The 121,155-nt window shown below is 47.6% G+C and overlaps 1 protein-coding gene across 2 annotated transcripts; it reads left to right on the forward strand.

Moving 5' to 3' along the window:
- The first annotated feature begins 5,993 nt into the window (after window positions 1-5,993).
- LOC308569580 (mitogen-activated protein kinase kinase kinase 3-like) lies at window positions 5,994-120,311 on the forward strand. 2 transcript variants are annotated; one of them, XM_081163682.1, is made up of 17 exons: window positions 5,994-6,570; window positions 47,594-47,670; window positions 70,121-70,230; window positions 83,828-83,871; window positions 84,336-84,435; window positions 88,684-88,797; window positions 90,873-90,984; window positions 95,835-95,968; window positions 98,761-98,834; window positions 102,052-102,110; window positions 106,768-106,860; window positions 108,616-108,813; window positions 110,662-110,810; window positions 112,759-112,890; window positions 115,336-115,465; window positions 116,842-117,019; window positions 117,858-120,311. In XM_081163682.1, exons 2-17 carry the CDS (start codon window positions 47,661-47,663, stop codon window positions 118,084-118,086), a joined length of 1,866 nt encoding a protein of 621 aa, XP_081019808.1. In that variant the 5' UTR covers window positions 5,994-6,570; window positions 47,594-47,660; the 3' UTR covers window positions 118,087-120,311. The 2 variants fall into 2 exon arrangements, with proteins under 2 accessions (XP_081019808.1, XP_081019809.1); XM_081163683.1 differs by having other exon boundaries at window positions 5,994-6,565; window positions 47,588-47,670.
- Window positions 120,312-121,155: the final 844 nt, after the last annotated feature.

Consider the following 121,155-nt stretch of genomic DNA (forward strand, 5'->3'; position numbering starts at 1 on the left):
CCCCTTCTGTGCTAGGAGAAGAGAATGACATGATTCAATATTATTATTCTCCTTTTTCAGGGAAAGGAGCAGGGAGACAGAGAGTGCTTCCAGCGAGGTGTTTATTGTGGGATTATCCATTTCTTAATCGAATTAGTCGTTTTATCTTGCCCCAGGCAAGCCAAAGGGGCTTACAACCGGTGCTGCTCATGCCGTTAAGGTGTTTTCTTCTTCTTCTTTTTACATTATATGCACACCATTGGCATCCAAAAGCCAGCCCCTGATTCAGTCAAGATGTACCCCTTTGGAAGAAAACCCAGTGTTAAAAAAAAAGAAGGCAACGCCCTGTTGAAGGTCTCTCTTCCACCCATGGCCAGTCATTCTGTTGTCATTGTTAAGGTGTTTTCTCCTAATGCTCAGTCAGGGACGCGGACTTATAAAAAATATTGGGGGGGCCCGGGAAAGCTCATGAATAATAAATAAGCTCATGAATATGCAAATAAAGTGGCTCCGGCCCTAAATAGGGCAAGCCACGCCCCCCCAGCCAGCCGATTGGCTGGCCGATTGGCTGGCTGGGAGGTGTGGCCAGTCGGGATTCCCCTGTTCTCGCGGGGGCTGAAACCGCCAGGAGGAAGGAAATTCCCCCCGGCAGTGCCTTGGCAGTGGCGGTGGTGCTGCGAAGCAGCGAGGCAGGAGCCCCCGCCCCCGGCGCCCGAGATTATTGGGGGGGCTGAGCCCCCCAAAAAAATTTTTTGAGGGGGCTCGAGCCCCCTCAAGCCCCATGGAGTCGGCGCCTATGTGCTCAGTGCGTTCTGAAGGATGGCTGTCTTTTGCTCATCATATTGATTTGGAAAGCACAAATTTGACCAATTCAGCCTTAAATTAAAATTAGATCTCTCCCCTGAAATATACTGAGTCCTGTAGTGATTTCATGCTCTTTATTGCAGCTTGTAAAACAGTGATTTTTATTGCCCCCTAAACCTCAGGCTTTTATATACATTATTTACACAATGAGTCCTGTCTGATTGGCTGATTCTGCTTACCTCCTGGAGCCTGATTGGTCTTTTCCTGCAGGCCAATCAGTTGTTGTATTCTACGATCCTACCAGCCTAATAGGCTGATTAACTTCATCCTGGAGCCTGATTGGTCTTTTCCTGCAAGCCAATCAGTTGTTGCATTCTACGATCCTACTTGCCTATTGTTCCAGGATCCAAGCTTAGTACATAACACCCCCATCCCTAATAATATATAATTAATAATTATCTTTGGTGATCACTCGTAGCCGAGTAAGCTTGTCTTCCATGAACACAGTCTTAACAGTGAGTCCATAAGTGACTGCGGAGGCCAATTCTGGATCCACATGTCCTTCCACAGTGAGGACACAGGTTTCCGGTTGGGAGTTGATCACTGTCAGGGTTTGCCAAGCGTGCCTTCCTCTTAGCACGTTCCTCCATTGCATCCTGAGTTCGAGTGTCTTCAAAGCCCATGACACCTTTGGTAAAGGCTGTTCTCCAACTGGAGCACTCACAGGGAGGCCAGTGTTTCCCAGTTGTCGGTGTTTATACTGAAAAAAAATCAGATTTGCCTTGAGAGAGTCTTTAAACCTTTTTGGTTGACCACCAGCATGACACTTTCCATTTTTAAGTTGGGAATATAGTAGTTGCTTTGGAAGACGACAATCAGGCATCTGCACAACATGAACAGTCCAATGAAGATGATGTTGAAGAATCATTGCTTCAACACTGGTGATCTTTCCTTCTTCCAGTACACTGGTATTAGTTCGCCTGTCTTCCCAAGTGATGTGTAAAAATTTTCGTAGACACTGTTGATGGAATCATTCGAGGAACTGTCGACAACATTTACAAGTGGTCCATGGTTTTTCATTTTAAATAATTTTTATTAATTTTCTTTTCTCAAAACAAATATACAACATTATTGTTAAACATACATTTTCCAATTTCCCCCCTCCCTGTTGACTTCCCTCAACTACCATTTCTGGTTTATTACATCAGATGATACATTCTGCTGTTATATACAATATTATGTTATCACATTGTTATACAGTCATACCTCATGTTACGTTTGCTTCATGTTACGTTTTTTCAGGTTGCGTCCCGTGGTGACCTGGAAGTACCGGAAAGGGTTACTTCCGGGTTTTGCCACTCGCGCATGCGCAGACGCACAAAATGACATCACGCGCATGCGCAGATGCGGCGAATCGCGACCTGCGCATGCTCAGACGTGGGTTGCGTTCTTTTCAGGTTGCGAACGGGCCTCCGGAACGGATCCCGTTCGCAACCAGAGGTACCACTGTACTTCTTGTTCTCTATAAGTGGTTCATGTTAATAATAATAGATTTTGCTAAGCCCCAGTAATATGGCCCAATGCTGCCATCCGCCCCCCCCCCCCCGCAGAGGCAGGAGGGGACCAGAAGCTTATTGCATCCCAGCTGTGTGTTACAGCATTGTTGCTACTTCCCAAAAGGCCAGGTGGAGCAAGGCAGAGTGTATTGCGGTCAACCACCAGTTGTCTCCATATACGTGGCATTCGCACCACTAAACGCAGACCCCAAACAATACCGGAAAAGCCATTCTAAAGGAGCTGCAGGAAATGCGAGTTGTGCTTCCTCTAAGGCCAGAGGCACCGGGAGGGGAGGGGTCTCTGGGAGCAAGGATCTTCCTTGTCTGAATTTTCAAGCAACGAAATCTCAGTATGAAAGAATCAGCCCAAGTCCCACCAACGCGGCTGTGCAATATTTGGCCAGATGCAACTGACAGGGACAGGAACCTTGCTGGGCTGGGACAGACACTTCCTGCAGAAAAGAAAAGTCTTTTCATTAAAGGCACAGGATCCTATATCTGGAATGGCCAGCTCACCAAAAACTACAGCCGCCTGTTCTGTTCCCTCCCCGCCCTGTTCCTGTAACAGTCGTGTGAGCCGCAAAATGTAGCGATAATGCTTATTTCCAGGTTGTGAAAAGCTGTGATCAAAGGAATAATTTGGAAGAGCTCAAAAGAAACTGTTCCGACTCTGTACGTAGTGTAACGTTATAACAGAGCTCTGATTTCCCCTGTGAATGGTCTGCGTGAATGTCCGTACTTTTGTAAACTTATTAAAGGTCACAAATCTTAAAGCAATATTTTCCCCCCACCAATTTCAGCAATATTCTATTTTCGTTGAGAAGACAAACAAGAGATTTTGTTTCACATGATCAGATGCTCTTAAGCATGGGCCTCCCAAAAGTCTCCTACTTTTGTGTAGCCATGCAGAGAATCTAATAATAATAATAATAATAATAATAATAATAATAATAATAATAATAATAATAATAATAATTTATTTATACCCCGCCCAGCTGGCTGGGCCTCCCCAGCTACTCTGGGCGGCTTCCAGCAAAGTATTAAAATACAGTGGTCTGTTAAACATTAAAAGTTTCCCTAAACAGGGCTGCCTTCAGATGTCTTCTGAAAGTCTGTTAGTTGTTCTTCTCTTTGACATCTGGTGGAAAGGTGTTCCACAGAGCGGGTGCCACTACAGTGGTGCCTCGCAAGACGAAATTAATTCGTTCCACAAGCTTTTTCGTCTAGCGAATTTTTCGTCTTGCAAAGCACGGTGTCGAAAAAGTTTTGGAAAAGCTTCAAAAATCACCAAAAACCTCAAAAAAAGGCTATCACACCACGTTCTATGAGTTGCTCCTCGAAGTCAAGTCGCAACTGTATTAACGGGGTTAAGAAAAAGGAAACAAACTTGCAAGACGTTTTCGTCTTGCGAAGCAAGCCCATAGGGAAAATCGTATTGCGAAGCAGCTCAAAAACCGCAAAACCCTTTCGTTTAGCGAGTTTTCCGTCTTGCGAGGCATTCGTCTTGCGGGGCACCACTGTACTGAGAAGGCCCTCTGCCTGGTTCCCTGTAACTTGGATTCTTGCAGTGAGGGAACCGCCAGAAGGCACTTGGCGCTGGACCTCAGTGTCCAGGCAGAACGATGGGGATGGAGACTCTCCTTCAGGTATAAGAAATGCCCTGCTGGATCCTGTTTTCACAGCGTCCAACCAGATACCTTTGCAAAGTCTGCAAGCAGCACCTGAGTACAGCAGGACTCTCACCTGCAGCTTCCAGCAACTGGAATTCAGAATACAGTAATTACCTCCTTCCACCTTGGTTGGAACAGTCCAGCCATCACGGTTAGCGGCTAGCGACAGCCTTTAAACCCCACGAATTTGTCTAAGCCTTTTTCACTGTCTCTTAGTGAAAGCCATCTAACTCTGCTTTCAATCCTGATTAACTCACCTACATTCGCAGCATTTGGGGAGCCAGGGTGGAGAAGTGTTGAGCTAGGAGACCACCATTCCCAATCCTCACTAGGCCGGAATGACGCTCATTGGGTGACCTGGGATAACCCTCACTTGTTCTCAGCCTAACCCTACCTCACAGGGTTGTTGTGGAGGACAAAATGGGGAGTAGGAGAACAGTGTGCGCTGCTGCCTTGAGGTCCTTGGAGGAAAAAGGCCGGACACAAATGCAAATAAATAAATAAGATTTGGATTTACAGTGGTACCTCGGGTTACATAGGCTTCAGGTAACAGACTCCGCTAACCCAGAAATATTACCTTGGGTTAAGAACTTTGTGCTTTGGTGGCACGGCGGCAGCAGGAGCCCCCTTAGCTAAAGTGGTGCTTCAGGTTAAGAACAGTTTCAAGTTAAGAACAGACCTCCGGAACGAATTAAGTACGTAACCAGAGGTACCACTTTATTAGCTATGATTATTGTTGTTTAAAGCATACATTGCACAAAAAGGTTCCTAAATGACCCTTGTGGTCCCTTCCAACTCTACGATATCTACATTGGCTCCCGGTACATTTTTGAGCACAATTCGAAGTATTGGTGCTGACCTTTAAAGCTCTAAACGGCCTTTCAGCCCTATACAGTGGTAGCTTGGGTTACAGACGCTTCAGGTTACAGACTCCACTAACCCAGAAATAGTACCTCGGGTTCAGGATGAGAACAGAAATTGTGTGGCGGCGGCACGGCAGCAGCGGGAGGCCCCATTAGCTAAAGTAGTACCTCAGGTTAAGAACAGTTTCAGATTAAGAATGGACCTCCGGAATGAATTAAGTTCTTAACCTGAGGTACCTCTGTATACCTGAAGGAGTGCCTCCACCCCCATCGTTCTGCCCGGACACTGAGGTCCAGCTCCGAGGGCCTTCTGGCAGTTCCCTCCCTGCGAGAAGTGAGGTTACAGGGAACAGAAATAAACAACTATCTGACTTTTAGAAGACATCTGACAGCAGCACTGTTTAGGGAAGTTTTTAATGACTGATGTTTTAATGTAATTTTAATCTTTTGTTGGAAGCCACCCAGAGTGGCTGGGGAGATCCAGCCAGATGGGCGGGGTATACATTAATAATAATAATAATAATAATAATAATCTGAAGGCAGCCCTGTTTAGGGAAGCTTTTAATGTTTGATGACAATTATGTTTATTGATTTATATTTTATCTTTTCCCTTTTCCCGCTGTGTTTTGTTGTAAGCCGCCCAGAAGTTGCAGCAACCCAGGCAGATGGTGTAGTATTAAATAATAAAATTGTTACGATGATGATTGAAATAATAATAAAAATATCTACAGGTTTTATTTTTTTGTTTTTATTAACACAAACAAAACAAAACAAAACAAAACAAAACAAAACAAATACACTAATGTTCAACAATCCTATATACACTTGCTTTCCAAAGCTTTCAAGCACGGACTTCCCTCCTTCCCTTCAACAGGTTTTCATATTAATCTTTCATTTATCACAGATTATCTACAGGTTTTAGAGGGGTGCCCAAAAAGAGAATCCGGCCAGCCCTGAGCGCGCACCACCTGAGCAGCGAGATCTCCCTCTGGAGAGCTTGCAAAAAGAAAGAAAGAAGAGGTGGGAAAGGATCCAGCGCCCGGATCCGAAAAGCGCCGACCCCGCAGAAGCCTTCCCGGGCTCCTATTGGCTGCGGGCGCCTTTGCCGTCATCTCTTCCTGTAGCTTTTGTCCCCGAGCCCTTTGCCGAGAGCTGCGCTCTGCAGCTGTGCAGGAACGAACCCGAGAGAGCGAAAAGTTTCCAGGCGCTTGGCTATTAAATCCTCGCATCTTTTCTGTTTGGTTTTGTTTTTGCACCCACCCGGGCTTGATCCAGGGGGGCCTATTGAACCCCTCCACCTTCTCCTCCGTGATTCGTTTTCTTTTCTTTGCGTGCAAGCAGGAAACTTGTTGCGGCGGAGTTTGTCCTCCCCTTTCCGCGAAGAGGTGCGCACGGGCGGATTGCATCAGGAGTTTGCAGCTGGGGAAAGCACTCAAATTCTGGATTTCCTTCTTTTCCTGGGGTGGGGTGTTCAGCTGCCGTGGACCTCTGAGGGGGCTTGGAGGCGAAAGAGGTCCCGATCCGGCGCCCCCTCCCTCCCCATCCTGGTGTGCGGAGTGGGGCCCCCCCATCTCAGCCAATTTTCCTCCTCTCCAAGTTTGGCATCGGGGAAAAAGGCATCGGATATGGAGCCCACGGAAGCGAGGACGACCTCATAAGAACTTCCCTCGACTTCTTGCAGAAACGAAAAAAGGCAAGGTTTATTTTATTTATTGCAGCTTTTCCTGGAGGGGTAGAGCCTTAATATCTTTCCTCTGCCACCCATGTCACAATGTGCTTTGATGGAGGGGTGGTTGGTTTAGGTTGTGTGGGGGGGTTTTTTTGGGGGGGGGGGACAACTTTATTTTATTTTATTTTTAGTGCTGCGGGATCGAGCGAAGTTTGTTGGGACTCCACCTTCTGCTTCTTCTGAAAACTTTTCTTCTCCTCTCCGCGTCTCGCGTTTCCTGTTTCGTGTTGCTGGCTCCTAAGACTACAGTACAAGCGTCGTCCTCTTAACGCGCGCCGCTCCGAAAAAAGCTTGCCAGATATTCCGCGATCAGCCACCCAGCCCTCCCTTGATTCACCATAATCCAGTGACCTTTTGGGTTATGAAATGCTAAGTCAGTGATGGTGGCGGAGATCGAGTCCGAGAGCTGCAAAACTTCGGGATTAACTATAGCGATCGGTGGCACAAGCTTCCAAAGTCCTGTCTAAAACTCTACGAAGGTTGCATCCATGATTTTTTTCATCCTATGAAAGCAGGATTTTAAAATATGAGTAACTTTGTTTGCTCTGGAACCTCCTAGTCCCTATCCAGAAGTTCCAGGTTCAGTTCTGAAAATTCTGATGAAATAATTTTTTTTAAGTGGGTGCCCATGTGCATGTACAGAGTGCCTTTCACTTAGCACAGAGTAATCTCAAAAAGTGTTCTAAAGTTTGGGGAAAGTTCTGGCTTGGACCAGACCCCCCTTTTTTTACATTTTAAACCTGCATTTATAAATGTGTGTGTATGTTATTGTTATATTTACTTATGGTTTCTCTTTTGGGCGGTGCGGGAAGTAACTTTAGTTAATCTGCATACACAGCAGTATGTAAGAGAGACTTTGGGGCTGCGCCGTTTCCTGCAAACCCGGCTGACGTGCTTCCGAGGAGTTCATATATTTATTTTTTTATATACCACTTTAGCTGTGTTAAACAGTGGTTTCCTGCAGAGCTTGGCATTGCTGTGGCAGGTGTTGCTTTTGCAGCTGGGAACCAGTCCAGGAAATTCTTTTTGAGTAGGAGCCTCGGAACCTGTCCTGAAGGCTGGAGTCTAGCCCTGTGACAGGGGAGTAATAATAATAAAAAAGAGCGTTTCTTCTGCCCATGTGCAGAATTCTTTTCCCAACTCCTGCACAGATCTGGATTTAAAACAAAGACTGCAGGTCAATTTCAGACATGCTCGTGAGCCTTGGCATGGAATAGCCCAGCCCAGCCAACAACAATTTTGTGGATAATCTGTGGGTGTCATCCTGACAACACAGGGATGATGGAAATAAGGGGTGTGGCGCTCAACTCACACCCCTCACTCTTCATATACAGTATAGCACTTGTTTCAAAACCACACCCCAATCATGTGCACTGATTATCTACAAATCCCATCTCCTGCACAGATTTGGGGAAATTTGGAATGAGAAAAACCTGGCTTTGAATTTGCTGATGGTTTGTTTGTTTGTTTTCTTGCCGTTTCCCACAGATTTATTTATTATGGGATGCCTCTTCCTCCTCCTCCTCCTCCTCCTCCTTTCCTCCCCCTGCTCCACCCTGGTCTTGTTCTTGCCATAACTCAAGGAAAAGAAGTCAAAGCAATTAGATAATCTGAACAGCAGTAAAGACTTCAGACTCCATTATTAGTTCAGCTGGATGCAGCTTCCGGGTAATTTAACACACGTTTGATTGCTTTGTGGCGTATCGCGGATACCTTTTAAAGCGACAAAATAAGCGAAGGCCGTCAAGGAGGGGCAGGGAAATAGTGTTCTCTGGCCCCATCGCTTTTCAATTCGTGATATGTAAGTATTGGCTGGAGAGTCTTAATCTGCTTTTTTAATGAAGGAGTTGGGCAGGGAGTAGCAGTGTTTGGCGGTAGTTATTCTGGATTAATGAGGAAGGAACAAATGAGGATCAGTATTAGCTGCATTTCCCCCATTTTTCTAAAACTAAAAGTGACAACCCTACAATATATGGGAGTGAAACTACCTAGAAACTGCAGGAGGGGAGAGTATAATTGTGGCCGGATCCTGCTTGCGAGTTTCTCAAGGGCATCTGTTGGGTTGGCCACTGTGAGAACAAGATGCTAGACTTGAAGAGCCATTGGCCTGATCCAGGAGACACTCTCTCCTTACATTCCTAGAAGGTACATCAATAAGTCCCTCCCTTTTTAAAGGGCAGAACATAAGAAGAGACTACTGGATCAGACCAGTGGCGGTGGCCCATGCACTCCAACATAATGTTCCCACAGGCGCCAATCAGATTTTATTTATTAGTTTGTTTATTTATTGAATTTATATACCACCCTATACCTGGGGGTCTCAGGGCGGTTCGCAGAATAAAATCAAGATACGAAACCAGATGTTTGCAAACATATCTGAGAATAGTGGTTGACTCATTCATTCATTTATTGCATTGGACTAAAATCCATTACAAGTGAGGAGAATAGTGCCGGGAGTTGTTTTTGAATTTATTTATTTTTTAAGAAAAACACACCATGATCCCTTGTGGGCATAGGAGGGGAAAGAAAATAGCTGGAACGGCTACATTTTATTTATTTATGCTGCAAACTACCCTCAGGTCTAGGATAGGGCAGCATGCAAATGAAAGGATAAGAATAGTATTGATTTAATTAAATTTGTACGCCGCCCTTCACCCAAAGATCACGGTGCCGTTCACAACACAAAACAGAACATTCGCTTAGAATATGGATAGTTAGATTGAGGGTGGGCATTCTGTGACATCACAGCAGCTTAGCAAATGGCTGAGGGTATAATAATAATAATAATAATAATAATAATAATAATAATAATAATAATATTATCTGGATCTGAGGGACATCTCATGAAGGGGAATGCTGGAAGGTTCAGGACAGATAAAAGAAAGGGGCTTCTTCATGAAGCACATAGGTAGACTGTGGAACTCCCTGCCACAGGAGGTGGTGATGGGCCACCAACTTGGATGGCTTTAAAAGAGGACTGGACAAGTTCATGGAGGGGAAGACTATCAATGGCTGCTGAAGACCAGTTGCCGGAAGCCACTGGGCTGAGTGGGAGTGCTCTTGTTTCTGTTTGGGGCATCTGGGGGCTGCTGTAAGAACAGGCTGTTGGACTAGAATGGGCCTGATCCTGCAGGCTCCGCTTTGTTTTCTTGAGTTGCCATGTGCTGTTTCTAAGCTTTTGGGGTGGCCATGACTAGCACCTAGTGTGGGAGCTGGAACAAGCGAGCTCCATGCCTTGGAGGTCAATAGGAGCTGTTGCTTTGCATGAGTCCAGAGGAGACTGCCAGGCCACCTGGCCTGACCCCAAACTCTTCCTCTGTCAAAAGACCCAGAGTGAGCACAGATCCAGGAGATCCTGGGGGAACAGATGGTGCCCCCAACTCTGGCACCGAGGATGGTTTGCATCCAAATGAAGGCCTCATCAAGCCTGTTGCTATGGAAGGACCCATGGAGGGGGGTCTATGACGCACCTGTGGCAGGAAAAAATCCCTCCCAGCTTCAGAAAATGTAGATGCCACAGAGGCCAAAGTCAATTGGCCACATCATGGAGGAACGTGTGTCTTGAAGCCCAAGGGGGACAGAGCGACTCATGAGTAAGGGATTCCTTGGGAGGAAGGGACTCAATGAAAGCAGAATTAAGTGCTTGCAGCTGTTTTTGGGTGGGGCCTGAGGCACCAGACTATAGGGCAGAGCAGTCCTTACCATGTCAACTCGGAAGTCCTTTTAAATACACTGGATTTTGACACTTTCTGGGCAAGCTCCCATGTCAATGGCCTTAGGATTGCAGCTGTGCCTCTCAATTGAAGTCTGCTAGCTGTTGGGACAAACGTCTTTCAGGTCACAGGACTCTTCTGAGCTGTGCTTTGATTTCATTGACTGATCTTCTGTGCTACTGGCCTTTCAAAGACCTTGCCTCTCAGTCTTTGAGGTTGCTGACCTCAGCTATACGGATACGCTTGTTTTTTGGGTTTCTCCTGAGTGATGACACTGTGTTTCTGACCTCAGTCGGTTGTGGACCCAAGTTTGGGGAGGTGTACAATACCCAGGTGGAGTCTCGCCCCTGTTGAAGCCCTTTGCTTGCCTATATTGGGGGCAGAGAGGGCTGTGTGTTTTTCAGTACAATCAGCTGTACAAAGGTAAAAGTCACATCCATTGCTCTGCCCAGTTTTGCTTCTGGCCCTACAATGGTACCTCGGGTTACAGATGCTTCAGGTTACAGACTCCGCTAACCCAGAAATAGTGCTTCAGGTTAAGAACTTTGCTTCAGGATGAGAACAGAAATCGCGCGGCAGCGGCGCGGCAGCAGCAGGAGGCCCCATTAGCTAAAGTGGTGCTTCAGGATTAAGTACAGTTTCAGGTTAAGAACGGACCTCTGGAACGAATTAAGTACTTAACCCGAGGTACCACTGTATATTGACCTATTATGTTTTTATATGCACCGGAAACTGCCCAGAGTGGTTGGGGAAACCCATCTGGTGGGGTAATAACAATAGTAGTAGTAATTCTGACCATTTTTTTTCCTAATGGTGACTGCTCCTGCTCAGACTGCACAGAGAAAGCATTTTGGTACCTGAAATTCATTCCAGTTGTGCAGATAAAATATAACTGATAGAATTCTACAGGATGGGACGTGGGTGGCGCAGTGGTCTAAACCACTGAGTCTCCTGGGCTTGCCAGTTGGAAGGTCAGTGGTTCGAATCCCTGTGATGGGGTGAGCTCCAGTTGCTCTGTCCCAGCTTCTGCCATCCTAGCAGTTCAAAAGCACACCAGTGGAAGTAGATAAACAGGTACCGCTGTGGCGGGAAGGTATAGTGGTACCTCGGGTTACAGATGCTTCAGGTTACAGACTCTTCAGTTTACAGACTCCGCTAACCCAGAAATAGTACCTCGGGTTAAGAACTTTGCTTCAGGATGAGAACAGAAATTGCACGGCAGCAGCAAGAGGCCTCATTAGCTAAAGTGGTACCTCAGGTTAAGAACAGCTTCAGGTTAAGAATGGACCTCCAGAACGAATTAAGTTCTTAACCTGATGTACCAGTGTAAATGGCGTTTCCGTGCGCTCTGGTTTCCGTCACAGTCTCCCGTTGCACCAGAAGTGGTTTAGTCCTGCTGGCCACATGACCCAGAAAGCTGTCTGTGGACAAACGCTGGCTCCCTTGGCCTGAAAGCGAGATGAGCGCTGCAACCCCATAGTCGCCTTTGACTGGACATAACCGTTTCACCTTTACCTTTTCACCTTTACAGAATGGGTTATTAGTGTGTGAAAACTGGGCCAGAGTTGATGGCTGGCCAGCAGACAGTCTAAAAGCAGAACGAGTGGAACACAGTTTGGGTCAGATTGGCTCTCTGGGCAGTGATTGACAGCATTGGGAGGCTTCTGGGATGTGATGGCGGCATCCCAGATTGAATTGCTTGCGGCTCCTTCCTCCAGATTCTTTCCCATAGCAAGGGATCGTTTTTCTGACCTGCAAGACTTCTGCTTTGCACATGCGGCACACCTGACCAGCTTCCCTCCGGAGCTGTTTCTTTGTATGTGTGTTTTAAGACCGCCTCCTGACCCTAGGGACGCACAAGGGGCAGGCTGGACTTCCGAAACAGTTAAATATAGTCGCTGCTTGGCCAGCGGACGGACGTGCCGCGACGAGTTTCGCCCGCCTTGTGCCAAAGCGAGAATTGATTTGGACTGTGTGGAAACGCAGAAAAATAAACCTCTTCGGTGGAAGGCGTCTCCGAGCTCGGTGGGATTCCTGCGGCTTCCAGGAGAATGTGCCACTGTCGATTTCAAAGGCCCCTTTATATACCTCTCCATTAAAGTGGTGTCTTTTGGGTCTTTCCCCCCCTCCAGCTCCTCCTCGATGTGTCTTGGTTTTCAGTGCTCAGAAAGCCACAACTGGCGCTGTGTTTTGCAAGTGCTAAAAAGAAATGCTTTATGTCGTAGGCCATTGGAGCTGCTTCGTGGAGACACGCACCCACTCAGACAGCAGTGGGGGCAGAAGGCTGACTGAACCTGAAACCTGAAGCAAAGAGGGAAAGGCTCTCTTAATAGCTGCTGGACTAGATTGAGATGTGGGCCCTTCTGCGGTCTGTCAAACAGAGGTTGACGCTGTTACGTGCGGATTGCAGGCATTTTTTCCCTGGGCTGCGTGTTATTTCATGGGTTTGAAACTGCGCCCGGATTTCCCCTCCTCGGCTGAAATGTCCCACTTCTGACACACATGCAAATGTTTTCATGGGGCTTCTGTGTGTTGGGTTGTAACAAACAGAGCATTTTGAAGCATCCCATCCAAGACTCTGGATGTTAAGAGTGACACACAAGTGGCCAAGGGGAAATCAGCCCCTGGGATCAGCCAGCACACTGATTCTGGTTGGTGGTACTTTTTTTTTTTTTTAAAAAAAGCCCTAAATGGTGTAAGGCCAATTTGCAAAGTGCAAATTAGGTAGGTTCACATTAAAAAATGTGAAACAAACCATTTTTTCCCCTGCCAGTCCCTACCACTGAGATATACACACATAGAATCCACTGTTCCGAGCTGCCATATACACATTCTTTGTGTGCCCCCTCTGCGAGAGCTCCAGAAGGCGGCAACATGAGAACGGGGCCTTTTCTGTGGTGGCTCCCCAGAGAGGCTCACCTGGCACATTCATTACATATCTTCTCCCAGGCCTTTGACTAATAAAACCATCTGTGGCCTTTGAAACAGGGTGTGTGTGTTGCTTTTGATATTATGGTATGTATTTTGTGTTTTGATATTCCAAACCACTGCGTGATCTTCAGATGACTGTCAGTATAGAAATTTAATAGTAATAATAATAATCACCCTGTAACCTGTTGTTTTGAGAAGTAAGGGCGGTGTAGGTCTTGTCTGTGTGCCTATGCACCGAGCCCATATTTTTACATCGTTTGCAAGGCAAAGAAATGAAGGGGTGTGTGGGTGTGTGAATAGATGTGCCAGGGTGTCAGGCCTCTTCCCTGACCATGTACAGCAGACCATGTACCTCAGGTCCTGGGTGAGGGGCAAATGTGGTCCTCCGGGCTTCTCTGGCGCTTGGGAATTTCTGCAGCCGGCTTTGTACCTTTTTGGCGCTGTGGGTTAAACCACAGAGTCTAGGACTTGCCGATCAGAAGGTCGGTGGTTCGAATCCCGCGTTCGAGCTCCCGTTCCTTTGTCCCTGCTCCTGCCAACCTAGCAGTTCGACAGCATGTCAAAATGCAAGTAGATAAATAGGTACCACTCCGGCGGGAAGGTAAACGGCGTTTCCGTGCGCTGCTCTGGTTCGCCAGAAGCGGCTTAGTCATGCTGGCCACATGACCCAGAAGCTGTACGCAGGCTCCCTCAGCCAGTAAAGCGAGATGGGCGCCGCAACCCCAGAGTCGACCACGACTGGACCTAATGGTCAGGGGTCCCTTTATACCCTTTACCTGGTGATAATGGGTCCAAGTTGAACTCTTGAATGCTTCTTGCTTCCCTGGATAGAGGCTTCAGAGGGATGTGTGAGTGTGTTGACGCTAGTCTCCTGCACAAAGTGAGAATCTTCATCCCTTGCTACGCTCACCTTCGCCTCTGATTGTGCCAAACCATGGCATGTGGCTTCTGGGAGGTTGCCTAGGAAGGAACAAGGCCACTAAGAGTTTCTCCTATCCTTGACCGAGAAATGTCCAGGTCAATGTGGAAAGGGGATGTGCTGAAAGGGGCTGTTCTTCTCTCGGGGTTCCATGTCCCATAAGGCCGAGCTGGATAAATCCCTCTTAGCTGCCTCTGTTCCCGGGGCGTTTGTAGCGATGGAAACCTTGTGTGCGATTAAATTGCAAACTTTCCCCTTCCACGAGAATCAGACTGAATGTCTTTTCTGTGCACCACGTGTTCTGGAAAATAGATTATGTGAGCCCGGGGAGGAAATATGGGATTCATCTCAGTTATTTTCTTTGTGCAGAAACGCCAGACATGATGTTTGCTTTTCTCAGAAAGCGATACGTAGGCTGCTGGTCCCAAAGCGAGGCCTGGCTGTGGATTTCCCGCAACCCCCCGTCGTTCATCTAAAGAAGCGTAGGCCAAAATGACTAATCACGCTGCGCTCAGAATCGCTTCAAGGGAAGTCAAAGGAAGGCGGTGTGTTTTCGAGTGGCTAGGAAGAAGTTGGCTTCTTATGGACAGATGATTTCACACCTGTTCCTGCCATGAGACACCCCTTACTTTGCCACCCAGTGCATTGGTTGTTGTAGACGCCGAGTCCGTTGCTTTTCCTGCAAGTCTCATGTGCTAGGATGAAGGCCGATGTTTCATTTTTGAGATCCGTGTACCTGATCTGGAGACAGCCTTGTGACGTTCCGTACAAATGTGCTTCTTCTTTTGTATCCTGATCCAATTCCACAAGTTTTCAGAGTGGTTCAGTTCAACAAACCGAGGAAAGGCCAGCTATAGAAGGGGACGCATTGGCTAGTGCCGGTGACGTCGCCCACATTCCTTCTCAGTCCCCAGACTGTGCTGTATGTAGGTCAGGAGTGGCTATCCTGTAGTCCTTCAGGTGCTCTTGGACTGCCACCCCCATTGTCTCTGACCATTTGCCATTTTGGCAGGGGCTGATGCGAGTTGTAATCCAGCAATATCCGGAGAACTAGAAGTTTGCTGTCCCTTCCTACCCAGTCAGAGCAATATGATAGGTTGGCCAAGGTGACTTAGAGCAGTGATGGCCAAACTTGGCCCTCCAGCTGTTTTGGGACTACAGTTCCCATCATCCCTGACCACTGGTCCTGTTAGCTAAGGATGATGGGAGTTGTAGTCCCAAAACAGCTGGAGGGCCAAGTTTGGCCATCACTGCCTTAGAGCCTTCAGTAACCTGGAACCCACTTGACAATAGGTGAAGCTTTTCCCCAGTATCCTAATTCAGTGATGGAGACAAACTTCTACCTCCCATGTTTCTGGTGACTGAGCAGCAGTCACAGGCATAGGAGCCCTACTAGAAAACATCTTGACAACCCCAAGGCTGTGTTGCTTCTTCCATCTATGCGGCTGATGAGGAGCTGAGGACCTCCTGTTTTTCACCTGCTTGCTCATTTCCAGTTGTGATCGCGGGAAGCTGACATTGGTTATGCAGCGGTTTCCGAACGCAGCATCTCTTTGGGATTCAGGTGTAGACCTTTCCTGCAGGCGATAGAAGCCAGAAGGCTTTTGGGTCAGAAATAGCACCAGGAAAACTTATTTCGGTAGCCTCCCACGGCATTGAAGGCACATCAGGTTCTACTGGTAAGATCTCCGAGTGATCTGAAGTAGATTGGAAAGGATTTCCGATTCCCAATTTCTTAATGGTGGCAGCGACGTACCGTATTTTTCGCTCTATAACACACACCCGACCATAACACACACGTAGTTTTTAGAGGAGGAAAATCCGTATGCATGCCACCCATAGGCATTCCCTCCATAACACGCACAGACATTTCCCCTTACTTTTTAGGAGGAAAAAAGTGAGTGTTATGGTGCAAAAAATACGGTAATTAGTTTCCCCCCCCCCCACAATTAACTGCTAAGAGGAAGAATGCACAGGCAGGCAGGAGGCAAGGAGGAGTGGGGGTTTTTGTATGCCATCTCAGTTCATGTCTGATAGTCGGAAAATATTATTGGGCTGAGAGTTCTTTAATTTTAATGGCATGCCTTTTGCAAGGTTCTAGTTTTTAAAAAATCCCAAAGTACATTGTGCAAGACTGAAGCCTGCCCACCTCTGCTTTAAGGGACTAAGAGAAGCCGACTTTTTACGACATTTTCTCCTATGCAAGCGAAAGGACTTGATTTTGCGTATTCTTCCCTGCCTAAACGTCTTCGTAATGCGAAATCAACATTGGCCGGAATGCTAAAAAACCTATCAAAATTCCACACCTGAGAAAGCCAGATCTTTCCGGGCGCAGATTCGAGTTAAAGAAATTGCCAGATTGCTTCTAAATTTGAGCATCTCATCCCTCCTCATCCCCGTTTTGCACAATTCCGCTTTTACAGTGGTACCTCAGGTTACATACGCTTCAGGTTACAGACGCTTCAGGTTAAAGACTCCGCTAACCCAGAAAGAGGGCTTCAGGTTAAGAACTTTGCTTCAGGATGAGAACAGAAATCGTGCTCCGGCAGCACGGCGGCAGCATTAGCTAAAGCGGTGCTTCAGGTTAAGAACAGTTTCAGGTTAAGAACGGACCTCTGGAATGAATTAAGTACTTAACCTGAGGTACCACTGTACTAGTCATTGGTTAGTAGTCATTGTTTATTTGTTTGCGTTGATTCTTATCTTGCTGTTCCTCCGAGGCGCTCAGGGGAGCACGTTTATTTTCCCTCCCACTTGATTCTCACAATAACCCTGTGAGGTAAGCTAGACTGAGAAAGACTGGCTGGCCGAAGGTCACCCATTGAGATTCATGGCTGCCTGAGAATTCGAACCTGGATCTCCTAGACCTGGTCCAGGAGTGGGGGACCCTTTGCAGCCCAAAAGCAGCACCCTTCCCCCATGGGAATATTCTGGGGGCCGCATGGCGGTGAGGAGTAGGACCAGGGAAAAATAGTGTGTGGTGCAACAGCTATGACTCTTCCCTTTGACACGCATATTCTTACCTCTCTCCATCCAGGCAACTAAGAGGGATTATCATGGTTGAAGGATGCTTTTATGCAAGGTGCAAAAGCATTTGTGGGGCGTGCAGAGCAGGACTGGGGAGTGGCCTGGCCAGATTTTGGTTTGATAAAATTTACATTATCAGAACACTTAAGCAGTTTACCAAAAAAAAAACCCCAAACACCCGATATTAACATTGTCCATGAAATACCATTTAAAAACCAGGTACAGTGGTACCTTGGGTTAAGAACTTAATTTGTTCTGGAGGTCCGTTCTTAACCTGAAACAGTTCTTAACCTGAAGCACCACTTTAGCTAATGGGGCCTCCCGCTGCTGCGATGCTGCTGCCGCTGCCGTACGATTTTCGTTCTCATCCTGAAGCAAAGTTCTTAACCCGAGGTACTATTTCTGGGTTAGCGGAGTCTGTAACCTGAAGTGTCTGTAACCTGAAGCATCTGTAACCCGAGGTACCACTGTATTTCGAAAAATTCAAAATATAGTTAAAATTAACAGAAAACTAAAACAAGGATCAAGCACTTATCAGTCTGGATAGGCAGACAAAAATGTTTTAAGCCGTTGGTGAGACGTGTATGGGGAAGATGCCTGCTTGATGTCAATCGGCAGGGAGTTCCAAACTGTAAAATAAAATATTGATTTATTGCAAGGGCAGAACAGGCATTACTTTTAGAAGACATCTGACGGCAGCCCTGTTTAGGGAAGCTTTTAATGTTTGATGCGTTATTGTATTTTAATATTTTGTTGGAAGCTGCCCAGAGTGGCTGGGGAGGCCCGGCCAGATGGGAGGAGTATAAATAAATTATTATTATTATTATTATTATTATTATTATTATTATTATTATTATTATTAGTAGCACTAGTTCTGCAGACTGATGCAATCAAGTGGGCATACATGGGGTAAAGGGACCCCACGTGTTGCAGAGGGTTGAGCTGGATGCCCCCCCCCCCCGGGGTCCCTTCTAAATCTACAATCTACAATTCTGGGATTCAGTGATTATTTTTTTAAAAAAAACTTTATTATAAAATACACACATATTGTGAATATACAAGCATACAAACATACATTTCATACAATCCTTAAATATATACAGTGGTGCCCCGCAAGACAAATGCCTCGCAAGACGGAAAACTCGCTAGACGAAAGAGTTTTCCGTTTTGGAGGTGCTTCGCTAGACGAATTTCCTATGGGCTTGCTTCGCAAGACGACAATGTCTTGCGAGTTCCTGCGGGTTTTTTCCCTTCCCCCCCTTTTTCTAAGCCGCTAAGCCGCTTATCAGCTGATCCGATCAGCCGCTAAAAGCCGCTAAAAGCGCTAAAACCGCTAGACGAAGAGAATCACAGAACGGATTCTTTTCGTCTTGCGAGGCACCACTGTACAAACATACCTAATTCAGTCCCACAGATAATTCCTTTTCCCATCACCATCCCTCACCCCACCTTTGTGTTAGACTTCCAATCTACTCAATTGCAATTTCTTTCCACTTCTATTACTTTCTTTCACACACCTTTAACCTAACTTCATGCTTCTTTTTCTATTACACATTGTTATCCCTCTTATTTAGTATTTCAGTATTTAAAACGGAACTTGTTTATTCTAATAGGAGTTCTGATTTTTCAATATGGTTTTGCAAGTAAACCATCTGCAAGTAAACACCTTCCAGTGATTCTAAGTAACCTGGGTCCCACGCTGAGTAGCACTAGGTAGGCATACGACAACGTCAGCCCCGCTGAGTAAAACGGGGCCTACTCCCAGGAAAGTGTGCAGCGCTGCAGCTGCAGAAACTGTTTACGAGGCGATGTTGTGTTTGTCGACCTCTGCCTACACCAAGGAACCTCGCTTTCCACCCAGCCTCCTTAATTATAGAGAGCACGTTTGCCCTACAAACTGTGATGGAAAACGGTGAGAGGAAAGCGAGGAGGCAGGAAAAGTAAGAGCGAGACTGTGGACGGGAGGGCGGAGGATGTTAGAAACTGGGATCCGAGCCAGGATGAGGTATGTAGGACAAAGTCTACCTGATGGTAAGGAGAGCAGAGGTTTTACTTTTTACGCTTCTAAGGCCTTCGACAGCTTCCTGACCCAGATAAATGTTAGCAGGTGGGTCTTTTTTCGTCCTGCTCCTGGGTTCCAGATGTTTCACCTGCAAAAATTTTGTAGACTACGCGGTTGTGAAAGGCACAGGCCGGTGTGAGAGAGAGGGGAGTAGCACAATCGTTGCACTTGGCACCTGCCTCTTTTGGCAGTAAAAGCCTTGAGGTTGTGTACTCAGCTCGTAGCGAGTTCATACGTAAATAGCAGAAGAACATACAAGGGCGGGTGGCAAGGAATTGCAGCCAGTGGCTGCACAGCTTTGAGATCTACTAGGCCTTCGCGAAGAGATATGGGCGATGATCTCACCAGCTCTTAGGTGGAAGAGGGTGTCTTCCGATCTATATTCTGCCTCCTCTTGGGCAATCAAGATTTCGGGGTTTGTGAGAGTATGTGCTTAGCAAAAAACAAAGAGTCCTCCAGGTTGCAGCTGTGGGAGTGTGTCATTTTGAAGGCTTGCCTCCATTTTGCACGCTTTCTCACATACAACGCTCTGACAGAAGAAAGCTAGCATGTCAGCAAGAGAGATCTCACCCAGGTCTCTTCTTGGTATGTCATCTACATGGGGATTTAAAACTCAGGATTTGAAAAACAAAGCTACATTTGAAACTTTCTACGCGGGAGAATATAAAGCAGTCTTGTACTGATTCAGGCCATTGGTCCATCTGGCTTAGTATTGTCCACACACACTGGCAGCAGCTGTCCAGGGTTTTGGACTGGAGGCATTCCCAATGCTACCTGGAGATTTTGGGGGATTGAAAAATAAGACTATATCTTGCCCCCAAATGGCAACTAGACATTCTGTTTTGGTGAGTACAACCTTGGTTTAAGGATCCATTTGGTGCCTCGCTTATGTATCTGAGTTTCTAATACTGGTAGAGAGAGGATTGACTCTGGTCTGAAACTCTGGACAGCTACTGCCTGCCAGTGTAGATAATTGTCACTGGCCAGGAGTCGGCTTCACCTGCTGAACAGCAGCCTGAAGGAGTAGAAAGCAGAGTGACTCCATCTGCGCGTGATCAGCCTTCTTGCTCCTGAGGAGAACCAGCTGACTCCAGCGTCTTAAGCAGGGTTTCCAGCCTCAGTCGGTTGCTGGAAACAACATTTGTCGTTTCTGGCTAGACCTTGCTGCTCCTTGCTTCTCGTGACCTTGGACACTCGGCTTTCTTGACCTGTGGACCGTCTGACTACAGTACCTCCGGTTATGACCTTAATTCGTTCTGGAGGTCCGTTCGTAACTGGAAACTGTTCTTATCCTGAGGCGTGCTTTCGCGAATGGGGCCTCCCCCTGCGCACGCGCCTATGGCGCGAAATTTCTGCTCGTGTCCTGGGGCAAAGTTCGCTACCGGGAGCAGCTACTTCCCGGTTAGTGGAGCTCATAACCCAAAGCCCAGGGGTCAGCAAACATTTTCAGCAGGGGGCCAGTCCACTGTCCCTCAGACCTTGTGGGGGGCCGGACTATATTTTGAAGAGAGAGAAAATGAACGAATTCCTATGTCCCACAAATAACCCAGAGATGCATTTTAAATAAAAGCACACATTCTACTCATGTGAAAACACACTGATTTCTGGACCATCCGTGGGCCGGATTTAGAAGGCGATTGGGCTGGATCCGGCCCCCGGTCTTAGTTTGCCTACCCATGCTTGAAGGGTTCGCAAGGAGGTATTACTGTGTGTATGTGAACTGATATACACCTGACCTTAGGACTTGACTGGACCTTGTACAGTGGTACCTCTGGATGTGAATGGGATCCGTTCCAGAGCCCCGTTCACATCCAGAAGCGAACATAACCCGCACCTTTTGACCGTCTGCGCATGCGCGAGCAGCGAAACCCAGAAGTAATGGGCTCTGTTACTTCCGGGTCATTGCAGCGCACAACCCGGAAATATTTATCCCAAAGCTACTTCAACCCGAGGTATGACTGTATAGGGACGTTGCCTCCAGGCAATGCCCCGCCCGCCCCCCGAGACTTGGCTGGTTGGCTGAGCTCTCCCGCCACTGAGCAGCATGGGACTACGACAATAATGCTGAGATATTTAGACCCAGTGTTCGGACTCAGTCGAAGGCAGTTTCCTATGTTCCAAGCCCTCCTTGCTAAGCTCAGGAGCAGGGAGCTCAGCTGTCCGTCTTCCTCTGTTAGGTTCTCCAGCCTTTGAATCTGTGGCCCTCCACATATTGGGGGGGGGGTGCTGCAACTCCCACCATCACCCCAGAGCTGTAGGGTAGGCGGGCTGGTTGGGGTTGGCGGGAGCCGGCCTCCGACAACATCACGAGGGTTGCATCTGCAGATGGTACCGTGAAAACGACGCAATTGAGAGAGGAGACACAATTGTGGCACAGTCCAGGGAGGACCGCGCCACGTGGCCTTTGCTGAACGTGGTGCTGGGCGGCAGGAAGAGAGCTGGTTGTGACTTCACCTCCTCCTCGCTGTCGCTTGCGCCTCTGTGAAGAACTTCACCTCACAGTTTTGATCTGAGGCCCTGGCTTCATGCAGAGACCTCTTCACACCTGCGGTCTGCACTCATTTACCACCATTTTGCATGCGGCTTTGACCTATTTTGAAGGCCTTGGTCTCTGAGGCCTGGTTTCCATGGAGATACGGCCCCCTCTCTCTTTCCTGGAGATGCCACCTTTAAACCAGGACTGGGCTTCATAACAGGTGCTTGGACCAGAGATTTTTTTTTGGTAAGGTAAGGGGCGTCTCCTCCTTTCCCTTCCCATACGACATCTCCACATTATGGTGCATGTGTCAGCTTGGCTGGTCGTATCTGCATGAGACGGTGGGCGTTATACCTGTGCAAAGCCCATGGAGGTGTTTTCAGGTGCTGAGGGAAGGCCGTAGCTCAGCGGTGGAAGCACCGGCTTGTATGCAGAAAGGCCTTCAGCATCCCTAGGGAGCTCTGAAAAAGAGGACCTGTTTGGAACCTCGGAGAGCGGCTGCCAGTCCGTGTAGGCAGTTATGAGCTAGATGGACTCTGTATAAGATGGGCAGCTGTGTTGCCCTGAATGAAGACAACCTCGTGTAATAGAAAGCAGGCAGTGATGAACGGAATTGAAAAATGGAATTGCGGAAGGCTTGCCTTTTCTTGCTCTCGTGAGGCTGCGATGTTATAAGGTCCCAGAGAGCTCAGACAGTGAAATGCATCCTTTGGGGCAGCTTTTGGGTGTAGGAGAAGGGACGCGGGTGGCGCTGTGGGTTAAACCACAGAAGCTAGAAGGTCGGTGGTTCGAATCCCCGCGATGGGGTGAGGTCCCATTGCTTGGTCCCTGCTCCTGCCAACCTAGCAGTTTGAAAGCACGTCAAAGTGCAAGTAGATAAATAGGTACCACTGTGGCAGGAAGCTAAACGGTGTTTCCGTGCGCTGCTCTGGTTCGCCAGAAGCAGCTTAGTGATGCTGGCCACATGACCTGGAAGCTGTTCACCGGCTCCCTCGGCCAATAAAGCGAGATGAGTGCCGCAACCCCAGAATCGGTCACAACTGGACCTAATGGTCGGGGTTCCCTTTACCTTTACCTTACCTTGGGTGCAGGAAACTGCTGATCCACAACACACACACCCCGATCATGGATAAAAGATCATCAGCCCAGCCTCTCCTGGTGATCTGGGGAGCCCGTCAGGCCCTGGTAGCTCTTTCACAGAACCACAAAATGGTAGTCCGAAGGGACCACAAGGGTCATCCAGCTCAAGCCCCTGCAATGCAAGAATCTTTTTACCCGACATGGGACTCCAGTTCACAGCCCTGAGACTAAGAGTCTCATGATCTGAGATATAAAAAGCAAGGAGTGTAATACAGGTTTGGCCGCCCTTCAACCTGAGCAACTCAGTATCCAAAGCAATTGCTCTCCTGGTGTTTTGGAATACAACTCCCATCAGCCCCAGCCAGCATGGCTGGTAGTCAGTTGCATGATGGGAGTTGTAGTTCAGCTACATCTGGAGGGCCACAGGCCATAGCTGTCAACTTTTCCCTTTTCTTGCGAGGAATCCTATTCGGAATATGGGAATTTCACTTAGAAAAAAAGGAAACGTTGACGGCTATGGGTTAGCCACGCCAGCCTTATTAAGTGGACAATATTTCCTTCCCTCCATGGCATTTGGCTAGCTAAGCACAAGTCACAGAGTTGGGGCAGGATAGATGCCTGCCTTGCCATGCCTACTGAAATCACTTGCGCATACCTATCTCTTAGTGTGAGACCTCTGGGCAGCATTTCCCATCGGTATGGCCAATGACTAGAGTCAGGGATGATGGGAGTTGTAGTCCAGCCACATCTGGAGGGACCCAGCTCAGCTACCCCGACTTAAAGCAAAAGTCAAAAAGCTTTGTGCAAATTCCAGGCCGGGAGCTGATTCTTACCATAGGTGGCTAAGCCTGAAATGCCAGTAACCCAGTGGCGTAGCGTGGGGGGTGCAGGGGGGGCCGGCCGCACTGGGTGCAACATCTGGGGGTTAGGGTTAGGGGGCGCAAATCCACAGGTTAGGGGGCGCAGATTACTTGCCTTGCCCCGGGTGCTGACAACCCACGCTACGCCACTGCAGTAACCGCACCTTTCTTGCCCATATTCATGGCCGCTGCCCAGGCGCAGCCACTGCATCCTCACGAGGAGGAAGGGGCTCCGTTCAAGGTGTCTTAGTCCCGCAACCCATGGAGCTCCCATAGACGAATGGGGCTATTTGTTTCAGATGAAGGCTGGACGCCGTCTTGTGCAACCCACAGGCAACAGGCTTGCTTTGCAGTTACCCGAGCAACGAGACTCGTGTTTTCCATGACTCACGAAATGCCAGGCAGAAACGGCTAAGATTGGATGAGCTCATTATTTGGGCTGATCTGGAGCATCTGGTTTCTTTCGTGAATGGTTGGAGAGGAGGCTGCGTGGAAGGGCAACGGGGGATTTCCAGACCCTTTACTTACTTTTGTGGGGGTTTATTTTAAGACGCTTGTTGCTCTGCACAGCTCTGTACTACGTGAACAGGATACAGGAAGCCTTCGAGGATCGGAATGACAACGGCGAGCCACATCTCTTTGCATTTTAGAAATGAGCAGCTTTTCAGATCCTCCTTTTTTTGGGGAGCACAGAAACACCAAATCTGCACAGCTGTAGGTGTGTCGATGGAAACAGACATCTAAGGATTGTAGCTAACTCAGTTCTTATCAGAGCAGACCCACTGAAATTAATAAAGCTAAGTCAGTCATGTCTGCTAATTTCAGCGTGCCTACTCTTGAGTAGGGATGTGGGTGGCGCTGTGGTCTAAACCACTGAGCCTAGGGCTTGCCGATCGGAAGGTCGGCGGTTCGAATCCCCGCGATGGGGTGAGCTCCCAATGCTCGGTCCCAGCTGGAGTGGTACCTATTTATCTACTTGCACTTGATGTGCTTTCGAACTGCTAGGTTGGCAGGAGCAGGGACCGAGCAACGGGAGCTCACCTCGTGGGGATTCGAACCACCGACCTTCTGATCGGCAAGCCCTAGGCTCTGTGGTTTAGACCACAGTGCCACCCACTTTCCTATCCTGACCTACATGCCCCCAAATGGCTTTGAATAAGCTCTGTCCATTTTCTCCAGGATGCTCCATTGCTTTTGGCCATCAGGAGCCGCCGATCTCTTAGGAGATGCTGTTTAGGAGCCACTCCCTCTGACCTAAAATCCCAGAAGGGTGTGGGCTGGCTATAGCTACCTGGGGGAATAGAGAAAGCAACCTGTAAGCTATCCGAAAGATCACTTGTCTTAACTTTACACAACAGCATTTAAAATTAGCTTCAAACCACATTAACTGTCATGGTTCCTGTCCTGGGTAGTGGGCAGTATGTACTGCCTATTCTCAGGTGTATTTACTTGGAGAGTAATTTTCTTCACACTGTACACACATGCATATTTGTGGTATCATATGGAAACTTGCAGCCATGGTTGTCTTCCATATCAGCCCTTTTCTCTGGAATTGCCATCTGTTCACTCACTTCTTAGTGGAGAATCTAGATAGCATTGTGGTCATCTAACTACATTCCAGCATTTTGAGTGATAGGCCAAGCTTTATGCACTAGGGAAGAAAGGCGAACTAATGTCAATGTACTGGAAGAAGCAAAAATTCTTCAACAGTGTCGAAGCAATGATTCTTCAACATCAACTTTGTTGGACTGGTCATTTTGTTTGATGCCTGATTACCGTCTACCAAAGCAACTACTCTATTCCGAACTTAAAAATGGAAAGCGTAATGCTGGTGGTCAACAATAGAGGTTTAAAGACTGTCTCAAGGCAAATCTAAAAAAAAATAGTATAAACATTGACAACTGGGAAACACTGGTCTGCGAGGCTCCAGTTGGAGAACAGCCTTTACCAAATGTGTCATGGGCTTTGAAGACACTCAAACTCAGGACGAAAGGGAGAAACGTGCTAAGAGGAAGGCACGCTTAGCAAATCCACACCGTGATCAACTCCCACCCAGGAACCAATGTCCCCACTGTGGAAAGACGTGTGGTTGCAGAATTGGCCTCCACAGTCACCTATGGATGCATTGTTAAGACCATGTTCATGGAAGACAATCCTATTCGGCTATGAGTGATCGCCAAATAAGAAGAAGACATTCCAGTGTTTATTTTCCTCCCATTCCACCCCCCCATACTGTATTTGTGTTGATTTTGTGAAGGAAGGAATACATTAAATGCAGTTGCAGTGCCAGCCTGCCTAGTATGGACACACAAAGCACTGTTTAGGTTTTTAGATGCTGCAGTGCCTTTTAGTTAAAAGTTTCCTGTTGGCAGCTTCTGCACCTTTTATTGTATCTGTTCATTGTGTCTGGGGGATTGATGCTGTACTGTCCCTGTTCAACTGTAGTCAACTCCCATTCTCTTTTCTAAGGGTCTTAATTCTTGGCTTCCTCACATTTCCCCTCCTCTCCTTAATAGTAAAATGGGACTTTATTTGAAAGCAACCCAGGATAGGAGCAGTGCTGACACCAGGAAGGGCAGAAGAGAGTGCAATGATTCATTTTGTGGGGAAAAGGATGCAAAGTAGATGTGACTGACCTGTGGCTAGGGATAAGTGAGTAGGTCAGTTTCCGTTGCTCTCAGATTCTTATTTTCCCCCAATCTTGATTTAATTATCCACGTCATTATATCGGTTTGCGATTATTATTTTTTAAAGTTCTCATGAAAAGACTTTAGCATTTTGCGCAATTTTCTCCTGCTACACACATTTTTATATGCAATGTACACATTTTTGCAAGACAGATTTCTCTACTATAATGCATTTTTGAATGTTGCTCATATATGCATTTATTTGCAGTATTCTCAATATATACATTTTTGGGAGCTGCACTGCAAAATTCGGATAAGTGTGAATTTCAAAGTTTGCAAAGCAGACGGAAGAACGTTAAACGAGTGTGCGCATATCACCGGCCACCCAGCAAGAGGATTTGTGGAGCCTCTCTATTAATGTGCAATCCTGTCCAACATTCCCTCCACCTCCGTCCTGCATGCAAAGGGCAGCAGGAAAGACAGCAGCCAAAAAAAGTTTATCAGCAGTTCTCAACAATAATACTGAGCAGGTGTGCTCGGGTTTCCTCATAATCCTGAAGATGAGCTAATTCAGCACACACACACAGACACACACAGACACACACACACACACACACACACACACACACACAGGCAACCTCTCACTCTTGCCAACAACGGAGCATCGTGATTTCCTTTTTGTGGTCATGTGAGTACCCGGTCAGTAGCCTCGTTTGTCATCCTGTCATCCCAGGCTTGCTCTCGTCATTTTAATTTCGGGAAGAGATTGGTGCAGAGCGAGATTTTTGGTTGTGAAGCAACCGCCCTGAAATTGTTCAGCGTAGATGCATCCCAAGATGTGCTCAAAATGGGCTGGGAGCCTTGTGGGTCAGGCGCTGGTTCCCTTCACTGCTAGCCCAAGGAAGGAATTGCCGCCGAATCCAGGGCGCTCTCACTAGAGCCTCAGAGTTCCTCTTGGGCCTGGGAATCGGGTGACTTCATGACATGGCTCCTACAAATGGCCCAGATCCACTGTGCATCCTCACCCCATACCATTTATTACTAAGGAGGACTACTAGGTTGTTTGTCGGCTGCCTGTCAGGGGCTTGGCAACCCCCGAGCCTGAGCACCTGACTTCATATTTCTTTCCCACAAGCTATATGTGCTACAAGCTGCAGGCAAAAGGCAATTGTAGCAGGATCTGTCCGACAGGCTGGAGCTTTGTAGCATCACAAGGTTCCCTGACACCAGCCTGAGGGAACCACCAGAAGGTCCTCGGAGGTGGACCTCAGTGTCCTGACTAAATGATGGGGATGGAGACGTTCCTTCAGGTATACAGGGCTGATGCCATTTAGGGCTTTGAAGGTCAATATGGGACGCAGGTGGTGCTGTGGTCTAAACCACTGAGCCCTCTTGGGTTTGCTGATCAGAAGGTCTGCAGTTCAAATCCCCATGACGGGGTGAGCTCCCGTTGCTCTGTCCCAGCTCCTGCCAACCTAGCAGTTCGAAAGCACACCGGAGCAAGTAGATAAATAGGTACCGCTACGGCGGGAAGGGAAATTGTGTTTCGTGCGCTCTGGTTTCTATCACGGTGTTCCATTGCGCCAGAAGCAGTTTAGTCATGCTGGCCATGCGACCCAGAAAGCTGTCTGTGGACAAACGCCAGCTCCCTTGGGCAGAAAGTGAGATGAGTGCCACAACCCAATATTCGCTATAGTTAAATGTCACACTTTGAATTGTGCTTAGAAACGTACTGGGAGCCAATGAAGATCCTTTAGGAACGGTGTTTTAAGGTCCTGGCAGCCACTCCTAGTCACCAGTCTAGCCGCCGCATTCTGGATTAGTTGTAGTTTCCGAGTCACCTTCAAAGGCAGCCCCACATAGAGCACATTGCAGTAGTCCAAGCGGGAGATTACTATAAGCCTGGGGAGGGGAGGATGACAACGGAAGAAGCAGGAGGAAGTGGAGGTAAAGATGGTTTGGAAAAGAACATGCAATTGTTTCAGTTACATTAGTTATTTGGGAGTGAGTGGGTTAGGAATATAGGAAATTGCCTTCTACAGAGTCAGACCATTGATCCATGGAGCTCAGTATCGTTTACACTGACTGGCCTAGGATGCCTGAGGCTACAGGCAGGGATATCCCCTGACTCTACCTGAAGATGCCAGGGACTGAACTTGCGACCTTCTTGCGAGCAAGGCAGGTTTCCTATAGGCTTCATGGAAAGGGTGGCTTTTGAGGAGGGCTTTGAAGGAGGCGGACACAGGTGGCGCTGTGGTCTAGGGCTTGCCGATCAGAAGGTTGGCGGTTCGAATCCCTGTGATGGGGTGAGCTCCCGTTGTTTGGTCCCAGCTCCTGCCCACCTAGCAGTTCAAAAGCCCGTCAAAGTGCAAGTAGATAAATAGGTACTGCTCTGGCGGGAAGGTAAACGGCGTTTCTGTGTGCTGCTCTGGTTCGCCAGAAGCGGCTTAGTCATGCTGGCCACATGACCCGGAAGCTGTTTGCAGACAAACTCCGGCTCCCTCGGCCTATAGAGCGAGATGAGCACTGCAACCCCAGGGTCATCCGCGACTAGACCTAACGGTCAGGGGTACCTTTACCTTTACCTTTGAAGGAGGCAAGACCTAGTGGCCTTGTGTGGTCTTCTGGGAGACAGTTTCAGGCCTAGGAGGCAAGGGTTTGAATCCCCACTCATCCATGAAACTCATGGGGTGACCTTGGGCCAGTCACTGCCTCTTAGCCTGACCTGCCTCACAGGGTTGTGGTGAGAATGAACTGGGGAGGAGGAGAACCCTGTACACAGGCTAGAGATCCTTGGAAGATAAAGGGTAAAGGGACCCCTAACCATTAGGTCCAGTCGTGACCGACTCTGGGGTTGCGGCGCTCAACTCGCTTTATTGGCCGAGGGAGCCGGCGTACAGCTTCCGGATCATGTGGCCAGCATGACTAAGCCGCTTCTGGCGAACCAGAGCAGCGCACGGAAACGCCGTTTACCTTCCCGCCGGAGCGGTACCTATTTATCTACTTGCACTTTGTGCTTTCGAACTGCTAGGTTGGCAGGAGCTGGGACCGAGCAACGGGAGCTCACCCTGTCGCGGGGATTCGAACCGCCGACCTTCTGATCGGCAAGTCCTAGGCTCTGTGGTTTAACCCACAGCGCCACCCGCGTCCCACTTGGAAGATAAAAGTGGTATATAAATGTAATACATAAAATAAAACACAGGTGGAGAGGCCCTTAGGGATCAGGAAAGCTCTCAGTGGCCAGCGATGGTAGAGCTGGACGAAAGGAAGGTCCAAGCCAGGAACAGAGCTTAAAAACTTCAAATTTTTTGAAAAGCAGTTCAACACCTTTGCCCCTACATCAGAGGCCACCTTAGAGAGCTGCAGTTATTGCACATTGATTATTACAGAGCTACAGCAGTTTCTTCTTCTTTATGTAACAACTGTCTCCTTGTTCACACCCGGGTTATTTTCTTCAGGGTCCAAGAAAAGAAAAAAAAAGAAGTTTAAACAAAGCTCACGCTTTCAGGAACTCTGCAAGGATTAGAAGTTCCTTGAAGCCATGCAGAATCCGGCCCAGTCAATAGGCGTCTGGCACGTTTGAGATGGGCGGCCAATTAGGAGTTGCCGTTTCAACCAACCCGATATGACACTGAGCCGCTCAGAGCTCATTATGAAGGACTGCGCTCTGTCGCCCAAATTGGAATTTGACTTCAAAAATGGGTATTGATCGAGGAGTGGAAGGAAGGTGTTTCATATTCCTCCCCCCCCCCTTTATAAAAAAAGAACTAAGACAACACGAGAAGTACAGAGGCAAGATACATTTTCAGAAGCACATTTTGTGTTTATCACATGTCACCCAGGTCACTGGTTGGATTTATAGAGCTTGTAATTTTTCTTAGGCCGTCCTGAATGTCGGTTCTCCTATACCAGCCTTTCAAAAAGTTTTAAATTATTGTTGATAATGTTATTGGGTTTCTTTTTTTGGAAATAACTGAGGTTTTGTTTTTTACAGACAAGTGGTATATAAATTATACGAACTAAATAAAAATGTCTCATACGCCAGTGGTTGACGTCCTAGCAACAAGAGTATAATAATCTTGTCCTGTCATAAGTCACTAGCATGTCAATTCCATGTTGTAGTAGCTGGTCATTACTTTGCAAAACCTAAACACGTTTACTAAAAATTGCCCCACTATGCTTTGTGGGGGCTTACTCCCAGGTAAGTGTGAGGCCTGTATATTTAGGAAAGCAGAAATACTGTTCACATAGGGCAGAAAGAAGAATAATCAGTTTATCGTTGTTGTTTTAAATGAGCTTGTCTTCTAGTGAGGCAGTAGATTTTACATTCCACCTTTAGACATAGGCAATGCAAAGAGGTTGAAACACCATTAATTCTGAAAATGCTGTTAAGCTTGGGCAGGGACTATTTGGGGTATTAGGCGAGGAGGATTACCTCTGGTGGGGGGCACATCGTGGCTCCTAGATGCTGTCAGCATGAGACAACGGCCATACCCTGGGAAACGGCTTAGACTGGCCGGCTAAACCAGGTGAGGGTAGCCAGTGTGTTAGGTTTACAATGCCTGCAAAGACAGGTCCAGCAGGTTGAGTGGACGAGACCAATAAAGGGTCAGTGGTCAAGAAGGTGGTTTCTGCACGTGCCGTAGAGGGAAGTGAGGGGCAGATGGGAGCTTTTCCACCTGGAAGCCCATCTAGGAGAAGGAAGTCTCTGATCCTAAACCTCTGCTGCCTTGCAAGGTATCTTTGGGAGAAGAAAAGGCTCAGGAGTGTGGGATGTAATCCAGTGGGAGCAGTCAAGTACAACATTCCTTGTTTTCCTAGAGTGGACATGCAAGGGAATGTTTGATCCAGCCAGTCAAAACTTCCTGTTCCTCCTGGCCTGGAGCATCCTTCCTTGCATGTGACTAGTGGGCGGGCGTGACCTTCCCAGACCTGGTCAAAGGACAAGGCATGCTGCCACTCTCTCTCTTTTCCTTCTTCTTTTCATCCTGCAAACTTCCTGGACTGAAATGCTGGCTGCCAGCCAAACAGTACCCCCAGGTCATCTCCTTTATGGGGTAAACCTGTTGGTATACGTTTGTAACTTTAAGCCAGGCATGGCCAAATTTGGCCCTCCAGATGTTTTGGGACTACAACTCCCACCATCCCTAGCTAACAGGACCAGTGGTCAGGGATAATGGGAATTGTCGTTCCGAAACAGCTGGAGGGCCAAGTTTGGCCATGCCTGCTTCAAGCCTTAAGCTTGAAGGGATCACACTGTGCTCTGCCTGATCACGAGTAAACTTTCTTTTTATTGCTTATGAATAAGACTGTGGTGTCTTTAATCTTTTAGGAGGGATTCAAGGGGTCTTACCAGGAAAATACTAGAACACATTTCAATCCGGACAAGCCAGATTGAATTGCGTATTGTCTTAAGAAGCTCACACAAGTTTGCAACTAGTTTTCTGCTGTGTAAAGGGGAATGCAAACTCTGCTAAGTAAAGGAACTTGCTAGCGCAAGTTAGGAAGGATATTAATAAACAATATATCCTCTCCTGCCACCCTCAACATTCCCACAAAGGGTTATGGGCCCAGCATGCTTCCGCTGCACAACTCTGCTAAGTAAAGGAACTTGCTAGAGCAAAGGTAAAGGTCCAGCCGTGACCGACTCTGGGGTTGCGGCGCTCATCTCGCTTTATTGGCTGAGGGAGCAAGTTAGGAAGGATATTAATAAACAATATATCTTCTCCTGCCACCCTGAAGATTTCCACAAGGAGGAAACCCCACACAAAGCCCTAAGGCGATTGGAGGGCGCATGCCTCCTTCTAGCAACTCCTGCAGCCAAGCTGGTGCCAAACGTCTTGCTCTGCTTTCCTTTTAGGCCACATAAGTGAAGCCGAGAGGGGGGCCTTGTCATCTGGGCAGCCCAGGACCTCCAGACCATAGCTGTCAAGTGTCCCTTATTTGAAGGGACAGTCCCTTATTCCAGCGCCATGCCCCGCTGCTGTCCCTTATTGATGGATGCCCCTTAAATGATGTCCCTTAAATTTCAAAGGAAGCAGCTCCTCTCCCTCCCTCCCTGCCGGCCAGGGAGGAGGGAGGCTCCAACTGTGTTGCTTGGCTGTGTTGCTCACCCAATAAGAAGTCTAAGAATGACTGGGGGGTGGAGCTTGCATGCCTTGTGTGTGGCTAGTTAATGCAAGCTGAGGGGTTTTTTGAATGCTGGATGCCATTTTGTTGCACGTGCTGCTGCAAACTTTCCAGTGCAAAGCCAGGCCGGGGAGCCATCTTAAGTTGAGGCTGCATAGGCCTTGTGGTGCCTGTGATTCAGATTCTATTCAGTTGAACCTCTGGTTACAAAGTTGGTTGGACAGTGTTCTCAAAGCTACCAGCATGAGTTTGACCAGACTGCAGGAGGACAGGAAGACGAGTGCCTGGAACAGGTGAGGCTGCAGGTCCCTTATTTTGGCTGCTGGTCCCTTATTTTCAAATCTGTAAGTTGACAGTTATGCTCCAGACCCACTGCCCAGGCTTGCACCCCGGGGAGGTCACTTGGGTGCTGCTAGTGCAGCTGTTGGACTTTGCCCCCCAGAAGCACACTCCATTGTCTCTTGAGACAGATGCATGCCAACAACAGCTCCCATCATCCCTGACCACTGGGCATGCTGACTGGGGATGATGGGAACTGGAGTTCAACCCCATTTTTAGAGGCGCAGATTCGCCATCTCTTTGTTAGCCCTGATGACCTAAGGGGAATTTATTGTATTCAGTCCATTTGTTCAGGAAAGTGAAAACCTGATTATGGTGCTTCTAGCTAATAAATGCAATGGCACTGGGATGACTGACGGCTCTTCAGCACTTAGATTTTAAAACACTGTTATTAAAATTTAAACGGTGTTCTTAAAATTATATATTATGGTTAAATTAAAGGGAGGGAGTTTTTTTAAAAAATAAAATCAGGTTTGCTTGGAAGTAAATTACAGTGAGTTTAGTGGGGCTCATTCTAGAGTTTCTGTGCATAGGATTACAGACTCATAGTGCAACTTTATATGTGGCCACGATCCTCCGCTCAATTACCTGGGATTAGAAGTCCCACTGAATTCAGCTGAGTTTACTTTTGAGTAAAGCCCCATTGAGTTCATTGGAACTTTCACTCCCGGGCCATTGTGCAGAGGATTTGCAGCCAATCATAGAAATGTAGAGTTGGAAGGGACCGCGAGGATAACCTAGACCAACCCCCTGCAAGGCAGGAATATTTTGCCCAATGTGGGGCTCAAACCCACAACCCTGGGATTAAGAGTCTCATGCTCTACCAGCTGAGCTATTCCAGGTCATACGTTTGGGTTGCTATTTTCACCCTCCCCTTTTCCTGGGAGTGAGCCTCATTCAATTCAATAGGACTTACTTCTGAGTGGGTGAGGTCAGGATTGTTAGCAAAATCTTAGCTATAAAAGCAGATCTGTTTTGCTTTGGTTTCTGATGCAACACATTTCTCCAAAGAAAATTGTTGTTGTTTAGTCGTTTAGTCATGTCCGACTCTTCATGACCCCCTGGACCAGAGCACGCCAGGCACTCCTGTCTTCCACTGCCTCCCACAGTTTGGTCAAACTCATGCTGGTAGCTTCGAGAACACTGTCCAACCATCTCGTCCTCTGTCGTCCCCTTCTCCTTGTGCCCTCCATCTTTCCCAACATCAGGGTCTTTTCCAGGGAGTCTTCTCTTCTCATGAGGTGGCCAAAGGATTGGAGCCTCAGCTTCAGGATCTGTTCTTCCAGTGAGCACTCAGGGCTGATTTCCTTCAGAATGGATAGGTTTGATCTTCTTGCAGTCCATGGGACTCTCAAGAGTCTCCTCCAGCACCATAATCCAAAAGCATCGATTCTTCGGCGATCAGCCTTCTTTATGGTCCAGCTCTCACTTCCATACATCATTACTGGGAAAACCGTAGCTTTAACCATAGTTAAAGCTATAACCATAGCTTTAACTATAGCTTTAACTATAGGGGCCCAAAGAAAAGAGGGATGTCCTATTTAATAATAATAAGAATAATAATTTTTACTATTTCTACTCCGCCTATCTGAATGGTTTGCCCCAGCCACTCTGAGCGGCTTCCGACATATATAAAAACATAATAAAATATTAAACATTTGCTATACAGGGCTTCCTTCAGAAGTCTTCTAAAGGTTGTCTAGTTCCTTATCTCCTTGGCTCGGTGAGTGTCTGTGTGTCACATAACTCCAGTCCCTCCAACATTTCTCCAATGAAAATAGGGACGTCCTAAGGGAAAAGCGGGACATTCCAGGATCAACTCAGAAACCGGGACGGCTTCTGTAAATCCAGGACTGTCCCTGGAATATAGGGGCAATTGGAGGGTCTGCATCTTTCTCCCCTCTGCCCCTTGAAATATTTTGGTCTACGGTCCAGGTTTTGTACCCCAAAGCTTTAAGAAGAAAACCTAGTTTCTTGCAGCTTTCACTTATCCTCCCACACTATACTGTCTTTTGTGGTTTCCTACATCAGGGCTGCTAGGCCTGAGTCACTGTAGCCGTAGCTTTTGAAATATTTCCGCTGCCTGTGTGTGTGTGTTTTATGTGTAGCTAACACTTGCAGGAGTGTCACATGGAACGGGAATGTGTGTGCTGTGTGGGCAGTGAGTTTGAAAAAGTGTTTGCGTTTGGCTGAGCCGATGCATGTGGAAGGCATCCCTCTTGCCCTGTTTGTGCTCGCGGCTGTTTCTTATGCCTTCTTTTCTTTTCTTTAAAATATAATTTTTATTGATTCCTTTTTTAACACAATATTTCAAACATTACGTTGACAGACAAACACACTCTTTGCCCTGCCGAGCTCATGACTTCCTTCTGTAATGAGTATGGGGTTGCTCGTGCGTAAGTTGCCGCCTCTCCTGGCTATGTTGCCTGGTTAAACCTTTCTGTCTGGACAGCCCTTCACTTCGTGGCTGCCTCAGTCGCTAGCAGAATCCGTCAGTGGGCGTTTCTTAAACCTTTTCCAACATAAAAGTTGTTTGACGCCAAGTCTCCTCCTACTCTCCCTGCGCGGAAGTCTTCTGTGCAGGGAGGGCGTGGGTAGCGGAGGACCCGTGCTCTCCCCGCTGGTGTCCGGTGAAGAGTCCTGGAGCCCTCTCGCCAATTCCCCCATCTGCCCCCCTTTATCCCTGGTGTTGCGCTGATTTGCTTCCCCATCTGCGGAGCTGCCTCTCTCCCTGCTGGGCCCTTCTCCAGCATCATTTGAGAGCCTTCCCTCCGCCTCTAGCTCCGATGTCAGTTCTCTGACACCTTCCATCCCTTCAACTGGTTTTTTTAATTTTCAAGTCTTTGTATTCACACTTTAGACCATCCATTTCTGACCTTTCTACTCTTGTAGTCAACTCTTTCTCTTTAGTCAGAAAAGTTGCAAGATTTATTTCAATCCTGCTAGTGCCTTCACATTTTTACAGTAATTACTCATATACCAAATAAATTTACTCCAGTCTCTTTGAAATTTTTGGTCGTCTTGGTTCCGGATTCTACCGGTCAGCTTGGCGAATTTTGCATGGTATTTTCCATCATCTTCATCTGCCACTCCTCGATCTATCAGGTCCTCCCTTAAAGAGGGCATGTATTGCAGTGAGACCTGGACAACCGACAGCCTGTGTTGTGTGTGGGTTCAATTGGTCAGCCACAACACCCGATTGGTAAGTCCCTCAAAGCTGGGTACAATCTGGCCAATGGGACGCAGTTCAAACGGTTTGAGGGACCTGTGTAAACCCATGCATGTGACCCAGAGCTTTCTCTTTTGGTGCGTGCATTCTGAACACCCGCCCACTTCTCCCTAATTTTAGGGAATTTTGCGCTTGACCTTGCCATGTCGTTGTGTGTCGTCTGTCGTTGGGACAGGGGAATGGCGGGAATTTTCTCCACTTGGCTGATTGGCTGCTGCCATTTGGGTTTCGCCTGCTGCGTAGCAAATCGTCACAACTTGTAAGGTTGCGGATAGGCTCTGGTTCAGGTGATAGGGATGGGAGAACGCTCTCGCCATCCCTATGTGTAGGGTATTCCGTTAAAGGAATCCAGGGACTCGATGGTTTGGTCAACCCCTGAGAGGGGGTTGTGCCCGTGCCTGAGTCCAGGGGGACATTTGGGTGGTGGAGTTAGCCCGTTCCCAGCTTTCGGCTTATCCAGGTGTTAACCCTTGGCTGACCTATGCTGGTGCCCTGGGTCAGCGCTACCTGCCTAGGCAGCGAGCTAGTTGAACCAGAGCCTATGCAACCAGTCACTTTTCTGTAATCAATAAAGTTGTGGCCTAAATTCTGCCAAAAACCAAAACCAAAAATTTGAGTCAAGTGTGAATTTATTTAGGGGGGAGGTTTCTGGGTCTGAACACGTGACTGGTAATTCCTGCAATTTCCACCTTTGGGCTAATAAAGTTCTTGCCGCCGTTCATTTCATTTCATTCATATGCTGCCTGATTGTAGAAAGACTCAAAGCACAAAGACACACAAAAAATGCACATTTATTAGGCTTCATTTGCTCCATACATTTAAATAGGGCTGGTCTAACGTGTAGGGGGGGTATGGGGGTGCTAACTGAAGAAAAAATGTTATTTGGGAGTAACTTATCGTATATAAGAAGAAAACACATGTGAGTGGTGCCTTTTCAGACCTCTGGTGGTAGTCTGGGGAAAGAGTGTGTGGGGAAGAGCTGTAGCCCAGGGAGAGTCCTGAGCATAGCTGTCAATTTACAGATTTGAAAATAAGGGACCAGCAGCCAAAATAAGGGACCTGCAGCCTCACCTGTTCCAGGCACTCCAGTCTTCCTGTCCTCCTGCAGTCTGGTCAAACTCATGCTAGTAGCTTTGAGAACACTGTCCAACCAACTTTGTAACCAGAGGTCCAACTGAATAGAATCTGAATCACATGCACCACAAGGCCTATGCAGCCTCAACTTAAGATGGCTCCCCGGCCTGGCTTTGAACTGCAAAGTTTGCAGCAGCACGCGCAACAAAATGGCGTCCAGCATTCAAAAAACCCCTCAGCTTGCATTAGCTAGCCACACACAAGGCATGCAAGCTCCACCCCCCAGTCGTTCTTAGACTTCTTATTGGGTGAGCAACTCAGCCAAGCAACACAGTTGGAGCCTCCCTCCTCCCTGGCCGGCAGGCAGGGAGGGAGAGGAGCTGCTTCCTTTGAAATTTAAGGGACATCATTTAAGGGACATCTATCAATAAGGGACAGCAGCGGGACATGGTGCTGGAATAAGGGACTGTCCCTTCAAATAAGGGACACTTGACAGCTATGGTCCTGAGGGCCAGGGAGTGAGAAGTCAAGGGCTACATTCAAGCCCCGGGTCCGAGGTTCCCCACCCCAGGGTCCCACTGTGGGGCAGGTGGTTGTCGGAGGTATAAACACACAGCTTATAAAACTCATTGCAGATAAAATTTCCAGTTGTGCTGCTGTGGGTTAAACCACAGAGCCTAGGACTTGCCAACCAGAAGGTTGGCGGTTCGAATCCCCGTGGCGGGGTGAGCTCCCATTGCTCAGTCCCTGCTCCTGCCAAGCTAACAGTTTGAAAGCACGTCAAAGTGCAAGTAGATAAATAGGTACCACTCCAGCAGGGAGGTAAACGGCGTTTCTGTGTGCTGCTCTGGTTCGCCAGAGCATGCTGGCCACATGACCTGGAAGCTGTACGCCGGCTCCCTCGGCCAATAAAGCGAGATGAGTGCCGCAACCCCAGAGTTGGTCACGACTGGACCTAATGGTCAGGGGTCCCTTTACCTTTCCATCAACTAGTTGATTGCCTATAAAAGCAGGCTGGCTGAGCTGTTTGCTGTTCAGTTCTGTCCAGCTTACAAATAAAGAGCTGCTCTGGAGAAATCGCTGTGTCGTCTGCTATGTTCGCCCACAACTTAACACTGGTGCAATGGCACCTTCGAGTTTGTTTCCTGTAGCCCATAAACCCTCTGAGCCCCACTGCCCCTTTGCCCACGAGGTGGGGAGTATGATTTTCTCCCTTGAAAACGCACGCAGAACGAAAGGCGGAATTTGAAATTCCCATTTCCTCTTTCCCATCCTAGGAGCTTTGGAGAGCTTGGATTAATTCTGTTGAACGTGCCTGTTTCCTGGAAAAGCAAAGTGGGTGTTTGCTTTCTCAGTTTCTGATCGGGGGGACGTATCTGAGCCTTAAGTCCTTTCAACCACGAAGGAGCCTAATGGTGGTTGACGTGTAAATAAGTCCCACCAACATGGAGAGTTCATAAGTGCAGGAGCGCCTGCTCTGAGTGCTCTGAAACAGAATGTAAACCAGGAACGTCTTTTAGAGATCTCTGAAGGGTCCACAGCAGCAGTTTCCAACTGCAGCTTCCAACAGAAATAACTAGGAAGCTTTCTGAAATTAGGCCGGTGAAACAGAATTCTTGTGGTGGGAATGAGAGCGGGGTTTTGTGTGGAGGGGGAAACAAAATCTGAGCTTTGTTCTCGAACTGATTATAGATTCCTGGGCTGAACATTGTGCCTGGAGGTCTCCTGTTCATCAATCCTTAGAACATATCCGCTCAGCTAAGCCACTATTTTGCATGTGGATCTGGGGGTCCTAGTAAAAATCAAAATGGATCCCAGAAGCTCAAAGTCTGACCACCTCTACTCTAAAAGTAATAGCAGCCACTCAGTTGAGGAGAAGTCCTCCCCCCCTTCTGCTATTTTGAAACCACAAATATGATAAGCTCTTGTGGTATAAGAGAGTGACAGATGTCTTGTGGGGGCGGATTTGTGAGTTTTTTCATTCTTGTTTTTATTATGTATTTTGTGTTTTTATATTGTATTTTTATGCTGTGGATCGCCCTAAGAGCTACAGGTGAAGGGTGGCATACAAATTTAATAATAATAATAATAATAATAATAATAATAATAATAATAATAATAATAATAATAAATTGTCACCCACGTTGCAAATGTGAGGAAATAAAAGCAATTGTTTTTAGTGGTGTGTGCCCATGCCTGTTATTGTGAACTGGATATCTGAAGGCAGGGTGTGTATAAATCAAAGTGTTGGTGGTTGTATCAGCAGGCCAACACGAGCGAAAGGAAATTGTAGCATCATAGAATTATATAGTTGGAAGGGAGCCCAAGGGCCATCTAGTCTAACCCCCATCAGAGGTGGGTGTGGGGATGGGAACAAAATTTGAGTGAGTTCACATTTAAAAGGTGAACCTACCTAACTTTCACTTTCAAGAACGCTATGAGAACCAAAACACAAGTGTCCTTCAAAATCCACACTTTTCTGAATTTTGCAGTGCAGATCTCCAGTGTACAAAAATGCATATACTGGGATAAAGTGCCCATAAAAAATACATATATATATATTAGTGAATGTAACATTTAACAAAATACATTCCGTTTAGGAAAATTGCTTTGCCAACATACGCATATTAGGGAAAATTGCATACAGAGATGTGCATCAGGAGAAATTAGGGCTAATGTGCTGTTAAATTTGCATGGTGACTTAAAAAATAATAATCTCATGCTGATGTGGAACTGGGGAGAACTACACTTATGATTGGAATGATGAGAAACAGAGAAAAACTGAAATTGACCCTTTAAAGAGGAGCCCAGTAATTCCAGTCCTGCAATATTGCCCCTTTTTATTCCTGCTTGCATTTGTTATGTATTTATTTATTTCATAAAATGTTTCAACAGCTTGATTTGTTTTTCTTATTTAAAAAAAGCCTCAAAACACTTTACAAAATGAATAAAACAATAACATTATTGGTAAAATCAGTTAGAAACAACTATTTAAAACAATTTAAAAAAAATAAAAAGCGATAAACTAAAAGATTAATATACACATCATCATGCTGGGTACGCTTGTCCAACCTTGAGAGCTAGAAACATGTGCCTTTAGTGCAAGGCTTCCTCAACCTCTGTCCTCCAGATGTTTTGAGACTACAATTCCCATCATCCCTGACCACTGGTCCTGCTAGCTAGGGATCATGGGAGTTGTAGGCCAAAAACATCTGGAGGGCCAAAGTTGATGAAGCCTGCTTTAGTGCAGAGATGAGGAAATCTGTGGTTCTTCAGATGGACTCCAAATCCCATCAGCCACAGACAGCATGGTCAGTGGCAGGGATTATGGGAATTGTAGTCCACCACAGGCTCCCTTTCTCTGATGCCGTGTTTTAATTAAAGCTAGTCTTCCTTTCGGATTCTTCATGTGCATTTGGAAGATGAGTAGCCCTGAATATATACGAAGTTGCGCGCAAAGGACTTATAAATATTCTTTTGAAATTCCAGCCGCCTTCATCCTGGAAACCCCTCGCGACTCAAGGCATGCTCGTTCCATAGATGGTAGTGAAATTAATGAGATGAGTCAGACCTGGAAGTCGATACGCCAAGTACGCACATTCCATCGCTCGACAACTTCTGCATAAAAGTCCCGTAAGGGTCTGAAAGTGTGTAGCTGAAAAGCCTCTCAACTGCAGGATTATAAAGTGGTTGAATGGCCCACTTCCTCATTATGATTGTGCTGAGTGATAGGGCAATCTGAAAGTTTACTGCAGGGTAGAATCATTGCGCATAATCCCAAATGCGTCTAGACCCAGGATCTCCCAAACTTGGGCCTCCAGCTGTTTCTGGACTACAGTCTCCATCATCCCTGACCACTGGCTCTTTCTGCTAGCTAGGGGTGGTGGGAGCTGTAGTCCCCAAACAGCTGGAGACCCAAGTTTGGGAAGCCCTAATCTAGACCAAAGAATCCAGAAAGCATTATTAGGGACTGAAGTGTACGTTCCAGATTGGGAACATATGAGCACTGTTCTCACAGTGGTCAACTAGATGTCTGTGGGAAACCAGCCAACAGGATTCGAGCACAATACAGTGGTACCTTGGTTCTCAAACGTTTTGGTTCTCAAACTCCGAAAACCCAAAAGTAAGTGTTCCAGTTTTCAAACGTTTTTTGGAAGCCAAACATCCGATGCAGCTGTCGGCTATTGTTTCTGGGGTACCTGCACCGATCGGAAGCTGTGTCCTGTGGAGGGGGGTTGGGGGTCTTCACACGCAAGTGCTTTTGGGTTATTGGGACCCCTAACAGCAGTCCCCCCCCCCCAAAGATCTGATATGCTCCACAAGACCTCTACAAGAAAGTGTTGTCTTTTCTCAGATAGATGTTGGAGGCGTAATGATGAAAAGGCCTCATCTGATGCAGGCTTGCTCAATGATATATTCTTCTGGTGTGAAGTTCATAGAATCATAGAGTTGGAAGAGACCACAAGGGCCATCGAGTCCAACCCCCTGCCAAGCAGGAAACACCATCAGAGCACTCCTGACATATGGTTGTCAAGCCTCTGCTTAAAGACCTCCAAAGTAGGAGACTCCACCACACTCCTTGGCAGCAAATTCCACTGTCAAACAGCTCTTACTGTCAGGAAGTTCTTCCTAATGTTTAGGTGGAATCTTCTTTCTTGTAGTTTGGATCCATTGTTCCGTGTCCGCTTCTCTGGAGCAGCAGAAAACAACCTTCCTCCCTCCTCTATGTGACATCCTTTTATATATTTGAACATGGCTATCATATCACCCCTTAACCTCCTCTTCTCCCGGCTAAACATGCCCAGCTCCCTTAGCCGTTCCTCATAAGGCATAGTTTCCAGGCCTTTGACCATTTTGGTTGCCCTCCTCTGGACACGTTCCAGTTTGTCAGTGTCCTTCTTGAATTGTGGTGCCCAGAACTGTCTGTATCAATTTTGTACCGGTAAAAACTTTGGTGTTTGTAGATGTTAATGTACTTTTAAACTATATTTTTACAGTATGGGGATTAACAGACAACAAAAAGAGGATGTTATGAGCACTTATGGCTAGCAAGAAACGTATAGTGGAAGTATATATTCCCACCATCCATTAAGTAATGTTCAGTCTTTAATTTTAAGCTGTTTTTAGGTGTCCAGCTGCAAGTTTCATTGTTCAGCTGCAAATAAACTGTAATGATGATGATTTCTCGCTTTTTCAAACCCTACGCAGTTTGTTTCTTCAGCGCATAAGCTTGCATTTGAAACCGTTTCTCATTATTTGGTTATTGCTTTTGCTAGCGCTATCCCTCTGCTGGCCCCAAGTTCGCTAGAAAAAAACCCTCTGACAATAATATTTTTGAACAGTACCACAGTACATTTTAAAACAACAACACACACACACAACCTCCTGCACATTAGCTGGCAGGCCTCCCGGAAACTTGCTGAAAGTTAGCGTGGTGGAATCTTTTTAAAGAAAAGTTTTCTTTTCCTTTTCCGTTTGATTCTCTATTTTGCTTGTTAAATTTTCGAGGTTCGGTCTATTGCTTCAACACCACTTAGGAAGCAAAGGAAAGCCCCGTTTTGTTAGCAGATTGAATTAAATCCGGATGCCTTTTCCAGCTTGAACTGACCTGCATTTGCAGCCGCTTAAAAAACGGATCAACAGATTGAAACGAATGGGTGGTTTTTGTAAAAAAAAATTAGTGCCAGTTTACAAAAGAGTTTCAGTTATAGATAAACAGCCAGTGACTTCTCTTAAGACATGCATGTTTGCACACATGCTTGGGAATATTGGTGTGAATCAGGCAGTCCCTCATTCTCATTAATGATGGTTAAGTGTGAATGAACAAGCATACTGGTACAGTGGTACCTCAGGTTAAGTACTTAATTCGTTCCGGAGGTCCGTTCTTAACCTGAAACTGTTCTTAACCTGAAGGAAGCACCACTTTAGCTAATGGGGCCTCCTGCTGCCGCCACGCCGCCAGAGCACGATTTCTGTTCTCATCCTGAAGCAAAGTTCTTAACCTGAGGTACTATTTCTGAGTTAGCGGAGTCTGTAACCTGAAGCGTCTGTAACCTGAAGAGTATGTAACCTGAGCTACCACAACCACTTTGCTCCTCCTGTTCCTGCTGTCACTGCACTACCGGAAGCTAAGCTATGGTTTGGTTTAGTGTTACCTGCAAAACCAGGCTCATTGTTTGTCTCCTGCAAACAAACCACTGAAGCGGTGCCTCTGAAGGACCAGGTACGCAGCCTGGGAGTCATTTTGGACTCACAGCTGTCCATGGAAGTGCAGGTCAGTTCTGTGTCCAGGGCAGCTGTCTACCATCTCCATGTGGTACGCAGGCTGAGATCCTATCTGCCCACAGACTGTCTCACCAGAGTGGTGCATGCTCTGGTTATCTCTCGCTTGGACTACTGCAATGCGCTCTACGTGGGGCTACCTTTGAAGGTGACCCGGAAACTCCAACTAATCCAGAATGTGGCAGCTAGACTGGTGACTGGGAATGGCCACCAAGACCACAATAACACTGGTCCTGAAAGACCTACATTGGCTCCCAGTACGTTTCCGAGCACAATTCAAGTGTTGGTGCTGATCTTTAAAGCCCTTGGTCCAGTATACCTGAAGGAGCATCTTCACCCCCATCATTCAGCCCAGACACTGAGGTCCAGCTCCGAGGGCCTTCTGGTGGTTCCCTTCTTGCAAGAAGTGAAGTTACAGGGAACCAGGCAGAGGGCCTTCTTGGTAGTGGCGCCCTCCCTGTGGAACGCCTTCCCACCAGATGTCAAAGAAATAAAGAACTATCTGACTTTTGGAAGACATCTGAAGGCAGCCCTGTTTAGGGAAGCTTTTAATATTTGATGTTTTATTGTGTTTTTAATATTTTGCTGGAAGCCACCCAGAGTGGCTGGGGAAACCTAGCCAGATTGGCGGGGTATAAATAAATAAATAAATAAATAAATAAATAAATAAATAAATAAATTATTATTATTATTATTATTATTATTATTATTATTATTATTATTATTATTATACAGTTACTAGTTTGTTTAGCGTGAAGCAGGCCAAACCATGGCTTAGCTCCTAGTGGCAGTAGCGGGAGAAACAGGGAAGTGGTTTTCTAACTGCGTACCACCGTACAGTGGTACCTCGGGTTACATACGCTTCGGGTTACATACGCTTCAGGTTACAGACTCCGCTATCCCAGAAATATTACCTCAGGTTAAGAACTTTGCTTCACAATGAGAACAGAAATCGAGCAGCAGCGGCAGCAGCGGGAGGCCCCATTAGCTAAAGTGGTGCTTCAGGTTAAGAATAGTTTTAGGTTAAGAACACACCTCCAGAACGAATTAAGTTCTTAACCCGAGGTACCACTGTACAGAGAAGATTGCATGCCGCAAGATATTGTGCATGCCAATGCTGGATTCTCAGGCAGGGTCAGATTGAGACTAGATATTGCAGTGTGGAGAGGGAACTAAGATATTGCAGCCAAGGGGGGTGAGCTGAGTCTGCTGTGACCCAGATTCAGGGTGAGCCAATGAGTTGCCTGAAGAAGAGGGGTTTTCCCTGGAGCCTACAGCCACATCACAGCCCAGTGTCCTGCTCAGGAAGGCTCAGCGCAGCAGCTTGGAGCTACAAGGGAGCTGTTGCTTCAGCTGTGAAGCATCTTGGACTGAAACTGCTTCACCCTGGCAAGAGACAGGCATGTGTTTGCCGGGGCTCCCTCTCTCCTCCCGAGTAGCCTCAGATTGCAGCTGGCAGCTGCAGCCTTGCTTGCCCCGGTGGTGATGGGAAAGAAGTTCCAAGAGCAGATCTTACATACTAATAGCAAACTGATTTGTCAGGTGGATCCTTACATAGCTAAAACACCACCACCCACATGCAAGAAGTTGGTGTCAATAGGCCTGGGGAAACCCCAAGGTTTTCAGAAGTTGGAAAAAAATTAATTGGAGAGGAAGAGACTCAAGGAGGATTGAAAATGCTCAGTGTCAGATGGTATTTAACACCAGTGAAGTTAGCAAAAATGTATCATACTCATGATAATAAATGCTGGAAATGTAAAGAGAAATAAGGAACCTTTTACCACATGTGGTGGACGTGCCCCAAGGTAAGAGACTTTTGGGAAAGGATTCATAATGAATTGAAAAAAGTGTGGAAAAACACATTTATTAAAAAACCAAAAGCCTTTTTATTTGGTATAGTGCAGGTGAAATCCCCAAAAAGGATGTTACTTTTTTTTCCTTTTTCTGTATGCCACAACAGCTGTGAGAATATTGCAATAATAATAATAATAATAATAATAATAATAATAATAATAATAATAATAATAATAATAATATGGGCGGCTTCCATAGAAGAATTGGAAGAAACAAGGTTTACCAATTATCGAAGAATGACAGATAAAGATGATGGACTATATGGAACTTGCCGAACTGACCGGGAGACTCCGAGACCAGAGAGAAGAAACGGTGGAAGAAGATTGGAAGAAGTTTAAGGAATATTTGAAAAAAAAAGTGAATATGTAAATCTTAGAATAGCTATGGAAGTGGATATAGGCGGTAGGGTTAGAAGTAGAAGATAGTGTATTTTATAAGTGATAAAATGCGAAGTTTTTTATGGTCAATGTAAGTGTGGAGAAAAAAAAGATGGTTAGAAGTTATGATATATGTAAACTGCTAAAGATGAAGTAAAATGAAAATCAGATAGGTGGGACTTGGCGAAGCCCACTTAACAATGTTTAGGAAAATAAGGATATGACAAGAATTGGTTTGTATTGTTTGTCTTTCCTGTTTGTGTTTTTTATTTGTGTTATAAAATGAATAAAAATTTTGAGAAAAAGAAAAAAGAAAATGCTCAGTGACCGCCAAATGCTGAGGAAAACCCAGGGAGGCAGAACAAAATGGAGTGTTCTAGAAGAAGACAAAGCTGGTTGTTTGGGACCCTGAACAGAAGCGCTCCACCCTGCAACATTTTGTTGCAGTCCCCGTTTGTATCTTTCCCATAGATGCACAGTTTGAATCTCCCGTAGATTGTTTCCAAATTCCATTTCCGTCAGTGTTTGAGGGGATTTTTTCATGTGGTGTTATCAGGGACAGGACTGAAACTTAAAAAGTCTTTGTCTCCAGCCTTGATGAATTCTGTCACCCTTTCGGTCAGGGTTTGTTCTGAAGCCGTATACGTCATTCTGCCTCTTGCTTAAAGTTACAGAATGTGTGGCGGCATAGCTGGGTTTCGGTTCCCAAACAGAGCCATGTGGTTTCTCAGATAGGAAGTAGCAGCGAGCGAAAGGAACAACATGTTTAGCTTCAGATGTCCATTTCAGATTATTGGCTTGATGCATCTATCTCTTCTTCCTGCCCAAATATCTCAAAATAGGTTTGAATAAATATCCTTGTACTTGCTTTAGAGTCTGAAGATGTCTCGGGTGTTTACAACATTATTTTTAGATTGCACCTTGAAGTGATTTCTGTGTTGTCTGTGGTTGTCATGCCTATTTGTGAACAGTTTACAGTTTTCATTATGAGGTCTAAGAAGAAAATGCACAGAGTTCAGGGTGAGTTTACTAGTGTACATATCTTACTGTGGTTGGTTACCTGCAAGTTGATACCTGGGGGTTTTATGTTAAAGGAGCTTCCTTTCTAGGTAGAAATTTGCAGGTGTTTTGTTGGTGTTGCAATGTTTGCGTTCTGCCACTAGGTGCCGCTAAAGTGTTGGTTGCTGTAGCATTGGCCTCAGCACACAGAAGCAGCACTTTTCTGGCACCTAGTGAAATTGGGGTTGCCGTACAGTCATACCTCGGGTTACAGACGCTTTGGGTTGCACAGTTTTGGGTTGCACACTGCACCGAACCTGGAAGGACCAGAACGGGTTACTTCCGGGTTTTGGTGGTGTGCATGCACAAAAGTGCCAAATTGCGACCCGTGAGTGCAGACTACGGGTTGCGAATGCTGTGGGTTGCGAACGTGCTTCCTGCACTGATCACGTTCGCAACCCGAGCGTCCACTGTATTTCGAAGAGCAAAAAGAGGACACATTTGCTGACTTCTGCTTCTAGCTACGGATCACTATGGCGACTCTCATTTTACATACCCATGAAAAGGAGGACATGTCCTGGAAAAGTTCAACTGATTGCTGAAAACAGCTGCTCCTTCAGTGATTTAAGGCAGGACACACTACCGTGGGCCCAATTCAGACAAGGAAGTATTACAACGGTTTGGCGTGACGTCTGACCTGACAAACCATGGTTTGTGCCTGCCCAGCCATTGAGAATGGGAAACCATGGTTTGTAGTGACTTTGCAATAACCATGGTTTGGTGCTGTGTCTGAATTAACAGACTGTAGTGACATACGTTGTTCTGCCTCCAAAGGGGTGACAGGAAGACACAGCACGTGGGGAGGATGGAGGCAAAATGCTGTGGTTTTCAGTTACATAAAGGTCACGATGAGATGCTTTTTTGGTACAGGCGATGCAACCACGTTTGACTCTGCCATGTCCGTCTACAAGGTTCACTATCTAATAATCTTCATTCTTCATGTCGCAGGAGCAGCCCTTGGACCTGAAGGCCTGTACGGCACAAGCGCCCTCGACTCGTGGGATACAGACCTGATGAAGATATGACCATGGGTAAGACTCCATTACTTTTTCCAACCTTGGTTTCCTGCTGGTGGCAGAGCACAATGGCGGACATTTTAAGTTCTGCCAACACTTCTGTGTGGTACATGGGCCATCAATCAAGCGAGAGAACCAAAAGGCAGAGTTTGCATTTGCTGCTAGATGCCCATGACTTTAATCACAATAGATGTCAGCCCCAGATTGTGACACTTTAAAAGATTGTGGGTTCCATGGTGGACAACAATTAAGGATTTATTACATTTTCTGAATGTATTGGGAAATTGATATAGAAAGGTTTATTGTATTGTGTACATTCAGTTGTAAGATAAAACATATGTGAAGGGATTTGACAGGAAGTCAAAATTGAAGAAAAGATTTTGTAAGATAAAAGGGGGAAAATATTTATTTTCATTATTTTCATTATTTTTCATTATTCTTTGTGTTTGTGTGGGTGTGTGTTTTGTATGGATTGTTTGGGAGGAAATAAGACGGTAAATAACAAATAACAAACAAAATATTGACGTATGTAATTTTTATTTCTCAATTATATTTTGTGGTAGTATGGTTGTAATGGTTTTTGTAACATAAAATCATTCAATAAAAAGTATTTAAAAATAAAAATAAAAGATGGTGGGTTCCATCAGGCAACAACCTTAGGGCCTGTAGAGAACCCCGTCTTTCTTAGTTGAGGGGTTGCTTGCTTTTTTGTGGCATGGGGTGTGTGGCATGTTACCTGCTTTTTTGTCCATGTTTTCCCCCATTTTGTGCATTTGCATGTGCTGGTAGAGTGATAGAATGGTAGAGTTAGAAGGGACCACAAGGGTCATCTAGTCCAGCCCCCTGCAACGCAGGAATCCTTTGCCAGTGCGGGGCTCATGAGATTAGGAGGCTCATGCTCTGCTGACTGAACTGTTCATGGTTTGCCTGGTTTGTGGGTAGTGGAGAGACCACATAACACCGGTCTTGAAAGACCTACATTGGCTCCCAGTACGTTTCCGAGCACAATTCAAAGTGTTGGTTCTGACCTTTAAAACCCTAAATGGCCTCGGCCAAGTATACCTGAAGGAGCGTCTCCACCCCCATTGTTCAGCCCGGACACTGAGGTCCAGCACCGAGGGCCTTCTGGCGGTTCCCTCACTGCGAGAAGCCAAGTTACAGGGAACCAGGCAGAGGGCCTTCTCGGTAGTGGCGCCCGCCCTGTGGAACGCCCTCCCACCAGATGTCAAAGAGAAAAACAACTACCAGGCTTTTAGAAGACATCTGAAGGCAGCCCTGTTTCGGGAAGCTTTTAATGTTTGATGTATTATAGTATTTTAATATTCTTTTGGAAGCCGCCCAGAGTGGCTGGGGAAGCCCAGCCAGATGGGCGGGGTATATATAATAAATAATTATTATTATTATTATTATTATTATTATTATTATTATTATTATTATTATTATTATTATTATTATTATTATTATAGTGGAGTTGTGAACTTTGCCATCTTTCATACTAGGGAATTGGTATTTTATTTAACAGGATTTAGATACTGTGTCATTTAAAAAACCACCCTTCTCAGCAGCATTATGCTATTATAAGTAGCCATTATCCGTTTCAAACGTTAGCTTCTATAGATGAGTTCCTTCAGAGTCTGTACTGGTGTCACCTTTTCTGTGTTGAATGTCTCACCTGGCTGTCTCACCTTTCTGTCTCTCACCTGGCTGTTGTTTTGGAGCTGAACACAGGCAGCGTTGCAAGCCTCAGTTGTCAGCGTTCCTCCTATGTGTAACCGACAAGTAAAAGGGGCAGGAACTCTGGGCATTCGTTCACCATGTATAGGAGCAAATGAACAAAGACCTAAATCCTAAATATTAATTAAAGTTGAATTAATTTTACTCCCACAGTCTTTTTTTTTTTTTTTGCATGCTATGCCAGAGTGATAACATACAGATGTTTTGAGCAGAATGCTGATGTTTACTTTTGACCGCTACGTGGCTGGCTCTTTAAATAGCAGCATCACTACTAATTATCCAGGTTAACAGACTCTGTTTCCATATTCAAGATAATAAACTAATCAAACAAGAAAATTTAAAGAAACCCACCATCTAGCCAGATTTCCCACGGCTTGCTCCAACCAAGGTTATAAACTTAAATCAGAATATACAGTTTCATCTGTATATAACAGAGTCCCCAACCTGTGGCCCGTTTAACCAGCCCACAAGCCACCCCTGAACTGAGCTGCTCACTTGGCAAGTCCCCGCGCACTGCGCTAAATGAGCGTAGCGTGGCGCTAAACCAGCGCGGCGCGGGGACTCTCTTCTGCGGCTCCAGAAATTGCTTCTGCGCATGCTCAGACCCTGGAAATGTCCGTGGTGCCCGAAATCGCTTCTGCGCATTCCCAAATGCTTCTGCATAGGCGCAATTTTCAGGGTCTGGGCATACGCAGAAGTGATTTCTGGCGTTGCGCTGCGCTAGCCCGGCCCACAGAGGATCTTCGCGGGAGTGATCCGGCCCATGCCTGGTAAGCTTTGCCGATCCCTGGTATATAATGCCCCATCCAATTCAGCATCCTCTTGACCATAGTTACCCATGAGATTCCTATGATAATGCCAAGGTTGCAGGTTTGATCCCCGTATGGGACAGCTGTGTATTCCTGCATTGCAGAGGGCTGGATCAGATGGGTCCCTTCAGACTCTACAATTCTGTGATTAAACGACTGGGATGATTGGCGGGCGGCTGGCTCTCAGCTGTGGGTCTGCTTGTTCACACAGGGCAGTTGTTGTTTATTCGTTTAGTCATGTCCGACTCTTTGTGACCCCATGGACCAGAGCACGCCAGGCACTCCTATCTTCCACTGCCTCCCGCAGTTTGGTCAAACTCATGCTGGTAGCTTCGAGAACACTGTCCAACCATCACGTCCTCTGTCGTCCCCTTCTCCTTGTGCCCTCCATCTTTCCCAGCATCATGGTCTTTTCCAGGGAGTCTTCTCTTCTCATGAGGTGGCCAAAGTCTTGGAGCCTCAGCTTCAGGATCTGTCCTTCCAGTGAGCACTCAGGGCCGATTTCCTTCAGAATGGAGAGGTTTGATCTTCTTGCAGTCCATGGGACTCTCAAGAGTCTCCTCCAGCGCCATAAAAGCTCCATGGACAAAGCCAACAGGCGCAAAGGGCAGGCCCACCACCAAACGCAGTAGTTAGTCGGTGGGCTGGATCCCTGAAGCTGCTGAGATTCCTCCTCTCCCGAATAGAGGAGGAAGGTGGAACGGGGTGTGTTTGCAGGGGATCAACCTTGTGCAATTCGGCTCCGAAGGCGATTCGCACGCCACACCGAAGGCACAAAGTGTTGACGCAGCTGCTTTCCCGCTGCTCCCTGCCCCCCCCCCTGTGTACGAGAAACCAGAAACGCGGCCCACTCTAGCCTTCCCTCAGGCCTGCTCTGTTTTGGACCGCAGGGTGGTTGCCGTGGCGACGGATTGCAAACCCCTCTGGTTATGGTTTTATTGCCGCGATAAGTGATAGGGGAAGCTAGCCTGGGGAACAGGGGAGGGAAATCCCTGTTTTAGAACTCAAATATCCTTTTAGCCATATCGGAGAACACAACGCTTGTAAGGTCCAGGAAAAAACAGCTGCCCAAGTATTTCATTACGAGAGAGAGAGAGAGAGAGAGAGAGAGAGAGAGAGAGAGAGAGAGGAGGGATTTCTGGGTTGGTTGGTTTTTTTATCTGCACAGTGTGTGGGCCCAGTAATGATATTCTTCCTTTTGATTGGCCACTTGTGCTGTTTTCCACCGTTACATTTATCGTTATTACTAGTGACATGTGTTTGCCATTGTGACGGGCAGAGGCAACAGATGGCAGTCCCTATACTGTAGTTCAAGGCTGGGGAATCCCAGGCCCATAAGCTGAATGTGGCCCTCCGAGCCTCTCTGCTTGGCCCTCCATGTGTTCATGCACCTGCTCAAGAAAAATATGTCTCTCCACACGTACAAATCCCAAAATGGCGCCTCTCTGTATGGGAGTATATTGTATTTAAAAATGGGGTATCAGAGTTTTTAGGGGGCTAACCAGGTTGGGATAGCTGGGATAGCAGGCGTGTTGGGTTTTGAATGTCTTATGTAGATTTTTCAATTTCTTTGTTCTGTATGGGACAATGACAATAAAGAATATCGTATCATATCTCTCAGCTCCCTGGAGGAATGTGTAAAATGTATAACACATGCTAGGTAAATATAAGGGTACCCCTGACAGTTAAGTCCAGTCGTGAACGACTCTGGGGTTGCGGCTTTACAGGCCGAGGGAGCCGGCGTTTGTCCGCTTCCGCAGACAGCTTTTCCGGGCCATGTGGCCAGCATGACTAAGCTGCTTCTGGCGAAACCAGAGCAGCACACGGAAATACCGTTTACCTTTCCGCCGGAGCGGTACCTATTTATCTGCTTGCACTGCATGCTTTTGAACTGCTAGGTTGGCAGAAGCTGGGACCGAACAACAGGAGCTCACCCCGTCATGGGGCCTCGAACCACCGACCTTCCGATTGTCAAGTCCAAGCGGCGCAGTGGTTTAAACCACATCGCCTCCCGCGTCCCACCCTACCACATGCTAGGCCAAAGCTAAACATTTAAAGCACCCCCCCCCCCAGAGAAACCTGGGAACTGTAGTTTGTTAAGGGTACCGGGAATTGTAGTCCTGTGAGGGGGGGAACTACAGTTTCCTCAATTTTTTTGCAGGCAAGCGAGAATGTGAACATATGGTGTATATGTCCTTTGTTGTGTCAAACACTACCACACATCTGCCCAGAGAAGGGATTCGGCTACACAGCTGCAAATTATACATTTTAAATGTATTGTGACGTGCAGTATACAAATATGACACTAGATGGCTACAGCGAGCTATGCAAAATTCAATGTATTTTTCCAAACTTTTTTTTTTTTTTAAGGGATCTTCACAGCGGTTTTTTTATATGTACATAGATTCCACCAAGGAAGCTGAGACTTGAAGCCACCTGGCTGCCTGTTTGCTGTTGCTGTAAAAAGGGAAGGCAGCATTTGTACAAACAGGACGTGTTAGCAGTCATTGTTTGCTCTTCGCAGCCACAAAGAGCCAAGACTGTGACGACTGCAGTTTCTTATCTTAATCCTAGGTTTTAATCCGTGACCGCAGAATGCTGAGGCTTTTGTTCAGTGATCACTTGGTGCCCTCTGGACTGCAGGGGTCTCCCATCCTCACATAATCCACGTTTGAGCCTAAGTCCTTGGGGAAGGACCACCAAACTCACAGGTGGTCCTGTTGTGTTTTCAAGTTTTAAAATACTCCCTGGTGGTCTTTTCGGATCGATATTTTGAAAATATAGCGTTCTGTACCGAGTCTGCAAACCCTTTCCTCCTTTCGCCCCCGACCAACTGCCCCCTAAATCTTTCGAAACGGGGCGTTTCTGTTTCTTTTCCCATTGTTGATGGAAGCAGATCCTTGGAACCTACGGCAAATTTTCTCCCAACTAATAGCCTGCTAGCAAAGCCAACAATAACAGGCCTGTCTAGACCTTCCAAATGTTGCTAAGTTGTTCCTTCGTCTCTCCCATATTCCCCCCACATTTGACAGCTAAGCTGTTTGGGTGGTCTGATGCTGACCCTGTTTTCTCGCGGCTGTTTTCTCATCCGGCTCTCAAACGGCGAAGAAGAACTAGGAACGCAGATTCTCCTCTTAACGATTCCCCACGCACACGGACACATGTACACACAGGGAGGAGCAGAGCCTGGGAAATCTAGACAGGATCTGAGCCTTCCAGAGCTGTCACAACTAGGTTGGGGGAGGGCAGGTGCTGGTATTCTGCCAGGTGGCTGAATCAGCGGCAGATTTGTGGCAAAGGTTCGCGGGCTTGCGGTTAGGAATCTCAGGCTGGGCGGGAAAGCCCCAAGTCCAAGTGATAAGAAGGCAACCTCGGATCACGCTTTCAAGCTGAAATTGGCACAGTTCAGTTTAGAAATGCTATGTGAATGAAAGGAGGGTGGTGGAAGAAGGCTATATTCTTTAAAACCCCAGCTCCTCAGAGTGCAGGTTCCGGGGGCCAGCTTTAACTGTTGGCTATCCGCCTCGTTAATGCTGCTAGGGCTGATGGGAGTTGTAGTTTAGCAACATCAGGCGGGCCAGAGGTTTTCCAGCCCTGCACTGGAGAGCAAGTCCCATTAAGCTCAATAATATTTACAGTGGTACCTCTGGTTGAGAATGGGATCCGTTCCGGAGCCAGTGTGGTGTAGTGGTTAAGAGCGGTAGACTCGTAATCTGGTGAACCGGGTTCGCTTCCCCGCTCCTCCACACGCAGCTGCTGGGTGACCTTGGGCTAGTCACACTTCTTTGAAGTCTCTCAGCCCCACTCACCTCACAGAGTGTTTGTTGTGGGGGAGGAAGGGAAAGGAGAATGTTAGCCGCTTTGAGACTCCTTAAAGGGAGTGAAAGGCGGGATATCAAATCCAAACTCTTCTTCTTCTTCTTCTTCCATTTGCAACATGAAAAGAGCGCAACCTGCAGCGGCGCGTCTGTGCACGCGCGGGTTGCAATTTGGCGCTTGTGCGCATGCGCGAAGCACGATTTAGTGCTTCTGGGTATGCGCGAGCGGCGAAACTCAGAAGTAACCCTTTCCGGTACTTCTGGTTCACCACAGGACGTAACCTGAAAGAACGTAAGATGAAGCATACATAACATGAGGTATGACTGTATATCTCAGGAGACACGCGCAGGGTTGCGCTGTAAGTAAACAATCCTGAGCCAGCCAGTGGAGAAGACTTGGAAGGAGGGCTAATCGCACTTATTGTGCCTGTCATTTACTTTTCCCCCTCTCTCACATTAAATAATACGCTAGCAACATGGTTGTGAGGTGGAAAAAGCACTTAGGGTGTGTGTGTGTGTTTTATTTGAACAAAAAAATTTGATGGTTCATGTTTGCGGTAACAGGACTACATAGAATCATAGAAGTGTAGCTGGAATGGACCTCGAGAGTCATGTAGTCCAACCCGCTGTGATTCAGGAATCTCAGCGAAAGCACCCATGACAGATGGCCACCCAACCTCTGCTTAAAAAACTCCACCACCTCCCGAGGGAGTCCATTCCACTGTCAAGACAGTGTGTGTTTTCTTAAACTCAGCTTTTTGCAAATCTTCTCATTTCCTCTTGCAGGCCGAGAGGCAAAAGATAGCATTTGAAAGCTAAGCAATGGGAGAGAAAGCCAAACGGGTTCTCAAGAACTGCTTGAAAAGGGAAGTTGAGGTGATGTGAAAGTCGGCGAGGTGAAGGCGCCACTTAGCTAGGGGTGCCGGGGGGTGGGGAGTGAAGGTGGATGGACGAGTCCTATGGGTGGGGCAGGGGACGTGCTTGTTATTTTGCACTCATCTCAAAAATCCCACCGAAAGGTGGTTTAGGGCAGAACAGTGCATTTTGAGGGGGTTTCCCTTGAAATGTTAATGCAGAGTCATCAGGGAGTGGCAAGCAGGAGTGGGTGCCTAAGACTTCCCCCTGCCCTCCTATTATCCCCTACAAAGGCACCCACGGACTAGGTTTTCTTCAATTCTCTCCCCCTGCCATTAGTCTCTGAAAATGCAAGCTGAGGGGCATTTTCTCTCTCTTTCAGCTTCTGCCTTCTGGAAGAAGGTACAGGGTTATAAAGACTAGGACTAGCCACCTGAGAAACAGTTTCTATCCAAATGCGATTTTGGTTTTAAACGCAGTGTAAGGAATTTCTATGGGAGTGTATCGTATTTTTAAAATGGGGTATCAGAGTTTTTAGGGGGCTAACCAGGTGGGATAGCTGGGATAGCAGGCTTGTCGGATTTGAATGTCTTATGCAGATTTTTTCCCCCAGTTCTGTTGTTCTGTATGGGACAATGACAATAAAGATTACCGTATCGTAACGTATTGGGGGTGCGTATGAGGAGATGAGACGCTGGTGGCGCTGTGGGTTAAACCACAGAGCCTAGGACTTGCCGATCAGAAGGTCGGCGGTTCGAATCCCTGCGACGGGGTGAGCACCTGTTGCTCGGTCCCTGCTCCTGCCAACCTAGCAGTTCGAAAGCACGTTAAAGTGCAAGTACTGTGGTACCTCGGGTTACATACGCTTCAGGTTACATACGCTTCAGGATACAGACTCCGCTAACCCAGAAATAGTGCTTCAGGTTAAGAACTTTGCTTCAGGGTGAGAACAGAAATCATGCTCTGGCGGTGTGGCAGCAGCAGGAGGCCCCATTAGCTAAAGTGGTGCTTCAGGTTGAAAACAGTTTCAGGTTAAGAACGGACCTCCGGAACGAATTAAGTACTTAACCTGAGGTACCACTGTAGATAAATAGGTACCGCTCCGGTGGGAAGGTAAACAGTGTTTCCGTGCGCTGCTCTGGTTCTCCAGAAGCGGCTTAGTCATGCTGGCCACATGATCTGGAAGCTGTACGCCGGTTCCCTTGGCCAATAAAGTGAGATGAGTGCCGCAACCCCAGAAAGACTTCTCCATGGAGAGATGCTTGTGTTGCCATCCAGCCGTTCCCCACACATTTTCCGCCTTAACTCTTCAGCCTTAAGAACGAGGAATGTGCCAATGTTTTCAAATGCACCGGATACCGATGTCCGCGTTGAGCAGAAGACAGACAGTCCTGTCTTAGTGCTGGCGCTGTGACTTGAGTTACGTTGCCTTCTGGCTTTTGTCTGTGTTGCTGTCCTGAATTCCTTGCCAATTTCAGCCCCTGGCACACAGCTCCCTCACCTTCCCCTGCCCTGAACTTAGCGAGGGGTCTTGTGCCAGCTGCTGCCCCAGCAATGGTGTAGGTGCCAGGTGTAGATATCTAATGCTTATTTCCCCTAAATTGATTTTTGAATTTTGAATTTTATTGTTATTCATGTTTTTATACTGTATTTTATGCTGCTTTTATAATTAAGTGTTTTAAATTTGTTGTTAGCCGCCCTGAGCCCGCTTTTGAACCGGGAAGGGCGGAGTATAAATAATTTTTTTATTATTATTATTTGTCAGGGGTTCAGGGACAGAGGCACAGGTGAGGGGGGAGACGGAGAGCGATGGGGAAGAATCCCAGGACTGTGAGGAAGAGGAGGACAATGACTTGAGGTCTTCCATGAGTCTCTCAAATGAATCGGAGGATTCCCAGAAGGGGGCGCCCCTAGTCAGGCCAAGGGGGTTCACAGGGGGGACATGCCAGGGGCAGGGAAGCAGCAGGGAAACCCCGAGTGGGAGTGGGAGATCGGGGCCGGCTTCCCAGCAGGAACGAAGTGAAGAGAGTGGAGTTCCCAGTGTGACACACGGAGCGGAGCAGGAAGGAGACAGGGGAAGGAGATCTGGGGAGAACGTCCTGCCGGAAGAGGCGGAGAGTAGTACAGGGAGTAGTGTAAGTGTCAAGAGGAAGGTCAGGGGTAGCGAACGCGCGCCAAGTTCAAATGTGGAGGCGCGCGGAAATGGAGAGAGCCCGGAGGAGGAGCCTGGCCCCAAAGCACGAAGGAGGGGGGAACAGGCATCTGAGGAATCCGCTTCAGGAGAGAGCAGGAGAGAAGGGACCCAGGGGGGCAGAAAGACCCTGCGGAAAAGGAAAGACAGGAAGAGGTGGACTAGCACAAGCCTCTTAAGCTGGTGTAGGGGCGGGACCGATTCAGAGGGGACTTAAAACGTCTAGGCTAAGAGACGCGGGGCTGCGCGCCTCGGTTGTGAAAGCAACAATGATCTGCAATAAACAGCCTTGTATATAAGAAGAACCTGGCGTTGGTCTTTTGTGAGCTGAGACCTGAGGCAGCCCTGACAGTAAGTCCCCTCACAAAGATACGCAAAATTTTTTTTTGCAAAGCTCACGAAGTTTGGCAGCCATGAGTATGGAGCAGCAGATAGCTGAGCTACGCAACGCAGTCTCCCAGCTTACCACTGAGGTAGCGATCTCCCAGAAGAGGGGGGAAGAGGCGGAAAAGCGGTGCCAAGATCTGCAAGCCAGGTGGGATCATGCATGCCAGGTGGGGTTCCCGGGGGCCAAAGCTGCTGGAGTAGCACTGGGCAGAAGAGGAGGCAACTTGGTAGCCCACTTCGATGGGAACCTGCAGCAGTACCCCAGTTTTAGAGCAGACGTAGAATATGCGTTGCATTTGCTTCGCGACGACTTTAAAGATGAGGAAGAGAAAGTGGGTTTCATTGTGTCCCACTTGCATGGGGAAGCGAGGGCTTGGCTGCGCAATCTGTGGCGCGAGGATTGCCCTGCTCGAAGGGACTCTGATGAATTTATCAAATGCATGGACGCTTGCTTCCAGTCTAGCGTGGATGTGGATGTAGCACGCCAGCAGATGCATGGTTTAAGGCAAGGCAAGGCTTCAGTACGTCAGTACCATGCTCGCTTTTTCGCCTTGCTGAATGTGCTGCGATGGGAGAAAGATTCTCTGGCAGTCAGAGACTTGTTTTGGGAAGGGCTCTCTGGCCCTGTGAAAGACGAACTGGCAAGGGGGGACAGACCTAAAACCCTGGCAGACGTGGTGCAGCGGGCGCTTGCCATTGGAGTACGCCATGAAGAACGCCCTTGGCGCAATGAGGGGGGTAGCCAGCTTCACGCACCGTCTAGAGTGCCTCCCTTCTTTCCCAGAGATCCAGGACGTACGCGTCCCTCCCCTCAGCTGCAGGCAGGGGAGGAGCCGATGGAACTGGGGACTGCAAAGGCTCAGTCAGCAGCCGGAGCCCCAGCGTCCGGAGCAGTCAAGACAAAGCCTCCTAGAGGGAACAGGAAGTGTTACATCTGTGACAGTGGGACGCACATGGCCAAAGAGTGTCCCCAGAGGCTCCAAAAGCACACTGCAGCCTTAGCAACAGTAACTGCAGCAGCACAACATGAGGCGCAGTTTCAGGGAAACGGCAATGCCTGGCTGGAAGCTCAAATGCTGGGGCACAGCCAGGCGAGTCAGTAGGGCAGTCCCCAGCGCTTTTGCAGCCTACAGACCCCCTGCCACCTAAGCCAGTGGTGCAGCTCACTGCAACTCTCCAGCTACCTAATGGACGCACCCTAGAAGTCCCCATTACAATTGACAGTGGGAGCAACGCAGACTTCGTAGGGGTGCACTTCGTCAAGCAGCATCGCATAGAGCTCCTACCAGCCACGCTGCCTTTGAACGTCGTCACGGTGGATGGCAGGAAGTTGCTAGGTGGGCAGGTGGTGCAACAGACGCCACCCATGGTGATGCAGATTGGCAATCACCGAGAAATCATCAGTTTCAACGTCACCCGCCTGTCAGACACGCCTATAGTGTTAGGCATGAGTTGGCTGGATAGGCACAGCCCGACCATGGCGTGGTACCAGCGGCAGCTCACCTTCGGCTCGTCCTATTGCGCACAGCATTGCATCCAGACCGGTCAGGAGGAGGAGGGCCAAGAGGAGGGGCAGCAGCTACGTCTCAGCATGGCGCAAGCAGTACCCCTCAAGTACAAGGAGTTTTTGGAGGTTTTCTGCGAAAAGGAGGCAGACCAGTTGCCACCTCACCGGCCCTACGATTGCGCTATTGACCTCTTGCCAGGGACAACGCTGCCGCCTGTGAAGCTGTATTCCATGTCCGAGGAGGAGCTGCGGGAGCTCAGGGAGTTCATAGATCACAACCTGCAGCGGGGATTCATCCGAGAATCAAAGGCTGTAGGGGGCAGTCCTGTGTTTTTCGTGAAGAAGAAGGACACGCCCCAAAAAAGACTGATAGTGGACTTTAGATTCATAAACTCTAAGACAAAGCCCACGGCCTTTCCCATGCCCAAGATTGACGACCTGCTCGCGACGGTGCGGAAAGGAAAGATATTCACCAAGTTGGATCTCCGCGGAGCTTACAATCTCATACGCGTGCGAGAGGGTGATGAGTGGAAGACGGCCATGTTCACGCCGTTGGGCACCTACGAATACAGAGTTATGCCGTTTGGTCTCCAGAATGGCTCCCACTATTTCCAAGCTTTTATGCACCACGTGCTAGCGGGACTCCTCTACAAGAAGTGCGTATGTTTCCTCGACGACATTCTTATCTTCTCGGAATCGCCGGAGGCTCACGAGAGCGACGTTAAGGAAGTCCTGCAGCGGCTACGGGAGCACAGGCTCTACGCCAAACTGGAGAAGTGCCAATTCGACGTGACGGAGGTGGATTTTCTGGGCTATAGGCTGTCCGACAGGGGACTAGCCATGGACAGCGCCAAGGTCCGCGCGGTGTTGGACTGGAAGAGTCCGCGAACGCGGAAGGAGGTCCAGAGGTTCGTCGGTTTCGCCAACTTTTACCGCAAGTTCATCAGGGGTTTCGCCAGGGAGACGGCAGCTATCACGGACACTCTCAGCTCCAAGAAGAAGAAGTTCACCTGGACGGACCAGGCGGAGCAGTCCTTCAGGAGGCTTAAAAGTCTCTTTGCGTCCGAGGAACAGCTATTACACGTGAATCCCGGCAGGCCCATGAGGGTGGAGACTGACGCATCTGACAGAGCGGTGGGGGCCGTCCTCTTGCAGGAGGACCCGCAGGGGTACTGGAGGCCCTGTGCTTTCTACTCCCGGAAGCTCAGCAAGTCGGAACAGAACTACACCATCTGGGACAGGGAGTTGCTGGCCATCCACGCAGCTTTCAAGGCATGGAGGCACTTTCTCATCGGAGCCAAGCACACCGTGCAGGTCTGCACGGACCACAAGAACCTAGAGCACTGGCGCACGGCGAAGCTACAGAGCCAGAGGCACATACGCTGGGCGGAGTTCTTTGCGGATTTCGATTTCAGAATCGAGTACATCCCAGGCGACAACAATGTCATAGCAGATGCGCTCTCCAGAAAACCGCAGTATCTCGAGGAAGCGGCACCGGCGGCAGCCAAGCACATTTTTGCACCACAGGCGTGGGCGTGCGCTTCAGCCACCGTGGACCTGGAGGCGGTGCGGCGCGCGTTGCAGGCGGATCCGTTTGCACAGTCCAAAATGGAAGAGGTGCGGAGAGGCACGGCGAAGGATGACGAGTTCCAGATACGCGACGGCCTGCTGACCCGTAAAGGTGCTCTCTACGTTCCGGGAGACGATCTCCGCGCGAAGGTTCTGCAGCAGTTGCACGACGCACCCAGCGCTGGCCACTTCGGCAAGGAAAAGACGACGGAATTAGTGGCCAGAGACTTTTGGTGGCCCCAGATGCAAGGGGAGGTCGCGGAGTACGTCGCCAGGTGTGACACATGCCAAAGGTCCAAGCCAGTGCACCAGAAGCCAGCGGGACTGCTGGAACCGTTGGAGACGCCACTGCAACCGTGGGAGAGGGTGGCGCTGGACTTTGTCACTGATCTGCCCAGTTCGCGAGGCAAGACGGCGGTGCTTGTGGTTGTAGACCTGTTCACCAAGATGGCGCATTTCATTCCTTGCGCGAAGGTGGCGACAGCGGAGCAGACCGCCAAACTGTTCATCGACCACGTGTTCAAGGTGCATGGCTTGCCACGGTCCATTCTGTCCGACAGGGGGCGCCAGTTTGTGTCCAGCTTTTGGCAGAAGCTCCTAGGGATTCTGCACGTCAAAATCAACCTGTCGTCGGCGAGACATCCGCAGACCAACGGCCAAGCGGAGAGGGTCAACGCGATCATGCAGCAGTACCTGAGATGTTACGCCAATCAGCGACCCGCGGCTTGGGTGGATTACCTGCCGATGGCTGAGTTTGCTTACAACAACACGAAGCACGCGTCGACGGGGGTGACGCCGTTCTTCGCTAACAATGGACGGCATCCCAGAACCTTCCCGGGGCTCGTAACGACGGGGGAGGGGGCGCCACAGGAAGCCGACCATTTCGCAGCAGAATTGCAAGAGGTCCACGATGAGTTACGGAGACATTTGGAGCCAGCTAAACAGGCCTATAAGGTGCAGGCAGACAGACACAGGAGGGAGGGGGAAGACATCCAGGTGGGAGACTGGGTATGGTTAGCGGCCCAAGCAATGCCGGCCAAGTCATTAGCTAAAAAGAAGCTAGGACACAGGCAACTAGGGCCGTACCAAGTTGAGGCCAGGATCAATCCTGTAGCGTTTCGACTGGCCCTCCCCGAAGGTTCCAGAATGCACCCGGTCTTTCATAGGTCGGTGCTCACCCCTTACAGGGCCCCACACAGATTTCAGGAGTCAGGGACGGCACCAGAACCGAGCAGAGAGTCGCCCAAGAGGGGGAGGTCACCTAGGGACGAACCAATCAACGAGGTCACAGAGATTCTGGACTCGAGATGGGGGGAAGAGGGAGTAGAATATTTTCTCGCCAGGGAGGGCGCCCCGGCCAGCGCCAACAGTTGGGTGCCGGACTACGCTTTGGACGAACCCCTCCTCAAGGACGAGTTCCATGCCCTTTTCCCACACAGGCCCATGCCAGCACAGTTTTTCGACGATTGGCTTTTTACGCCCACACTTTCCGCCAGCACGTTCCGAGGGTTCTCCTCCGCAGAGGAGATGACGCCAGAGTCGAGCCCTCCAAGGGGATCGTGTTCGGGGGTGGACACCGACACTCCTTACTGGTGGGACGACCAACCAGAAGAGGACTGGCGCACGAGGTGGCGGATGGGTCCTTGGCAAGCAGACCCCACCCAGGCAACAGGGGGAGGGGAGGACGTGAACATGTTGGGAGAGGACCATGGGTTTGAGCACACAAACAATGAACTGGAAGCAGAGGAGATCGACGTCGACGACCTGTGTCCGGCAGCGACCTCCGCAACGACGGAGCCCCCGGAACCTGCGCCCGAGCAGCGGGAGGGGGGGAGGGGGGGCTTCGAGGGGGGATGGATGTCAGGGGTTCAGGGACAGAGGCACAGGTGAGGGGGGAGACGGAGAGCGATGGGGAAGAATCCCAGGACTGTGAGGAAGAGGAGGACAATGACTTGAGGTCTTCCATGAGTCTCTCAAGTGAATCGGAGGATTCCCAGAAGGGGGCGCCCCTAGTCAGGCCAAGGGGGTTCACAGGGGGGACATGCCAGGGGCAGGGAAGCAGCAGGGAAACCCCGAGTGGGAGTGGGAGATCGGGGCCGGCTTCCCAGCAGGAACGAAGTGAAGAGAGTGGAGTTCCCAGTGTGACACACGGAGCAGAGCAGGAAGGAGACAGGGGAAGGAGATCGGGGCAGAACGTCCTGCCGGAAGAGGCGGAGAGTAGTACAGGGAGTAGTGTAAGTGTCAAGAGGAAGGTCAGGGGTAGCGAACGCGCGCCAAGTTCAAATGTGGAGGCGCGCGGAAATGGAGAGAGCCCGGAGGAGGAGCCTGGCCCCAAAGCACGAAGGAGGGGGGAACAGGCATCTGAGGAATCCGCTTCAGGAGAGAGCAGGAGAGAAGGGACCCAGGGGGGCAGAAAGACCCTACGGAAAAGGAAAGACAGGAAGAGGTGGACTAGCACAAGCCTCTTAAGCTGGTGTAGGGGCGGGACCGATTCAGAGGGGACTTAAAACGTCTAGGCTAAGAGACGCGGGGCTGCGCGCCTCGGTTGTGAAAGCAACAATGATCTGCAATAAACAGCCTTGTATATAAGAAGAACCTGGCGTTGGTCTTTTGTGAGCTGAGACCTGAGGCAGCCCTGACATTATTATTATTATTATTATTATTATTATTATTATTATTATTATTATTTATTATTATTATTATTATTATTGCCAAGACCCACACCCCAGCAGGAGGCACCCCACAACCCCTCAGAGCTCACTGCCCCTGCTTTCCTCCTCCTTTTTGCCACTGTTCCATTATTCTCTCTGAATGGTTAGGAAATTCCTCGTGGAATCCTTGGATTTGGGACCGGACCTGGACTGCGTTGCTCGGGTTAACCCCCGGGCCCAGCACACAACGATCTGGGGATCAGCAGATTGCCGTGGCTTGCAAAGATTGCAACATATTCCACTTGCCTTGCGCTCTGACCACAGATTCATAGAATCTTAGAGGTGGAAGAGACCCCAAGGGTCCTTGAGTCCAACCCCCTGCAATGCAAGAATCTCAACTAAAGCATCCATAACAGATGGCCACCCAACCTCTGCTTAAAAACCTCCAAGGAAGGAGCGTTCATAGCCTCCCAAAGGAGATTGTGAAGGAATCCGGTTCACAGCCAGTCATCCAAATGAATGGACTGCAGTGACAGAAGAAAACTAAATCAAAACTAACCTAGGACCAGCCCTGTCCAGGAAGATTGTTCCGTAATTTGGCACTTCTAATAGTAGGGACGTGGGTGGCGCTGTGAGTTAAACCACAGAGCCTAGAACTTGCGAATCAGAAGGTCGGCGGTTCGAATCCCCGTGACGGGGTGAGCTTCCGTTGCTCAGCCCCTGCTCCTGCCAACCTAGCAGTTCGAAAGCACGTCAAAGTGCAAGTAGATAAATAGGTACCACTCCAGCGGGAAGGTAAACGGTGTTTCCGTGTGCTGCTCTGGTTCGCCAGAAGCGGCTTAGTCATGCTGGCCACATGACCCAGAAGCTGTACGCCGGCTCCCTCGGCCAGTAAAGCGAGATGAGCGCCACAACCCCACAGTTGGCCACGACTGGACCTAAAGGTCAGGGGTCCCTTTACCTTTACCTAATAGCGGAGTGCCCTTTTTCTGATGTGGGACAATTGATCCCCATTCCCTGTTCTTGTGTCATTCTACATGCCTTCAAGTTGGCGGTTCTTTTTCTCACCTGGCATGTTTCAGAGTTCCCAGTCATATGCTACCTTTTTGCTGGTCAGTGAGGAACTTGTGTCCCTTATAAAGCACTTACTACAAAAGGCTTCCTGAACTCCACCTTGAAAAAAGCTGTTGGGGCAGAGACTTGGAGACCATTGCAGCAGCTCCTGCTTGTTCTCAGAGGCAATTACTGGAAGGTTTGTTCCGTTCAAACCTGATCCGGATTCCACTTTTACAAGTTGGGATGGGTGGTTCTATTGCTTTCAGTTCTTTCAGTTTCTAATTTTTCAAGTCTTCAATTCAGTTCTTCGCATTTCTGCAACAATTTGTGGGTTGTTCATTTATTTAAATCCTCAGGAAAATTTCCCAGCCTTTCAGAGCACATTTCTCCTGACGTGCAAATGTTTGTATGCAGTTTTGCCGAATGCATACATTTTTGCTAAGCATATAGTGCATTTTGTGTGTGTTATTTTCACTAACACATGCATTTTCAGACACACTTTTTCTGCACATTACTTGGCTGAAAAACCGCACCGCAAACCCACCTTGGAAGAGTGGCAGATGCAATTAATAGACTATATGGAGATGGCGGAAATGACTGGCAGAATCCGAGACCAGGGAGAGGAGTCGGTGGAGGAAGATTGGAAGAAATTTAAAATTTATTTGCAGAAATATTGTAAAATTTTTGAATGTTAAGGACACTGAAATGAGTCGCAGGGGCTTTAGCAACAAAGTAAAATGTAAGATTGGATTAACAATAGATAAATTAAATAGGATGTGAATTTGCTGAATCAATTTCTAAAAAGGGATACAAGAACGGGAGACGTGAGGAAGTCGGGAAAATAAGTTAATTGAAGATGAGAAACTAAGAAAGAGGGAATTTTTGTTTTTTGTTATTATATGTGTTTTTATCTCTTTTTTTCTTTTTCTTTTGATGTGTTCAATGTTTGTATTTTTGTATTGTACTGTTTTTTGTGATGTTGTACTTTCTTTGTCTTTGTATGCTTTTTTATTGTGAAAATTTAATAAAATATTTATATATAAAAAAAGAAAAACCGCAACGCAAAATTCAGAGAACTGCAGATTTTGAAGTATGGATTTCAGTCCACAGATCATTTCAGAAAGTTCAGATTTGATAGGTTCGCTTTTAAATGCAAACGGAGTCAAATTTCTCCCCCTCCCACCCCTTACTGTTTGGGTCTTGATTGAACTGGTTGCTCAAATAGCACACCTGCCCCTTCAGGTGGACCCTAAGAGCCAGGATGAATCCATTTCTGCCCAAGATCCTTTGTAGACAGGACTGAGTGAGCAGCAGCTTTGCAAGCCGTGATGCCAACTCTTCTGATCTGTCTTCTCCAATGAATTCTGATTATTATTATTATTTTGGGAGGGCTTGGAGGTTGAGCATCGCTCCACCGATACTTTAACAAACAAGTTTTCTTATTGTTTAAGCCACACACACAGGGCTGTCTGAAGTAGCATCCTGCCATCTATTTTTGTTTACAGAACTCAGGAGAAAGGGGTTTCCTGAAGTACAAATGTTTTTGGAGATCAAGCAGAGGGGGAAGCGACTCTTCTGCAAATCAGTGTGGTCTTCCCTTCTGGACTGCTGCTGAGGGAGAAAAACACAGGGCTGTACATTTTCCAGTCACTGAAGGCAGATGTTGTCTTTAAGCCACCTGACTGACGGGCAACAGTAGAGCCAGCAGGACAAGGCCTGGAGCAAGATTTGAATGGTTTTGGGCGAAACCGTGCTAGCTTAGTAGAACACATAGGCCGTAGTTGCACACCTAAAACCCCTGGATTCAGCAACTGGCATATCTGGTTAAAACCAAAATCGTGTCGAAGGGTGAGGAAAGATCTCCCACTGCCCATGAGAAGAGGCAAGGTAGGTCAGTGATCTGACCTGTTGGCCATCTGTCATGGATGATTTAGATGAGATTCCTGCATTGAAGGGGGTTAGACTAAATGACCGTTGGATGTCCCATCCAACTCGACAATTCTATGATTCTATGTCCTGGTATAAGGCTACTCTTGATATCCTCACAAGCTCTTGTGCTTTCTAGGTTTTTATCTCTGTGGATATTGCACGTGTGAGGGAGAGACAGACAGAGACCTGTTTTGCGCATTTGGAGAAGCTGTAAACCAAGAGCTTATTATGCGCGAGGGAATTGCTGCCACTTTGCTCCAACACATGCCTCCTGGCTCACGCTGGAGAGAAGCAGTCGTCTGCAATCATCACCTGAGGCCCTTCTTCATGTGCCCCCTCCACAAGAGGTTCGGAGGGTGGCAATACAAGAACAGGGCCTTTTCTGTGGTGGCTCCCCATTTGCGGAATGCTCTCCCCAGAGAGGCTCGCCTGGCGCCTTCATTATACACCTATAGGCACCAGGTGAAAATGTTTCTCTGTCACCAGGCCTTGGGCTGATTGACCATTCTGCGGCCTTTCCAATGTGTTTGTGGGAGAGGTTTGTGTGTGATTGGTTTGTGTTTGTCTTATTATGCATTTTGTGTTCTCATTTTGCATCTCTGTGTTGTGAACTTCCTTGAGATCTACGGATGGTGGTCACTATACGAATTAAATCAGTCAATCAACAAACCACAAGCCCTGGCTAAGTGTTACGACAGAACCAGGGATCGTGTTATGTTTTGCTCGTAACAAACCTCGGTCTGTAGCCAAGGCTTGCTGACTTGTGGTTCCTTCGGAGCAAAACAAACTACGACCTGGTTTTGTGGCAATGCTAAGTCAGGGATCGTGACTTGTTTCTCCCCAGTGTGAGCAGGGACAGAGAAAAGAGCCCAATTCAGCGCGTTCACAGTAAAGCATTAACTAAGGGGCTGGTGCCAGATTTCAGTAGTAGTTTGGATGTGGATTTGATATCCCACTTTATCACTCCCCTTCAGGAGTCTCAAAGCGGCTAACATTCTCCTTTCCCTTCCTCCCCCACAACAAACACTCTGTGAGGTGAGTGAGACTGAGAGACTTCAGAGACGTGTGACTAGCCCAAGGTCACCCAGCAGCTGCATGTGGAGGAGCGGGGAATCGAACCCGGTTCACCAGATTACGAGTCTACCGCTCTTAACCACTATACCACACTGGCTCTCAGGGATTTCAGGGGTCCTGCAGCTGTACTTTCCCCCCTGCTGCCACGACCACCACATGCGGCCTAGGACCCATGTACCTACAGGACCGCCTCTCCTGGTATGCCCCGCGGAGGACCTTAAGGTCCACAAATGACAACACTTTGGAGGTCCCAGGTCTCAAGGTGGTTAGATTGTTCTCAACTAGGGCCAGGGCCTTTTCAGTACTGGCCCCGACTTGGTGGAACACTCTGTCACAAGAGACTAGGGCCCTGCAGGACTTGACGTCTTTCCTCAGGGTCTGCAAGACAGAGCTGTTCCGCCTGGCCTTTGGTTTAGACTCAGTCTGACCCTTGTGTTTCCCTCCCCTTATGGTTTTGATCTATGGGCTACTTTTAAAATGAGGCTGCATTTTAAATTGCATTTTAACCTGTATTTTAAATTGGTTCCCCCCATTATGTTTTTACTGTAATTTTACTGGTGTTAGCTGCCCTGAGCCTGCCTCTGGCCAGGGAGGGCAGGGTGTAAATAAAATGTATTATTATTATTATGTACTGAAGTTCTCACCCTGGGCCAGCAGGGGGATACTGTAGATAGTTTCCACTCAGGTCCACATATGCAAATAAGGGATTGAAAGTGACGTTCAGTGATTGGATAGTTACAGAAAGTGTTACAGTTGCGTTGTAGTGGAGCTCTATATAAGCAGGCTGGCTGAACCCTTCAGTTCAGTTCTGTTCTGACCTGTGAATAAACAAGAGCTGTTTGAAGAATCGCTGTGTCGTCTGAGATGTTCACCCACAACTTAACACTTATTATTATTATTATTAGTCACACCTTCCATTGTCCTCCTTGCCGCATTTTAGCAGAGGAGAGGTGCTCCTCCACCTTTGAAATGGGATTCATCCGCAGAGGCTGCCTGCCATCTTAATCTGCCCAGAATGCAACACACCTGTTAAGTTGTGGGTGAACATATCAGACGACACAACAATTCTTCAAACAGCTCTTGTTTATTCACAGGCCAGAACAGAACTGAACTGAAGGGTTCAGCCAGCCTGCTTATATAGAGCTCCAATACAACGTAACTGTAACAACTTTCTGTAACTATCCAATCACTGAACGTCACTTTCAATCCCTTATTTGCATATGTGGACCTGAACTATCTACAGTATCCCCCTGCTGGCCCAGAGTGAGAACTTCAGTACATAACAACACCAGTCCAGAGATTTGTGAAGACTTACCGGCTGCTGGGGCATCACATTTAAGGCAATTAAAAATGGTGCACAGCCGCCGCAGACAGGAGCCAAGTTTAGCTCCTGTTGAGAAGTGACCCTGCTGCCCACCCGTGGCTAAAATGTCACCTGGGAGCCCTGCAAAGAGGGCATTAAGGTGGCACAGCAAAGCCAGAATGACCAGTCACCCTTCTAACACGTGGGGACTCTTGGCCACGGCCGAAAGCCTTCGACTGCTGGCATCCAGGCCTGGTTACTTGCAACCTGTGAACTGGTTCAGTGTTTCCATGCATAAAGGAAACATTTAGATTTGCAGCATCTTCTGCTGCTTCAAACTGCTGATGATCATCTTTCTCTTGGGTGAGGAACCCCAGGGAAAGGTAATGACAGCTCCTTACCACTGACAATTACAGGACCACACTGCCCCATTCTGGTAATTTATGGAAGGGGATTCCCGGCTCAACCAGGGTAATACTCGCATTTTCCTATTTTTTCCACCAAGCACCCCGTCAGAATTTTCTGAGAAACCTACAGGTATAGATTTCCTTTTTTTAAAAAACCAGCAACCACTGTTTTTATTGATACTTATCAAAAGATATACGTACAAAAGTTCATACCCAATTCAAAGTATCTTTTTTTATAATATACCAGAATAAAAATCATAATCTAAAAAAGGAACAGGGGCAAAAAGGAAAAAAAGAGGAGCGAAGGGGGAATAGGGAGAGAAAAAGAGAAAGGGAAGAAAATGGAAAATATATATCAGCTAAATATAGCATCCAGCTATTCTGGATTCTATAAGCCAATGTTTTTTCAATCTTCAAATCCAAATGTTACGAGTTCATTTTCTCTTACGCACAAAAAAGTCCATAAGAAGTTTCTAGTCCTTATTAAACGTCAATAATAATTTTTCTCTAATGAAACCCGTTAATTTTGCCATCTCAGAATAGTCCAATAATTGTATCAACCATCTTTCCATCTTTTTGTGTGTAAAACTCGCCACTGTAATCATATACTGGAATAATCTTCCACAGTCCTTTTCCAGTTGTGTATCCATTAACCCTAAAAGAAAAAAAGTTCTGGCTTCAATTGGATATTAACCTTTAAAATCTGCAATATCAATGCACGTATTTGTACCCGATATTTTTTTTTTTAGCCTTTTCTACATGTATAGATTTCGCAGTCTGCCACACTGGCACTTATGACTGATTTTTAAAAAAAATGTACTGAAGAGTCACTGTCTGAAAATACAAACAAATTTGCAACTATATAAATTGTGTGAAGTGTTCTCATTTAAACTGACTTATCTCTCTGCGCATACTTGATTCTCGTTGTAGACTTCCTTTCTGCTCTGCTAATAATAAAAGATTCTTGCCATAGCTTATTTTACACATGTGGGAATCTCGGATCGCTCGTTCTTGAATTAGCCTCTGCCCCGGTCTTCTAACCCAATTGCTGATATTGAGAAAAATCCGCATATTATTATCATTATTTTTAAGTGCTCTGGTATGGGCCTTGGAGAGGTCCAGAAGGAGAGAGCTTCAGGTTTCACAAGACTAAATCTATTTCCTTTCTTCTGCAGACGAAGAGGAGGCGCTCAACTCTATTATGAAAGATCTCGCAGCCTTGGGCAAATGCGGAGGCCTATTGGACACTAACCGGAACAAAAACCACGTCTATTCCAACAAACAGGTGAGTTGAGTTGCAGGGAACACCTTCCTACAGGGCTCAAACATTGTGCTTTCTCAAACACCGGATTATGGTCCATTAGGATGAATGGGGTACTTCCCCACCACCCTTAATCTGACCCTCAGCTAGCCATCGCCTGCCTGCCTGCCTTTCTGCTTGCAACTGGCGGTATTCAATGATGTTTTACTCTAGAGTAGACCCATTGAAACTAATGAACTGCCTGTTAGGCTCCCTCCTTCATTTTAGTCTTGGTAAAACTCAGCACGGAGGAAGATCCCGGTGGCGAGACCAGAGTTAGTTGTTTTTTTAAAAATAAATTAAATTTATTTATTTGGTTTTTCAGATTAAAATTTCACAATCACAGGTCCAGCATACAACATAAAAACGAGATTCCAAGGAATCTCCTGGACTCCCCTCCTTCCCTTTGTGGGTCCTGTTATTAATCGTTTCCTCCTGCATCTTTTACAATACAGTGGTACCTCTGGTTGTGAACGGGATCCGTCCCGGAGGCCCGTTTGCAACATGAAAGGAATGCAAGCCGCAGCGGCGCGTCTACGCATGCACGGGTTGTGATTCGCCGCTTCTGCGCAGGCACTGACATCATATTGCACATCTGCGCGAACGGCGAAACCTGGAAGTAACCCTTTCCGGTACTTCTGGGTCGCTGCGGGACATAACCTGAAAGAATGTAACATGAAGCAGACGTAACATGAGGGATGACTGTAATCCAAATCTTTTATCTCTCCGTTGTATCCAAAATCCGCCATTAAACTACGAGTGATATTCCAGTCCTACTAACTCTTTACAATGGTCTTTAAGATAAGTTTTCAATTTTCCCCATTCCTTATTAAAATTTTGGTCTTCCTTCTTTCTGATTATCATTTTAGCCATTTTGGCATATTCCATCAACTTGATCTGCCATTCTTTCCTGGTAGGGACTTTATCTTCTTTCCATCCCTGGCACTGACAGTAGGTGGAGCCAGACCCAGCGACAAGCAGAGCTAACTAACTCTGGTCTCCTAGAGAGACCAGAGTCCATTGTCTCCGCTTGTCGTTTGGTCTGGTTCCACCTACTGTCGGTCTTCCCCGTACCACAGTGATGCACAGCTGCTTGACAGAAGCTCAAAATTCATCTTTCCGTGTCCACACACATCCTCCAGAGCAGCCTTTCTCAACCTTTGGGTCCCCAGATGTTGCTGAACCACAACTCCCATCACCCCTAGCTAGCAAGGCCAGAGCTCAGGGATGATGGGAGTTGTAGTCCAACAACATCTGGGGACCCACAGGTTGAGAACTGCTGCTCCAGGGTGTCACTAGATTTGACGGCTGCTGAAAAGGATCCAAGATGTTCAGCAAACCCAAACAGCTGCAGTGATGTCCGATGACCCCGTGAGACTTTGTTGGCTTGGGGGTGGGGGTGGGTTAACGTTTTATGAAAGGTGACGGTTGAAGGCAGGAGACCACCCTGGAATGATCTGCAGAATGGCTTGAAAGTCGGGTTTTGTTCAACGAGTTGTGTGCTTTCTTTTGTAAAAGCTGCACCTTCCTTGTTTTCCCTTTTCACATGTTCCACACACACGCCTTCTCAGATATCTGGCCTCTCCTCTTTCCAAACTCTCTGTGCCATATCCTCCTTGCATCAACCATTGATTTCTGGGAGACCTGAAGCAAAGGTTTGCCGTGGAACTGCCTTGTGCTTTTTAGCAGCCGATGGTTGCAGCAGGTGTCAACAGGTGAGTGTGGAAATAAGACGCCTCACCTTCTGACAACTGTGCTGTGTGTGCATGTATGTGTGTATAAAAATGGCAAGGAGGAGGAGAGCTGCTTAGCCATGTCTTCACCTTGCCATTTTCCAATCGAGATAGCTCTCCTCCCCTACCATCTTATCTTCCCTCTGTGGGGTTTTGATTGTGCATCGACCATCCCATGGGGCAGTGAAATATACTCGGAGTATAGTAGTGAGGAATGGAAGTTCCCCCGAAATGTCTGCTTTATATACATTATTTACACAATGGGCTGCACGTGATTGGCTAGTTCCGGGATTCTCCTGTAGGCCAATCAGGTTGCAGATTCATTTCCACCTGGAGTTGGATTGGGTGGCTCCTGCGGACCAATCAGACTGCTGCATTCTGAATCCTATTCAACTCAGTACATAACAGGCAGAAAAGGCACCTGGGCAGGGGTGGAATTCATTTAGAGCATAGAAATGTAAAGCAATGAAAAAAGGTGAGGCACCCACACACACTTATCAGCTTCCAATAGCTCCCTCGCAAAGTGGCATTTGGAAAAAGGACTACCAGCAAATGTGCTTCCATGTAACATAGTTTGGTCCTGTGTGTGTTACCCAACATTCTGTCTGCATTGCGGACAGCCTCTAATATTCCTGAAAAAGGGGTTGTAGTCCATTTCAACACTGTGGCAGGGGATGGCACAGATGGTTTTGCTCATCTCAGGCTTTCTGCTACCCATAATACCCCTCATGCCTTGGTCAGATTGCCCTTCTGCTACCCATAATGCCCCTCATGCCTTGGTCAGATTGCCCTTCTGCTACCCATAATGCCCCTCATGCCTTGGTCAGATTGCCCTTCTGCTACCCATAATGCCCCTCATGCCTTGATCAGATTGCCCTTCTGCTACCCATAATGCCCCTCATGCCTTGGTCAGATTGCCCTTCTGCTACCCATAATGCCCCTCATGCCTTGGTCAGATTGCCCTTCTGCTACCCATAATGCCTCTCATGCCTTGGCCAGATTGCCCTTCTGCTACCCATAATGCCTCTCATGCCTTGGCCAGATTGCCCTTCTGCTACCCATAATGCCTCTCATGCCTTGGCCAGATTGCCCTTCTGCTACCCATAATGCACCACACCCTCTGCCCAGAATGCCCTCCGCTCCTCCTTATATCTGTGGTCCTCTGCCCACAGAAAACATTCGGTTCCTCTCTGCGAGTTTCTGAACAGCCCGCTGCAACTTTTAACTGCGTACTCTGTGTTTTATTATAAACAGCAGCTATTTCTTCAGGGAATGCTGCATGAGATCATGATTCACCTCATTCAGAGGCGCTTTGTTATTATTATTTTTTCTCTCTCTCCCCAGTTTTTTCCAACAGTTCTCTTAATCTAAACCAGCCAGCTTGGCTCTTTCCACACCTCCTTCCAAAGCTGTAATGAAAGCTGAGCAGAAATTCACTAGATCCTTGAGTGCGCGTGCACACACACACACATATATATTACACGCATTGAACGTAAACATAACATCAAAACAGTGGTCGCCATGGTTTTTTCCTCTCTTGGGATGAGGCCATCTTCTTCCTGCCCTCGTTTTCTAAAAGACAGGCGTACATACCAGTGATTCCACTGCTAATGTAGCTGTCAGTCTTGCTCCTTCCCCCCTTTCTTTAGGTTAGCTTGCGGAGGATGGAACTATCAAGGACTATTCATCTTGAGGGCTATACATCACCTCCAAATTTAGAGGCAGAATTGCTTGGGAAGAAGCCCTTTCCCTGTGAGCAAATGGCTGGCCACTTTGGAAAATGGGATGCTGGACCCTTTGCCCTGATCAAACAGGACGCTTCTCACATTCTAATGGGCTGCCTTCCTTTTATTGCTATTCCCAGAAGTCATTTGTTGTTGTTGTTTAGTCGTTTAGTCATGTCCGACTCTTCGTGACCCCATGGACCAGAGCACGCCAGCCACTCCTGTCTTCCACTGCCTCCCGCAGTTTCGTCAGGCTCATGTTTGTAGCTTCGAGAACACTGTCCAACCATCTCATCCTCTGTCGTCCCCTTCTCCTTGTGCCCTCCATCTTTCCCAACATCAGGGTCTTTTCCAGGGAGTCTTCTCTTCCCATGAGGTGGCCAAAGTATTGGAGCCTCAGCTTCAGGATCGGTCCTTCCAGTGAGCACTCAGGGCTGATTTCCTTCAGGGCTGATTTCCTTGCAGTCCATGGGACTCTCCAGAGTCTCCTCCAGCACCAGAATTCAAAAGCATCAATTCTTCGGTGATCAGCCCTCTTGATCGTCCAGCTCTCACTTCCATACATCACTACTGGGAAAACGATGGCTTAAACTATACGGACCTTTGTTGGCAAGGTGATGTCTCTGCTTTTTAAGATGCTGTCTAGGTTTGCCATCGCCTTTCTCCCAAGGAGCAGGCGTCTTTTTATTTTGTGACTGCTGTCACCATCTGCAGTGATCATGGAGCCCAAGAAAGTAAAATCTCTCACTGCCTCCATTTCTTCCCCTTCTATTTGCCAGGAGGTGATGAGACCAGTGTCCATGATCTTAGTTTTTTTGATGTTGAGCTTCAGACCATATTTTGCGCTCTCCTCTTTCACCCTCATTAAAAGGTTCTTTAATTCCTCCTCACTTTCTGCCATCAAGGTTGTGTCATCTGCATATCTGAGGTTGTTGATATTTCTTCCGGCAATCTTAATTCCGGCTTGGGATTCATCCAGTCCAGCCTTTCGCATGATGAATTCTGCATATAAGTTAAATAGAAGTTAAAATAAGTTAAAATAAGAAGTCATAGACTTGTTGATTTGGAAGGGACACCGAGGGTCATCTAGTCTAACCCCCTGCAATGCAGGAATCTCAGCTAGATCATACGTGATAGGTGGCCATTCAACATCTGCTCAATAACCTCCAAGGAAGGAGAGTCCACGACGTCCCTGGGGAGTCTGTTCCACTGTCAAACAGCTCTTACTGTCAGAAATTATGCCTGTGGTCAGTTGGTCAGTGTATGGTGCTGGTAACACCAAAGTCACAGGTTCAATCCCCATATGGGCCACCTGCATATACTGTATTGCCTGGGGTTGGGCTAGATGACCCTTAGGGTCCCTTCCAACTATGCAGTTCTATGTTTAGTCAGAATCTCCTGTCTTGTAACTTGAAGCCATTGGTTTGGGTCCTACCCTCCAGAACAGGAAAAACAACAACAACCAAGCTTGCTCCATCCTCTGTCTGAAAGCCCTTTCCATATTTGAAGATGGCTATCCTCTCATTCTCCTGTTTTCCAATCTTAACATCTCCAGCTCCTTCAACCGTTCCTCATAAGGCTTGGCTTCCAGACCCTTGATCACCAGAACTGGACACAGTATCCCTGCTGTGGTCTGACCAAGACAGGACAGAACAGAACAGTGCTAATGGCTTCCCTTGATCAGGAAACTAGACTGTGGTTGATGGAGCCTAGAATAGCCTAGATGCAGCCTAGAATAGCATTAGCTTTTTTTGCAGCTGCATCACTGTTGACATGGGTGGAATGTGTCCTTGAAATCAGGTAACGCCTCTTGCCTGCCAGGATGGATAATATAAAGAGGAGCATGAGGAGGTGTTGGAAGTTAGGTAGAGTATGAAGGTAAATTTGCCTTTGTTGCTCCATTGACCTTTGTTCTAGGGTCTGGGGTTTTTTTTGGGGGGGGGGAAGCAGGATTGTGGGGGCAGCCATTCCCTCCACCCCAAAGAATGCTCCAGAAATGATGCTGTGTTGTGATGTAGCGTTCTGCCGAAAACAGGCCTCCCTGCAATGAATTGACTTGCCTGCATGATGTGCTTAACACTAGCCTCTTGGGCCAGATGAACGAGTCTAAGCCACACATAGCAAGGCAACAGTGTTCGTGTAAGCTTTCCTTTGGCAAGGGCCCTGCAGGAGTTAGGGCGCATCTAAGTTCTTCGCCGATTAAAAACCAATTTCTGACTAATTAATCTTTAACAGGTGAGGAATTAGGGTAAACAAAGAAACAAGTCGAGGAGTACAGTGGTGCCCCGCAAGACGAATGCCTCGCAAGACGGAAAACCCGCTAGACGAAAGGGTTTTCCGTTTTGGAGGTGCTTCGCAAAACGAATTTCCTATGGGCTTGCTTCACAAGACGAAAATGTCTTGCGAGTTCCTGCGGGGTTTTTTCCCTTCCCCCCCCCTTTTCCCCAAGCCGCTAAGCCGCTTATCAGCTGATCCTAAGCCGCTAATCCGCTAAGCCGCTTAACAGCTGATCCGCCAAGCCACTTATCAGCTGATCCGCTAAGCCGCTAAACCGCTTATCAGCTGATCCGCTAAGACCGCTAAGCCGCTAAGCCGCTAATGGGCTTGCTTCGCAAGACAAAAGAACCGCAAGACGAAGAGACTCGCGGAACGGATTCAGACTCGCGGAACGGATTCTTTTCGTCTTGCGAGGCGCCACTGTATTATCTGAATTTCCCTTTTCTCCAGCCACAAAAGATGCAAGGACACTGGTCCTTTTCTGCGTCTGTTTGTTGGGTGTTTATGTCTCTGTGTGTCCCTACCTCCTATTAAAGTGAGTTAGGAGGCCAGCTTAGCTTCTCCCCCAGTTTCCTCCTGAGGCAATAGGCTCACGGCACTTGCCCTGACATCCCACTCCAGCCTGTTGAGTGGTGGAAAGCTAGCTCCCACTGACCCTACCATTGGCACACTTCCGAGAAGTCCTGGCCAACGCCCGAGTCTTCCACAGCTTCTCCAAGAAGTAGCTGTCCTTGCCCGGCGATGGGATTTCGTCACATGTTAGCAAGATGTCCTGGCCTGGGGTGACCTGCCTGGGCACATTTCTCATGGCAAGACCCTCCACAAGCTTGCCACAAACCCTGATTTTGCTTCCAGGATGCCACCAGCAGGAAGGAAGGAGGCAGCTGGCCAGGAGTTTCTGGCTAAGAAAGTGACCCTGTACCAGGGGGAGAGGGATCTTGTACTTTGCTCCTTCCTGATGGATGAGTTTGATGCAATGGGAGGGAAAACAGCACAGGGGTGAGAACTCAGAAGATCCATGTTCAGTTGCTGCTGCACAACAGATAAAACCGGGGGGACCTTGGAGCATATTTTCTTTTCTTGTGATTTTGGCATTTATGCCAGAAGGCAATTATTAGAGGTCTCAATAGGCTGATTTCTTTGCCACCAACAGTTCAGGACCTGCTTTCGGACAGAAATGATCAAATTACTTTAATAGTGGCTGAATTTTTGAGTGCTGCCCATGTAGAAAGACTGGGTCATTATAAAAAGAATTAGTGGTTCTTAATTGAGCAGGGATTCGGTAGTGCTGTATTGTATCATTTGTGCAAATTGATTTTCTATGGAGTTAAAGATCTGACCGGCACAAACCTTGTTATGTTCAGCTCGTATTTTGCACAATTTGTATACAGTGTCTGTTTGATAATGTGTGGTTTGCTATGCCTAATAAAGGATAACTTTACTAAAATGGGGGGGGGGAGGCTTTTCATCCTAGCAACAACCCTGTGAGGTAGGGCCAGCTAAGAGGCAGGGACAGTCCCAAGGTAGCTTTGTGGCTGAGTGGGGATTCGAACCCTGCTCTCCCGAGTCTGACACTCTAACAGTCTCCTTCTTTGGAGGTCTTTAAGCAGAGGCTTGACAACCATATGTCAGGAGTGCTCTGATGGTGTTTCCTGCTTGGCAGGGGGTTGGGCTTGATGGCCCTTGTGGTCTCTTCCAACTCTATGATTCTATGATTCTAACTGTGACGCCACACTGGTTGTCTTTATGGGGAACTTTTCAGGAGCCACAGGGCAATGGTGAATGGGGCCCAGGGCCGTCCTGTCTCCCATTTCACAGCCTAAGACAAAATGCGACGGCGCTGTTGCATTCCCTCCCCGCTCCTGCCGTCAATGTCTTGCTTAATGGGGTCAACAATGGCAGTGGCTTCCAGCAAGATCTCAGGGAGCGCTTGCAGTATAGCTGCCATAAGACCCTGCTGGGGGTGCTGGGCATTGCCCTATGGTATTCCGCCGCTCAAGGCGGCTGCTTCAGTGCGCCGGCCCTAGTGGGATCAAAGGCCAAGGTGGCCAGATCAATGGGTGCTTCTTTTTATGTCTTATGTCCAGCCACATTAAAGGTAAAGGTAAAGGGACCCCTGACCATTAGGTCCAGTCATGACTGACTCTGGGGTTGCGGTACTCATCTCGCTTTACTGGCCGAGGGAGCCGGCGTACAGCTTCCAGGTCATGTGGCCAGCATGACGAAGCCGCTTCTGGCGAACCAGAGCAGCGCACGGAAACACCGCTTACCTTCCCGCTGGAGCGGTACCTATTTATCTATTTCAAGCCAAGGGTGCCGGTGTTTGTCCACAGACAGCTTTCCGGGTCATGTAGCCAGCATGACTAAACCGCTTCTGGTGCAATGGAACACCGTGACAGAAACCAGACGCATGGAAGCGCTGTTTGCCTTCCTGCTGGAGCAGGACCTATTTATCTACTTGCACTTTGATGTGCTTTCGAACTGCTAGGTTGGCAGGAGCAGGGACCGAGCAACGGGAGCTCACCCCGTCGCCGGGATTCGAACCGCCGACCTTCTGATCGGCAAACCCTAGGCTCTGTGGCTTAACCCACAGCGCCACCCGCATCCCTTACATAAAAGTTGGACGTCTCTATATACAAAAAGACATATTCCCATCCTCGCGTTTACCCTGTGAAGGGTACAGAATCCACCCGTTTCAAATGAAGTTGATCTTTGGGCCCTTTTTCTCAAATAGTTGTTTTCCTAGCGAGCAACACTTGAGTGCGGGGGAATTCGAAATCCTGCAAATCTTTTCTCCCCCCCCGCCCCCTTTTGCATCTGGCTCTCTCGCATTTCTCTCCTCGCCAGCCAAGTGCTGTTATGTGAGAGGCGGCTGGTGTGTTTTCTTTGGCCCTCGTCCAGAGGAGGTCACTCTTGTTGTTATTGTTTCATTCCGGAGAAGAAGGATGCAGTCATTATTTCCCCATCTCTTCTGGGGCTCTTCTGGGGCTGTTTTAAACAAGTGCTCTGGCGATTTCCAGCAACACGTTGTTCCTAAACAGAGTTGTTCTGGTCAGCAGAAACGGCATCGAGTCTTGCAGGCGGGGGTGGCGGCTCAAAGCTCTCTTGCTCAGCGAAGTAAATTACGCTCATTGCATAAAAGCCCATATTTCTGCGCCTGGTAATTCTGTAGGACACTTCCAGGACATATGATTTGCATGGGGAGGGCTGTATGCCTTACATCTAGGACAGGGGTGTCAAACTCAAATTCATCGGGGGCCGCATCAGCAGTTTGGTCACCCTCAAAGGGCCGCTTGTATCTATAGGACTCAATATGCGCTCAATATAAAAACAAGGGGAGGTTTCCTGAATGCATGTAAAGTGGAGGTTTCCTGTGTAGAACGGCCGGCGCCGCTAGAGGGCAGACGTTCTCTGGCTTGTAAGCTGCCGCGCATGCGCTGAAGAGGCGGCTTTCTTGTGTCAAAAAAAAGAAGCGAGAATAAAAGGTGAAGGCTGGCGGCGGCTACACGGGCCACATGACGAGGTCTGGCGGGCTGGATTCGGCCCGCGGGCCTTGTGTTTGACACCCGTGATCTAGGAGGTCTGGGGTTCAATCCCCGGTGTCTCCAGGTAAGACTGAGAGAGACTTCTGCCTGGAACCCTGGAGAGCTGCTGGCAGTCAGTGAAGACAATACTGAGCTAAATGGACCAATGATCTGACTCAGCACAAATCAGCATCCTCTGTTGCCCCTTTTGCATTTTGCAGCCAGGATCAAGGAGGCCGTGTGACTCGTGAGCAGAGAGATGAGGAGGGAACCACCTGAATACAAGTTTTTGTGTGTGGCTCATTATTATTATTATTATTATTATTATTATTATTATTATTATTATTATTAATATACCGCCCTATACCCAGGGGTCTCAGGGCGGATCACAGGATAAAATCAAGATACAGTCGTACCTTAGATCCCGAACGCCTTGCGAGTCAAATGTTTTGGCTCCCGAACGCCGCAAATCTGGAAATGCGAATGTTCTTTGGAACCTGAACATCCCGACGCAACTTCTGATTGGCTGCAGATGCTTCCTGCAGCCGTTTGGAAGCCGCGCCTTGGTTTCCGAATGTTTTGCAAGTCGAAGGGACTTCCGGAACCGATTCTGTTCAACTTCTGAGGTACCACTGTATAAAACCACAAAATAAATAATCAAAGTAAAAACAACAACCCAATAGCCCCAACCCAAAGCACATTTCAAAAGGGCAAAAGGGCATAGGATGTAAATCAGATCAACCAAAGGCCTGGTTAAAAAGGAACATTTTTTCCTGGCGCCTAAAGGTGTATAATGAAGGCACCAGGCGAACGTCCTTGGGGAGAGGATTCCACAGGCAGGGAGCCACAACAGAGAAGGCCCTGTTCTGTTGTTGCCACCCTCCTTATAGGTTCCCCCCTCCCTTTTTAAAAGCTGTATTAGTAACCAGAATGTCACAAAATAGTGGCAGTTTTCAAGTTCTTCAAAACCCTGATGAAATGTAGGATGGGAGCATGGAAACTATGCTCTGGGCAAAGTATGAGTAAAAGATAAGGAGCGTTTTCAGGAAGAGACGTCACCCCACTCGCCAATCTAGGAATTCTCCTTATTTGATAGAAAGCAACGTGTGGCTGATCTTTCCAAGCCCTGCTTTATCCAGGGTAGGGAATACAATTTTTTCCACCCAGAAAAGAAAGGAAGGGAGGAGAGAGATGACGCTGTAATTTATTTTTGTATTTATTTATTTCTGAAAAATCTATTAATAGGGGGGCCCTACAACCAATGGGCTTTGCTGCTTGGTTTCAGGCCACAAGGAATGTGTACGCTTGCTAGGGATGTGGGGGAAATTCAGTCCCGTTCATGCTGAAAGGTGAACCTTCCAAATCCATACTTTCTGAAGCATCACAGAAACCAAAGCCCAGACACTACTTCGAAATTTGCAGTGCATATCTCTAGCCATGTAATGTCCACAAAAATACACATTTACTAGGGTAATTGCTTGTAAAACACTTAGAACAGGGGTCAGCAAACTTCTTCAGCAGGGGGCCGGTCCACTGTCCCTCAGACCTTGTGGAGAGCTGGACTATATTTTTTTTTGGGGGGGGGAATGAACGAATTCCTATGCCCCACAAATAACCCAGAGATGCATTTTAAATAAAAGGACACGTTCTACTCATGTAAAAACATATTGATATCCGGACTGTCCGCAAGCCGGATCCGGCCCCCAGGCCTTAGTTTGCCTACCCATGACTTAGAAGTTTTGCCACAATCAAGGAATATATGCATTTTCTAAAATAATATAAAATATGCATGAACACATGTGCATTAAAAAAAACAGTACCAAGTTGCATTACATCAGGGGAAATTGCTGTGCAAAAAAACCATATATTAGGAGAAATTGCAAGGGGGGGAATTGCATATTAGAAGAAATTTGCACTAAAATGCTGATGAATTTTCACGAGGACTTTAAAAAAAAAGAATTGCGAACTGATGCAGACATGTGGAGAACTGAACTGAGTTTAAGTCTAGAAAAAATGAGAAACCGAAATTGACACATACCCAACCGCCTGTCCCTATGAAGTGGATTGACAAAACCCCAGGACTGCAGGACTGCAACTCTAGGGTGTGTTGGGAAACCAGGACTGCGATCCATTTGTAGTATGTAAACTTTCCACTTGTATTAAGGTCCGATAATTGCTCACAGAAGCACTCCCATCTCTGGAAAGCAGAATAGGCAAACTAGCTAAGTTTCCTGTGCCCCTCTGGCATCAACCAGGCCTTCCCAACATCCATCTCTTAAGGCAGGCTTCCTCAAACTCAGCCCTCCTGATTTTTTCTGCCTACAACTCCCATGATCCCTAGCTAGCAGGACCAGTGGTCAGGGATGATGGGAACTGTAGTCTTAAAACATCTGGAGGGCCGAGTTTGAGGAAGCCTGTCTTAAGGCTTACAAACTTTGGCCATCTGCTCTTTCTAGAACTCTGGAATTCTTTTCTGGAAGCCCAGCAAAGAGATCTCTGGTCCAGAATGGGCCTGCACCACTTGCGACCTGTCACGACAGACACAGCCAACTGACCTTGCCTGGCGCTTGGCACCGTTCTCCTGCAACCTCTGCCAGGGCCAGATCTCCAGCAAAGCACCCTTCTGGTATGGAGTGTTGGTGTGAACTGCAGATGTTGTTGAAGCTACAATGCACATCATCATCTAGACATTGGATGCACCACCTGGGGCTGATGGCGGATTGTTGTTGTTTAGTCATTTAGTCGCATCCGACTCTTCGTGACCCCATGGACCAGAGCACGCCAGGCACTCCTGTCTTCCACTGCCTCCCGCAGTTTGGTCAAACTCATGCTGGTAGCTTTGAGAACACTGCCCAACCATCTCGTCCTCTGTCGTCCCCTTCTCCTTGTGCCCTCCATCTTTCCCAACATCAGGGTCTTTTTCAGGGAGTCTTCTCTTCTCATGAGGTGGCCAAAGTATTGGAGCCTCAGCTTCAGGATCGGTCCTTTCAGTGAGCACTCAGGGCTGATTTCCTTCAGAATGGAGAGGTTTGATCTTCTTGCAGTCCATGGGACTCTCAAGAGTCTCCTCCAGCACCATAATTCAAAAGCATCCATTCTTCGGCGATCAGCCTTCTTTATGGTCCAGCTCTCACTTCCATACATCACTACTGGGAAAACCATAGTTTTAACTATACAGACCTTTGTTGGCAAGGTGATGTCTCTGCTTTTTAAGATGCTGTCTAGGTTTGTCATTGCTTTTCTCCCAAGAAGCAGGCGTCTTTTAATTTCGTGGCTGCTGTCACCATCTGCAGTGATCATGGAGCCAAGGAAAGTAAAATCTCTCACTGCCTCCATTTCTTCCCCTTCTATTTGCCAGGAGGTGGTGGGACCAGTGGCCATGATCTTCGTTTTTTTGATGTTGAGCTTCAGACCATATTTTGCACTCTCCTCTTTCACCATCATTAAAAGGTTATTTAATTCCTCTTCACTTTCTGCCATCAAGGTTGTGTCATCTGCATATCTGAGGTTGTTGATATTTCTTCTGGCAATCTTAATTCCGGCTTGGGATTCATCTAGCCCAGCCTTTTGCATGATGAATTCTGCATATAAGTTAAATAAGCAGGGAGACAATATACAGTGGTACCTCGGGTTAAGAACTTAATTCGTTCTGGAGGTCTGTTCTTAACCTGAAACTGTTCTTAACCTGAAGCGCCACTTTAGCTAATGGGGCCTCCTGCTGCCGCTGCGCCACCGAAGCACGATTTCTGTTCTCATCCTGAAGCAAAGTTCTTAACCCGAGGTACTATTTCTGGGTTAGCGGAGTCTGTAACTTGAAGCGTCTGTAACCTGAAGCGTATGTAACCCGAGGTACCAGTGTACAGCCTTGTCATACTCCTTTCCTAATGGAGGGTTAGACTCAAACAACACCTAGAGCAGTTTTCTTCTGTTTTGGGCCTCTAGGCTTTCTTGGACTGTGGTTCCCTTCATCTCTAACCATTGGCCATTCTGGCAGAGGCTGATGGGAGTTCTAGTCAAGCTTTGTCTAAGGGGCCAGAGGTTCCCCATTCCTCCTTCAGAGAACGTTCAAAGTGTTTGGTGTACACCCTCCTCCTTGGAGCTTCTTAGCAACCCTGCAGGGCAGCTTGCTATTATTCCCCCCATTTTGCAGATGGAGGGGAGCCAGACTGAGGCCGAAGTCGGCTCACTTAAGACCATCTAGTGAGAGCACCGTAAAGTGGAGATTTGGATCTGGGGCTTCCAGACTTGTGTAGCCCAGGTTTTTTTGCCACTACGCTGCTTTGGCTCTGTAGCTAATGGGTTTCTATCTCTTTTTGTTCCTCAGTTGCGGAATGCCAGGATCAAATTTGACCACGATGGAGAGAAAAGGTAGAATGTATTTTAATTAACTGACTGTGGTTTTATGTAAATTGTGCTATTTTTACTGTTGTTAGCCGCTCCGAGCCTGGCTTTGGCTGGGGAGGGCGGGATATAAATAAGATTTTATTATTATTATTATTACCTTCCCTGGCTGCATGAAGACTGATGTGTGTCATTGTTCTTCCTTAAATCGTATAAGGCCCATAGTCATTCTCCCTTCCTTTAATTGTTTCACACGTACAGAGAGAAACTGCCTGTCCTTCAGGATCCTTAAAAACCAAAAGGAGTAACCCATACTAACAGTATGCTAATTTGTTTAAAACTGATTGAGTTTAATTTAATTGCATGCAATGTTGTTATGTGTATTTGCTTTTCAGAAGTGAAAGCAATGGAAGAATGTACTGCTGCCCCACATTACTGAGCAGAGGCATAGCGACGCTTTAAATAACAAAACGCCCATTATTTTCCTGCAGGATTATGCAGTTCCAGAGGCCAGTTAAGTTCAAAGAAGTTCTGCAGAAAGCCATGGACGCTTTTGGGCAGATGATGGACTTGCAATACGCCAACAACGAGGTTGGTTTCTCTGCTTGCTTGTATGTGTGTGTGCTTAAAACAACCTCCTCTCTGCAAGGCGGGTTACAGCAAACTAAGAAAGTTTCCCTAGAGCTTATTGGCTGGTTTTTTTGAATTAAACTGTATATACATCTTGTTAGGGAGTCGGTGGCGCTGTGGTCTAAACCACTGAACCTCTTGGGCTTGCCGATCAGAAGTTCAGTGGTTTGAATCTGTGTGATGGGATGAACTCCCGCTGCTCTGTCCTAGCTTCTGCCAACCTAGCAGTTCAAAAACACCCCAGTGCAAGTATGAAATGAAATTTATTATGGTCCCAGACCAGATTTGCCAGTGCAAGTAGATAAATAGGTACTGCTGCAGCGGGAAGGTAGACGGCATTTCTGTACACTCTGGTTTCCATCACGGCGTCCCGTTGCGCCAGAAGCAGTTTAGTCCTGCTGGCCACATGACCCAGAAAGCTGCCTGTGGACAAACACTGGCTCCCTCGCTCTGATTAATGCCACAACCCCATACTCACCTTTGACTGGACGTAACCACCCAGGACTGCAAGATCAAACCTATCCATTCTGAAGGAAATCAGCCATGAGTATTCTCGAAGCTACCAGCATGAGTTTGACCAAACTGTGGGAGGCAGTGGAAGACAGGAGTGCCTGGCGTGCTCTGGTCCATGGGGTCACGAAGAGTCAGACATGACTAAACGACTAAACAACAACATCCAGGGGTCCTTTACCTTTTACATTTTATATCTTGTTAAGTATAAATTAAGAACTGGGCGCAAAGGCTTTTCCCAGCCATTCATGACCCCTGCCAAAGCTTTCCTTGCACCTAACATTTAATGGGTCTATTAATTTGGTTGCAGGTTGCTTTGGGTTGCCCTGGGCAGGATAAAGAGCAACTACCAAAATTAATAAACAATAATTATAAACTGCTTAATTAACCATTGCTCTTATGGAAGCCACAGGAGCCATATTCTGCTTTGATGTAGCACAACCAGGGCAGCACAACCTTTTGGCTTTGCTTTCTGCTTGGGGAGAGGCTTGCAAATGCCACCTGAACAGGAGACTCTTTCTGCACAATTTAGCAATTGGGCATTTAGCACTGTGACACCTTCCCCTTAAATATTAGACAAGTTCTACCTCTGCTGTCCTTTCAGCACCTTCCAACAAACCCAGATGGGAAGATATAAATATAACAACAACAGGAACAGGAACAGGAACAAAAAATAAATAATAATAATTTTACACCCTTGTTACGTAGCTTTAGGTACCAGGCAAAGGCATTCCTCTTCTCCCAGGCTTTTGGCTCATTAAACTTATCTGGCCTTTTAAATTGTGTGTGTTGTTTTTCTTTGTTACTACGGTATGTATTTTTGTGTCTTTCTATTGTGAACTGCCCTGGGATCTACAGAAACTTAATAAATAGTAATCATTACGCGGGTGGCGCTGTGGTCTAAACCACAAAGCCTAGGGCTTGCCAATCAGAAGGTCGGCGGTTCGAATCCCTGCAACGGGGTGAGCTCCCGTTGTTCAGTCCCAGCCCCTGCTCACCTAGCAGTTCGAAAGCACATCAAAGTGCAAGTAGATAAATAGGTACCGCTCCGGCGGGAAGGTAAACGGTGTTTCTGTGCGCTACTCTGGTTTCACCAGAAGTGACTTAGTCATGCTGGCCACATGACCCGGAAGCTGGACGCCGGCTCCCTCAGCCTATAGAGCAAGATGAGCACCACAACCCCAGAGTTGTCTGCGACTGGACCTAACAGTCAGGGGGACCTTTACCTTTAATCGTTATGTGGAGATCTTCCCCTGTTTGCATCTGTGCTGGAATTGTCGATAGAGTTGCATCATCTAATCCAAATTGTTTTCAAGGTGCTTTTATTGTTATCTCAGGTAGGCTCCCCGCTCCCCAGCAACCCTCCCCCCAGTTCAATGTAAATCTCGCTTGGAAACCTGCGGAACTCCCCGCAACCTGCTTTCTTTCTTACTCTCAGGATTAAAAACATGTGTTTTTGCATGGGAGCTGCAGCACGATGGCCAGGACACCTCCACCATTCTTAATATCCTACACCTGTCTTCTTCACCCTCACAGGCTCAAACCTTGAGAAGCTTAGCGAGGTGATGAATCAGCACTCGGCAAATCGTGTCCCCCCCCCTTCTCCTCCTGCCACAGGCGCCCTGGCTCATTAACTTAGCTGTTCAGTTTTACCGGCTGTAAGAAAGCTCTGCTCCATTTCCTGAGCCTGCAACCTGCCAACTCTCTCTCTCTCTCTCTCTGGTTTACGTGTGTCTATATTTAGGTCCGTGTCTGGTAGGGAACTTTCATGTAAAGAGCAGCCTCGTTGGCAAGCGAGGCAGAAAACCTTCTTGCTAGACACAAGCAATTAGGCAAAAGGACCGCAGGCAGAAGTTTTCAAACAAGGTGTCTCTTTTTTTGGCGTCTCGATAACCGGGCACAGGACCACATGGAACATTGGTGGAGAGGCTCCTAAGTCCGTAGGACATTTTATTCCAAGCACAGGCAGTTTTTTGGAAGGCCTGTGTAGGTTTGGGGGTGGAGGATGGGGGGTGAGGTTAGGGGACTGCCAGGGAACTGCCCCCAAAGTTCAGGTCCAAATTCCAGGCTAGACTGATTAAAGGTGGGGAAATGTTCAAATACAAAGTTGGAATGGGTGGATTATTCCCATTGTTCACAAAACTAACTTCATGCTACTTTCACATATGCATATTCATAAGTCTGTTCTGCCCCATTTTGGCATTACCTGTGGATTTTGTTCTCAAAAAAAAAAAAAAAAGAAACCCACACACAATTTGTTTTTTTTAAAAAATGTTTTATTACAAAACACATGCTTAAAAACATACATCATCTCCATCCACACAATTATAAATGTATTTTAAAGCATCGCAGTACCTTTTTTGAGCAGAGAACTTCATCGCAAATTATGAAGAAGTGCGAAATCTTAAGGATAACCGTTGTTCTCTTTCTTTATTAAATTTGTATACGGCTCTTCGTCTGAAAATCACAGGGTGCTCCACAACATTAAAATGCAGAATAAGAACACAAAATACGTAATAAAAGTAAAACCAGAGGCAAAACAATACCCCCCCCCACAAACACATTTAAAAGGGCATTGCATGTCAATCAGCCAAAGGCCTGGCTTCACATTCTGAACATTTATGAGGCCTCTCTTTAATTAAGTTCTGATCCTTATATTAGTCTGGGAAGTGCAAAAGAGGACCTGATTCGAATCCCAGTCTCAACAGCAGAAATACAATTGGCTGGGACATTGGAGAGGCCATTCTCAGTGGTTTTTATTACACTCTACAAATTTTTAGCTGCTCTCCCTGGTGTTTTTAAATTGCATGTTAGTTTTGCCTCTTTGTGGACAGATCTGCTTTTAAATTATATTGTGAGCTGCCGTCGGTGTTTATTTTAGACAGATGTAAGTTTTCCTAACAATAATAATCGCAAATGAAATCTGTGCCTCCACGACCGGATAGCTAAAGCACGCTGCTTTCTGAATTGAAACTGGAGCAGCTTTTATATCCAAAATAAGTACTCTTCTACCTTGCTCTCAGAGGAGCCCATTTCTTTTTTCCCCTTTCTAAATCAGTCACTCGTCTGAACAAACCTGGAACGAAACAAAAACGAGAACAGGGAATCATGCAGAGACACAACGAACAGCTTCCTTGGTGGTTAGACACTCAGGGCTTGCAGGGAAACCTGTAATTATCTGATGAATTCAATAACCAGTTTAATTCTCTGGGCATGCTAAGAGTTCTCTCCCTGCAGCCCAGCATTCAGAAGTGGCTGCCTTTAAGAAGCACGCCTGTCTTGTTTTTAAACCGACAAACTACGCAAGAGCAGCGGGATGCCGCGTTTGCAGTTTATGTGTCCCTCTCTTGGTGGGTAGCATTTTGCAAGTCGGATCCAAGTCTCCGGAGTGTTTTATTTACTTTTTCCACACAGGTCTTCCCTCCAGCAGAGCCAGCGGCGCTTCTGCACCTTCCCTTTCGCAGGCTGTTGTTTTGATAACTTTTATCCCATTCCTCCGGGGGGGGTGCTATCTTGGAAGAAAAGGTCAAAGCCCCCAGATGTTTGGCTGCTATTTTCTGCCGGGGGCCTCGGGTTCCTTTGCTGTGCCCCGGGTCCAACTGCCCACCTCCCCGCCAGTTCCCAAGCCCCCGGCTGCTCTCTGGCTTCCTCTGTTTGTACCTCAGCTGCAACAACGGTGTTTGTTCAATCTTTTCCCAGCTCCTGATTCCCCTGAAATCCCAGGAAGACTTGGACCGGGCAGTGGAACACTTGGACCTCAGCCCTTCTCTGAAGAGCCTAAAAGTGTTTGTGAAAACGGCAAAGAAAACAAACGTGAGAGAGCGGCTGCGCTTTCCCCAACCACCCCCTTCCTCCTTCCATTTGTGTACAAAGCAAAACATGATGGGGACGTGGGTGGCGCTGTGAGTTAAACCACAGAGCCTAGAACTTGCGAATCAGAAGGTCGGCGGTTCGAATCCCCACGACGGGGTGAGCTCCCGTTGCTCAGTCCCTGCTCCTGCCAACCTAGCATTTCGAAAGCACATCAAAGTGCAAGTAGATAAATAGGTACCGCTCTGGTGGGAAGGTAAACGGCGTTTCCGTGTGCTGCTCTGGTTCACCAGAAGCGGCTTAGTCATGCTGGCCACATGACCCGGAAGCTGTACGCCGGCTCCCTCGGCTAATAAAACGAGATGAACACCGCAACCCCAGAGTCGGCCACGACTGGACCTAATGGTCAGGGGTCCCTTTACCTTTACAAAACGCGATGCTCTCGTCCCAGGGAGTCAAAACGCTCTTGCGTGTTTTAATGATGTATCGGGTGGCGAATGTGTCGCAAGGGACACATTAGAACTGGCATCTGGTCATTTGGGGGGGGGGGTTGTTCGCTCTGCTTTGGAGTCCATTTTTCACCCCACTGTCTGAACAACCCCTGCACGATGCAATTACCATCCTGTTAGCATCTAGCAGCCCTCAAGCAAAACCCAGCCTATTTGGGATTTGGGATGAGGAGATAAGTGTTCCCTTGCAGGATCAGACCAAGGATTCACCTAGACCGAGGTGGGAGTGGTTGTGGTGGGGACTTTTTCAGCCCGGGGCAGATGGGAGTTGTAGTTCCAGACATCTGAAGGGCTCCCAATTGGCAAAAAGGCTGTTGCGATTAATTCTTCAGCTTAACTAGACAGATTTCCCTTTGGATTCCCTAGATCAGGGGTGGCCAACTGCCAAGAGACTGTGATCTACTCACAGAGTTAAAAACTGGCAGTGATCTACCCCCTTTTGGGGGGTTCAGGTCAAAATTGTTGAGCTTTTTATGGGCTGCAGAGCTAAAATATTTAGGTTTTATTGGGGGGCAGCCGAAGTTCTTGGCTTCTTTGGGGGGAGTCAGTGATCTACCAGTGATCTTCCACAGATGTCCAGTGATCTACCGGTAGATCACAATCTACCTGTTGGACGTGCCTGCCCTAGATTCAATACCCCACGGCATGAACTTTGTGTGGTAGTGTGATATTTCTCCACACAAGCCTGCACTCTATAGTTCCCACCCACCAGAACCAAATCTTTCTGTCTCCCTCTCACCTTCCACGGTTGCCTGGGGTCCAACCCCACACCCCTTGCCATTACAGTCGTACCTTGGTTGACAAACGCCTTGCGACTCGAACGTTTTGGCTCCTGAACGCCGCAAAAGCCAGAAATGAGTGTTCCGGTTCCTGAACGTTCTTTGGAATCTGAACGTCCAACGTCTCTTCCAATTGGCTACCGAAGCTTCCTGCAGCCAATCGGAAACTGCGCCTTGGTTTTTGAACGTTTTGGAAGTCAGACAGACTTCCAGAATGGATTCCGCTCAACTTCCGGGGTACCATTGTATTTTGAAGCTGGAAAACACCATTTCTGGCAGGAGAGCAAGTCTCCTCATGTGCCTTCCTGAGACACTTTCGACAAAGCAATATCTCTCAGGCTCCCCAGCCTTGGGGCCAGTGAAGACCATAGAGTAAAGGGAGCATTTCCCAACAGCCTCCTTCTGCCCTCCGTCAGAGACAGTGGGAGTTGGAGTCTAACTACATGGGTTCAAGTTACAAGAAAGGAGGCTCTGATAAAACATCAGGCAGGAAGAACCTTCTGACAGTAGGAGCTGTTCGACGGTGGAACAGCTGACATTGGAAAGTGGTGGATTCTCCTTCACTGGAGAATGAATCAATTGGCTCTGCCTGTCATTGGCTCTGGCGCCCCCTACTGTTGGGCTCCCTGATTTCTGCCCTATCACTTCCCATGGGCACCAGCCACTACAGATTAGGGTACAGTGATATGTTCCTGAGCAGGCAGACTGAAAATGCCTGGAATATTTTAAGCATTCCTCCCTGCGGAGGAGACTGAAACCTAACAACTCTCTCTTCGCGTACCTCCCGTAGTCTCTGCAACCCAACAACAGCAAGCAGCATGAGATGAGGATCTCCAAATCGATGGGAGATATCTTGGGGTCGCTGTACAAAGATGCAGAGAGGACACGGAAGCATTCCACAGGTTGGTGAAACGCGGCTTCTCTTTCTCCCACAGGGTCTGCCAGGGCAGTGACAGCCACCTTTCCGCATCCGAAAACAGGGGGCCGCTCCAGTCCCAAAGTGCCCCCCAAGTGTATTCTGCAACATGCCATTGATGCAGTAACAGTGCCTTAGTGATGGATTTCCCTGTCTAATTTCAAGAACCAACTGATTCCAGGGGGCTGGAGCCAAAACACTAAAAGCCCGGTTTCTAGCGCAAGCTAAGCACATTTCTCATCATTCAACACTCTCAGCAGTGCCCGATATGATGAGCACAGTCGCCTGGCAGGGGTATATGGCCGGTGTTAAGTTGTGGGTGAACATATCAGACGACACAGCGATTCTCCAAACAGCTCTTGTTTATTCACAGGTCAGAACAGAACTGAACTGAAGGGTTCAGCCAGCCTGCTTATATAGAGCTCCAGTACAATGTAACTGTAACAACTTTCTGTAACTATCCAATCACTGAACGTCACTTTCAATCCCTTATTTGCATATGTGGACCTGAGTAAAAACTATCTACAGTATCCCCCTGCTGGCTCAGGGTGAGAACTTCAGTACATAACAGCCGGAGATTTATCTGATTAGATAAATCTATCGTCACTGTCAGAAGTATATGAATACTGGTTTCTGGGAGCACAGGTGCTGGTGCATTCTTGGCCTGTTTACAGGTTTCCCATATGCATCTTTCTGGCCACTGTCACAAGAGGGTGCTGGACTAAATAGGCGTTGGGCCTGATCTATCAGCTCTGTTCTCAAGGTCTTCAGATTTGACCCCATCCGGTTGTCCAACCGACAAGCTATGCCTTGAGGCAACTTGCTCTTTTTCCTGTAGCTGCTACCACCAAATGCCCCGGTCTTTTGCTGGAGAAGAGCGGGTAGGTTGCCACACATTCCCCCAGTTGCTGACACAAACCAGGGGCCTATAATTTCTGTTTTGTTGTCAAAGCTTTCCTCCCTCGACGTTGCCATTGAGACGGTGCCCAGAATTCTGGGATGGTTCCTTCTGAAACAAAATGTGCTGTTACATCGAGTCACTGCAGATGCTTCTTGTACTCGAACAAAGTTAACAATATTTTTTTTTCTCCCTTTGGATTGCCAGCCTGTTTTCCCTGCCACACACAAACACCAATAACCCAATGGAATTTGGAACTGATGCAAGTTTGTTGCTGGCAGAACCCATAAACTTCCTGTCCTTCTGTAATGGGGACAACCGATGCTCAACACAGGGTTTATGGGGCTGCTTCATTATTTATTATTACGGAGGCCAAAGCCTGGATTTTACTGAGTTGTCCTAAATAAATCACTATGGCGATAAGTGCAATTATTATTATTATTATTATTATTATTATTATTATTATTATTATGGCATGCTTGGGTGGAATGGAAAACTTTCATGGCTGCGGTGTAGGCCCCCCAAGACAGGAAATACTGAAAATAAAAACTTCGTTTCCTTTAAACAAAGCAACTTTCTGGTCCTTATGATTATAAGGAGCGGGGGAGGGGGCAGGCAGAGATAGAGCTCAAGTTTGGATAGCAGTCTCTTGGAAGAAAAACGACTCTTGAAATGAAAAGCAGAATTTGCCTGTCTTACAGCAGAGTTTCAGGTCCTTTGCAGTAAGGTTTTTAAAAAGAAAAAAAGATAAGTGCAATACTCAATGTGTGCGCATGTGTACAAATACCGTATTGGCCCGAATATAATTTAAGCCACGCTTTATAATTATAATTTAAGCCACGCTTTAACATTTCGCTGACGGAATTTGGAAACAGAAAGAAAGTGAGGCTTATATTCAGGCCAATACTGTATTGTTTGCTCAGGTGGAGCTATTACTAGATTACATTCATAGTCTTCTGTATACCGGGGGCAGGATCCAGCCTCCTGTTTGGGTGCATCCGTACTTGCAGTCAGATTTTAAGGGGTCACTTGGGGCTCGGTCACACAGAGCCCGGCTGCAGGGCCATCGGCTGTGTAGATGGCGGCTGAGACCCAAGGATAATGGCTGCGAGGTATGGCACGGCTCCCTCTTGTGGCAAACGTCCATGGTGGCGCATGCTGCCGAGCCCCGTGAGTTCCTGGTTCGAGACCCCAGAGCCCCACAAAGTGTGGCACCGGGCACACTCGTTGTGCCCTCCGCGGTCCGGGGTCAGATGAGGTGCCCTGCTTTGGGTGGCACTGCTGTTGTTGACGCCCTGAATGGCCGGCGGCCGTTCAGGATCCTTATAACGGAGCCTTTCCTTCGCCTCGCTGGATCTCTGCAAGGAATGACGCCAAGACTGTGGCATTTTTCCGATGAGCAGCTTTTGGATGTGGTGAGGAAGCAGCGAGAAGGGAGCCAGGCAAAACACACACACGCGCGCACACACACACACACAAAGCACCACCCCTGCTTTTTTGGAAACAGCCAAGCGAGGTCACAGTGGATCTGGCTGTAAAATAACGGAGTGGAAAAGGACATTGAAAGGCCCCAGGGCCTGCCAGCCTGGAATGGCATCTCTCTTCATGGGACATGCTGTACTTTTTAATAACCTGGAGCGTGGGAGAACCCAGCATATTTCTCTGCCCCTATCTCATTCACTGACTTAATGTGTTTATTGCTTTTATATCCTGTGTTGTTCTCCATGGAGCTCTGAGGGGGCAGAACTGGTTTCTCCCCCTTCCTCATCCCACCCCCATTTTTTTATTCATTTTATAACACAATTAAAAAACACAACACAAACAGAAAAAAAGACAAACAAATTCTTGTCTTACCCTTATTTTTTCTAAACATTGTTAGGTGAGCTTCCCCAAGTCCCCCCTGTCTGATTTTCATTTTACCTCATCTTTAGCAGTTGACATATATCATAATTTTTAACCATTTTTTATCACACTTACTTTTACCATAAAAATCTTCACATTTTATCACTTTCAAATAATACTGTTTTAAAATACACTATCTTCTACTTCTAACCCTACAGCCTATATCCACTTCCAAAGCTATTCTAGAATTTAAATATTAACATATTTTTTCAAATATCCTTTAAACTTCTTCCAATTTTCTTCCACCGTCTCTTCTCTCTTCTCTCTCTCTGGTCTCGGAGTCTCCCAGTCAGTTTGGCAAGTTCCATATAGTCCATCATCTTCATCTTCCATTCTTCAATAGTTGGTAAATCTTGTTTCTTCCAATTCTTCGACTTCCTCATTTAACTCGCTTAAACAACATGGCAGGTTAGGCAGAGAAAACGGAGTGAGTGGCCGAAGGTTGCACCCGGTGAGCTTTGTGGTCGGGTGGAGATTTGAACCCTGGTCTCCCAGGTCTGACACTTTAACCACTGCTCCACACTGTCTCTCTCTCTCCCTGCCCCTTAAGCCTCTCCTTTGAAAGAAATGAAGGGCGGGAGAAAGCCAAGCAGCAGAGGATTAGATTCCTAGATCTCTAAGGATCTCATGGGGGGCATACATTGGCCCCCTCTCCCCCTCCTGTTTTATCCTCACAACAACCCTGTGAGGAAGAATCAGGGTGATGATTGTTGACCTGTTTTGGTGTGGCCTCCATCCATTTCATTTCATTTCATTTCATTTCATTTCATTTTACAGTTGCATAAGTAACATGTTGTTGTTTAGTCGTGTCTGACTCTTTGTGACCCCATGGACCAGAGCACACCAGGCACTCCTGTCTTCCACTGCCTCCCGCAGTTTGGTCAAACTCATGCTGGTAGCTTCGAGAACAATGTCCAACCATCTCGTCCTCTGTCGTCCCCTTCTCCTTGTGCCCTCCATCTTTCCCAACATCAGGGTCTTTTCCAGGGAGTCTTCTCTTCTCATGAGGTGGCCAAAGTATTGGAGCCTCAGCTTCACGATCTGTCCTTCCAGTGAGCACTCAGGGCTGATTTCCTTCAGAATGGAGAGGTTTGATCTTCTTGCAGTCCATGGGACTCTCAAGAGTCTCCTCCAGCACCAGAATTCAAAAGCATCCATTCTTCGGCGATCAGCCTTTTTTATGGTCCAGCTCTTGCTTCCATATATCACTACTGGGAAAACCAAAGCTTTGACTATACGTGCCTTTGTTGGCAAGGTGGTGTCTCTGCTTTTTAAGATGCTGTCTAAGTAACATAAAACCATTCAAATCCTCCCCCCCAGCAATGGGTGTGGGAAGCCAAAACAGCAGGACCGTATTGCGCATAGCAATACAGCCTAGTGCTAATAGCAAGCATCAACACATCCCTGTGTGTTGCTCTCTGATATAGATCACAAACATGGTGGCCAAGTGTGGACTTGTACCCACCCAACGCAGCCCGCTCTGCTCTGTGGTTGCAGTGTTGCTGCGATCCAAGAGGGAAGGCTTCCATTGCTGCTGTTATGTACTGAATTTCTCACCCTGGGCCAGCAGGGGGATACTGTAGATAGTTTTCACTCAGGTCCACATATGCAAATAAGAGATTGAAAGTGATGTTCAGTGATTGGATAGTTACAGAAAGTGGTTACTGTTGCGTTGTAGTGGAGCTCTATATAAGCAGGCTGGCTGAACCCTTCAATTCAGTTCTGTTCTGGCCTGTGAATAAACAAGAGCTGTTTGGAGAATCGCTGTGTCGTCTGAGATGTTCACCCACAACTTAACAGCTGCCATTTTGTGTGGAGATGTTTGCTCTTAGCATTGCCCCCCTGCCCCTTCTCTGCTGATAACCGGGAAACCCCTTTTGATCCGCGGGAAAACACTTGCAGAAGATCCCAGGTCCCTTCTCCAACATATCCAGTTAAAAACAGGACTCTCAAGTGCCACAGCATTACAGAGTCGCTCGCCTTTGCAGGCTACTGGGACTTGCACTTGAATCCCTGGGCCTTTCTCTGTTTTGCAGGCTCCCTGCACACCGGCCGCAGTTCTCCGCCCCCCGGGAGCGTCCCCGAAGAGCAGCAGCAGATTGCCCGCCAGGGTTCCTACACCAGCATCAACAGCGAAGGGGAGTTCATCCCCGAGATGATGGACCAAAACGTAAGCTAAAGCCTGGAAGCAATTGCCTTGCCTGTCTTTGTTTGGGGAAGGGTGTCAGATGGCAAAAAGTGAATGGGTGCCCCTTGCAAAACAAAGCCTTTGGGGGCTTTTTCTGTGACCTCCTGGGATTCTTCCTAATGGAGGTGCTCAACCATGTGTCTCCGTCAACACAGACTATTGGGTAACGGCCTGTCGTTGATGGGAGTTGTAGTCCGACAACATGTGGGGATGCCCAAGGCTGAAGCACTCTCATGCTGCTCTCCAACCTACGGTATATTTTGCTCTATAAGACACACTTTTTCCCTCCTAAAAAGTAAGGGGAAATATGTGTGCATCTTATGGAGCGAATGCCGGCTGTGCAGCTATCCCAGAAGCCGGAACAGTGAGAGGGAGCGTTGCGCAGCGATCCCTCTTGCTGTTCTGGCCTTTGGGATTCAGAATATTTTTTTCTTGCTTTCCTCCTCCGAAAACTAGGTGCGCCTTATGGTCTGGTGCGTCTTATAGAGCGAAAAATACAATGACTTTTCCTTAGGTTAGGTTGCTTGGAACCAATTTTATTATGTGGCACAGCTCCTTCTGGACCAGTTCAAGTGAAGGGTTGCCTCAGCAAATGTGCTGCCCCAAATCATCATAATTATGATGGTTGTTCCAAAAGCCTTGCACTTGGACACCTAGCCTGGCAAGGAAGATCATTTCAGAGTCTCTTTTTCCCTGAACTGCCAGCCTTCCACATGCAGGGAGGTGGCTTGGGGGAGCATTCAAATCCCATGGTTTCCTGGACTGCATCCTGAAATGGTATGGTCCAGGAAGGAACATATCACAGACTAATTCTTCATGTTGGAGTTGTACCACAATACAGAAAGTCAGCTAGCTTTTTTCGGGGGGGGGGGGAGGGAGAGAGGTGGACAGGGACAATTTGCCCAGACTGAAGGAAGTCGGCCGGTGAAATATACTCGGAGTCGAGTGTGGATTTCATGCTCTTTATTCAGCTCATAGTGGCGAGGAGGAATGAATGTTCCCCCCAAATATCTGCTTTATATACATTATTTACACAATGGGCTGCACGTGATTGGCTAATTCCGGGATTCTTCTGTAGGCCAATCAGGTTGTGAATTCACTTCCACCTGGAGCTGGATTGGGTGGCTCCTGCGGACCAATCATACTGCTGCCTTGTTCTAGGACCAATCAGACTGCTGCATTCTGAATCCTATTGTTCTAGGACCAATCAGACTGCTGCATTCTGAATCCCATTGTTCTAGGACCAATCAGACTGCTGTATTTTGGATCCTATTCAACTCAGCCGGTCTGCAAGTCTTAATATCCTCCAGTAGTGCCCAATTGGCCCTTTCGCATTACCTGACTTTCCAGATCCAGGGGTAGCAGGGGTTCCTATGGCACATCACTCTGGCTAGACCACACGTAGGCAACCTAAGGCCTGGGGGCCGGATCCAGCCCAATCGCCTTCTAAATCCGGCCCACGGACAGTCCAGGAATCAGCGTGTTTTTACATGAGCATTTTATTTAAAATGCATCTCTGAGTTATTTGTGGGGCATAGGAATTCGTTCATTCCCCCCTCCCCAAAATATAGTCCGGCCCCCCACAAGGTCTGAGGGACAGTGGACCGGCCCCCTGCTGAAAAAGTTTGCTGACCCCTGGGCTAGACTGAAGCTGGCCTACTGTTAATTGCCCCTCCACCCAGGAACACAGGAAACCGAATCAGACCATTGGGCCTCACAGCTCACTATAGTCTGCACTGATTCGAAGTGGCACTCTAGGATTTCAGGCAGGGAGCTACCCCATGACAGCCCTACCTGGAGATAGCAGGAACCGAACCCAGGACCTTCTGCATGCAAAGCAGCGACTCCTGATTCGCATGCCCCCTGGCACAAGCTTCACCGTATAGTGGTAACTCAGGTTACATACGCTTCAGGTTACAGACTCCGCTAACCCAGAAATAGTGCTTCAGGTTAAGAACTTTGCTTCAGGATGAGAACAGAAATTGTGCTCCGGCAGCGGGAGGCCCCATTAGCTAAAGTGGTGCTTCAGGTTAAGAACAGTTTCAGGTTAAGAACGGACCTCTGGAATGAATTAAGTACTTAACCCGAGGTACCACTGTACTACTTAACTGAAAGGCTGGAGCATTATACCATGGTCCCTGCACTACAGTGGTACCTTGGGTTAAGTACTTAATTCGTTCCGGAGGTCCGTACTTAAACTGAAACTGTTCTTAACCTGAAGCACCACTTTAGCTAATGGGGCCTCCTGCTGCCGTCGTGCTGCCGGAGCACGATTTCTGTTCTCATCCTGAAGCAAAGTTTTTAACCTGAAGCACTATTTCTGGCTTTGTGGAGTCTGTAACCTGAAGCGTATGTAACCTGAAGCATATGTAACCCAATGTACCACTGTATGGGAAACACCGTCCCTCTGAAAACCAGTTGCTAGGAATCGCAAATGGGGAGAGGTTTGTTGCAGTCCTGATCTCCTTGCAGGCTTCCTAGAGAGCGCCCCATTTTCCTACTAAGCCCCCGGCGGCTGCTCTCATTGGCAAGGTGAGGTCTTTTCGTTCCGTGATGCTATTGCGACCTTTCTCATATTTTTAACATGACAACAGCGAGATACAAAATCGCTCCGGGTGAGTTTTGGCAGAAGCCGAGCACAGATGTGCTGTGTACGTCTCGATGCCAAAAAAAGAGGGAGCTTTCATTGTTTCTTTAAAAATTTATGAGTCTTTCTCTGTCTCTTTCTCTCTCTCTCTCTCTCCTGCTTTCTGTCCTCCTTTCCTCTCAAAAAGTTGCTGGAGCCGTTCATCAGCCCAAACGACTCGCTCTCGTCAAGCTGTCAGTCGCTGGATAGGTCTGGAGATAGGTAAGCCAGATATGGTCGTCTTTACGGCTAGGGGACCAAGATACCTGAAGGGGCTGCCTGTGTCCATATCTGCCCACATGGTCCTTGAGGTCATAGTCTGGATGATGTCCAGCAGGTGGCAAGATGGGAGGAGAGCCTAGAAGGTTCTCACCATCACTGGAGGTCTTCAAGCAGAAGCTGCAGAGGACCATCTTTTGGGGAAGACCGTCTGCCTCAAGTTTTCCTGCACACTTAGCAGGGAACTGGATACTCTAGAAGGCCCAGTTCACCTCCACAAGCACTCAAGATGGGTCTCTGGTAGTTTCTCTAGTGATGAAGAACATGAGCTGAGAGGTCTCCACCTCAGATGCCACCTTAGCTGTGAACAAATTGGGTGGCCTACGGCCCTCACTGACTGTTACAGGAGACGTATGGCTACCACTGACCCTCATCTCCCCCCTAGGTCTCCCTGGCAATGTCCAAATAAAAAAATTCCTTCCAGTAGCACCTTAAAGACCAACTAAGTTAGTTCTTGGTATGAGCTTTCGTGTGCATGCACACTTCTTCAGATACACTGAAACAGAAGTTGCCAGATCCTTCTATATAGTGAGAAGGTGGGGAGGGGTATTACTCAGAAGGGTGGTGGGAATGGGAGATTGGCAACTCATTACCAAACTTAAAACCATGGAGAGACCTGGTCTGAACAGAGACATTGGATTCTTATCTCATTATACATGACTAAGCCATTTCTCACCTTCTCACCCCTTGCCTTTTCCTGTAAGACCTATTACAGTCGTTAAGAGTCGTCAACAGGCTCATCTCAGCTATCTGCCAATCTCCCATTCCCACCACCCTTCTGAGTAATACCCCTCCCCACCTTCTCACTATATAGAAGGATCTGGCAACTTCTGTTTCAGTGTATCTGAAGAAGTGTGCATGCACACGAAAGCTCATACCAAGAACTAACTTAGTTGGTCTTTAAGGTGCTACTGGAAGGAATTTTTTTATTTTGACTATGGCAGACCAACATGGCTACCTATCTGTAACTGGCAACGTCCAGTAAAAGAAACATGTGCCAGGACGTCATCACATTTGTTCTCTCCCGTTTCCCCGCACTACACTTAATTGGCTTTTGCTCTCGGGGTGTGAGAAAGCGCTACAGGCCAGGATTCACCATTTAGCTTCATTAGTTGCTACCAGGAGGTGAGGGAGAAGTACGGTTGCCTCCTCTAAGGGCTGGTCAGCGGAAACTGCCGTGTGAACGGCAAAATGGCATCGCTGGCCTGCCTTGCAAGTCTGTCGTGCGTGAATTGGTTCAAACGCTTTCCAAATTTGGGGTCCACAAAGTTGCACTTGTGAGACTCACACAAGGCCCTCAAACACCTGCCCTGGCTCCTGTCAAGGCCTCCTGCTCCTTCCAGATGTTTTTGTTTCTTTGGGGCTTCTTGTATAGTTGGGGGTTGCCTGTTGGGTGAGGCTGTTACCTCCTTTTTAGTCTGGTTATTATTATTATTATTACTACTTATTTATTCAACTTGTACACCACCCTATACCCAGAGGTCTCAGGGTGGTTTACAACAAGACCACAACATACAAAATCAAACCAAAAGCAGTAACCCAATATCCCCCCCCCCCAAAAAAAAGCCACATTCTAAAAGGGTGTTGGATGTCAATACCAAAGGCCTGGTTTAAAAGGAACATTTTTGCCTGGTGCCTAAAGGTGTATAATGAAGGCGCCAGTCGAATTTCCCTGGGGGGAGCATTCCATAGATGGGGAGCCACTGCAGGGAAGGCCCTGTTGCCACCCTCTGGACCTCTCAAGGAGGAGGCACGTGAAAAAGGACCTCAGAACATAATCTCAGGGTCCAGGTAGGTTCATATGGGAAGAGGCGGTCCTTGAGGTATTGCGGTCCTGTTTGAAGTGTGCATGGCAATGTTTGGCGAGCATCACCAGCTTTCCTTCTCTGAAATCAATAGGAGTATAGCATCTAGATCAAGGGAAGTAATAGTGCCACTGTATTCTGCTCTGGTCAGACCTCACCTGGAGTACTGTGTCCAGTTCTGGGCACCACAGTTCAAGAAGGACACTGACAAACTGGAACGTGTCCAGAGGAGGGCAACCAAAATGGTCAAAGGCCTGGAAACGATGCCTTATGAGGAACGGCTAAGGGAGCTGGGCATGTTTAGCCTGGAGAAGAGGAGGTTAAGGGGTGATATGATAGCCATGTTCAAATATATAAAAAGATGTCACATAGAGGAGGGAGAAAGGTTGTTTTCTGCTGCTCCAGAGAAGCGGACACGGAGCAATGGATCCAAACTACAAGAAAGAAGATTCCACCTAAACATTAGGAAGAACTTCCTGACAGTAAGAGCTGTTTGACAGTGGAATTTGCTGCCAAGGAGTGTGGTGGAGTCTCCTACTTTGGAGGTCTTTAAGCAGAGGCTTGACAACCATATGTCAGGAGTGCTCTGATGGTGTTTCCTGCTTGGCAGGGGGTTGGACTCGATGGCCCTTGTGGTCTCTTCCAACTCTATGATTCTATGATTCTATGAAATGGGTACATATATATATATTTGACGTACCCACAACAGTTTCATAGATTTCCAGATTTGCCCTGGGCCCTAAAAATGTTGGAGACCCCTGCTCTCAGGCAGTGTTTTTCCAGATGTTATTGACTACAGCTCCCATTGTCCCCAGCCAGTGTGACCAGTGGTCAGGGATGATGTGAGTTATATAGTCCAAAACATTTGGAAGCCATGAGGTTTGGGTTACAATAAAAGCGCAATATAAATGCAAAGCTTTACTATTGTTTTGGCGATAGTTGTACAGTGGTGCCTCGCAAGACGAAAAGAATCCGTTCTGTGATTCTCTTCGTCTAGCGGTTTTTTCGTCTTGCGAAGCAAGCCCATTGACGGATTAGCGGATTAGCGCTATTAGCGGCTTTTAGCGGCTTATCTGCTGATCGGATCAGCTGATAAGCGGCTTAGCGGCTTAGAAAAAGGGGGGGAAGGAAAAAAAACCCCCGCAGGAACTCGCAAGACATTGTCGCCTTGCGAAGCAAGCCCATAGGAAATTCGTCTAGCGAAGTACCTCCAAAACGGAAAACTCTTTCGTCTAGCGAGTTTTCCGTCTTGCGAGGCATTCGTCTTGCGGGGCACCACTGTATTAGAATAAATGATGCTGAAGACCAGGGCCCTGTTTTCACTGGGTCTAATGCACCTCTTTCTCTTCATGCAGTCCCCCCTTTAGCCAAGCACCTATTTCAAGAAGGGACAAAGATAGCCTTGACTGCCTAGGTAAGTTTCTCTGAACCAGCGTTGTATACTGTCGCCAAGAGAGGTCTCTAGGGATGTACAGAGGCAGCAATTTCCACCCCAACCTACGTTGGTTGCAATCAGCGCTGTTTCTGTTCCATTGCAGTTTGGCTTCTGCCCAAACGATGTCACTTATCTCGCTAGCTGCTGTGGCCAAAACGAATGCAATTAATCACGTAATTAACTCCATTGCATTTTGGTGGAAGGGAAACAGGACAATTCAGAAAACGTTATAATTTCTTGGGAGGGGGGTTGTTGTTTTTGTTTTAACTATTTTTATTTTTGCTTGTATTTTTGTCTTGTGAACCACCCTGCGATCTTGTGACGAATGGTGGTACATAAATCTCATTGTTAAAATGCAACATTCACGGACCAACAAAAAAAGTGACAGCGAGTGCTGCTTGTCTTTGCTTGTGTTCCTGACCTCAGGCAAACATGCAAATTGTGGAAATTTCTGCTCCTGTTTCCATTTCCAACATCCCTGGAGATACCCTGAGAATCTCACGAGACTGCTGAAGGCTAGACTGTGAGAAGTCCTTGAGTGCAATGATGCCATCCCATGTTTTTCCTTGGAAAGTCTGGTCTCTTATATGCCTACCTGATCCTTGAAGTCTTGCATGCTCAGCTCATATCCGCCAGTTCCGTTTTGTTGGCACAGTTTTGTGGAACCCGCTCCCTGCTGAACTTTAGGCCCGTACTGAAGAATAATTTCTGATTCTGTTGTATTTGTTCATCTTGCGTGGCGAGTTCCCGTCTCCATCAGTGGAAATTATTACACAATTATTACGGTTAATGGGCTAAATAGGGCCACAACTTTATTGGTTACAGGTGATGAGCGGTATTGGCTTAGGCATTGGATCTAATCGACTATATCTGATTCCAGCCCATCCGCTAGAAGTCCGGGAAGGGTTAACCACCAGTAGGGGGAGTCCTGCTGATGCACATCAACTAGGAACTCCCCCGGGGTCACCGATAGGGGGCGTGCCTTAGGCCCTAACCTCCCTAGGCTTCGGACAGGGCCATGCCCCACGGAATCCTTTACCGGACGACCCTTCAATATGTGGGGCAGGTGATGGCGCTTCCTCCCCTCTTCCATCTACAGAGCAATACCAATGCCTAACCGCCAATACCCAGAAAGTTGTGATGATTTGCTATGAGGTAGGCGAAAACCAAGTGGCTGGTGCCAATTTGCCAAGTGGAAAAGTTCCTACCAGGCCCCTCAACGGCGACCAACCAAGGTCCATAGCAAGGTCAAGGAACGAAAACCTTATAAGGGCGGGAGGGTGGGGGAAGCAGGAGCAGCTGGCGGGCAGCAAAGAGGGAGATCCCCGGCTGTGTCCAGCCTTAAATAGGGCAGGCCATGCCCCCAAAACCAGCCAATTAGCTGGCCAGGAGGTGACACAGCTGGGAATCCCCCCCCCCAATCGTACGGGGCTGGGTTCCAGCTGCCGCGTGCGTGGTGAGGCCGTGAAGCCCGCAACTCCACCTCCTCCAAAGGGCGGAAGTGACTTTACTGTGCGCTGCTTATAGGCTACTGCAATTCAGCAGTATGCAAAGTGCCCACGTAGATAGATAACAAATTACTTGAGGACTAGAACCCTGAGAAGCCAGAGGGATGGCGCTGTGGCAAAAATCGGGCAGTTGTGCTGCTGGGCAAGCGTACCCAGAGAACGGGCCTTTTGGAAGATGGAGAACATCAAAATCGCACACGTTAACTCGCAGAGCTCTGGTTTGAGAAGCCTTTGCTTGAGCGCACATGTGCAGCTGGTGAAATCACGGAAAATTTCTTCATTGCTGCATCGTAGTGACCTCTGCTATTAAAAAATGAATGCGTGGCAGGGGGCCCAGAGGATGAAAAGACAATGTTTGGCTTGCGGAGGTGCCGCTGGGCTGCAGCATGGAAGTCGAGCGTCAAATAAGGCCAAAGGATCCTGTGAAGTTTTAATATGCCCCCTGGGTCGCAGCGCTCAAATTTCCCTTTAAAAGCCCGTTCGTCAGAGCCTCAAGGATGTGGCCGGCTTTGTAGGCCCCCTCCCTGGCTTGCTGTTCACGCTGATTGTGCGACCATCGCTACATGCTCTGCTTCTAGAAGGGGAGGGGGAATAAAGCAGAGTTTCCCAAACTTGGGTCTCCAGCTGTTTTTGGACTACAATTCCCATCATCCCTGACCCCTGATTTTGCAAGCTCAGGATGATGGGAGTTGTAGTCCAAAAACAGCTGGACCTCCAAGTTTGGGAAACCCGATTCTAAAGGGGTAACCGTTGAGTAGTGGCTTTGCGAGATCGGTGATTTTTGACAGAGTTAAAAGTGCGGCAATGGAAAATTGGGCAGCAGAAGACGGCGAACCCAGAGATAAACTTTTTGCAACAATATACCTTTGAGATTTGCTGCCTAATTAGTGCTGTGCCAGCAGATAGCCCTCGAGTTGCATCCGTTTTGGTGATCTGTGGTGTGTGGGTGTGTGTGCATATATATGCAAAATTATTATTTTTCATCAAGCACGCACACATTCCTTGCTTTCATTTGAACCCTCCGTCATGTCTCAGAGAGGCAGCTGGCTATCATTGCAGCATTCTTGCACCAATTAAATGTGGCACGTAGAAGGCAGAATTTGAGTTTAGGGTGAAGTCACACTTCCCCCAGTTTTTTCCACAGATCTATTTTCCTCGAGGGCCCATGTGTAATTTCTTAGCCCTTTCCCCTCTTGACAAAAGCAGCTTGGAGGAGCAGCAGCAGCAACAACAAAATCTGCAAAAAGAATCCAGAGACCTTGTCTGCACTTTACGTTTAAATCACTATGATACCAGTATAACAGGCGTGGTTTCCCCCAAAGCATCCTGGGAGGTGTGGCTTGTTATGGGTGCCAAGAGAGAAAAAATCTGGTAACCTTACGCTAAGAGATCCCTGTTCACCTCACAGAGCTACAATTCCCAGACTTCCCTAGGAAGAGGGATCAACAACTCTAGGAATTGTAGCTGCGTGAGGCAAATAGGGATCTCTTAACAAACTACAATTCCCAGAATCCTTTGGGGAAAACTGTAGTTGCTTAAAGTGGTATGCTTTGAATGCAAGGTGCAGCTGTGGCCAGAGTTTGTTGTTGTGCTCTTAGTTCAACCCAAAACATGATCAAATATCTCAACATGACCGTGTACAATCCTAACGTAAGTGCTGCCACCTTGGATTTTATTCCATCTTGGATTTTATTTACTGGATCCCTTCCAGTCGGGATTCAGGCCTCATCATGGGACGGAAACTGCCTTGGTCGCACTGGTTGATGATCTCCGGCAGGCTAGGGACAAAGGTGAGAGCTGTTTCCTAGTTCTGCTGGATCTCTCAGCAGCTTTTAACACCATCGACCATAACATCCTTCTGGACCGTCTTGAGGGGCTGGGAGCTGGGGGCGCTGTCATACAGTGGTTCCGCTCCTTCCTCCTGGGCCGTGTTCAGAAAGTGGTGGTGGGGGATGAGTGTTCAGACCCTTGGGCCCTCACTTGTGGGGTGCCTCAGGGTTCTGTCCTCTCCCCCATGCTTTTTAACATCTATATGAAGCCGCTGGGAGAGATCATCAGGAGGTTTGGGCTGGGTGTTCATCAGTATGCGGATGACACCCAGCTCTACCTCTCTTTTAAATCAGAACCAGTGAAGGCGGTGAAGGTCCTGTGTGAGTGTCTGGAGGCGGTTGGAGGATGGATGGCGGCTAACAGATTGAGGTTGAATCCTGACAAGACAGAAGTACTGTTTTTGGGGGACAGGAGGCGGGCAGGTGTGGAGGATTCCCTGGTCCTGAATGGGGTAACTGTGCCCCTGAAGGACCAGGTGCGCAGCCTGGGAGTCATTTTGGACTCACAGCTGTCCATGGAGGCACAGGTCAAATCTGTGTCCAGGGCAGCTGTTTACCAGCTCCATCTGGTACGTAGGCTGAGACCCTATCTGCCTGCGGACTGTCTCGCCAGAGTGGTGCATGCTCTGGTTATCTCCCGCTTGGACTACTGCAATGCACTCTACGTGGGGCTACCTTTGAAGGTGACTCGGAAACTACAACTAATCCAGAATGCGGCAGCTAGACTGGTGACTGGGAGCGGCCGCCGAGACCATATAACACCGGTCTTGAAAGACCTGCATTGGCTCCCAGTACGTTTCCGAGCACAATTCAAAGTGTTGGTGCTGACCTTTAAAGCCCTAAACGGCCTCGGTCCAGTATACCTGAAGGAGCGTCTCCACCCCCATCATTCTGCCCGGACGCTGAGGTCCAGCGCCGAGGGCCTTCTGGCGGTTCCCTCATTGCGAGAAGTAAAGCTACAGGGAACCAGGCAGAGGGCCTTCTCGGTAGTGGCGCCCGCCCTGTGGAACGCCCTTCCAGCAGATGTCAAAGCGATAAACAACTACCTGACATTCAGGAGACATCTTAAGGCAGCCCTGTTCAGGGAAGTTTTTAACGTGTGATATTTTATTGTATTTTTATGGAAGCCGCCCAGAGTGGCTGGGGAGGCCCAGCCAGATGGGCGGGGTATAAATAATAAATTATTATTATTATTATTATTATTATTATTATTATTATTATTATTATTATGCAAGAGTGTTGTGGGCAAAGCATGGGAAGAGGAACTAGATGTAAGTGTCATTTCTGTACTTCTGTCAGATTTTGACATCCCGTTTTGCGAGAGATTCGGCAAGGGAGGGACTTTTCCAAGGCAGTATCACCTGTCCCAGAGCCGCAAGGACTACAATGACGGTAAGGCTGTTTAAATCGGTGGGTTTTCAAGGGGAAGGGTGCAGAAAGCAACTCAATGGGTGTCTCAATGGGCAGAAACTGGGAACCGGAATTGGGCTTCTTGCAGCTGCGTTGAGCACACTGGCTCTGGAGCTCTGGAGAGAGGTGCCGTTCGGGGTGGGGCCCCTATAAGGTGGGCGCCAAATAATAGGTTTCCTTCCCCTACTCAATGTGAGTAGACCAAATGTCTCCAGGTGGTGGACCCTGCCTGATCCGCGCTAGGAAAGGCCTGTAGCTGAGTGGAAGAGCACATCCTTCCATACAATCAGTGCTTTTTTTCCTGTAGGGACACAGGGGTACGCATATCCCTAAATATTTTGTGAATCTTTGAACTTTTGTCCATTTACTGTACTTATTTTTCCAGATTTGAACTATAAAATGGTGATTTTTCTTGACTCGAAATGAGAGAGTACCCATAAACATTTTTTAAGAAAAAAAGCACTGCATATAACACCATATAAGACCACATGACCCCGGTCCTGAAAGACCTGCATTGGCTCCCAGTACGTTTCCGAGCACAGTTCAAAGTGTTGGTGCTGACCTTTAAAGCCCTAAATGGCCTTGGCCCAGTATACTTGAAGGAGTGTCTCCACCCCCATCGTTCAGCCCAGACACTGAGGTCCAGCTCTGAGGGCCTTCTGGCGGTTCCCTCCCTGCAAGAAGTGAGGTTACAGGGAACCAGGCAGAGGGCCTTCTCGGTGGTGGCACCCGCCCTGTGGAACGCCCTCCCATCAGATGTCAAGGAAATAAACAACAATCTGACTTTTAGAAGGCATGTGAAGGCAGCCTTGTTTGAGGAAGTTTTTAATGTTTGATGTTTTATTTTGTTCTTAATATTCTGTTGGGAGCCTCCCAGAGTGGGTATAGTAAAGGTAAAGGGACCCCTGACCATTAGGCCCAGTTGTGGCCGACTCTGGGGTTGCGGCGCTCATCTTGCTTTATTGGCCGAGGGAGCCGGCGTACAGCTTCCGGGTCATGTGGCCAGCATGACTAAGCCGCTTCTGGTGAACCAGAGCAGTGCACAGAAACGCCGTTTACCTTCCCGCCGGAGTGGTACCTATTTATCTACTTGCACTTCGATGTGCTTTCGAACTGCTAGGTTGGCAGGAGCAGGGACCGAGCAACGGGAGCTCACCCCGTCGCGGGGATTCGAACCGCCGACCTTCTGATCGACAAGCCTTAGGCTCTGTGGTTTAACCCACAGCGCCACCCAATCATCATCCTCTGCATGCAAATGGGCCCAGGTGTCGGTTCCTAGCATTTTGGGATAGAACTGGAAGAGTCACCCTCTCAGAAACCCTGGCGAGCTTTTGCCAGTCAGTGTAGACAACATACAGACTAGATGGGCTGGTGGTCTGACTCGTTGTAAGGCAGCTTCCTCACTGATGCAGAGCTCTGCATGCATTCACAGTGCACTGCACCCACTCGCAGCTTCACTTAAGCCAAAAGGCAGTGAGAGCCAGTGTGGTGTAGTGGTTAAGAGTGGTGGACTCGTAATCTGCTGAACCGGGTTCACTTCCCCGCTCCTCCACATGCAGCTGCTGGGTGACCCTGGGCCAGTCGCACTTCTCTGAAGTCTCTCAGCCTCACTCACCTCACAGAGTGTTTGTTGTGGGGGAGGAAGGGAAAGGAGAATCTTAGCTGCTTTGAGACTCCTTCAGGTAGTGATAAAGCGGGGTATCAAATCCAAACTCTTCTTCTTCCTGCCCCGAATAGGCCGGAGAACCTTCCCCAGGAGTTACGCCCCGCCGGAAAACCTCTTCCAGATCATGCTGTCCAGCAGGACGAAAAGCTTCAATGGAGACAACAAGCTTGTCACCTTGCGGTACGAGGAACGTGGGGGCAACAAGTGGTGGCACAACTGCGACAAGATATTCCAAGGTTTCGGCTCCTCCCCAGCCAAGACGAGGAACAGTAAGTGGGCCCCCCAGTGAAGGGGCTGTTGGGGGGTGCGGGCCAGGAAGGACCTTCCCTACTCCAGGGTTTCCCAAACTTCAATCTCCAGCTGTTGCTGGACTACAACTCCCATCATCCTTAGCTAGCAGTGGTCAGGGATGATGGGAATTGTAGTCCAAAACAACAACAAGTTTGCGAAACCCTGCCTTGCCTTCTCATCGGCAAAACTGAATGCCGACTTGAATAACCAACGCTTGGCCTGTGGAGAAATCAGGGCGTAGCTTGCAGGGAGCCTGGTTATTTATTTATTATTATTTGTTCCTTGAATTTTCACGCTGCAAATTTTCCTGCAAAGTGAAAAAGCCAATCAATGTTCTGTTGCAGTAATGATGAGATACTCAACCATTTCATTTTGATTACATGGCCTGCTAAAACATTTTAAAGTCCCCGTCGAGCAAACTGCCAATCATTTGAACCTATCAGTTCATGACAAATATAAACATTCCAATGCAATTTTATAATGTAGTGAACATTCCAAGGCAATCACATTTAAAGGCTGTTCAGATTGAGAAGATCTTTCGTGCACGTTGAGGTGGGCGAACATGATCCGTAGGGGGCTCTGCATTTTGCCAACCTCACAGAAACTTGGTGCTCCCACAGAGATGTAACATAGAGCAGACCTGCATTTTGCCAGCAAAGAGGGCTTTGTTTTGTCTTGTTTGGTCCTTAAATTCAAAAAGCAAAGTGAGCTGACCTTGAAGGGATTGCTTCACTGGAAAGGAACCTGGTGCCTTTCAGATGTTGTTGAACTGCAGCTCCCATCATCCCTCATCATTTGTCCCAGTGGCTGGGGCTGATGGGAGTCGGAGTCCCAACAATATCTGGAGGGCCATGGGTTTCCAACCCCTGCGTTGTGAGTTTGCTGGAAACCTTCTATTGGTAGTACTTGGCTAGAGGGATCCACCAGTTGTCACAGGGAACAAAAAAGTCCCTGCGAACTCCTGGGGCGGCAGAATGCACCCCATCTATAAAGGTAAAGGAACCCCTGACCATTAGGTCCAGTCGTGACTGACTCTGGGGTTGCGGCGCTCATCTCGCTTTATTGGCCGAGGGAGCCGGCGTACAGCTTCTGGGTCATGTGGCCAGCATGACGAAGCCGCTTCTGGCGAACCAGAGCAGCGCACGGAAATGCTGTTTACCTTCCCGCCGGAGTGGTACCTATTTATCTACTTGCACTTTGATATGCTTTCGAACTGCTAGGTTGGCAGGAGCAGGGACCGAGCAACGGGAGCTCACCTCGTTGTGGGGATTTGAACCGCCAACCTTTTGATCGGCAAGCCCTTGGCTCTGTGGTTTAACCCACAGCGCCACCCGCGTCCCTACCCCATCTATGGTGAACCATTAAAGGACTCCAGAACCCTTTAGGTCTGGCTGTTTTTGGAAGGGACTGCAGTAACAGGAGCGTTGTCAAGCCCTAGGCAGGCCACAGCTGTGTTTGTCTTGGAGAGTCACCAGTTGCACAGTGTATGAAATATCAGGCTTGGAATCGTAATTGCGGCTTCGCAGACCCCCTGGAGTCAGAAAGGCTGCAGCAATGCCACCCTGCCAAAGTTTTTGACAATTCAGGAACTGTTTTTTTCCCCCTGAATCAAAACTGGGGGCCTGCTTCCCTCTTGCGCTCGGAAAGAGGCGGGTATCTTTGGGTTTTCTTTGAAATGAAAACTGGTGTTCTGAAGGTGCCATCATATTCCGTGCAAGCGGAAAACATGCAGACGTTGCAACTCTTTGACACGGTGATGGCTGCACTGGTGTGGAGACCTAGGGTGTCTCAAGCCTCCCTGACATTGGTTTCTGTCTCCCTTGCAGCGCTGCAGGCCCCAGTGAACTGGAGACTTGGGAAGCTGCTGGGCCGAGGTGCCTTTGGGGAGGTCTACCTTTGCTACGACGTTGACACTGGCCGGGAGCTCTCTGTTAAGCAGGTGCCCTTTGACCCTGACAGCCAAGAGACAAGCAAAGTGAGTATGTGGACCAGATAAGACGCAGTGTGAACTCTCACCCCTGCCCAAATTAACGTGTGTGTGTGTCCGTGTGTTCGTTCCTCTGTGGGTCAGGAAGGTCTGAAGGGGGAGATAAGGGATCATAAGCAATTGAGAAGGACCTGGGATATCGACGAGGAAGCGCAGAGAGATAGCGCACCCTGGTTCTTTGTGCTTGCTTTTGCAGAGAAAAGTCGAGGATAGGTGTGTCCATATTTGTTAGACATGGCAGCTTAATAGAGGAGGAGTTAATTGTCTTATTGTGTATTGTGCGTTCTCTTTTTGTATTTTTCCGCTGCGAAGCACCCTCGTATCTTTGGATGAAGGGCCGTTTATGCAAATCTCACTACAGTGGTATCTTGTTTCTCGAACTTAATCCGTTCTGGGAGTCTGTTCAACCCCCCAAACTGTTCGAAAACCAAGGTGCGTCTTCCGATTGGCTGCAGGAGCTTCCTGGACTCAACCGGAAGCCGCGTCCGATGTTCGGCTTTCGAAAAACACCCTCAAACCGGAAAGCTTACTTCTGGGTTTGTGGTGTTTGGGAGTTGATTTGTTCGGGAGCCAAGCCATTAAAGTACCAAGGTACCACTGCACAGGCAGGGAATGTTTTAGGTGCGTCCGATATGTGTGTGACCGTGCGCATCACACCGGCCCCGGAAGTGACCCGAAAATGTCACAAAAAGGGGCAGAATGGGATGGGGTGGCCTTGCAAGGGCCCCACTGACATTGGTCTGGAATGTAATTCCCGTGCAAATTGGCCATTGCCAACAACAACAACAACAACAACAATACAGTCATACCTCAGGTTACAGATGCTTCAGGCTGTGCGTTTTCGGGTTATGGATGCGCCGAAACCCGGAAGTACCAGAACAGGTTACTTCTGGGTTTCAGCGCTCACGCATGTGCAGAAGCGCTAAAGAAGAAGAAGAAGAAGAGTTTGGATTTGATATCCCGCCTTTCACTTCCTTTAAGGAGTCTCAAAGCGGCTAACATTCTCCTTTCCCTTCCTCCCCCACAACAAACACTCTGTGAGGTGAGTGGGGCTGAGAGACTTCAGAGAAGTGTGACTGGCCCAAGGTCACCCAGCAGCTGCATGTGGAGGAGCAGAGACTCGAACCCGGTTCCCCAGATTACAAGACTACCACTCTTAACCACTACACCAAACTGGCTAAATAGTGCTTTGCGCGTGTGCAGAAGCACCAAATCGCAACCCGCATGTGCGAGGATGCGGATACTGTGGGTTGCGAACGTGCCTCCCGCATGGATCACGTTCGCAACCCGAGCGTCCACTGTTGTAGTAGTAGTAGTAGTAATAATAATAATAATAATAATACAGTGGTGCCTCGCAAGACGAAAAGAATCCGTTCTGTGATTCTCTTCGTCTAGCGGTTTTTCGTCTTGTGAAGCAAGCCCATTGAAGGATTAGCGCTATTAGCGCTATTAGCGGCTTTTAGAGGCTTTTAGCGGCTTATCTGCTGATCAGAGCAGCTGATAAGCGGCTTAGCGCTATTAGCGCTATTAGCAGCTTTTAGCGGCTTATCTGCTGATCGGATCAGCTGATAAGCGGCTTAGGGCTATTAGCAGCTTTTAGCAGCTTTTAGCGGCTTATCTGCTGATCGGATCAGCTGATAAGCGGCTTAGCAGCTTAGAAAAAGGGGGGAGGGGAAAAAACCCAGCAGGAACTCGCAAGACATTGTCGTCTTGCGAAGCAAGCCCATAGGAGATTCGTTTTGCGAACCGTCTTCTATTTTTGGAAGCCCGCGCCTGTTCCTTGCCATGCTGCTCGACATTTCAGGGACCGTCGGGGGTTTGAAGGACATTAGGCTCAAACTTGCACGAACACCATCTGTGCCCTGCATCCCAGAACAACTAGCTATGGCCACAGCCCCTTCCTCTTCCACCTGCAACTGCTTCTGTCTTTCTGCAGGAGGTGAATGCCTTGGAATGCGAGATCCAGCTGCTCAAAACCCTCCGCCACGAGCGGATCGTCCAGTATTACGGTTGCTTGCGGGACGCCGAGGAAAGAAAGCTGTCCATCTTCGTGGAATACATGCCAGGGGTAAGTCAGCCTGCATGGGCATTTTTGTAAAGGTCATGGAGTTCTCCAACAAACTCCAAATTGTTGTCCACCTACCTTATTTTCCCTTTCCATCCCTTCTACAGTGTCCCAGGAGCAGACTTTGGTCATATCCTGAACATCCTGAAGGTCCCAGGCCACAGGGAGGTTAGGCTGGCCTCAACTAGAGCCAGGGCTTTTTTGGCTGTGGCCCCAATCTGGTGGAACGCTCTGTCACAAGAGACTAGGGCCCTGCGGGATTTGGCATCTTTCCGCAGGGCCTGCAAGACGGAGCTGTTCCGCCAGGCCTTTGGTCGGGGTTCAGTCTGACTCCCTCTCCCCTTTCATAAGAACTTGCATGAAAGTGGCCTCCCAATTTTTCTCACAGGCCTATATAAGTTCAGCACAAACAGTTGAGCCTGGTGAGCATTTAAGGTCCCCAACCCTAATCTGCGGGTTGTATTTTGTTAAACATTTTATGTTAGCCGCTCTGAGCCCGGCTTCGGCTGGGGAGGACAAAATCTGGTGCCTCTCCCCTCTAAATACTGCTTATTTCCACAATAATTCCTTTTGGCACAGTTGCTTTTGTTACGGGTCTGCCCAACAGGCTCATTGAAACTTCACAGAAGTTGTTGTTGTTATTTTGCACCTCCTCAACTCGAAAAGGGAAGGGAATTTTCTGCACTGCCCTAAATCCGGCGCTCTCTGTGTTCTTCGTCTTCCTTCGACCAGCAAACCTTTTCTTGCATCCCACGTGGACTGTGCCCATGCTTTCCTGAAATAATTTTGAACGTACTCCTGTTTGGAGAAATGTTACATAGAGATTGGAGCCTAACAGCTGATATAAACTGTGAAAAGATATAACATTTTGTTAGGATATTTCCGTTCCACCTTAAAAGGGAGCAGGCTTTGAGAGTCACAGAGTCTGCGCATTTCCTGTTCACAGGATGTTTATGTTTTCTGTTGCTTTCGTTTCTCTCTCTATGTCTGGAGACACTGAAGCAGGCAGTCATGTTTTTTTTTGTTCTGATCAACGCTGAATAAAACTTGTAAATAATGCTCTCCTGAGTGCGACTTTTGCTGTGCATTATCTGCTGATAGAGTGTGCATGAGCTCTGGAATGTGGCAAGCTATTTCTGGAAGCTCGTGTCGCTAATTGCTGATACTGTATCTACGGGAGATCGATGGATCGTCCGGCAGCTGGTTTGGGGGGCATGATGGACTTTGTCTCCCTGGCAGTATCCCAACACATTTTATACAGGCTGAGGTGGTTCGGTAGCCACTGATTGGCCAGTGTTCGTGATGTCATGGCCCCTTGCCTTCCTCAGTGGTTTCCCAAAGCAATTTTGCATCTATTTCGTTTTTTTGTTTTTTATAAATATTTATTAAAGTTTCCACAATATTACATAATGAAAAAGAAAAAAAGAAAAAATAGAAAATAAAAAACAGTTAAAAATAATTCCATCTTTACATCACTTATCTTTCATTTACTTGTTTCCCTGACCTCCTCATACCTCCCTTTTTTGTATTCCAGTTCAATTTATTAGTTCAGCAATTCCTTTCCCTCCTTATTGTCCTGATCTTTAATCTTAATATATTATAACATTAAATTTTTACCTATTAAAAATCGAATTTTTCCATATTCTTTTGAACCATTACAGCTAGAAACCACTTAACGTCAATCCAACATCATTCTAACATTCCTTAATTTTGCAATATTTCTGTAAATAGTCTTTAAATTTCCTCCAATCTTCTTCCACCGACTCTTCTCCCTGGTCTCGGATTCTGCCAGTCATTTCCGCCAATTCCATGTGGTCCATCACTTTCATCTGCCATTCTTCCAGAATTTTGCATCTATTTTGAAATGTTTTCAATATGCTTTCGGTGGAAAAGAAAACGCAGTTTGCACACCTATGTGTGTTAAAATGCCAGTATGCTTCATTTACGAAGTGGGAAGAATGCAGCTAGTATTTGGAATCCGCAGTATTGTCCTGTGGTTTAAGGTAACTTTAAGACGATTTCCACATTAAAAAAAACAAAAGCCATTTTTAATTGAGTACTGTATGTTCCCTTCCCCTTGGCATTTAAACTCTTTAGCAGAGGAAACTGCAGCAAAATATCCCCCTTTTCAGCAGGTGCAAGAAGGATCCTTCAGTCCTGTCAGCTAATAGTTCACTTCTCCATTGCTTAAATGCCTGGCAGATAGCTCAGTTGGCTAGAGCGTGAGCGAATAACCCCAAGGTTGCAGGTTTGATCCCTGCATGGGACAGCTTGCATATCACCCCCGGGGTCCCTACAATTCTGTGATTCGAAATGTTGCTACTTATTTGATATGCAGCTTGCTTTTTGACCTGCCTCTCCAAAATGGCTCGCGCCGTTAATAAAACAACACGGTTCCATTATCCAAAGTAGCCAACGGATCCTTGTTTGTTCCCCCGCGTTCTTTAGGGTTCCATCAAAGACCAGCTTAAAGCCTACGGAGCCCTGACCGAGAACGTGACCCGGAAATACACACGGCAGATCCTGCAAGGGGTTTTCTACCTGCACAGCAACATGATTGTACACAGAGATATCAAAGGTAGGTGGAAATCCCAGGGGGAACGTTCCGCTCGCTTAGGTGAGCTTGTTGACTGTAAGCGACAAAGAAGTTCAATCCATTCAGCGCAGGCACATTTTGCATAAACCCCAAGGGCCCATTGCAGGCATAGGCAAACTCGGCCCTCCAGATGTTTTGGGACTACGACTCCCATCATCCCTGACCACTGGTCCTGTTAGCTAGGGATGATGGGAGTTGTAGTCCCAAAACATCTGGAGGGCTGAGTTTGCCTATGCCTGGCCTATTGCAACCCGCAAGCATGCTCTCAGCGGGGAAAAGCAACGCATAATACCACTGACCATGAGCCCTGAACTAACTCCAACCAGCTGAGTTAAACTGATGCTATGAAATGCCAGCAAACATTCTGATTGTTGAAGGTGGGGGCAAAGACTCAACCATGTAACACAGGTTCCGGTACAAAGAAAGTTAAATATTTGTTCAGAACCCATGCATAAGGTTTGCTGTTGTCCTTCCTTCCCCGGTTTTAGTTGTACCTGTGAGTTTTCCATTTTGTTTTTTTAGTTGGTCGGAAGTCACCTTGGGTCACTTTGGGCAAGATAAAGCAACCAACAGATTTAATTAACAACAACCACAATTTGTTGTTGTTGTTTAGTTGTTTAGTCGTGTCCGACTCTTCGTGACCCCATGGACCAGAGCACGCCAGGCACTCCTGTCTCCCACTGCCTCCCGCAGTTTGGTCAAACTCATGCTGGTAGCTTCGAGAACACTGTCCAACCATCTCGTCCTCTGTCTTCCCCTTCTCCTTGTGCCCTCCATCTTTCCCAGCATCAGGGTCTTTTCCAGGGAGTCTTCTCTTCTCATGAGATGGTCAAAGTACTGGAGCCTCAGCTTCAGGATCTGTCCTTCCAGTGAGCACTCAGGGCTGCTTTCCTTAAGCATGGATAGGTTTGATCTTCTTGCAGTCCATGGGACTCTCAAGAGTCTCCTCCAGTGCCATAATTCAAAAGCATCCATTCTTCGGCCATCAGCCTTCTTTATGGTCCAGCTCTCACTTCTATACATCACTACTGGGAAAACCATAGCTTTAACTATACGGGCCTTTGTCGGCAAGGTGATGTCTCTGCTTTTTAAGATGGAACAATAATGAACCCTAATATTTAAACAAGATATTCAACATTTTGTACAGTGCAAGACTGCTAGACCATTGATCCATCTAGCCCAGAGGATCCCCATTAGCTAAGTCCTGCAGACCCCCGGTTTTTCAGAACCCCCTGCTTTTGAAAACATTGCTATCTCTGCGGTAGCTTTCGCTCTGTGAATAGTGCCACCATATCCTCCAAGATGCTCTGCCACTAAGCTTCCATTTCAGAAGTGGGCTCTTTTCTTACTTTCTTTAGGTGCCAACATATTGAGAGATTCTGCCGGGAACGTCAAACTCGGAGACTTTGGTGCCAGCAAACGCATTCAGACCATCTGTATGTCTGGAACAGGGATGAAGTCCGTCACGGGGACGCCATACTGGATGAGCCCCGAGGTGATCAGCGGGGAAGGATATGGAAGGAAAGCGGATGTGTGGTAAGATCTCAGTTAATCCCAGAAATGTGTTTCTGTTGTTGAGGCGGGAGGGTAGCGGTTATTGCTGGAATCTCCTAGTGTATATAATTGTGAATGCCTTTTTATTTAGAGTATTGACGTCCCGCTTTTCAGGCAGATCTCACAAAGTGGTTTAAATAAGATTGTTACAACAATAAGCGCTGGATTTTCAAGAAAAGTTACAAATGAACGGAAATTAAATGGGACTCACACTTATTGGTAACAGTCTTCGGCTTGCATGTGGTAGAAGATTTTCCAGTCTTCTCACTTCCACCTTCCTTTTGGGCAATGGATAAAACAGGCCGAATCACTTTCTAACTGGCAGGTTTTCCTCACAGAGTTTTTGTGAGGAAAAATCAGATAGGACCACCTAAGGCGTTTTGTATATTGATATAAATGCTATAAAAACCGTAATATGTGTGATTGATTGAGTTTTAAAATATATATATTTAATTTAATTATACAGTGGTACCTCGGGTTAAGTACTTAATTTGTTCCGGAGGTCCGTTCTTAACCTGAAACTGTTCTTAACCTGAAGCACCACTTTAGCTAATGAGGCCTCCTGCTGCTACCGCGCTGCCGGAGCACGATTTCTGTTCTCATCCTGAATCAAAGTTCTTAACCTGAGGTAATATTTCTGGGTTAGCAGAGTCTGAAGCATATGTAACCTGAAGCGTATGGTACCACTGCATTGTATTAACGTGTTTGTGTTTACTGCCCTGGGCCCCATTGGATGCAAGATTGGATCGAAATGTAATAATCAATGAGAAAGCCTTTCTTCTTTCCTAATTCCTTCCTTCCCCTTGGCGTTGTCTTGCAGGAGCGTGGGCTGCACTGTGGTGGAGATGTTGACCGAGAAGCCACCCTGGGCAGAATTTGAAGCCATGGCCGCCATTTTCAAGATCGCTACGCAGCCCACAAAGCCCCAGCTTCCAGACGGCGTCTCGGACTACTGCCGCAGCTTCCTCAAGTTGATCTTCGTGGAAGAGAAGAGAAGGCCCACCGCAGAAGACCTCCTGAGGCACCCGTTCGTGAGCTTTAGCCTCTAGCAGACCTTCCCGTTATCGGGAGGGACGGGGAAAGGACCAAAGATTTACACCATCGCGGAGGGCTGAGCAACAGGACCAAAACCGCAAACTTCCAGATCCAGCCTCAATTTCCTGTTTGGGTTACTGCCATATGTGCTGCGCTGCTGACAATCACGCCTTGTTGGCCAGGCGGCGTCCATCTTGCCAAGTCTCCAAAGCGTACTTGCAGCCATCTTGGCTTTGTGGGGGCTGATGGGTCACTGAGATGGAGGGATTTGGAGGAACTGAGGTGATGCTGGCAAGGAAGGACATCTTGCCTTACGAACGCCAATGAATTATCTGCTTGTGTGACGTGTCCGATAGGGTCTCACGGACTTGATCAGCCACGAAAGAACAAAAAATGAAGGATCGTTTGGCAGCCTCTTGTCGGGAGACAAGCGCTGAAAGCCGCAGAATGGGCCGGGTGCTGTGTAGAACTAGCTTGTCACCTGGTTGGCAACCCTTAAAAAAAGCAGGCGAGGCCTGAAGCCAGTGGAAATAAACCCCCAGCACAAACGATCAAAGGCACATATCTACTTCTGTTTGAAAAAGGAGAAGCCATTACTAGAAGCAAAGAGTTCTGGTGCACATAGAGTTCTATGTCTTTGGCTTTTGGGAGCAGAAAGCAAAGAGGATTCCTTTGTATATCGGGTGGCAATTATAATCCAGAGGGCAAATGTATCCGTGATCCATCCTAAAGTTATCAAGCCAGGTATATGACTGCAAAAGTGATCGTGTCGAACAGGTAGCTATGGGAATTGTAGAACCTTATAAGATTCCCGCAAAGCTATCTTTTCCTTGGACCCAAAGGAGAAGCAGTTCTACCCAGCCCACCTAGGAGAGAAATAATTGTTTAAAATCCCCAGAGATGGAGACCACAGCAGTCTGTCTCTGCAATATATTCCCTTGCCCGGAACCCTAAACAGGAGGTTGCTAATGAATCCACAAGCTGTCGCTTGGCTCTGCTTCGTGCAATTGTAACGGGCCAGTTTACACGTTAAAGACCCCCGCCCTACTTATTTGCAATGGAGGCTCTCAAAAAAACATTTTCCTGAGGCGGAAGTAATGTTTCAAAATGATTTACTACTAGAGCTGCAACATATGCAATGCAATCCTAGCCATTAGAAATAAGTCGTCCTAAATTCAATGGGAACCCCTTCCAGGCCACTGTGTGCAGGGTTGCAGCTTTTGTCAGATCAATTGGATTAATCAGTTGTTTATTTTTATTGATTAAAAAGTGCCCACCCCTCATTAATTGCCAGCAGGGTTTTTATATATATATAATTTTCTTTTTATGGAAGCGCTTCTGCAAACTACAGCTGTCAAGTGCTGTCTTAAAAGAAACATTCCCTCTTCTACGTTGATGCCTGTTGTGGCACATTTATACATATTCTAAAACCAAAGAAAGTACTATCTTTCTATCTCGTTTCTTCGGAATGATTATTGAGATGCACATTTTTTTATGTGGGTTTAGTTGGCTAATCAACTAAACCCCTATGAAGAACTGAACTAAGATTAATTTGGGTGACAACCCTACTTTTCACCAAAGGCATTGCTTAGGGGAATATACAGTCATACCTCTGGTTGAATGCGCTTCGGGTTGAGCGCGTTACTTCCGGGTTTCGCTGCTTGCGCATGCGCAGACGCTCAAAATAACGTCATGCGCATGCGCAGAAGCGGTGAAAAACGGCACGCGCGTGCGCAGACATGCCGTCGCTAGTTAGGTTTGCTTCTAGATGCGAACGGGGCTCTAGAAGGGATGCCGTTCGTATCCAGAGGTACCACTGTACATGCTAAGGAGCATTAAAATGGTAGGGACCTTATAAGGAAAGGCTGTTCAGCAGCCTGCAAGTGGATGTTATCATATTCAATTGTAGTTGCAAGAGGATGTCCCGCCAGCCAGTCACAGAAAATTGTATCTGGCCATCTCCTTCCTGAGTTGATCGACGTTGCTCAGTGGCAGTTTAGCAATCCTTTGGAAACATGGCAAATAACAGCAGATCCCATGGCTATGGTTTTTTTAGTGTCTCCTCACCCCACAAAAAGAAAACAAACAAAACAGATTGTGTTCCAAAGTGTAATCTGTATTGTGTGGCCTAAGTCAGTTGTGCATTTTAAGCAAATGTGTGTTCTTTGCATATGTTTTGCTTCGTTTACATGATGTCTTCTGCTGCCCACAGTAGAAATACGAGGAGTTCTGCGCGTGACGCTGGAGCCCTGCTCCTCCCCACCCCCACATTCTGGCTGTGCCTTTGAGCACCTAAAATTTCGCTAGGCAAAGGCACACATTTTCTGGATCACCTCTACAGCCATAAAAACTAAAACAAGCAGAGATTGGATGCCGAATTTTGTGCCAGATTTCAGTTGTTTTGGATGACACAATGTGTTTGAATATAAGTGGGATTCAGCCAGCTCTGGCTGAGGGCGTGATTGCGTTCCACTCATTTATTTGTTATCTGTACTACTCCAAAAATCGGTTTCAACTAGGCAGTGGAAGTACAGTAAGCTGGTAAAATAGACTAGTCCATGAAAAGAATGGTCTTTTCTTGATTTGAGAAGGTTCACTCAGACTCTGTATGTATGTCAGTTCTCATTCGAATTTCTGTTTTCATTTTGTAAGGGACGTGATTCCTCCGTTGCTATTTTTTCTTCATATATTAACACTTGCCCTGAAGAATTTGATTTCAGATTGCTAGTTCTAACCCCTTGCCATCTGGATTTCATTCTCGCTCCGCAGGGAGTGCTGGGGGAAATGTTAATACCGAAGGATGAAAATGTCAAAAGGCGGAGAGGCTTTGCCTGGGCAGGGCTGTAACATGACCTACTTTCCAAAAGATCTGTTCACAAGTTTCACGAGATGGTGTCTAAGGCCTTATTCGCACACCCAGGAAAATCAGAGGTTGGTATCTCGGGGCTGATACCACGAGGAACCGACCCCTGTCTACACCAGCATCAAATACTAGGCTCTGTCAGTCATAACAACCCTTATTTTGAGTCATTCATTGGATACTGAGGGCTCTGTCGCACTGTGAACTCCAACCACCAAACAAA

Source organism: Podarcis bocagei (assembly GCF_964188305.1).
Source record: "Podarcis bocagei genome assembly, chromosome: 12".
Lineage (NCBI taxonomy): Eukaryota > Metazoa > Chordata > Lepidosauria > Squamata > Lacertidae > Podarcis > Podarcis bocagei.

Bases quoted from the DNA above. Each gene is read 5' to 3' on its own strand.
- LOC308569580 (XM_081163682.1), top strand. The intron at 102,111-106,767 runs GTAAGTTTCTCT...TACTTCTGTCAG, and splicing joins AGATAGCCTTGACTGCCTAG to ATTTTGACATCCCGTTTTGC. The intron at 110,811-112,758 runs GTGAGTATGTGG...GTCTTTCTGCAG, and splicing joins ACAGCCAAGAGACAAGCAAA to GAGGTGAATGCCTTGGAATG.